This window comes from Lathamus discolor, chromosome 11, assembly GCF_037157495.1.
Source record: "Lathamus discolor isolate bLatDis1 chromosome 11, bLatDis1.hap1, whole genome shotgun sequence".
NCBI lineage: Eukaryota > Metazoa > Chordata > Aves > Psittaciformes > Psittacidae > Lathamus > Lathamus discolor.
This window is the reverse complement of record NC_088894.1, coordinates 14,864,806-15,008,984: the sequence shown is the minus strand read 5'-3', so window position 1 is coordinate 15,008,984 and position 144,179 is coordinate 14,864,806. Positions and strand designations below refer to the sequence as shown.

Here is a 144,179-nt window from a genome sequence, read left to right as displayed (position 1 = left end):
ATGCCTCACTGGAATACAAGGAATACAGCCCCTGGGGTCTGGGTGCCTGCTGCATCCTCTGCAGCAGGCAGAGGATGGTGCAGAGCCTCCGCCAGGCTCTGGTGCCTGCATCACTGCTCTGGACACAGGGATGACAGCAGGCACCAACTAAAGCAAGCCCACGCTTCATCACCTATTTCGTAGAGTGTCAGGCTGATCTGCAGGGATCAGAGCAGCAGTTTCACCTCCAAAGGCCATAGCACAGTGTGTGATATGTGACTTGCACTGGGATTCATAAATAAAAGTTCCTGTCAGTGTATCTGTAAGGAAACAGAGAAACCACCCCTGGCAGTTTGTGTTACAGCAGCACATCTGGGTGCCCATCAAGAGCACTGCATGGGCAGTGGAAGGAGGGTCCGCAAGCACAGGAAGTTCTTTAGGTCAGTGCTGTTGGTGCACACTATTTGCACAGAACATGCTTTCTGGCCTCAGTTCACCATTTTACTCACTAAAAATTGTTCCTTCCTTACATAACATTGAATGAAATAAGAACGGATTACACAATGCTGAAGACTTTGCTGCCTTTCTGTGCTTCCTTTGACTGTTAGTTGTCAGTCTGCTTAATAACGAGGGAATTACAGTAGTTTCAATATGACTTTTCATCTTGATATGAAAACTAATGATAGTAATATTTTAAAAAGTCAAACCAAACTGTTTTCACTTATCCAAACCAATTGCTGCAGCATTTTGGTTTGCTAAAATCTGACATTACAGAACCATATTTTGTTCTAATTTCAGATAGGAAAATTGTTTCCTTCCTGGGCAATTTAGGATGTATTTGGGAATATTTGTGGATGCTGTGCTCTGGATTGTGCTGAAAAGAGTATTAGTGAGGCTGAAAACATAACAGAAAGTGATCAAAGTGCTGCCCATGAAAATTCTCTGTGAAACCCCATAAAATGGGAATAATATTCTCACAAAAAGTTTTCTGAGCAAACCCGCATAAAATGTGCTCTCTCCATCAGCCTGATGTGATAGCGGGCAACCGCATTCCTGCCCAGGAGGGTTTGTTGACATTTTTTTGCAACAATGCTGCAACAATCTGTGTTATTTCCAGGGTAGGAGGACAAAGGGGTCTTTGTGGAGAAATGCAGCAGAATTCTAGCAGCCATTGAAGCAAAGGGCAGCTGGGTCATTGTTCTCAGTGCTCTTGGCTGAGTCCTTAACACCATTGCTGACAATGTTACAGTAACATTATTGTAAGCAGCAGGGAAATCATTCACCCTCAGAATCCTGTGCACAGTTCCCGTTTCACCACCAGCAAATCGACTGCTGGGCAGGGAAATACCCCTCTCGCTCCCTGACTGGGGAACCGGGAGGATTCCTCCCCACCACTCAGTGCAGGAGGGTTCACGAGCTCTCTGCTGCCTGCCTGGGAGGGCAGGGACTGGCCCAAGGCCGAGGAATGCTTGCTTTGCAGCCAAAGCATTCTTAAGACATGGCAGTTCTGTACCTGGGAAACAGCCTATTACGGCCACTGAAGCAAAGATGCCAATTAAAGCAGTCCTCAGAGTGACCTCAGCCTCCCTGGCAAATGCCAGCCCAGCACCAGGAACTGCTGGGCCAACAGAGAGAAAAATGGACCAGGTTGCTGACTTCAGGCTGAATTGCACTGTGAAGTCTGAGAGGTGTAAAGGAGCTGAGACTATCCCCAGAGACTGCTGTAATAGACATTTCCTCCGTGTCTTAAAACTCTGCTTCACCTGAGCACAGTAGAACATTGATTTCACCATGCTCATTGCTCTGGGACACACAAAAAATGGATTTGCTAATCCACCACAGGGATTGTGCAGGATCCAGCTCTGATCCCTCAGCAGGAGGGAGGTTGGACATGCTTTCCTATTTGTACATGAATATTGAATTTGTTTATCCAAACTTCCTGCCCCAGCAATGCTACACATGCAGCTTGCTTGGGCGGATGGATGGATGGATGGATGGATGGATGGATGGATGGATGGATGGATGGATACATGGATGAATGGAAGGAAGAGTGGATGGAAGGATTTTCAAGAGGAACAAAGCTCCCAAAAATGAGCTGTAAGACAGGATTTTAAGTGCTCTCCCTCACTTCTTCCCCTCCCCCTACCTCTCCTTAGTGTTTAATTGAGCCATCTGTAAGCATTTTGGTGGGTCAAGAATGCAATTAAATAGCCTGTCTATCGTAAAATATTTGAGCAGTAATACCTGATAAAATCATCATTATCTTGGAGTAATTGACCACATCAGATAATTAAGGTTCCTGAGGCAAAGCTTCTCCCTCAAAGGAAGTTCAGTGATATTAGAGCAGGGCAGCGGTAGTCAAGACTGTGTTAGTGTTTCCATTAAAATCCTTATATTTTAGAGCTGTGTAATTCTAGCAGTAAAATGGCTGTAGTCTGTGTGTTAATAATTTGATCTCCTTTCTTTTAATAACAGATTAAGGAAAATACAAAGTATTTTGGTACAAATGACTGAAAAAATCATGCTGAAAAAAATGAAGTTTGAATAAGACTTGACTTAAAAATAGAGAAAAAATCCCAACAACAGAACAACAGGATTATATCCTAGCTGAAGCCTGGTGAATCTGCAGCCTGAAAAGGGAGGGTATAACAATTAGATCAGCAGGTCTCCAGTGCTGTGAATGCTTTCATAGTTTGAAAACAAAGATAATTCTGCCTTTGATATCTTCATAGTTGTAAGCACATACCTTGAAAATATATTTTTCCTATGCACAATCAGAAGAAGTTGTAAGAAGTAAAGTGCAACAGAACAGAAGCCTCTGGTCTCAGCTGTAGAAGTGGGATAAGTATTTCCCTCTCTCTCAGACATGATGTTGGCAATAGCTTTGTCACAGAATTAATGGCAAATGATACATCTCCTAAACGTCACTCTAAATACCTGAGAGCCATGCTGGATCAAAGCAAGGTCTGTTTGTTTCTGACAGTGGTTGATACTGGACGTGTGGGAAAGACTGTATGCACATAGCATAACTTACCAGCTGGTAATCGACCATTTAGGGTTTTCTTCTGCTGTATGATGCCTTTGGATCAGAAGGTTTCTTGCAAATAACCACCACTTGTGTCTCAGTCTCTACTTTCAAACTCAAAAAGTGGAAAAACACCAGGTGCTGGAATCTGAAAAATGTCACATATTCTCCTTTGTACATCAGAACTGTACCTCAGAAATAAAGCATGAAGGAGAAAACTCACAGCCTGGGTTGTCATAGTCCTCAGGAATTAGTTGCCATCTCACAACCTGGCTTGCTCAAATCGGGTCAAATCAGCTCAAATAAGCTTCGCATTGGGTACAGGCCAGGCTGTGCCCCTTGCCCTAGGATTAAGACTTTGCTCCGTGGCTCATTTCTGTTTAGCAGTATACTTAGATCAGCCATGACCTCATTATGATAACATCTGAGCACTTCACTTTTTTCATTGCATCTATTCTTTGAATCATTCTTAGAGAGTAAGGAAGGAATTTATATTAAAAGGGAGGCAAAAGTGATGCAGGTACTGACATCTTCAAAGTATGCAGGGATTTTGCCTTTAGTATTGCAGACTCTAGCTGACTTAGGCACTCAAGCTCTGATCAAATCAAGACCAGATTTAACTTTCTAAATAAGTTATGAAGAATAGTGCCCAGCTGTATTGAAAAGATGAGGTGTGAGAGTACATAGGCTGCCCCAGGTCTTGCAGAGGGCTTGCTCAGGTCAGGTACCAAACAGAATTCCCACCGACTGCTGCACCACTGTTTTATTCACAGGACTCATCTCTTTGCCCAAACAAAGGGCCAAGCCATTGCTTTGTGATGTCAAACAGTTTTTTCTCACCAAGTGTTTGGAGTTGAGGATGTCTGCATTAAAGCCTTTATATTTCTGTGCAGTCAGTGGTGGTGTTGCCATCTTGTGCTTTGCACAGTTTCTTTTCTCTGGAGTCATTTGTGTTCTGATTCTTTCTTTCTGAAAAGTGTCTTAATGAAAAATATGTACCCAAATGCTCCATGTGAGCAGCCTCCGCTGCTGAAGATCAATAACAGTTTATTTGATCACTGACAGCAGATGCTCTTTCAATTAAGCAGGTCACATAAATAACTTTATGGTTCCAGCATTATTTGGAAAGGTTGAGTGTGAAATAACTGCGATTGTGTTGGTGGTAGAAGTCCCTCAAAATGATTGGAGAGAAAAACTACCCAAGTGCTTGGATGCTGATCCTTACTTTAACAGGATGACCCAAGACAGCCAAACTGGGCTCAGAAACCTCCATTAGAGTACACTTTTGTGCAGATTTTCAGCACTGCAGATTTTAAGAAAGGTGGAGGTGTCTTAAATAAAACTCTTTACCCGGCATGTTTGTTGTTTGCTCCAGCTAGAAACAGCAGAGCACACCCCGAAATTCACGTGTGTGTGTGTCTTTATATAGTTCTAAAGATGTCCCGTTCTGCCTCTGGGAGTTGTTTCATCCCTACAGGCTTCTCTCATCTTTACAGCCACCACTTGTCGTGTCTCCCAGGCTGGAAAAGGGTTTATACTCAGCAGTGTAAGCTCTGTGCATGTAACTATAGGCACAGGCTGACATTAAAAACACCAGGCCAGGTCCAGGCATGGTATAAAGTCATAGTTCACTGAAATCAAACAGTCTTGTTTAACGAAGTGAGAATAACATCCTTGTGACAAAAAGATATAGAACAACACATGGAAAACGCACTGAAAAAAAAGTGGAAAACTACAAATGACATTTCATTGTCAAAAGCTTTAGAAAAATAGAGTCTGCACAAAAGAAATAACAAGAAACTTGTATTTCACAGTGGAGATCTGAACCAAAGAGTGGGGATTAATGATCTTTAAGAGTGTCCAATATTCAAATCAAAATCTGAAGTAAATCTGCAGTTATCCTTAATTCACAAATATTATAAGCCAAAAACTTGATCAAAGCCCTTTTGGATAGTTGGTTGTTCATGAAGCAGTAGGAATAGTCCTTGTTTCATTTGAGGCTGGCTCTGCAAATGGTGCTGCTGTTCTTTCCCCTTTAATTTTTCCAATACTTGGTTTCTGTGGAACAGGTTGTAGGGGGAGAAACAGATTTTGCAGCTGCTGAGAAAAAGATCAGAGGCACCAACCTTGTTTAAAAATTCCACAATCAATTTAGGAAAAAAACAGTAAAACCCCAGGAAACTCCCCAACTTCACTAAGAAGTCCTCAGTTCAAAGATAGCCATTCTAGGAGGAATCCACAGGATCTGCCTATCAATAGGTTTCTTAGAGAAAGAAGCGTTGGGTTTGGGGCTTTGGGGTTTTTTTGTTGCTTTTTTTCCCTTTCTCTGCCACTGAGAAACAACTTCATAACTGCAGAACAAGGTGAAACTACGAACAGGGTCTGGTGGGAGAGAAGGATCGGGGGAAAGGCAGCTCGTGTCCTGAGGACGACTTGCCTCTGTGAACTGCTGCTGTTGATCTCTCAGCTGCTGAAGGGTAGATGAAAATAACAATCTTCCATATGTTTGGGTCCATATCTGGAGGTTCTGAGCAACCCCAGGGTGCATGAAGCAGCTTGCTGTGCTTTAGACCCTAAACTCTTGGTTGTTGTAGTATGACTTTGATGTCATCCTAGGAAGTGTCAAATGGACTTATCTCTCTAAAGTCAATACTCTTACAGGTACAGAGCAGTAGGTTTCCAAAGCAGACCCCAAAAAGCTCTATAAGATATCCGAGCTGATATACTCATACCACTTGTTTTTAATTTCTTACTTCTTAAAAAAGATACCCCTCAATTTTAGAGTGATTTCCTACATCACTGTGGCGCTTGGGCTTGGATGTCGTAACCACAGGGACTAGGGCAAGCCCTTGTTCAGCCACACTGGGGTGAAACAAAGGTCCAGTATGGCCAGTGCTCGCTTACACATTGCGGAGGAAAGACCGCATGCACACCCAATCTCTGAGTGCTGATCTCCTCACCACATCCTCCCCAGTTCTGGTGATCTATAGCTATCAGCAGTAATGTCTAACAGTCCTCGCTGTGTTTGTCCTCCAGGATTTTAATCACTTTCTAAAGGAACTGGTACTTTTTGGGCTATGCAATGTCCTCTGGATGTGAGTTCACCCTTCAATTATGCACTGCATGAAGCTAAACTTCATTTTTTCTTTCATTTCAGCTCTTACATTATAAGTAACAGTGACTAATCCAGCTATGACTACGGTTCATTACTATCGCAGGATTGCTTGGAATACAAGGAAAGCAGCTTTGAATCCCTTTGAGTGCCACTTATCCCAGAAGGCTTTTATTGTTGATGAAAACCCAAAGCTGAATGGCAGTGCCTAGAGACAACACTTCACTTCCCGGCGCAGGAGTGTGATCTTCTTCGCACAAATGCATGTGGGATGAGTGCTGAATAGAGGCAAAATGAGCATGCAAATAACCCCATGCACCAAATGGGGTTTCAATGACTGCAGAGCTGGGTGTTCATGCAGGATCTTGCTTGCATGCTAGTTTGAATACTGAAAATGGCTCAATGCCAAAGTACATATTCACTTTTGCACATGCACCTAAAAAAGCCCCTTCCTGAGGGTCATCCTGATGTGTTGAACAGTGCACCTGGCCATGAGTCAAGAGGCATGAGATTGACTCCAGACTCTGTTCCTTATGGAAGCTCCGTTTGCCTCAGTTTCCCTTCTTTCTCTCTGCCCTTTATTTCTAGTTAGACTGTAAATTGTTTTGAGATGGTGTAATTCTCTTTGTGTGTTTGGCAATATGGGGATGAAATCTCAGAGGGGAATGGGACATACTACCCTAATCCAACTCATAATAATGACTGTTATATTCAATTGACAGGCTTTCCTGAAATTTCCCTATCACTAACTTTTATACAGCCCATCATAGCTACAAATTCCTGAACTGACAGCACCTATTGCCCTTCCATTATTATGCATAATAATAATTTAACTAAAATAGCAACAGAAAATGTGCGTTGCACAAAATGAATTTAAATTGATTTTTTCTTCTTTCTCAAAGCTTATTACTAATTGGTATTTTTAGAGCAGAGATTCATTTTCATACACTAAAATTAATGGGCCATATCAGCGGGTGTGAATCAGGGTAGCTCCATTGAATTCAATGGGTCCTATATCGTTTACTCCAGCAGATAATCTCACCTTCTATTCCAAAGAGCGTTTTCCTTTTTGTAACTCACAAAGTAATTGCATTTTCTGTCTTATGTCAGATCCTGCAAATAATTGTGCAAGACATTAACTTTATGTAGATAAGAAGCAATGTGTCTGCCATTGCAGCTACTCATATGAAGGAAGTTATGGTTTTGCAGGATCAGACCTTAAAATGCAAATGAAACCATTGCAAAATCTAATGTGTTCACGGTAATATTTTACAAATGGCAGCACCTAATAAGTACTCTGTCCTAATACCTCCCATTTCTACAAATTATGCTAAAGTGGCAGAAATTAGATTATTTAGGTTGCTTAATAATTTGTGTTGATTATGAAAGAATCTCAATTTTTTCCCCCTGGAAGCTGTATCCCACACTGTCTGCAGCAAGTCTTTGAAATTCAGCAGAGCGATTACGTTTGGATTAAAGATGTGCTTTCTTCCTTAGCCCCCAAGAAATTCCAGCTATAGTTTTGCTGAGATAAAGTGTTTTGAAATAGCCAGTTCGCTTCTTGCCTGAAAATTTGGCAATGAGCACTGATTGAAATAGGAATTTAGAAGACTTGCTCTTTTCTCCCCGTCTTTCCAAGTAAAAAACCCTTTGCTGCTGGGTGTCCTGGATCTCAGATGTGATGTGTATTAGCTGATGTGCTAACAGTGCAAGGTTAAATGCTGCTGATGGTGCACAAAGGACGGGGTTACTACAAGTTCTTTGCACAACTGGAAAACAATCCTTCTAAGGAATGAAAAGCAAAAAAGTTTAGATTGAAAAATTAAGCAACCAGAATTTAAAAATTATTAGATTCTTCAGGATCCTACATTAGCTGGCCAGCATAGCAACAATCCCCTACACAGTCTTCCATGCCAGATCATACACATGTACAATGGGCACAATTAACATGGTATGGGCTTGAGTTTACCATAGAAACAACACTTTTTTCCCCAGTTTTTGTATGTAATATATACATTACCATGTACTTCAAGGGATTTTTTTCTGCTTTGAGGCAAATTGGGTTTGACATTTATACAAGAAGCAATAAAACTGATGCAGTCAAAGTATATTCCTAAAACAAGTTCAGTAATGTCTCTTCCAAACTACGTTTGAGTTAGTGGAATAAATGCCTTTTCATGTTTGCAGTTGAAGTACTGGCCAATTCTGCCAAATGGTTTTTGGAAAATTGCCTTCAGAATTGACTTTCCCTGGGGAAGATTTGCTTCTATGGAAAGCAGAGATACTGGGAGAATTTGAAAGAGAGAGAAAGCAAAAGAAGGCAGAGGGAATAGGTTAAAGGCTAACTTTAAACAGGTGGCTTTCATTTCTCCTTGCCCAAATTGTTCTATAATTTCTTACCCTAAAACTTTCTGGTTAACTACAACAAATTTCATTTTGGCGAGAGCAGTTCCATGCTAATCCGGTATTGCTATTACCTTAGCTCAGGTTGGGTGTTTCTCTGTCTGGCCTTCCCATTTTCCAAGAGCAAATGCAAATCTGGGAGTCTTGTAATCACAGAATCCCAAGGGTTGGAAGGGACCTAAAAAGATCATCTAGTCCAACCCCCCTGCAAGAGCAGGGTAACCTACAGTACATCACACAGGAACTTGTCCAGGTGGGCCTTGAATATCTCCAGTGTAGGAGACTCCACAACCCCCCTGGGCAACCTGTTCCAGTGCTCTGTCACTCTTTCCGATTCAGCTTATCCATCTGGGAGTTCTGAATAAGTTGGGATCCTGTGAATTTGCTTCATTATCTCAGTTAAGAAAGGGAAAGTTGTGGAAATTTTTTATGAAGCTGTTGATGTTAGCTGACTTCAATAGAGATGCCAGATTGGAATCCCATCAGTCACCCTGTGCAGAATAGATGCCCTTTTCTCTGGTTTGCTTAATCTACTGTGTTACCTGAAGAAGAATACCTATGTGGTTTAAACCACGACAGCAGGACAATGAAATAGCTATTGAAGTCTGGTATAGTTCATGTATAGCCCTTCTGGGCTACTTTACAAGTTGGCAAGCTTTGCGAATCAGCAAGCAGCCACTGCACAGGGAAGGAATCTGCTCTACTTTGTATGTGTTAAATGATATTTCCTAGTCCGTCTATGGATGACCTTACAGAAGGAAACATATTGCAAATGTATTTGTCATATATTATCAATCCCAATAAATATCTTTTGTATTACACAGCGTATTCCATCTTGCATTTTGGAGGCGACATGTAAGCAGAATAATTTGTACATGCGGCAACTTTCTGGTGCTCCAGTTTGGCTTTCTGAAGCACAGATCATTTACAGCAACATAATGTCTTCAACTTGATGGACTAAGCTACAGCAATGACCGGGTTGGACAGGACTTGGAGCAACCTGCTGTAGTGGAAGGTGCCCCTGCCTGTGGCAGGGGTTGGAACAGGATGAGCTTTAAGGTCTTTTCCAACCATTCTATGATTCTATGAATAAAGGTTCCTTTGAAGCTTCCTTAATGCCAGTGTTTGCACCATGTTTTCTGCCCTGCTGTAGTGGGAACATCACTGGACAGGCATATTCATACTGCCCAGTTGTAGTATTTGCTCTGTATCATAAATCACTTGCAGTTCCTGAACACTCAGAAGCCACTGTGAGTTTAGCCCCAAGGTGCTGAGACCCTTCTGCCCTTCAGACAACACGAAGGGGACTGTGCCCATCCTTGAGACTCTGACCCTTTACACCTGACATCTTGGTTTTGCGATGGCACCCCTGAAACTGATACAAACAGCCTGGAAAGGAGGAGGGAGTTTATTTTTAGGTTGCACCAGGAAAACAGCTGCAGCATTTTCTCAGTGGCAGAAGAGCTCTCTCAGGACAGAGGGAGGCCTGTCTTATTACCTCAAAATGTTCCCCTCTGAAGAGTCTCAGCCTTCCAAGACTCCCCCTGCGCAAACCTCCCTCTCATGTGCACTGATGAACGTAACTCTAGAGCACCGTGGAGGAAACCAGAACTATTTTTATTTTGGGTTGAGTAAACCTTTAGCATTTAACAGTCAGGTGTTTATTTCACTTCCCAAACTGCCTCCGGCTCCAGTAATGCTTAGCATGATCCTTTTCTCAGGGAGGAGGAGAAAAAAAGGGATTGAGTTAAATGCTCTCAAAGTGGAGAGGCCTGAGGAATCACAAACTTGTGTCCACTGCCACACATCCCACCTCAGCCCCCCTCTTTCCTTGCTTTGGCCCCTCCTTGGAAGGAACCTGACAGGAAATATTTGAGAGGTAGAGAATTTTCAATGAAAATATTATTTCTCCATCTGCCCACGTTTCCGCCCTCGCAGGTTGTATGGCTAAGTGACATTTAGGAATGTGTATCCTGCAGGCTGCTCGGTTGCCTGTCTTCTCACATGTTGCTTTCCCATCAGAAGTGCATCAAGGCACAGGTCCTCCTGCCTCCCAAGTGTCACAGGAGATACTTGACCTTTTGGAGCACGTCTAGGCTTCTTGGAGTCATTTCTAACCTCAGTGGCTCCTGTAAATGAAGGAGGGTGACCCCTTTTTGATGAGCTTCCCCGCAGCCTTCCTGGGAGGCACGGGGAGGGTGGGATCCACAACTGCTCCAGAGCTCCGGGATGAAAAACCAACAACTGTGAAACCTACAGAAAGTTGGCTGACATTGCATGCACAGAGCTATTCAAACCAGATGCTCGCATACCTTCCTGCCCACGCTACCTTACCCACACTGATCCGTTCCTAGCCTAACAGGAAGCTTCAGGTTTTTGTACCTTGAGCCATTTTCAACAAAAGCCACACCAGGATAGGGACACACATGTGCTGCGATGACCTACAAGAGGCTGCAGTCAGCAAGAGACATGCTTGCTCCTTCATCCAAAGGCTGCCATGTTGTGCTTTTTCCTTGGTCAGGCTAAATTTATTCCAGCTGGTTAGGAAGTGTTAAGGCAACATGGCTTGACAAATAGTGTGTCTAAGAGGGAAGAGGAAAATGACTGAGGTTAATTTGTGTTGGGGGTTAACACTGGGGGGAAATGAGTAATATCTGGACACATTTCAGCTGTCCCACCATCCCCTTTTTGAACTGGTTTAAAAAATACATCTCCAGCCTGTGTCTAATTCTGTCTTGTTCTTTAGCCATGTTTCTCTGGTCAGAGCTCCGTGTTCTGCCTCAAAACTCCCATGCCTAGCCCCCTCCCTTCCAAATCTTGTTTTTAAACCTACACATTTATCACTATTTCTAACTCACTCCCATCCAAATATTACCCTTGGTTCTAACTGAGACACTGTAATTTTAACTCATCTTATACAAGACAACATAGGCTTCGTGGAGCAGTGGTCAAAGGCAAAGCTGTAGCAGATGTGGGGGAACCCCCAGAACCCAGCTGAATCCATCTGGCTTTGGCAAGAGGAAGGTGAGGTTCAGAAGTACTTTTTGGTTTGGTGTTAATGAAACAAGAATGAAATTTAAGATCAGATATTTGAAAAGGGTTTCACTTCAGCAACCAGCGTTGTTTTGAAGCTGAGCATCTCAACCCATACATCAGCAAGTGTGCTGGTTTCTGAAAAGTTCTAAACATGCCCTGAATATCTGCAGCGTTCAGCCATCAACTGTAAATCTGCAGCTCCAGGCCCAGCAAGCCAATCATGCCAAAGGATCCTAATGAGGCAGAGAATCTGGGCTACCATTCTGATAGGCTTCAGGAAAGCAGGAAATACTCAGCCCAGAGTTGCTAAACAGTAATCATTTTGCCAACATTTCTGTATATTTTTACTTTAACTGCTGATTGCACTTCTTAGCCATTTATTCCAGCTTTTCCTGAAGCCCTTTGGCAATTACTGTCTTACAGATAGAGCCTGATCACACTCACATTTGACAAAATAAAATGGTTTGAAAACTACTAATAAAGTAGATCACAAAATATTAAAAAAGTTCCTACCCCTCAAATTATTCATTAATTATATATAAGACTCAAATTCACAGCCTTATATTAGCATAATTCCATGGGTTCTTACTGGTCAGATAAACCAGTAAGATCAATGTTTCATACCCAGAGGTTATGTTTCCATGATACTTTATCAGCAGTGAATCCAATGCTTTTTGTACCTAGCCTGGCTGTGTAATAGAGCTGCTGTGCACTGGACCACTGAAATCATTTTAGCTAGAAAGAAGCAAGGAGAGGGTTGGTTGGTTGGTTGTACCCCACAGGCTGAAACAGCAGCACAAGGAAGCAGAAATGGTTATGCCAAAGAGGGAAGGTCCAGAAGGAGCTTGTGACCCCACACCACCCACATCTGTGCCATGGTACTTTGCCGTTGTACCTAGCCCTTTCACACCCAGAATACTTTAGCCAATGCAATTAAAGGTATATGAAAGACACATGTCAACAATTTTGTTATTGCAAACTTACTGGGTTTTTATTTATTATTTTTTACTCCGTGTGAAATGTGATTACTCATTGGCCAAAGTTTGAAGCTTGGTGGCTTTTTATAATGAGTAAGGAGGAGAAAAATCCCTTTGGTTTGTTACACAAGTGCATCAGAAAGGTGATCAGCCACATAAACACATACACCCCCACCCCTTTCCGTACTTACGCGTTAGCTCACAGCTGTGTGGATATAGCCTTTGAGAGCTGAATAACCTATTAATCTCCATGTGGAAAATCAATAAATTGAAAATAATTAGCTGGGTATGAGAAGAAGCAAAGAATCAGACAGCTGTTATTTAAAGCATGAATTAGGCATGTAGAAACAAGGTATAACAAGACATACAGGGAGCAGCGAAGGGAGGGGGAAAAGGACAGAAGGATATGAAAGAAAGAATAGAGCGGTGAATGCAAAGGTGCTGAAATGTGTGTTTGTATATAACCCATTCTAAGTAACTCCATACAAGAAGTATTCTGCAGTGAGGACCGGGGAAGGATCAGAAGGGCTTTTGGAAAATGCAAGTCACTGGATGAAACTGCTCACTACCAAGGCTGGAAGAGCTCCAGTAGTCACGGAAAAAAGGAAGAACATTCCAGCCACTGTCAACAGGCGTTGTCAAGATTTTATTCATCTCTAAGTAGGCAGACAGCAGAGTCTGCAATGAGAATCAGAGAAAGAGCAGCAGGATGGACACAAGAATGGGCCATAGTTACCCTCTACAGTCACAGCAATGGAGACACTGAATAGTTCAGGCAGAATATGGCCCTCTCCTCCCTTCTGCTTCATGTCACATTGACTTGGTGACAATTACTGAATAAAAACACTCCAAAAGAAACAAATTAAGTGAACAAGAAGAATGTGTCTCACCAGTGGGGAGACAAAAACAACTTAAGATCACGCTGAGACAGATCAGCAATGCACCAAATTGTTCATAGCTCAGCTATGACAGAGGGTCTTATGCAGAGATATTCCAGCTGAGCTATTAAGTACATTATATTTCGGCTGAGATTTAACACTCATGTCCCTGTCCAAACCAAGGATTCCAGGTTCCATTTTGAGTTCTGAAGTGCCAGAAAGTTTGCAAATGATTTTGCATTTTATTTATGGTGGAAGCTTAATGGGATCCATTGTGACAAAAACATACAGGACCTGAAGCAGAAAGTGCTAGACAAGCTACAGATCCTAGATGAAATCTACATAGAGAAAATTCACTGTGGAAATAGAGACTGTTTACAGGGGAAGATTAATGCAGAAGCACTATGAACCATACCCAGGGTTACTGTTCTGGGAAAGATGCATGTTAAATGGAATAAAACATTTCATTTCTTCAGATGAAAAACGTATCTTCCCTTCCTTGCAGGTTGTTGATGAAAGCATGAAGCAGGTGCCCAAGCCTGCCAAGTGCCTGAAACAAGATCTTTGAGGGGCATTAAGTACTTTATGTGCCTCATTAGCATTTAATCTAGATTTAATTTTCCAGGGAAACCCACTAAGGCCTCTGCCAGTCCATCTAAGATGATAGAGTAGTGATGAAACTCTGCCTTTGTTTAAGGAGATTCCTATAGTCACCCACCACCATTTCTTGTGTGGAAATCTTAATCTGACTTTCACTGACTGTTCAAAGCTTGGAGCTGAGCTTCCACATCACTTCAAACCTTTGAAAAATCACAGTCTGGTTCTTGTAGACCTCTATAAGCATCATAATGTTTAAGACTGTAAGGCAGTCACAAAGGAGCTTAATTCCTTCTATTCAATCTAATGAAAAGCTTTCTAAATACAATTAGTATCTTCTTGTTACTCTCTGCTATCAACTTCTCTCTCAAGACCTAATGATGTATCTGTGCCATTTCTCCTGATTTACAGGAATACTCTTGGAGCCTTATCAAAATGTGTTCACCACAGGGCAAAAGTCAGTTTTGCAGTTCTTAAAGTGCAAAACTCGTATCTTTAGATTAGCCTAATGATGAGGGGGAGAGTGGCTGCAATGGCATAATTCAGATCCAATTTCAAATTCAGGGACGTTGGGACGTTTGTTTTCAACCACTGCAGCCACCCAGGTGAGGGAAGGACTTCAGTTCTCGGTTGTGGGTTGATGTTTATTCTGGGGCTGGTTTAGATAGTGAGAGGAAAGGAAGGTTTTTCACCTTCACTTCCTAAACACAGCATTTTGCAGGATTTTACATTTGATTAAGTAGGATGACAATTCCTTCTGCCTTCCTTTTCATATCCAAAGATAATATATTTGCCCTTTTCACTTAACCCAAGTCTGCATGTCTGCGCTTCTGTTAAGGGAAGAGATAAGAAGTTTAGTAGTTCTACTCCGAGCAGCCTAGCTTTAGTAGTTTGGATGGATCTATTTGACTAACTACAGAGAACAGCACAAAAAAAAAAAAAAAAAAAAAAGAAGAAAAAAGAAGGGTTACAGTGGGCAATAAAAGGATGAAGGCTCCACTAGTTCTCCACTCGGACTCTGTGCTGTAGGAAACCAGTGAACTGCAAAAAGTACCCCGACAGGCTCCAGAGAGTGAATAAACCTGACTGTGAAATGGGAACATTCTCAAACATTAAAAAACCAGGGTCTTAGAAAGAGGGGGTCGCGATAAGGACAAGAGTAACTCAGGCGAGGGTACGTATGTCAGCAAAGGCTGTATCAGGTTGAGGAGGAATTCTGGCCAACTCCAGTCAGCTCAAAAATTGTCCCTCAGCTCTCCTCCTCACCCAAAGAGAGGCTGCCTTTGGGGGGCAAAGCAAGCCTGGGGTTGGAAAGGCTCCAGTGTCTCTGCTTGGAGCAATAAGCATGTTCAGGATTATCCTTTTACTGTGTTTCTACTTCACTGTCACTCCAAGCCACTGAACAAAACAAAATAAAACTGCATTCAAAAAAGCCTGGGTAGGAGCAAACCACAAGAGTTCTGCTGCTGAAGAGCGGCAAACTCCCTGCAGCAACCTCCCTGGTACAGTTCGGTAGGGGTGACAAAGCCCAGGACGTGCTGGAAAGCGCTCCTCGGGAGTGCAAGTCCAGACAGCTTTGCCAAGCGTGGGGAGCATCAACCGCTCTCCCTGCACAAGCCAAAGCCCAGCAGTTTCCCAAACAGCAGCGGGTGTCAGGCTGTAACTGAACGTACCCTGCTGCTGTGCTCCAGCCCCTGGGCAGCAGCACAGCTGCATGTAGAGTCTTGCGGTGGAGGGAAGAGAGAGACAAGAGAGCTCCCAGACTGACAAGCAGGTTTTGTGGTTTTGTTTAAGATGCTGAATCAGAGTTTCACCTGGAGGGGAGGCAGAAGGGGATGGGTCATGGTTGGCAGGTGTCTGCAGGAGCACTCGGATTAGCCTATCGCTGAGGCTGGCAGACAGCGCTGCCTGGCTGGTGCGGTTGTTTCTGCTGCTCCGAAGGTGGTTAACGTCATCGTCAGACGTAAACGTGCTGGTTCTTGTTGTGTGGCCCTACCAACAAGAAAGAGCTTCTTTGAAATAGTCTGCAGCAATTTGGAGAGATAATGAAATCCAGTATCCACCCAGGCTGCTGAGCACACTGAGTTATGACACACTTTCAGAGCTCAGTTTTGTCCTGCCAGGGTCTTGGGGGTGTCCTCTTCACCCCCAATAGCAGCCTCTCGCATTGACGGCACTGATACCACAGCTTAGAAACTAGCAACGACCCTTTGGGATGGGGGTGTGTGAATGGTTGCTCTGTATAACTACAAATGACCCAGACACAAGCAGCAGGTCTTGATCATTGAACATGTGATGGAGGAATGTCATTCAGGCTTGCTACCAGCTAAGAAAGAGCTGTGCCATATTCACAGAAAACACTAAACATTCAGGATGGGGCTGGGACAGGTTTTTATCAGAAGTACATTAGTATTCTCCCTGCTGCAGTGAGCATCAGTGAACTTCTGTGCATTGGGCATCGCTTTGATTCTTGACTCCAGTGAGTTGATTGACTCTGCCTTTGCCAAGGATCATTCATGTCTGTCTTGTCTTGTAGCATGGATGGATGTGGATGAATGTAGATGGATGTAGCTGTGCTCCCCGACCTGAGCTGTTCTGCCGGGTCACTAGGTGGTGTGCAACCGTGCTGTTTCAGAAGAAGTCAAATCAGGAACAGGCTGGGAAGAGGAAGTGGAAATAGGATGTAGGAGAAGGTTAGAATAGTAGCAGTGACTTCAGGTCAAGATTAGGTGCATGAGCAGAGCTGGCTGGGGAAAGCTTTCATAGAGCCCAGTGTCCATACTATGCCAACTTTAAACCAACCTTTTTGTGCCCTCACTTCTCCATGTATTAAAATTCACCAGGAAGATAACTAGTTAATTCATTGCTGTCTGTTTTTATTCTGCTAGATAATGAATCAAGACTATTCTATACACAAGAAGTATTGCTTAGCTAAATATCACCCAAAACACAACCTATAGATTTTTGGAAGTCACCAGTATTTGTTGACATTAGAGACTGAAGCAGCTGGATCAAGACAGGGCAGGTTCCAAACCACAAACCAGGAATTTCTCTGCCCCTTTGCTATTGCTTGAAAACTTCTGTCAAAAAGGTTTTTACAAAACAGAAATGTCTTTTCTGGATTTTCCTGACAAACCGTAGTTCTTGGTTTAAGGATTCTTTCTTTTCCGTGTTTGGTTTCAGTAACTAACAAAGAAGAGATGTTTGTGTGGGGGAGAAGGGCTTGGTTTTTGGGTTTTCTGGGGTTTTTTTTTAAAGTAATCTCTACTTTAAAATAAATAAATAAATAAATAAATAAAGGCATAAGAATATTCCTGCAAATAGTTTTTGCATTGGCTGGAACGTTCATTAGAAACTAACATACCCACAAATGAACATGCTGTCAATCAAGTTTAGTGACTTGCCCAAAGCCACAAGGACAAAACAGCAAAGCGAAACAGCCAGTTCTTAGATCCAAGCCCCACACTCTGCTCTGGTCACTGGACCTTACATGTTGCAATTAGCAACAAGAAGATGAGATCCACCAAAGATAAGTGGGCCCAGCTCAGTCTCTGACTCTGCTAAGTTTGCCTCAAAGTGGTTCTGTGGGTGGCGTGGAATTTGTCAAACAAGATGTTCACAAAGATCTCCCTAAGCACAGCCGAGAAAAAAATGAAGACAACCCTACCATAAAGTGGCACATAATTCAGCTGAAGTGAAGCATACTGATGCAACAGCGGAGAATAACTCATTCCCCTTAGGCAAAACTCATCCGAAAAGCTAATAACGAAAACTGGAGGACTCCAAACCATTATTTTCACTTTCCAGGCCAGCAGCAGGGATAGCTTATGTGGTTAGCAGCTGACTCCTGAGTTTTATTCTTGTTTCCACCACTAACTCACTGTATGATCTGGCAGCACCACTGTTCTGGGCCTCAGTTTACTTATTGGTGTTACATGAATAGAGATTGATTACAGAATATGTATGTGATATGTGCAATGTATTCTGAATGACTATGGGTGGAGCTGGACATGGGGGCAGATGCTAGTGAACTTTTTGGAGCTCGCTTTCTCTCTGTGGTTTGGAAGAGGGTAAAATCCTCCAACATGTGCGTATTTAAACTCAGAGGAATGAAAGAATGAAAGAAAAGGAAAGACAGAGGAGTGATTTATGCTGCCATTACTACTTTAGGTGCTGTAAGAGCTCAGGACCATGTCACTGACTTGGCAGGAGCCAGCATTCCTCATGGCCAGTGGGTACAGCACCGGGAGGATGGCTTTCAGCGATACATAGGGTTGTACCAGCACCAGTCAAGGAACCGGAAAGGCCTGGGATGGAGGCTGTTTGAACTTGTTTGGCTGCCAAAAAATTGTGCTAAAACTACAAAGACAGCATCGTTACATTCTCTGGGCAGCCTTCTTTGGATGTAAATCACTCAGTCCTGCAAGGTCAGGGCAATTTGTACCACATGAGACTGCATCCCTGGATCACACTTAAACTACCCTTCAAGGTACTCCCTCAAGGACTGCATCATGGCATCTGTTCTCAGTTGATGGCTTCCAGTTCAAATTTGCTTACCTAATCACTAAAAACTTAAGAGCTCCCTCTATTCATGATAAGGCAATTAAACTGAACCCATGCTTCTGTATCTGTTGTCTAGACAGATTCTTGAAATCATAAGGTATTACATATGCTTCAAGCTTCTGCAAGAAAAAAAGAGTGAATATGCCTGAAGATACGGGATGCAGAGCTCAAATTTGCTGGTGTCAGTGATTATGACTCAGAAATCATGGGAAAGTGGTCAATGCCGTAACAATGGCCCATTTTTACATGCACGCTGCTCTGTAGGTTGGGAATGGAATACAGATACAACTCTTTCTTGGCAGGTCATCGAATTGAGCTGAACTGACTCAACCAGGTACTTTTGGCTTGTAGATACCCACTGGACAGCAATATTTATGATGATTACCCTGACAAGCTGAGTAATTGCTTTGCAGCTAAAATGCTAAAAGCAATGGAGCTGGATTTTCAAAAGAACTATTTAATCAGAGCTTCCTAAATAAAATTATTGTTGGAAGTAACTGGAAAATGCAGCTGGTGGCTGGATTGGTATTAATATATATGTGTGTATATGTGTGCACACCGCTATTTCTCTATAGGTGTATATAGTAATGTAGATCAGGAAACAAGAAAGAAATCTCTTTAGACAAATCTTCCTGAATGTGTCTATTGCTACTAATGTCACTCAGACCATTATTTCATTGATAGTACTCAGATACATACACCTATTTTCAGGGTCCAGAAATGTAAAAAAACAGAAATGTAAAACCCAGAAGAGTTATACATAGTAGAAAGCACTCAGTGTAGTCTATAGCGTGGACCTACATAATTAAATATTTACTTTTAGAGTTACATGATTCCTGAAAAAGAAGCAATTTGTTTCCTCAAATGTTTGAGTCTAAAGTAAGAATCCCTGCTTTTCAATCAGTCACCTGATTGGGTATGCCACACATGATATTACTGCACTTCTTGATCTGAAATAATTCACATACCCGGTCTACTTATACCGGTTACTTAAAGTTGGCATTGTAGAATTAATCAGGTGAAATACTGCAGTGGCTCATCTCTTTATCTTCTAAAGAAAGACTCTGAATGGACCAGTTTTACCCACTCATGCTGTATATGAACTCCCTACTCACAAGTTACCAGGTTATCTTTACTTCAGCTACTAAATGACATTTAAATTTGTTTAGTTTTCAAATGAGCTGAGACATTTAAAAAAAATGGAGAATGGAGGGCAAATGTTGATCTGAAACTGGTTCATGAAGTTGAATTGTTTGGTTAATGGATCTCCAGGATAGTTAGCTGTTGAAGTTTCTAAATTGGCATGATCAGATAGACACCACAGCTGTACGTGCAACAGTAGAAAATGTATGTGTGGAAGCACTAAGATGTGGAAAATACTCTTACAGCAGGTGTGTGGGCAATGTATGTACGTGTGGACTTGAACGTTTTCATGAAAATGTGTTCCTCAAGGACCAGCCAGTCTGAATAACCAATAGCCATCTTCACACTCAGGCACCTCTTTAACACAATGCTTAGGAATTTACCACCAGCTCTTATTAATGCAAACCCATGGCTAAATCCCATCCAATCATACTCCACTGGAAACAAGTGCTCCAAGGAACACTTCTTTTTCATAAGCACTTTTCCTTCAGTGCTGGCTCGTAGATCAGTCTTTGCTGCGCTTTGAGTCACCATTCCCCCATTCTCAGCTGCTACAGCAGCATATATATAATGACTGCACAGGAAGTAAACCATTGTCTAAACTTCAGGACAAGCACTACTTTTGTGTTTTCATGAATACCGCAAAACCACTAAGTAGTCAAGTTAAACATAGATACTCGGGACATACAAATGTGAACTGGATTGTATGTGTTTTGGGGATTATTTTGTCAGGGTCTGGATTTGAGAGTAACCTAGGCTACTAAAGTTTGCTATGCCAGTCTCTTCTCTGGTCCCTGGCTTTGAATGTGCTGCCCAGCTTCCTGGGCACTTAAAGGACACAGAGGAGAAACATTCCTCTGAAAGATTTGGCAGGAACCCGCTTTATCAAAGCCAACAGAGGTGGGGGGAAAAGGTACAGCTTTCAAAATTTGGGTCCAGAGGGACCTGGCAAATCTGCTGTACTCTCAGAGATGCAAATATAGAAACTTCCATGGGTAAATGGGACAAGAGCTCAGGATGACTTCATCCTTTTTTTCCCATTATTACCAGGTATTCTGTAATAGCACTTGCAGGCTATAACCAAGACTGGGACCTGCTGTGCTAGCACTTGTATGAACAAGCAAATAGACACTGTTCTCGCCCCAAAAGGCTTAGACTGAGATCTTGAAAGCAAGATAATTTTGGCCTTAAGAATGGCATGACAGACAAAGAGCAGCTAAAGAGGGAAGTGAAATGGGAATACTTCAGAAGTCTTCTGCTGCCTCGTGGGCTGTCCCAGGTAAACATAATAGCAAAGTGGAAGTCAGTGGAATTAGAAGCAGAAGGTGCTGTGTTCTCTCACAGCACACAGAGTTCCTAGATACCAGCTACAGTTCTTCACCATTCAAAATTTTAGCTCTTTGAGTATTTATCTTACTTGGTATCTCTCTGGTTTCCCACCACACCCCTGTGAAGACATCAGACATTTGGAAAATTGTAATCTAAGTAGCAATAGTTGCTTCATATCCTGGAATTGATTTTTGATGTATCTGCATATTTTTCTCTTTCTCTCTCTGTCTCTATCATGATATGTGGGAGCATTTGCAAATCAGTTAGAAACATCATACCATATCAGATATGAATAGCTATGGTCCTTCTCACCCATCCCCATCCATGCTCCAGGCTTCCACTTCCCTAGGCGGATTTGTCAGGAGGAATCTGAGTGAATAGCTGGCCTTACTGAATGCTTTGAAGGGCAATACAGATTAACTTTGCCAAACCATTAGGGAAAGCAAGGTGTTGCTTAAGATGAAGGTCGTGATTAGGAAATGACTTCATCCACAAAGGCATATGTCAACCCCACCCGCACACACAGAAAGTTCAGATCACTCAGATGCAAGATTACAGTTGATATCAACATCTGTAGAGATGAAAGGAGCTGCAGCATCCAAACCATGCTGGGCATTGTTTAGAGAGATCCAAACTGGGAATTTGGATTTCATTGCAACTGAAAACAAACTAGTAACCAGTTCAGCCTGCCAAGCAATGCAGCAATTAATGAATGCTCCCATAACCTCCCTGCTAGGTTATTCCAGCAGCATAGTTTGCTCTATGTTTAGTTTGCTAGGGTATTTTTTTTTTTGGAAACTTAATACCTGCTTGACACAGCCCAAATCCAAAGACTTAGGGAAAGTAAATTACACCACTGAGCTGCAATCAACAGGTAATACTTCCTGAGCTGCAAACACCAACTTAATATGTTTCAACCAGAAAAAACTTTGGGTGCTGGCAAGTGGAGGGAGACACAGAAGAAGCAATGGAAAGCCATCCATTAATACACAGCTTTTTTCTGTCACATAGGACTTCTTTCCTTGCCTTGGCAAGAAACTGAGACCCAAGTGTCTCATGCTGGAGAAGGGTCATCCTCAGAGTTACTTGGATAACTTAAAACCTCTTAAGTGGTCTACAGGAAATCTGGACAGGGACTTTTGACAAGGGCAAGTAGTGACAGGACAAGGGGGGATGGCTTCAAGATTAAAGAAGGTAGTTTAAGATTTTAGGGTGCTGAGGCGCTGGCACGGGGTGCCCAGAAAAGCTGTGGCTGCCCCATCCTTGGCAGTGTTCAAAGCCAGGTTGGATGGGGCTTGGAGCAAGCTGCTCCAGTGGAAGGTGTCCCTGCCCGTGGCAGGGGTTGGAGATGCATGAGCTTTAAGGTCCCTTCCAACCCAAAACAGTCTGGGATTCTATGAAAGCTGAGACAGTAATCCGACTTGTCCCTTTCTGCTCTTGCCCACTGTATCCTGGCAGACCACCTCCTCTGTCAGGGAGCTCTTTCTTGCCTAGAGCTCCCAGCTACTCTCCCTGTTACTCTTTTCTGTCACCACCACCAGGCTTCCTACACATCATTTATTCACCCAAAGCAAGTGGGATTCTTGACTTCCCATTGATTGAACTCCAACATGGTCTAAAGTGATTATTTCACTTAAAGTACACTAAGGGTAAACTTCATCCAATACCACAACAACATAATCTCTAGACTTTTCATACCTTGACATCCCTTGACATTCATTATACCATGTGAATCACATGTATGCATCTTACAGACTGTAGGACACTGAGTTCTCTCTAATCCTCAGATTCTTGACTTGGTATATTCTGAAGTCAGCAGCTAATTTTGGTTGCCATTTCTGAGGGACACTGAGAAATGAAAAGCCAATGCACTGAGTACCTCTCTGCAGCTGACCAAGGGGGTTCCTGTGACTCTAAATTTCTTAGCAGAAAAATGTCTCTGCTGGCCAGGCCATAAGGAAAGGAAAAGAAAAAACACCTCCTCCTCTTCTTATCCCACTCACTTTCTGTAGTGATTTAGTCTTTACTTTCTGAGGTCCTGAAGGATTTAGAAACCTTTTTTCTCTGTTACAATATTTGACTGAGAATTTTCCTTGATTCCTCCGTATTTGTTTCAACAGAATTCTTCCTGTTTACATAAATTAAGGATTCGGCCCTTGGTTTCCAGCTCCACTAAGGACAACTCAAGTACAATAAGACAGATTGTCCTCACAGGATTTCAAGCTGTGGGGAGAATCCAAAGTGCCAGAAATCTTGTGGGAAGGACTGTTTTCAGGGAAATTCCACCCCATAGTTTCCATACATGTCATATAAGTAATGTCACCCCAGACTATAAACCTTCTGAAATCAGCTTACTGCATTCAGCACTTCTGGCTATACAAGAGTATTATACAATTACATTTGATATAGGTAGAGTTTCTTTTCCTTTTGCTTTAAACTACTTCACTTAAAATTACGTTTAAAAATTAAATGTAAATTAAAATTACACTAACATTTCTCATTCCCTCTGGAAGTGTGGAAGGTCAGGATTCATCTCAAGCATGCCATTGTTAGCTGGTGAAAAAGTGCCACTGAAACCAGTTGTAGTTGTGGCATACAGTGTAAGTACAGGCAAGTGACATGTCAGGTGCTTAGAGGGCATCCTTTGGAGCTAAAGCTCTGGCACATTAACTGATGTGGAGGAGCGGGAATGAAGGCTGCGATTCATTTCTGTATCTGTCCTTGCTGCGAACGCTGAGCAGTCGGTGGTAATTTTGATCAGATGTATTCCTCCTATCAGGAAGAAAAGCAGCGTATGCTGATACTTTAATTTAATTTCAATTTGCTTTAGCAGAGATTTATAATTATTATAAGGAACGATTTTATAATGTAATTCTGTGTTGTCAGAGGAGGTTAGCTTTATGACCTCCTTTAAAAAATAAATGCGGCTTTAATTAAAACAAAACCAAAGAAAGAAGTACAGTCTTGTACCAACATGTTGCTGTCAGCACCCTGCTAACTGTCTGAATTGAACTGTAAGCCTCCACTCAAAGATACCAGTGCCAAAAACAAAGCTTATGGCACATTTAAAGGTACCGACGGCTTATTTTTAAATTGTATCTCAACTTAGTATTGCTGGAGGTTTTCTAATAACAATTATGATGACTGTCAAAAATCAGACACTAATGACTAGCAACCTTTAGTAGGCTGTCAACTTTCACAGAAGCATAGCTGGATGCATCAATAAACCCAGCTATTTTTGCTTAGCAACAGTGCATTTCCATTACCTGAAATAGAGTCACTTTTGGTTTAACCTAGTACGAGATCAGAATCAGACTCATTAAATTTAGCCTTCAAGCTGCCATCTTTCATGAGGTAAGATGATTTTGCTTCTACATAATGGATGTCACAGAGCTCATCTTCAGTACATGCTCATACTACTTGTAATTTTCTGTATTTGCATTACCTGACATGAGACAATATTAATGCTGTATCACACTGAAGTCTCTCTGACATCAGCAAATAGAGCCACCATGCAACCCTGAGACTTTCTAGTCTATGAAGCAGACATAGCCCCATTTTTGCCCTTGTGTCTCCTTCACAAGGTCAGTGATATTAAGCTGACATATTAAACCATTCTAGTATCAATTCATCAGTATTCTTCATGTCTTAGTGTTCGTCATACATCAAGATTCAAAGAGCTGTTGCATGGCTGATGCTACATGGCTTGGTTATGTCAATCTATAGTATTCTGGAGGGTAAAATGTGGTTCCCTAGAAGGAGATTTTAATTTCACTAATGTTAGTTTTAAGATTAATAATTCTATTGATTTCTTTCTCATTAACTTCAGAGTTAGAGAATTATCTAATCCAGAGGCTACATTTTGGGATAGGTGTTTATGTTTAATATTTTTTTTACTGTCTTCTTTAAATGATTCAATAAGAGGACAAAAATGCAATGACAGAATTAATTCTGCTTCCCCAGTAAAAGGTATACACCTAGCACAAACAGGTAACAGTTTCTAGGTTAATAGCAAGGTGCAGAAACAGTTGAGGGGCAGATTGCATCCTTTGCCTCCAGCCTTTCTGTGCAATACGTTTACCTGGATGCTGAGACCCATACAAGAATCCACTACCATTGAGTTTCCCAGTGGGGGAACTCAGGGAAGGAGTCTGCGGTAGCTGGCAGTATTAAAGGATGGAGGCCATGAGTGGTAATGCAAAGGCAAGTATTTGAGGGATGATTTATGGAAAATGAAACGTTTTCTGTAGCATACATTTAAAAAAGCATCTTCTATAGAATACAGTGAAAACAGTAAAAGATAGCTAGCAGTTTAGGATTGAATTCTTAAGTAGCTATCTTGGGGAAAACTTGTGCTTTCAGAAAAGGTATTTTTCCAGCTATGATTGTCTAGTCTGACACTAAGATGAGCAGCTTCAGATATTGTAATATTGCCTTTAAAATCACTGTACTGAAACTTGAATTTCTTTTTTCCAAGGTGGATGCACGGAAGTCTTCTGCCTTGGTGTCAGAAGTGTAACATTCACTTCTGCACCAGAAGACAGCTGGGTACGAAAAGTCTTATCTCCTAAATGTTTTGTTTCATTAGAGAGCTCGTAAATAACTCCTTCTAAACATTTTAATCATTTCTAGTCTTAGCAGAGACTAGTCTTTATGAGACATCCAATTGGTAAAAGGACCTTTTTAGACAATACACAGTCATCTATACAATGTCTTTGTTACCGTTTTTCTCTCCAGTTAGTGCATACCTGGTCCCAGGAAAAGACCTAGAAAAGTATTCCTTTTTTTAAAGGCCAAATTTTTGAGAGAGCTCAGCATAAAGTGTTTGACTCTCTTGTGCTACTTGTGGCTTTGGGCACCTGTTGGGCAGGAGCCATGTTTCTGTGTTATTCTGTCAAGCACTGATTCGCAACTATATTTCAGGCAGTATCGTGCAGTAAATAAAAACGATCATTAGCAACTGTACATATCACCTGAGGCACTATAACTAGTCAGGAGAGAGACAGACTCAGTTCTAATAACTCCTGAAACATTTCTCAAACACTGTGTTTTAAATGCTACAAGCTTTTGATAGGTTGGGAGTTGTGAAATCCTATCACAGGATTTGGGATGGCTTTCCACTGCAGCTAGGGAGAAGCGTCTCTTTGAGTACGTGTGTACATGGAGCAGACATCACATCTGACACAGCAGTGTGCCTGGTGTTCCTCTCGCTCTCATTAGTTTCTTAAAACAAACAAACAGAAAAGACATGGTGTATCACAGGAGTCATTGTCTGGCATTAGCTTTGCTCTGGAGGACATGATGAGTGTGTAAGTTGCAAGGCATTGAACTTCATCATTCACTGTGCTTGCTAATGCTATCTTGCGCTAGAGGGAAGGTTGGGCATTCTTGCACGTTGTCCTGATCTTGCTGTTTAACAGTTGAGACAAAGTTCTCTGTATAAGACTATACTGTTTCTCACCACATATAAACACATTTTCCCTCCCTCCCTTCTCGAGTTTTAGTGTATATAAAAGCTCTGTGGACTATGATGCTGAATTAGCCTTAATTTAACTGCATGTGTAAGAAGTCAATATTTTCTCACTTGGTCCTTCTAGCAGAAGTGCAATAGCAGTACAGTGGGCTAGCTTGATCTCCCCCCAGTTTCTTGTAAATTATGGTCAGATGTTCACTTCTTGAGCTCCAAGTGCTGCTCTTACTCTTGGATCACAGATATGTATAATTGCCCCAGGGGTTCTGCAAAAAGACAGTGGAGAACAAAACCAAATCAGTTTTGTTCTAGGGCTTGTGGAAATGTTTGATGCACACACAGTAAAGGAGAATCCCTAGGCCACATATTAGAATTAGTGCAAAAAGAGCAGTTTGAAGATCAGTCTCCATGTTGATTTATGCTGGATTCAATTTTCTGTAAGACACTAAAAAATGGGGGCATTCCATCATGTCTTCCTCTTATTGCAGTCTTCCTCTCGCTGCAGTCAGTCAGAGCTACGTCACCTCAGCAGTGAACAGAGTTGGGAATGGTGTTGGGAGAAGAAGAAAAGAGTCTTTTCATGTCCTATAAACACTGTTCCTCCATTTTGGGTTTTTGGATTAATGTTTTTTAAAGTGAAAGTAGTCGAAATGCCCACATTTAAAATCCCAGCCAGCTGAGCTACTTTCAGTTAAAATCACTCCAATGACCTCTTTGCATTTGGAAAGATAAAAGGAAGAAAATGTAGTACTTTTATTTTCCTTGTTCAAATTTTAGCAACCCAAAATTTTTTGCTATTATCCCATTGGACAAATCTAACCAGAGAGACCAAAGAAATCCTGCTTTCTGCCCCCCGCCCTGCCCGAGCTCAATGCCTCTGTCTATAATGAAATACAAAGGAAAACAACTGCTAACACAAGTAGACTTTGTACTACGTGAACGACTTTTCCTGTATTAGTAAAGCAGACTACTAATATGATATGATGGGACATTACTAATGCAACAGAGTGTAGCTAATGCAAACAAAATATGTTAGAGTGCCTGAACTGAATAGAGAATTTGTTTGTCTGGGACCCAGATTCTGAAAATCAGAGTAAATCCCACAGAAATACATCTTAAAGATAATCCAATAAACAAGCCAAGCCCATCAGATGCACCAGGCTGTTTGTGGGCCCTGGTGGTAGAGACAGATCCAGGAACCTAATTCCCACACTGACTTTTGAAGGGAGTTAGGTGCTTGACTGTCCTTGTCACTTTGGAAACCCTCTTGTATAAATAATAAATGATGATAATTTGCATTGACATAATAACTAAGTGTGTGGGATTATCAGTAAAGGCTGTAAAACTGCTATTCAAGTCTTTGAGAGAGTTGCTACTGCTGGATTCAAGGCTGTGTGTTCATAGCAAGCTCTTCTCTGAGAAATAGTCAGTTACAATGCTCTCTTAAAAGATTAGCAGTGATTTATTCCCTTTTTTAACTCCTTCTCCCTCCTCCCGCTCTCAGCTCTTAATGACGATATTGTCTGCTGTAAATGGATAGGTTTGAGCAAACTAGAGGACCCTATCCCTAGTTTCAGCTAAGGATAACATCTCCACAGCAAAGAGTCTGCTCAGGCTTAGATGCATTTCACTCAGAAGACCATCTATTAAATTGAAGACCTGTGTACTCTCCCAGAACTTCGAGGGCCGTGTGCTCTAGTGGGAGCTGCTTTGCAGCCAGTAGCAACTACTCACAATTTGTTATTAAAACTGCAGCTCCCCACTGCTTGCTGCTGCTGACTACCACGAGGCTGGAGTCTGCTCAAGAAACGCCGAGAAAGCAGAAACTTGGAGTATTCCCAAGCTCACCTTTTAATGAATGCATATGGCATTCAGGATATTGTTATTCATGTAGTAATTGGAATGGCGTACACATATTCATGATACCGCTCATCTTACTTAGGAAATTTTGGAATTGCTCCATTGTAATGGGCCATAAACACCTGAAGTTAAAGTATATAGCAAATACAGAAACATGAATAATTCTTTATAATTACACACATATATTTACGTACACACACACATAGCCATCAGGCAAGCCAATTTTATATTTTTTCATAATTATTACTGAACTGGAGAGCAAACTGCACCTCAATTGTTCTAAATCCAGATTAGTGAATGTGATTTGTAACTGTCAAGTGCAAAATCAAATGCAATGTCCTGAGACTTTTCCTGGGTATTTGGGGATGCATATGAACTGGGAAGAAACAAGCTGAATTAGACTGTCCATGCTTAGCTTCAGAATTTGATTCAAACTTTTGCAGTAGAACTGGGGCTTGATAGAAAACATCAACTAAGGGAGATACGAAAAAGCCACCACTCTATAGTCCACTTTCTATTGAGATATTAGAAAGGGGGGGGGGAGAGAGGAGGGGTTGTGAGGGTTTTTTTTTTTGGTGCAATGAGTAGCTGGAGTTTTACCTGTTTACTGATCCTTACAGAAAGATATGAGTGTTTGATTTATATCCTTACTAAGGAAAACTGATCCATTACAGTAGAATTGAACCTCTGCTGCTACAGCTGTAGAACTGTCCATATGGATATTCTAGTTCAATTTTAATTTCAGGTATATTCTTTTTTAATTAAGTTGACTTTTTAAAGTTAGAAATAAAAGCTTTTATGCCAAAGTTTCATATGGAAAGATAAGGAACAACAGTGGTTTAAACCCACAGATTTGCACTAATGGGAAGCTTTATCCCTTTGAGAATAGACTCCTTGAAGAGAAAGGGCCTTCTTAAAGGAGAATATAAAAATGAATTTTATGTGCCAGCATTGGAGTCTATGTCTATAAGGACTGAAAAGGTCCATATTTCAAACCAATAAAATAAAAAGTATATTTCTCTTTGTTCCAAATTCACCAGAACTTTTCACTCAGACATTTAGGATGTATTTTCAGGATGGTGCTCAGCTGAGCACTCAGCAGTACCCATTTTCTGTATATAGGAGTTAAAGACCTCAATATTGATTTTGATAACGTTTTGCAGGTGCAGACCTTGTAATTCTCATACTTCGTTTAAAAAACCTCTTCTTCTTTTCCCACAAGCAGAAATTGCAGTACTTCTGTCCCACTTAATATTTGAGATGAAATTTTTGCACATACCACCCCAGTGAGGCTGGATTTTGTATTTCTCTACTGGAACCACAAATCCCCTTTATCTTACTACTTAGACAGCTGGCATTGCAGGTAGGCTGCTCTGGCTCGAAGCATCTGGTCTGAGAGATGTTTTCCCTCCTTGAAGTCCCAGGTACTTCAGGAAAATCCTTCAGAAACCATTTATCAGCCTCAGCGCTGAAATGCTCAGTGCAATTTACACTGAAACACCTTCTTTCCCTTCCTGTGCAGTTGCCCCGGACTCGTTCCAGCAGAGCGGTTGTTAACAAACTGGTTAATTGCCGGTGCTTTGCTGATGTTTGCTATTCTGGATCAGGGATAGTCAACTCCATTTGTGCCAATTTGGAAATGACCTTAACCATTGTTCCAACTAAAATGGGATTAGTTTTGAAGCTCAAAAATCTCTCAGGTAATTATTTCTCCTGGTAACTGGCTCTCAACATCCATACTCATGCTTCTGCACTGGCAAAATGAGAAAATGAAGAGGTTTATCAATAAAATGCCACTGGCAGTTCAGAAGAGCTTCAATCCCTGGGTCTGTCATGAATCTCTCTCCAGAGTTTACTACTTGAACTTGTGGAAACAGCAGTATATCAATTGTTTGGCTAAAGCTGGAGAAATACCCCAACATTTGGACGCTGACTGGAAACGTCCAAACTTTCTGAGGTTTCTGTATCATTGACATAAACCATGGTCTGTGGCTTTCAACAATAACATTTGTGCTGATTTTAGCAATTCAAATCCAGATGCAGCAACTGAGTTTGGCAAAAGAGATGAGCCAGAAACCACTTCTATCTATCTGAATGTGCAGTTGGTTTTGGTAACTGATTATCTATACCATCATGGGCAACCAAATTCTCATATGGATTCTCTGATGCACAGAAGCAATGTCAGTGCCATGACAGTCTACAGTGGATATAAACAATCTGGAAGATTTTGTTTTGGGTTACCTTACATATCTAGCTGGACTGACTGTCAACATGTAGGTGAGTGGGCTTTTTCAGGTTTTATGGGCATAAATTCTCTGCTCAGAAAGGACACCTCACTTAAAAAATAAACATGTCAGAGGACAGAAGAGCATCTTCAAAAAATGCATGAAGGAAAACAATTCACAGAGTGATGGCTAAGGTATGCAAGTATCTCAGCTCACCTGGATGTAACGCTTGCTTCTCCAAGGCGAGACACTCAATCTGCAGGGATTGTGTGTAGACCACTGTCAGCCTCTACTGGCAGGTGCCAGATTTGCCCAGCAAAGCAGCAACGCCCTAATCATCCCCTTGTCCAAGTGTCAGGAATCAGCAGCAGGTCTGTTTGGAAAGGCCAAGTAGACAGTATGTCTCATCGGCACATCTCCAATTGCCTACAGTCTTCTGATGTGAGATGATATTGAGGCCTGCAAGGGGAAGTATAACAATAATAGACTTAACTGAAGTTTTGATTCAACTTTATGAACAAGAGAGAGGCAATTCACATTGCTTACCCAGAAGCAACACTCACACCAGGGAGTTGGAGAGAGATATTCAATTAGAAGTATCACTTCAGAAGGGAAAATTCTACCCGGAGTGAGTTACGAAATGGGAAATTTCAGTGGGAGCTGCATTTTCTTTGGGGGACTTCAATGGACAGTTTGTTTTGGTAGCCAAGCTCCTAATAGAAAGATAACTTCATCCTTAAATCTCAAAAGATTTCTGCCAATTCATAACAATTTACACCTACAGGGCATCAGCAAATTAAGTCCAACTACCTCACTGTCATGTGAAGAAGTATTGGGTACACTGGAGCATGGAAAGACTGACTTAAGGAATGACATACGTTAAGGAAAAGAAATAAAATTCAAGAGTCCCAACTCCCAGTTGCCTGCTGTAATCACTGTACCTTGTTTTTGAGTACTCCTCCACTGCTGGAAATAGATGAATTATTTAGGTTCTGCTTGACCATTTTTCTCTTTCTTTTTTTAGCATTTTATGCCTCAGCTTTAATTCATTGCCAGTATTTTTTCCATTTTAGTTTCTAGCAATAACATTATTAAATTTCATGTCTGCTTCCGTTTTTATTTCCATCTTTCACCAAAAAGATATAAAGTGAAATGAATCCAAATGAGAGAGCTTTTCTCTTCAAACTGCTCTCGGTATCATCGTTTCCTTAATTAAGTAATTGAAGCTCTCCCAACACACACAACGTCATTCAATCTACTGTGGTCTCTCATATATGCTGGCACTTAGATTTGTTCCTATAGATGACTATTTTTCCAGTCCATCAGTCTCTTCTGCATCTTGCTTCTGAAAACCTCTCAGGCCTCATCCTCCTGGTACCCCATGATGGACATGCAACATGTTTTTAAAACAAAGAAACAACATAAAGACAAGATTACTTTAGCATTACTCACAAGGCTCCATCCTGGGGCTCATGTGGGACCAATCTTGGTAGATCTTACTTCCCTGCATTCCTTGCTGTATTTTTGTGTTTGTGCCCTTAATTTCCTACTTTGAAGTGAAAGACTTCACATTATTAATTGCTAATTTCCTCCTTCTACATCCAAGGCTGTCCAAACCTCTTTTGCCATCTCTTTGCTGAGCAGGTGCTGTCTGCCCTGGATTCTGGAATGACATTTTCTATGCTGGAAGTCCTGGTCAGGAGCATTTCCAGACCAGAAATATACTTTCAAAGGATGAACAACATAAAGCCCCTGCTAAAATCTGGCAAATTCGTATCCTCATGACAAAGCTACCAGGAAAAGCTCGTAATAGCTGTAGGCCCTACTAATCCAGATCCTCAATACGTCCAGTATTAAATAGCAGTCACTGTAGTTGTTAGGAGTTACAGAAAATTTTTTTCTCTTGAAGTTTTTTAAAGGAAAATTGAGATTTTCCAGGAAAAGGATCCCTTCAGGAGTATAGATGATAGTTATCCTGGGGTTGGAAGTGAAGGAAGAACAGCTAATGCTCTATGTTCCTTCTCTTCTTTGGACATCGGGTCAATCTTTTCCCTTCTCACCCCACTCCCATCCTTACGATGTCAAATCTAACGAGGAGTGAGGGAGTTAATGTCAGTAATTGTTCTCTTCCCTGTGAATTTTGGATTATAATGAAGGAAATCCAATTGCAACTGTGCTTCAAGCTTGGGAAGAGGTGGAAAGAAGCCCAGGAGAAGGCAGAGAATGGGAGTGTGTATATGGTGGCGGTGGAGCTAAGCAATGGCTTGAATTAGAGTTGGCTGAATAAGTGGTAGAGTAGGAGATGAAATGAATGAACTCAAACTTAAGGTTTGAAGAGAAATAGCTAGTAAAAACTGTATTTGTATGGAGGAGATACTATATGCAAAAGCAATAAATAGGGTTTCAGGTTTAAAATCTCATGACGTACTGAATGACACAATATAATTTCTCAGACCCCTTAATCTCAGATTCTGAAGTCCAGCATCCAAATGCATTTTTTTCTGTGAGCATTCTTATTGCTTCTCACTGAAGTCTTCATTCTCCTGAATATACCAAGCTCTGACTCTAGATCTGAATCATTTCTGTTCCAAAATTGTATCAGATAATAGTTGTGACAACCGGGACAGTGAGGAGATGATCCGGATCCACTTAGAACTAATTCCAAATGTAACTAATGGGGGAGGTGAGGGTGGGGGGTGTGGGGGGTGACATTAGCCAGGATTCACTCCACTCTTCTCTGGGCAAGAGTTTTACAGAATGGATCCATGTGATGTCTTTTGCAGGCTGAGCATCCATAAGCCCAATCTGTGACAGTTTAGCTCATCACACGTCTGGTGAATGAGTGGCCTCCCAGCTTACAGCCACTAAAGCAGAGGAATTTCACCATCGATCTGGAGAAGCACTTGAGACAATGGGAGTAACAGGGCAATAAAGATTGCAATATATCACCAGACTCGGCTCCTGGCTTGTATAGATCAGAGCTGCATTAAGATCATTACAGCCTGCCTGTGACTGATCTAAAGAGAGTAAGCCAGCTCCAGGAAAGGAAAGAGCTGCTGATAAAAAACTATAACCAAACTAATAAAAAAGAAGTGTATCAATGTGACAAAATGTATTTTACCAGCCTGGACAAATGCCTTTGAATTCCCACTCTGCTGTAAGCATCTGTCAGTGAAACACAGCCACTAGTTACAGCAAATTATTAATCCCACCTTGCCCCTATAGAAGCATCCAGCTGCTGAAATCAGGAGCTGCACTTAAAGGAAAGGGAAAGGCAACCAGAAAACAGGAAAGAAACAAAAAATCAGGAATCCACCTCTTCCATTAAATCCATACATCAGCAAAATGCTTACTCTGGCCTTTTCCTAGAAGCACAAAGGCAAGTGCCACTCTATTTACCACGCTCTCTTGTGCTGAGAGCTGGGGAGGTGCTTTCATGTCCTGTTTGTTCAGTGCAGCCTGGTGATGGTGTAGGATGTTCCAGGCTAGTGGGACCCCCACTACACGGGCTTTAGCCAAAAACCTGCCAAGGTGTATGTGAAGTGCCCCACAGGATCACAGCCCTGTGATCTGGGCTTTTGGGATCCATCCCCAGGTGCACAATCAGAAAAAGGAAACCTCTGATGCAGTCAGAACTGAAAAATGCAAGTAGAGGAGCAAATCCCACCAGCCTAAATCTGCCTACATTTACTGCTGTGGAAATACAAATGCTGCCACAGCTGAGGGATGGCCCAGCAGGTACTTAGCTTTCTAGGGCACATATTTGTTCCCTGGGCATTTTCTTCTTTCTATGTCCCTGCAGATCACCTGGGTTGTCTGAACCTTTTCCGTGTAGCAGATCCACTGATGATGTGTAAAGGAGCCAAACTAGGAGCAAGAGTGATTGCAAAAACCCAGTCACACATGGTGACTCCTTGTCACTGCAGACAAATCTAAGAATAAATTCCCTTTTCTGGCCCCTGATCTTTCACTGCCTGTAAAGAAATTTGCTGTAATTGCCACCTTCTTATAGAAGAAAAAGGTGGAATTTGACACCTCGTGGTGAATGAAAACAATCTCCATTAATGGAAAGGAAAAAGAAGAGGGACTTTCATTCCTGTGTCCCTGTGCTCCCTCAAGTCACTTCCATTTGCTAAGCCAGCATCCACAGGATTCTTTTAACATGCATACACTTAAGCAACTACTTACAGTGCATTTAGCCAGGTGTGCTAAGCTACTGAAATGCGTGTTTTATCAGCAGGCCAGGGCTTCTAGTCGAACTGGAGAAGCCTTAATCCTCCTAAATAGAGCGAAACCTCCCTGCAGATAAAAGACTTGCCTGGCTTGTTCCAGAGGGAGTTGGTGACATGGGTGCACCCTCACCCCCTTCTCCCTTAGGAAAATATGGCCCTGCGGGAAGAGTGGTGAGGGACGATCAAAGGGAGCTGCAGCTTAGCTGTCTGCTTCCAGCAACAGAAAGGCTAACCCATCATTACCAGGGAGCAGCGCTATTAGAGGTGAATTGTGAATGGAAGGGATGTGCACTTAGGATCTTTGGCAGACGGAGGAATTGGGGCATTGCCACTGCGTAGGAGAGATTTGGGCTTGGGAGGGGACCTTGTTTCTTCCCACTCCTTTGGCAAGGTAAAACCCAGGTGTGTCCTTGGGAATCCCTAGCTTTTTAACTTATTAAGGAGTATTAATGAGTGGATGGTGGTTTTCACCTGCACAACTCGTAGGTAACTATGGACTGGATTTTCCCACTATATTTTGCCTCTGCAAAACCTCTCACTCTTTCTCCTTATCTCTCCCTCCAAAAGCAAATGTTTTCCTCTAGAGTTGCCCTTGTCTTCCTTAAGAGTTTTATTTTCTTTCCTCTGCCTTTGGAGTATAAGGAGGGAGGAGGGCAAAAGGGCAAACTTCCTCGAAGTTTTAAAGCAGAGCTTGGAAAGAAGGGAAGGCTGGATAGATGTGGAGATTGTGCAGGGAGGGGGTTTACATCCACCCTGGGGATGAATCTTGCCTCTGAATACGTATATTGAGGGTGGCCGGAGCTTGAAAATGCAATTGTGGGGTGAAGATTGTGCATAGCCCTGGGTGGCACTACCCTTCCCTTTAGAAAAGGGACAGAGCGCAGATCCCACTACCAAGTCCAACTGCAACAGAAGCTGCACGGAGCGGACAACCCCCTGCCATCCCCTGTAACAGGTTGTGTCATGCATTTCCCAAGGGGGAATCCAGTTATTCTGGGTGCAGCCGAGCAGGACATGGGGCCATGGTTTCTCCAACTCCTTTGGGTAGCCCAGCATTCCTGTTGTGTTCAGCCTTGAGCCAGTCTTGCATGTGAATACAAGGAATGGGGTTGAGAAATGGCCTTTTGGGAAGCCTTCGGGTGTCTCTAGCCCTCCACACCACAGTCAGAAACAATCAGGCTTTTTCTTTGCAAAAATTCATCATCTGTCCATTAGTATTTTCTCCATCCACGTATAATTTTTGATTTTCAGTCCCTCACACTGGGAGCTCCAAACAGGGAATTTCCAAGTGGTTATTAATAATAAATAAAATGAACTTCTTACATGGATGGAGCACCTCTCATAGAAAGAAGTAAGTCCCAAGTTGTTATACGGACATGTTTCTGCTTTTAGGAATCACTCACATATGGATTTACAGTACAGGGACATTTTGTCCTCTACCAAAGCAAAATCACATTATCCATCATTGAAAGCAGCTGTCTCAGGGGTTGAATGAAAATGATATTTGCCAGAATTAGCAGCTAATAGTGACTATGGCTTGTTTTGCATATTTTTATAAATATGCTTTAACCTCACCTAATACTTAGAGCCTCTGAATTTCTGTTTGTTCTGATGAGCTCTATGTCTAAAAGTTGGTTTAAGCCCAGATTCCACTTTGATTGAAGCCCTCCAACACAGACAACCTTTTAGCCTTCCCTGGTAAGAACAATATTTGCTTTCTGATAGGCTGAATTTACATACTTTTTCTTTTTATGTGTGTGCATATGCGTGATGATGAGAAGTTTTAAAACAAACGGCAATATCCCCAGCTGCTAAGTTCTGACATGCACTTTAAATAAGTAAACCCAGGGATGTGGCACGCTATGGAGAAAGGGAGAGCAAAACTGGCTTATGTGTTGCACTGATCACAGAATTATCATCTGCTATCACACAGCTTACCATTAGACCCAGCTGCTGCCAACCTGACCGGTGCATTTCTTCAAGCTAAGCTAACAAAGCACTTATTTGTTATCCAGGGAACTACCTCTAATAGACTTCCAGTGAAATAATATTTGCTTTCCAACCCTACTTTGAATCCCACTCACTTTGTTAAAAAGATTGCCTCTGGCTGTCTCCGCTGGTCTAATCTAATAGTTTCTAGTTTGTACAAGCAAAGCGCTTTCAGCCAACTATATAAATAACTTAAAGAGAAGAAGACACTTTTACAGTGCTCTGTGCGGGTGCTATAGAACATGACAGATTAGTAAATGACGCCTCAGTGGAGCTCATCTGGGAACCTCTGTCAGTTGAATATGAGCAATTACAATATTGTATTTGGGCTGAAAGGGTTGTCTGTCTTCTTACAAAAAGGCTAACAAGAAAAATAATTCCTGTCTTACTTCTCCTGTGCATGAAACTGATCTAAGTGGCTCTAGACCCTTTTCTCTTCCCCTCCCATTGCCGTCGCAGCAGCAGGAGGGGAGAGAGGGGGAAAAGCAGGCAAGGAGAGAAAAGAGAGTTATTTTCTTTCTGTTTTCACTTTTGGTTTGAATTGAAAATGAAGAAAGAATAATATTAGGAGACGGGGCTCCCTGAGGTTTGAGAGAGGACGTTATATCTTTATATCAAAGAGTACTTTCTGCCACCCGCCTCTTCCACTCCAGCAGTCCAGTGTGTGTGCCCCATGCCTGCCGGAGCCGTTCGATTTATCTCAGCTCACCTGCTAAGATCACCAACGGCCTGGAGTTTCAAAGAGTTGCCCAAGGTTTACCCGTGCTATTCCCACTGTCGGGTTTTTGTGTTTTTTAATAGAAACGCTGAGGCTGATCATCATGTGACAGAAAGCACCATCCGAGCTGCGATTTCCAAAGGAAAAATTCTCACATCCCGTTGAAAATTCCTTGAGGCTCTTTTGAAACTGCTGGTAGGACTGGAGGGCTGGTACCACATGTGCTCCTCTAGGATCAGGGAGGATACACCAAGGAATCTGCCTTTGCAACAGTTCGATGTGTGATTTTGCAAATAGCCAAAACCATTCCCCCCACCCCTTTTTTCTTGTTTCTTTATTCCATTTTTTCCTTTCTTAATTTTTTCTTTTCTCCCTTTTCCTCTTTTCCCCTGGAGAACCACCCAGTACCAGGAATCTGTTTTGTTTTCATCTCTTTCTCACCACCGCCAGTTACTGTGGCTCTCCTCAGGCCTGTGAGCAATTGCATGCAACTGCAAGCACATGGATGTACACCAGCAGAAAGTTACGCTCCTGTTACATGAGGTCCTCCTGCTTCAGAGAGGAAAGCACTGACATTCTACCTCCATCCTGCTATTGAAACAGTGTGTGCCATGTCCTATGCTACCCTGACGCTGTCTAGGGGCTTGTACACACAGGCTGTATCTTCAGATATATAGAGGAATTTTGGAACAAGATGAAGCCACCGAATTCTGAGCACGAAATTCAGAACTGTTATGCCAAGCAGGCCCTGGCATTCCAGGGTGGAAATGGCTTTCTGAGGCCCAATAGCTACTCTGAAGGAAAGCAGAGTGATTATGAGAAGTGACCTTCTCATCAATCACCTAAGTGATACTTATCTGCCATTCACTGAGAGTGAGTCACGATCCCTGGGTGGGGGAAACATCATGTTTCAGTTTGGATAATTGCCAGGATAATATCTAAAAACTGGACAAAAATCTCCATCCAGGAAAACCAATACAAGCCTAATTCTGCCGTTCAAGTCTACAATCTGCCATTGGTTATGTTCATGCTGCTATACTGAGTAACAGCACAGGTTATGTGCTGACAGCGCAGGGCACAATTTGACCCAGAGGTTTCCCCTGCACCAGGTAGCCATGCAGTGCCAATGCTGAACATATCTCTGAAAACAGACCTAAAACTGAGATAATTTCAAGCAAACCAACCAGTTTCCATCCTGAAACATTTATGATTTCACAAGCCCCATTCACAGCTCATGGATGTGATTGCAACCCCTGTGAGATGAGAGGTGCAGTGATTACTTACAGACTCCCAGCTCCCAGTGCTTTGGAGGTGTTTAACAGGGTTTTGATCTCTGATAAGGCCTGATTGGAAAATTAAAGAACATGTCAGGAACAAGTATCGCAGCAGTTCTGAATCCAAGGGCCTGGGGTCCCTTCACAGATTTGGCCATCAAGTTCCTGTTTGATCTTGGACATCCTATTTCATCTCTTTGGTCTGTTTAAACTGTGAGTTCCATGGGCCAGGGCTTATCACTCTGTGGCTATGCAGTCTGGAGAACATGGAAAATATTTGTCTTTTAGATTGCATTTCGTTTTGCACTTAAAAAAAAAGAGTACAACCTCTTTCTTTTATACGGAAAAAGTACAAAAAGTCTTCCCCAGCTTTGCAGAGCATGGCCCCTCACTTTTTCAGTTCTAAACACCAGAGCTACTAAGTCTTGGTGTTCTCAAAATGCTGATTTCAACCTTGACCACTTTTATTTCAGCTTTGGGCAGTGGATGCAGTGTTTAAAGCTCTGAAAAACACATTTTAGAAAGGAAAGTTTTTGGGAAGTCTCCCTGTTCCCGTGGGAGGTAAAAAAAGGCAGAATTTGGCAGCCTTAGCAGATTTAGGATTGTGCTGAAGGGATCAATCTGTTTCAGATTGGATGTCTAAAGCACTTAGCAGTTACTGCAGTGGAGCGCTGGTAGCACGATGGGGACTGCCAGGGCTTAACAACGACAATGGAATGTCTGATCTGTTCATGTGCCAGCAGGGCCGTGGGCAAGGGCAGGGGCAGCATCAGAGTATCCTGGGCATATTTCTCCCAAGAAGCCTTCAAAAAGTGTGTGATTAGATCCACAAAGTGTTACAGGGTTGAGCAGAGCCACATGTTGTACTTATGATGTGGAAATTATCTCTACCTAGGCACAGAGATCCACAGAGATACATCAATGCCTGTGTCCACTCATTTTGGTTAGCTTTATGCTCCTAAATACAGAGCTGGACCTCTGACCACTGGCTTCTGTGCAGTCACATAACTTCCCCATATTCTCTTTTCTTAGACTACAAAAGTTAAGGAAAAGCATTCCACCACGCCACACCACTCCATTTCCCCAGTTCTCAGCAGGGACAGGTGCCCTTCTGAGCTTGTCTGATTATCTGCTGTTGAAGTCAAGGCCAGGCACTTGCCTACCCAAAGCTCAGCCCATGCACTGCTCCCTGGAGGACCAGGTGCAGACCAATTTAGCCTGCAAGACCTGTATTTCTAAAACTCAGGGTGGAATGAAGAACAGCGTCTATATATCTTTCACATCCTTAATTGTGAAGTTGTTAACCTTGCATTTAGTGCTTGAATACTCCTGTGATGGGCACTGGAGATAAACCTCTGAGAGCCAGACACTGAAATAACACTGTGCACATTTTTTAAACCAGAGAGCTCTTATTGACAGGGTGTCAGCTGCTGATGAAGGGCCCTGGAATATTTTATGGGATGTGACAGCTAATAAAACAGGTTGTTGTTTTTAATTGTTTGGCAGGTAGCAGTGAATTGTGAACAGATGTGAACTGGGTGCAGAGAAGTCTCTGGATCTCCCTGAATTTCTTCCATGCTTCACTGCCACCACTGCCACTGAACACTAGAAATACTAGTCTCTCAATTTTCACCTCTGCCTTGCTTCTTTGGACATGCTCAAGAGTTGCACCACGCAACCAACAGTGCTCTGCAAATTCCCTGGGTCCCTGTCTGCCAAGGCAGGGAGGTTCATTTCAGTACCGGGGGTTCTTTATGAAACAGCTCATATTTTTCCACATAAAGTTCTGCAAACGTTCCCATTGCAGTTGATCTGCCAGTTGCTCACATGAGGTGCCTCTGCTACACTCAACTGCTCACAGTGTCCCGAGACCTGTGTCCCTATGAGCTGCTCAAGCTAAAAAGCACCTGTATCGCACTGTGGATGCGGATGCACACTGCACAGCAAGAAGTGAAATCTGTGTCCGTACATCCTCTGCACAAAGCTGTGCTTTCCAGAGCTGCTTTGGGTACAAAACTCACTCTCGGTTTCAGCCCAGTCCCTTGGCTCCTTCAGCCTGCTGCATAATTAGCTCCTAACACTTTCCATAGCGCAATGTACTTTTGGGAGGCTCCAAAGAGCCTCTGTTTAAGAGACCCAGAGGGACTGCGCAGGGCTTGCATTGTCTGAAATGAAAGATGTCTCATCACGTTACACCTTTTAGCTCCTATCTGTATAAACACGCTGATAAGTGCTGCTTTTTCCTCCTCCATCTCCCTTTCTCTCCAGTATAATCTTTGCCAGATCTAGTCAAAGCAGAATAGCTGCAGGGGATTCATTAATCCCAGTCTGGAGCTAACCACCACCGCCACCACCGAATCACAGAAATAAAAATTTAAAGCAGCTAAGTTTATTATTCACATACTGTCTGTCCAGCCTTTTCTTCCAGCTCCCAGGGTATGTATGTCCCCCCCGCTGCGACCCCTCCAGTCGCTCCATCCGCTCCCTGATCTTCTGTTAAAGAGTTATCAATTCCCGAGGGAGACTCTGGGATAAAACGACACTCCTCCCATGTGCCGAAAGCTGCCAGGGTTGTGTACCCTGGCACAAGTACAACAGAAACTAAGCCTTGGCCTGGAGCAATGTAACACCCAGATAAACAAGTCTGCCAGAAAGAGGCCAGGCTGAGGCTCTGCGCTCGCAGCACTGCGGGACAGGCTGATCCAAACACCGGGGAGCTGCAGATAGCTGCAAGACAGGGAGTATCCAGGAAACCCAGGCTGCTCGGTGGCCTTACATCCCTCCTGGCAGCAGCCCAGCGCATCCCCCACAGCCGCCCTCCCCATGCCCCGCTTGCCAGCCAAGGAGATGTTCCCAAATAATGGGGAGTGAAAGACACCGGCAGTGCCTCAGTGCGGCTCTGGACAGGGGAATCCTCCTGCCCTGTTGCCTCAACGTATTTGCCTGCAGGAATGTGCTTGATGCGAGGCTTGATGTTAGCTTGCCCAAAGCCTCTTCTGAAGGTCTGGCATGCCTGGGTGCACCCTGGGGGTGACAGAGGCAGACTCCACCACAGCTCGGGTGCAAGACTGAAAGAACAGCAAAAAACCTTTTTCTCTCCTCTAGGACCAGAGTATTTCTGCCTTTGTTAGTGCTGGGCTCCAGCAGCACTGCCTGCCTCCTGGAGCAAAGCTTCTCTTCTGCCCTTGAGCACTGACACCAAGCAGGGAAGCAAGCAGAAGAGATCTGGGCACTCAGAACATCCTTTGGAGCATGAATGGGCTCTTTGAATTGAAATCAAGAATCATAGAATAGTCAGGCTTGGAAAGGACCTTAAGATCATCCAGTTCCAACCCCCCTGCCATGGGCAGGGACACCTCACACTAAACCATCCCACCCAAGGCTCTGTCCAACCCGGCCTTGAACACTGCCAGGGATGGAGCATTCACAACCTCCCTGGGCAACCCATTCCAGCGCCTGAAGATGGCCTGCTGAGTGATTTGGTTGCTCCCCCTGTCCCTGCCTCCTGATACATCTACTGAGAAACAAATCTTTTATGAGAATACCTGTGATCTGTAGGTGCCTGAGTGCTGGATCTCTGCCTGCTTCCACCCATGGGAGCAAGCAGGGCCAGAAGATGATGCCCTCCGTCTTCTCCCCATCCTTTACTAAGGTGTTCAAGCTGCTTTTCCACGGGCTTTGGAAAGACTTGCATGCACCCAAGTAATGAAGATCACAAGCCCTTTAGAAGTTATAGGCACCCTCCAGCTCCTGTCCTCCAGGCTCCCCCTGAGCCTGCCTGGGGAGGCTGCAGCCAGCCATCGAGGGCAGGTTTGCTTGTTCAGGGAGGGGAGGCTGGGCTGCTCTGCACCATAACGCATCTGCACAGAGCAATTACTGCAGCTTGGGCCACAGAGCTGCTTGCAGTATTGCTTGTGTTACACACAGGTGGCTGTTGCTGTCCACTATTAGGTTTTACTTCATTACGGTTTAGATGGGTTAGAAGTGTAATAAGGATAGGCTGCTCTAGACAGCCATTCCTGCCTCTCATGCGATACAGAGAGCTGCAGAGAGTCAGGATGGGTCACGAGCTTCAGCAGTGCCATCACCCACCCCCTTTCCACCAAAAATGCAGTGGTGGGAAATAGTGAGGACAATACCCTGGAGGGTGACTCCATTAGTATTAAGGCACTCTTTAGAATTGGGGTTATCCTCTCCTGCCATCAGAAATTGTCTGCTTTATGGAAAGCCATGAGCAGCAATGCAAGGCTCTGCTGATAACCTCTGTAACTGATGAATGCACAGAGTGGAGGGTGTTTGCTGCCTAAACTGGAGCTGCCTTCAGTGAGGAAAGTACATCCAATTTAAAACAATTAGTGTGGAGGCATATGCAGAAAACCCCAGCAAAGACCAACCTTGTTTGCAGGGAAGAGACTGGGAATCTTCACAGAACAAGAAGTATGGGCCATGTGCTGCCTTGTGCACCATGGATGTTCAAAGGAGCTGTGTTGCAGAAGTGTCCAGGATCTCTGTTTGTAGCCTCGTTGTAGAAAACTACAATTTCATCATGAAGCCTGTCAGTAACACACGGTAACTGGAAACCACCAAGCCAATTTTTCTATGAAGCTTTTTCTTCTATCTTCAGATGGGAAAGGATGCTGAAGTACTAAGCTGGGAAGGGCACTTTAAATCAGAAAGAATGATATACACCAGCTTGGCTTCATTTGAGGGATTTAGGGCTGATGAATGACTCAGGAAAAAAGTTTCTGCAAAATGAGACTCTGATTTCGTCAGCTGAGGGACAGAACACCCCCAGCTCTGCCACAGACTCTGGCTGGAGCAATCAAATGCGGCAGATATGAGACAGAGATGAGCTGCTGTGAAATTAAGGAATAATTGATACCTAATAAGTTTAAGTGCTATCAGTAGTACTGTTAAATATAGTTAAATGCAGTTTATCCATCCCTAATTCAGTATTGATCCACTTCTCTTGTATACCAAGGAGGCCGAGTGTACTTGATGTTTAGTGCATCCCTTCAGCATCTCTAACTGCCCTGGAACTAGTGGGACCTTTTGGAAACTGTGGTTGACCTCAGCAATACCCACTCCAATTAGCTTAATGCAAGTCCTGTGATAACTGCAGTTTCATTAGTAAAGCTCCAGCACCTTGAGTCACACAGCTGTGTGAAGAACTCTTCTTCTCCCTGTTTCTTTAAACATTTATAACTTCCAGCATGGCACTGAAAAAGGCTCAAAAATCTGAGCCGTAAAATCTCGGGATCTAATATTCAAACAAAAGGCTTCAACAATTATTCTTCTCTAAACCCACAAGCTTTCAGCGAAACTCACTGCCTTTTTGCAGCCTGACTCACGCTGCCCTGTCGCCTGAGGCTGGCGGTATTGCTTCCTCCTCCCTTCCCAGTGCAGGGTCTGCTCGGAGACATGGAAGAGGCGTTGAAGCTGCAGAGCTGGACCACTCACTGCTTGCCAGCCCCTGAGCACCAGCACTGGTGATCGTGCAGGATAAAGCTGGACCAGATAGTACAGGTGAATGCTCATTGCAAATGGTTTGCAATTTCCACTGCCAGGGCTTTATCTGTCGGTTAGCCACGGGAGCAGAGACGAGACAGCTTCATGTTGGCAACTGACTGAGCTGTCACTATGTCTCCTCTGTGTGCTTTGGAACATCAGACTTGCTAACCCTCTGATGCAGACTCTGTTGAGGGATGTGCCAGGGACCTCCTCAGAGGACAGCATCATAGAATAGCAGAATCATAGAACAGTCATGGTCATGGCCTCATCATACCCTCACACCTTCCTGGCTCCATGCTGGAAGCTGCGTACCAAACCAGGGCAGAAAGAGAGCAGCATATGTGTAAGGGATCAGTCCTGCAGCGTGCCAAGCACCCTCCTCTTCCCACTGCCTCCCACTCTCAGCATCTTGCAGGATCAGGCCCTTTCTTATGAACTGTCAAGTCATTATCGTCTTTCCCTGTTTGGCATTTAACGTCTCTTGGCAAAAGATTAATGAATTGACTGGCTTTCAACAGGTTTTATGAAGCAAGACAGGAGCATGCCAGCACAGACAGCATATTAAATGCGTTCAGCAGGGAAGCCTCACATGCCTGTTTTGTGTCTGTGCAGCCAGTGCGTGTCTGTAGGCACGAAGGGCTCCGAGGGAACCGTTGGCTCAGAATGGAAAGCAAGAGGGAAAACTGCAATAAAAGCAACATGTGGCCTTTAGCTTACTGTCTTACCTCAGATGAACCTTCGTTAAAACTGCTCTGAGCCTGCTGATTTCACACTACCCCACCACACACACACTATGGAGATGATATATTCACATAGTGAAAGCATATGATCAAGGGGTTTGGGGGTTTAAAGCATCATTCATATTTCTGTGGTTATTTTGCCCTGGTGTAAGTGCCCTCCCAGCCATGCCATCAGTGTTGGTGTGCACAGGCTCGCTTTGTGCCCTGCTGCAGCAGGCAGGAGGCAGAGCTGCCCGCGCAGGTGAGGGCAGAGAGAACACAAGGGGTGCTTGGGTGATTTATACAGGTATAATTCAGCCAAAGCATGCTGGTGACTTCAGAAACCACTGTAGCAGAGAGCTCCCCAGACCAGATTTCATGCTATGTAACATGTCCTTTTGTTGCTTTGTTTTTAAAATATATAGGTTAAGTGTTGATTTAGGTCTTTAAAATGAATGAACCATTTTATTCAAGTATTAGCTGCATTAGCAGTGACTGAAACTATTGCAGTGCTTATTTGCACATGCAGATAAAGTAGTGGAATTTCAGGCCTCATGAGATCAAGCCAAAATGCTCCCAAGAGTCAGAGAAATTTCAGTCCTGGACCTACTTTGAACTTCATGACTCATATCCCAGACCCAGATTTTTAATCCTCTTCAGTAATTGGAAATACATGGCACAGTACATCTGCTTCTGGAAAGTTGTTCTGATGTTAGAAGGCCCTGACACTGTGAAGTGCTGAGAGGTACAAGGAATTTCTGATTCCCATGGGTGCGAATGCAAAATAAAATATGTCAGCATCTCACAGGTTTAGACTTACTAAGACAATTGGAATGATGTGATGGTTTACTGATTGTTGCCTCTCCCCATATAGTACTGCATGGGTACTTTCCAAATAGAAGTTAACAGTGGCAGATCCTTAGCTGCAGTCAGCCAAAATAGATAGATGGGAAATTAAGGATGAGACTTTATACCATGTCTCTAAAGCCATGTGGGATTTGTAAACCTCCCTGGATCCTTGGCCTAGTCCTGAAGGGTCTGCTCAAAGTGACCAAGAAAAGCTATTCACTCCAACCCAGACCAGTCGGGGATTCTCTTTCTTGTGGTATCATAATAAAGCGTACCACTATGAACTGGAGCTAGACTTGCAGGAGTTGTTCCTATCTGATGTGCTCCTGGGGCCAGCTGTACGGTGTTGAATCCAGCATAGATGCAGTTAACACTGGGGATCCTCCTTGTCAGCCTCAAGGTTAGCTCTAAGTTTATGCAGAGGCTAAAAGACACTTTTTTCCTCTGCATGTGTTGTCCTGGAACGAGACTGTGTCATCATGTGAGGGTCCCCTCCCTCCCCTTTTGCAGATAGGTACGGGAATGCAGCTTGCCGTATGGATATTCAAATGATACCTATGAATACAAGCCATTATGTTCCCTTTGCACAGGGTTCATCTGACAGTCATTTTGCAAGCAGTGTTCTTTGATATGACATCATGATCAGCATGTTCTAACTGGCATGGTGACATCGTTCCACACCTTGAACCACCCACATGTATATCCCCACAACCTCACCAGATGCAATGTTCTTGTATAGGCAGAAGTTTCCCAGGATAAAAAAAAAAAAAAAACCACCACCCTACTGATCCTACTTAGGGAGCTTGCAACACCGTGTTTTCTACTGTCTTTGCCATTTTCTGCTGTGGCTATGAAGTGAAGCCTTTAATGACACAGAAATAATGAATACAAGGCATGCTAAGAAAGCACTGAGACAAACTTCCATCAGGAAGAAATACGAGTGACATGGAATCCTAGACTGGTTTGAAAGGGACCATAAAGCTCATCCAGCTCCAACCCCCCATCACAGACAGGGACACCTTCCACTAGGACCAGGTGCTCAGAGCCCCGTCCATGAGTTACATGCACATAACAGAACATGAGTTGCACGAGTTACATGACTTAATAACATGAGTTACAGCTTTTGTAATGTCCCATTTTGCCGGGTACCAATTCCCCATGGTTGTCCTAAACCTGTATGTTTTACATAGATGCATTTAAGGCCTCATTTGTGCAGCAATAGTACGCCACTAGCACTGGGGAATACATAGACACACACAGTCTTTCAAGAATTTGGATTAAGCTTTTGTCTTGCAGAGTTCTGAGTTTTGAGAGCTTTCCATGGATTGTTATCTGTGTATTTATTTATTTATCTATCATCAGTATGCTTCCTTGAGGCTCTTTAGCAGAAGGACTGGCACTCAGTGCTTGCACAACCAGCAGGTGGTGATGACCACATCACCCTCCATAGTATCAAAACGCTCTTTTGATACCCAGGAAGATTGGGTTCTCTGTGCAGGGAGAAATTGGCAGGTATCTATCTGCATGAAAAATCTTCTCCATCTGTTTTATGTGGGCAATCGATGGGGCAAACACACTGCTTCACATCACCCAGCAAGCCACCCGTGCTCCCTGCCACTGTTGTGCTTTGTGCCTAAAGTTGGGAACGGCTGCGCTGCCTGGTCCTCACCACCACTGGGAATACACAGAAGGTGTCACTACACAACAAGGGAAATAGGTATTTATTTGCCAAGTAGAAACAGAGGAGCAAGAGCTGTAGTTCCCCAGTTTACAGACACACATCTACAGCGTGTAGTGTTACGAAAGCACATTTTAAGGGCACATATGGTCTCTGTTGCAAAATGAATGGCTGTTCTCAGCCAAGAAGGCTAAGCAAACCTGTGTGAGTGACATTTATATGCCATTGCATTAATGGACAAACCAACAGTTTAAATATAACTTTATGTCAAGCAGTTCTATACCCTACTTCACAACCATCCATGCAGGGTGAACTGACTAATAGTAAACAAGATCCCTACACATATGCCTCATCTATAGCACCTCCATCTCACTATTTTACTGAGTTGGGGTGTGAAACTCTTCACGTGTGTAGCTTTCCATCCCTATCAACCCCCACCTGACAGAAGTACCCTGGGCATGCCCCACACCCCCATGTCCCCGTCAGATCTTGCAGCATTAAATGCTTGCAAGGTAACAACTGCTGTCATCAGCTCTCACCCCAACAGTGCATTTTGTTTTAGGAAAAGTCATAGTCACCAGCTGCCCCAGGAAAGAGGCAGGAAACCATCTCAGGCAAGGGAAGATTCTCCCTTAGCTACAGCAGCTCCATGTGGCATCCTCAATAAAAAAGGTTGCTTGCTCTTCTGTTCAAGACTGCTGCTTAAAAGAGAGAAGACAGTTGCAGATATGAAGTTTCACAGATTTGTATTGACTCACTCCACTCCCTGCTCAAATGTAAATGATCATCCTGAAAGATGCTGTAAAACCTTTGTGCAGAGCAAGACCTGAGACAATTTGTAATGTTTCTGAGAAACCAAACTAACTCCAGGGAGGGGAGGGGACTCTACCCAAAGGACTTCTTGGACTAATTTCAAGAGTATTCCTTGAAAACCCAAGGAGCAGGAGTGTACGAGTGAGTGTGTACACATACATATACATCTCTTTCCATTCCTTCCAACAGCCTTTCCTGCTCATCCTCCCCCTTAATTGAGATTTTTCAGCTCCAGCAGTGGATCACAGCAGTAATTATTTTCTTGATCTCTTGCCACAGACTCTCTTTCATCTAAACTATTTCACCCACTCACTTTTGTACAACTAAATGAGGCACAGTAAACACATGAGGAGTGCATTCAGGCAGTGGAGGGAATAAGGAAATCCACATTGGAGTGGCAGGGCTGTTTTCAGGACTCCATGGAAAGTGCCTTTGGGGCCTTACGCAGTTTCATCTCCAATTGTCATTTCTTTTCCCCGTGTTCAAAAGTCTGTGTTTCTGACCCTCATCATGCCAGAACTGTTCATGGCACTTAGAAATGAACTCAGATACCCTGTTCAAATTACTGGGAAAAGGTAGAAGAACTCCTGACCTCTAGAGTTTGATATAGACATCTCCTGGCATTTTCCTTGCTGCCTTAACCCGAGTAATCTGCCTAAAATAAGTGCCATTGATTCATTTCTGTTTTCAGCAAAACAGAGGTTTGGTTCTTTCCGGTGGAAAAACGTTTTGTCAGAAATATTTTGACTTTATTTCCAAACTGTGAGGCATTTGCTAGTTCCTTTCTGTAATTATTATGCATTTCTTACATGTCAGGGAGAACACTGAAATGAAAGGGATGCACTGCTCTTGGCAAACCTGATCTTCTTTCCCCATTGTTTCTTTTCCGTAGCTGAGGGAGGAATATATCATTTTGTTCAAGAAGGGAAAATTCCTGCTATTTTCAGTGCTGTGAGTGCTGGGAGTTCGATGACATGCAGTCACTGTTCTTGCCAATGGAACGGGACACCAGTTCAGCTGTATTTTTGGCTCAGTCCTGCGCTTTCTAGGAACCACTTCACAACACCACCACCACTGCTTAGCAGTATGAGGGAAGCGGTCAGAACGCTCCTGCTGCAACACCCTGCCCCTCTTTCACACCTGCACTGAGGCTGTCTTTTGAAAGAGCAATGAGACAGCACAGCAACGTGCAGGGAGCACATTACCAACACAGCGGAGGAGCTGCAAACCTCCCTCACCTCAGAGGGTTGCTGCAGAGCTCCTCTTGGTGCTGCACTTCAGCTCCCTGGCTCTGCTCATGCACGCTGAAGTTGGCACCGTGGTTCAGCTACTGACACCCCATGCATGCAAACACTTGTGCTTGTTCTAGAAGCAGTTTAATGCCTGCAGCACGCTCAGACATCACTACTGGCCCTTTCCAAACCCCTCTAGGGGTCATCTGTACTTGTTAAATGTTTTTCTTCCTCTGTTCCACTTTGTGTCCCCTGTGAGTGGTAATGACAGAAGCCAGAATTTACTTCTAGCCTTTGATATTCACAGTGTCTGCTTTTCAGCTGTGGCTTTCTTAAATGTGAATGACAGTGACTGAAATGCCTGTTTCCACTACACTGCTACCAGGCTTCAAGAGCAGCAACTCTGAAAATGTGGGAAGTTTCCTCCAGCATCAGTCCTTTAATGGCAGTCTCTGAATGCTGCCTCTAATGAGAAAGCAAGAGGTCTGAGACTTAGTGTTAAGCAGACTCCTGTTAACATCTTCCTCTTTATCTGGAGGGTTTTCTTGCTGAGAAAAAAACCCCACCCTGTATAAGTACACATTAAAAATCAAAAAGAAAAAGGAAAAAGCCAGACAATTCGGAGGATGAAAATGCCTTCACCTGCATACACACACACAAAAAAGTGCCATAGACTCAGGAGCTGTCACTCTTGACATTCTTCCAGATGGTCTTTTAGTTTCCTCTGTTTTATTCAATAATAGGCTTGTCCATGTGAAGTCCACGGGAAAATTAAGCCTGGGAATTTAAGGATTCTCAGGGAATGCTGTGGGAGGGAATTTAAGGTAGGCTGCTTAAGCCACCATTGACTACTGAACTGAGAGCGGTTCAAATTTTCTTTAATATCATAAATTGACTTTTATGGCCCCATAAAGATCAGATCAGACAGTACTGGCAGGCGTGCCACGGGCAGCACTGACAACCTGCACAGTCATGAGAGCTTGTAGGAGCTGCTTCCTGCAAAATGACTGGTTAGGATAGCAGCACCAGGCGAAGATCTGGATCTGGCATCCTGGCATGGCTAAAGTCATGTAATTGCCCTTCAGTGGTGTTATACAGTTACTAAACAGGTTATTAAGCAAAACGGGAAATTAGTTCTACTATTAAAACGCTTTTTTTGTGATGATAGAATCATTTTGTACCTCAGTAGTACCTTGCTGGGAAAGTAAACCACCTTCTTTAGCAATACCACCCTATGAGCATAAAAAAGAGCTGAAAGACAATGGTTATTTCACCCTGAGTGGTTCCTCCACTTCCAGATCCAGCTCCTTGACACCAGACTGGGTGTCAAACTCTCCAATACACATGTGGGAACTCACCAAAATAAGAGGCTGTTTCTCAAGCTAAAGAAAAGATGTTTGTAGTGTTTCTAAAAAAAACCCAGTCTCTAACTATAGAGCTTCTTGGGATGAATTAAGCTGACAGTGCCATGGGAGCCCAGGTGATCATTTGCAGAACTGTTCACTGAAGAAAATCAACATCTGTCCTACACATTGAGGTGCAAAAGCAGGCAGAAGGACTTACCCCACTGACAAAAAGCCATCTTTCCTGAGCGCATGTGCTCAACCCAGGCTGCAGCCATCTGTTCAGAAGAGTGTGTCATCTTACAGTGCACGAGCCAGTGTGTGTCTATGGGAGTGTGTGGTTTTTGCTCCCTGACCTAGAATCACACTGTTATATAAACCCTGGGATTATCAATAACCTTATGTTACAAACCAGCTCCTGTTCAACTCATTAAAGGATTGTGTCTCTGCCTGTTCTGACTCATTTAGCTTTTTTGGCATTCTTTCTGTTAATAAAGATAGCAGTGCATTAGTCTGCACTAGCCGAAACACCCATAGGTTAACTCAGTTTTCCCTTTTGAAATGATTCTTTTACAATGGTATTGCAGCAGTTCTTTCTGCCCTGGCAAAACAGGCGTCAGACCAGCCAGCAGCAACATATTCGAACCCCAAACACTTAATCCTGAAATTATGGGTAGATGTATCTGAGGTCCCCGGACCTGGATTAAACCAGCAAACTTTCACCACTCTCAGCCCCAGCTCGGTTCCCTTGCTTTATCATGTACAGCATTACATCACCACCTTGCAATGAAACATATAATCAAAACCCCAGGAGCTCTCTCCAGGGGTTTTGGAAGAACCAGTTTTTTAGGGAGAAGCAGCTGAGATGTGACCTTGTTTCTTTAAGCTTCTGCCATATTGAGCGAAACAACTTCTCTGTAAGTAGGTTCTTAACACTCCCAGAAACAGCTCTACAGTCTGACCTGGCCTATCAGATCAGCAAAAATTCTGCAAGAATTCTCCCTCGGAAATTCAGGAATTTGCTGTTCTTGTTCTGGTTTTCAGTTCTTGTGCAACCTTCATCAGGGACTGCAGCGATAGGACAAGGGGTGATGGGGATGTTCAGGTTAGATCTTAGGGAGAAGTTCTTTACTGTGAGGGTGCTGAGGCGCTGGCACAGGGTGCCCAGAGAAGCTGTGGCTGCCCCATCCCTGGCAGTGTTCAAGGCCAGCTTGGGCAGAGCCTTGGGTGACATGGTCTAGTGTGAGTTGTCCCTGCCTGTGGCAGGAGGCTGGAACTGGAAGAGCTTTAAGGTCCTTTCCAAACCAAACCAGGCTGGGATTCTATGATTCACTGCAAATGCTGAAAGTCTGCTTTACAGACTGAATGGCTTCTGTCATCTCTTGGTGTCTTAACGGTCTTAGAGGGCTTTGACTCTAAATCCGAAGAAATCAACCAAACTTGAAAGTATAAGTTTCCTCAGTGTTAGTCAGTGCCCCATGAGTTTAAATCCCAGCGTAGCCAGGGTAGACGTAAAGATGCTTTCAGTCACAAATTGGTGTCTCTGTATGACCAGTAGCACCTGAAATCATACCAGAGACAGTTTTGAGGGAAAAGCGTTTTACTGGCTGAATAATCATCACTGTAAACAGGTGAATTTCCAGGTCACTTTGTAGTAGAACAGCCTGGACAATACCAGAGTAAAGAAAAAGGCCCTAAATCAAATCCTCCAGAAATCACCCAAGATCAGAGGGCAGAGTGGCTGGAACTTAAGCGAAGCAAAACAGAAGAGCGAAAAAAACCCCAAGCCAACAAAAAACAAAACCAAACAAAAGAAAAATAGAAGAGAAGAAACTAAAAGAAATTAAAAACAGGGACAGGTTTTTCCTTTTTTTGCTTTTTTTCCCTTTTTTTCACAAAGCTGCAGGACTGCAGCAAAACCAGAGAATATTCTATTGCTCTTCCTGTGGAAAAATTATGAAATTCAGATAGAGTGAGTGTTCTGATCTTTCTGAGGTTGGCATTTTAATGGGGCTGGCTTCTCCAAAGCAGCCTATTACAGCCCCATTCAATAGTTCTAACCATTGTGGAAAAATGCCATGTGCCAACAGCTATTTTCCACAATTTTCTTAAAAATATCTGAAAGAAATGCAGAAAATTGATTTGCAGCCCTGGCAGGGAGATAGAGAAACAGTAGCACAAGGCTGCAGGCCAGTAATTTATGTTTCGAATGTCACTGAGTGCTTTACCTATAATTTCAAGGGAGAATGATAATAATTAAAAGCACAAACTCTCCAGTCGTTTCTTGCAAGGGAAAAAGCTGAATGTAGTAAGTGTAGGGATTTCTTTAAGTGCTTAACTTTTCCAGTGGAGTTTCAAAAATTAAATATAGTAATAATATCTGTCATCCAAAATTATCCCAATGAGCTTTCCAATGTAGACAGGGGAAGCATTTCAACCACCACTAAAATGCAGCCACTTTGGATGAAACGTGGCAGCTGTTTAACAACAGGCAGGCCTCCATGGCCCCTGCTGCCCACGGACATGGAATCCCAGCCTGGCTTGTGTTGGAAGGGACCTTAAAGCTCATCCAGCTCCAACCCCTGCCATGGGCAGGGACCCCTTCCACTGGAGCAGCTTGCTCCAAGCCCCTGTGTCCAACCTGGCCTTGAGCACTGCCAGGGATGGGGCAGCCGCATCTTCTCTGGGCACCCTGTGCCAGCTCCTCAGCACCCTCACAGGGAAGAATTTATTACTTATATCTAACTTAAATCTCCTCAGTTTAAGTTGGAAGCCATTACTCCTTGTTCTATCACTGCAGTCCTTGATGAGGATCTCCAGCATCCTTGTAGGTCCCATTCAGGCACTGGAAGCTGCTCTGAGGTCTCCACGCAGCTTCTCTTCTCCAGGCTGAGCAGCCCCAATGTTCTCAGCCTCCCAAATATTCTTCCTAAGAGCTCATCTCAATCTCCCCTCTGGCAGGTTAAAGCCACTCCTCCCTGTCCTCTCCCTACAGGCCCTGGTCCAAAGCCCCTCTCCAGGTTTCTTGTAGCCCCCTTAGACTATGGAAGCTGCCTAAGTGGTTGTTTGGAGCGTATATTCCTTATAGAGTGGTTACATATGGGGTACTTCTTTGAGTCTTCACCCAGCCGAAGCTTCTCCTGGGATGGTTCTGTAGCTAGCTGGGGTGCAGATTGCATACCAGGTTCAAATTCAACTCAAGTTGCAGGCTAGTTGCTTAACTGTAGAGAAACTGGGAAAAGCTCATTGCAGCTAGAACTAGTCTTCTAATAACCTTCCTATCTGCAGGTTCTTTGTCTGGGGACGCACTACCGAACTGCAAACTACAGTTTGCCAGAGCTAGACTTCCACAAGAGCCTCCCATGGGAATCTCTGAATAAACAGCTGAATTCACCTCCATCCTGTGTCTGAATAAAACTAAGAGCGTGCACACTCCTGTGTGCCCAGCCCAGGAGGGTGACTGTTCACCCTGCAAATATAATGTACTTTCCTATCAGTGGGAGCAGAAACCCAACCAGCAACTGAAATTGCAAAGGACACATACAAGCCATATGAACACTTCCACATACCCTCCGGTAAAATTAATAGGAATTAAGTGTATGCACTTACGAGCAAACTTTCCCTGTTCTGCAAATAAGGATCATTTCCTCTACAAATTATTTCATTTGACAATGGCCTTAATCCACGCAGAAAAAAATTGCATTTGTGACGTTCCACATCCATTCTGACAACCACAGGGACATTTCTCAAGGCATTTATTACCTCTTCTGAGGAAAAAAAAGACTTAAAAGTAATACTTTGTGTACTTCAGAAAACTAAAGGAACAGTCATATTTCATTAGGTGATCTTAAATGGAGAGCAAAAAATACTGTATTTAGGAAAATGATGAAATTAATACATAGAAGAGACATTGAAGAAAAAGTTCTAGGCTGAGGAGGTATTTCAATTCTATTTTTCCAGCAATGTGCTTACTATATTAGGACTATATTATGTGCAGATTTTTTTCAAACAAAGCAAATCATGGAATCTTTATGGATACAGGGAATATCATCACAGAAGTAAATGGCTATCAGATATTAGTTTCTGACTGCGTTAACACTGACCCTTTGGCCATTGACCATTTGTCCACAAATCATAGTATTTACTGAGATACAAAGGAGATGTATGAATTGCTGCACACATTCAACTTTTTGCAGCAGAAAATCCCCCTGACAGTGTCTCATATTGATTATGACCAGGACTTGAATTAGGACAGCGTAGAGCATATTTGTGTATCAGTGCTGCCCCCAAATGCTCTTTCTTCCTCCAGAATCTGAATCTTCATTAAAAATAATTTTATATGTCTTCTAGTAGGTAGAAGATCAAGTATTCCTTCTGTGGGAAGAAAACTTTGGAAGAGTGCTTGGCTGTAAATGACATAATCTATGCCTGCCTGAGTTCAAAGAGAGCCTGAAGAAAGGTATAAATAACTATGTCTTGTGTTCATCTCAGTTGGGTATTAACTCATTTTGCTTCTTAGCAACACGTGTAAGAAACCAGAGGGTGACCTCATAAATTGCTGTGTTAACCTGTTAGAAATTCCCACCAGAATAATTGAGAAGGAATATTAACTCCAGGGATCACACTCCAAAGTTCCCAGCAGTGTCCCTATTTACATTTAGCCTTGTTGAGGGGTAAGAGAAGTAAAAACCGCCAAAGGAATGCAAAGCCCACAGAAAAGGATATCTGAATTTCCCTCCTGTGTGTTTCGAGGCTGCTGGCTTGCTTTGCTGGACACAGTAATCCCACTTCAAGTCGTAGATGCTTGCTGAAAAGTAGATGATTCTACCTAGGGCAAGGCCTTTTGCTCATTCTTGGAACTAGTGCACTCCTGAGAAGTGGCTTGTAGGACTGTTTTTTGATTGAACCAACACAACTGTAGGTGTTGCTGATTTAACTGAGGGCAGAATTTGACCCTCAAGCCTCGTTAGCTCAATGCAATATCAGAGATGTTTTGACCACTGGACCTATGTTCCAAGCACTATTACAGTATGTTATCATAGAATAAATATGTGATTAATGATTACTAAGCATCACTTAATGAAAGGTTTTCTTGCCTTTCCTATTACTGAGTATAATTTGAACCTTGCATAATTAAATGCTACATAAAATATTCCAATACTTACGATCCTGGGAGCATCGTCTAAAACACTTGGCAACCTTGTAATGGTTTGTCATTAACAAGCATGCCCTAATGTGACATTCCACTTCAGCAGCCTCTCTGAGAAGGTCTTTTTTTTTTTCCATTGCAGCGAGGAGATGAAGACTGCGTTATCCAGAAGAAGCAGGTGTTGCAGCGCTGCTCCCTGTGGAGGTTATTTCAATACCCAGACGTCATTAGCACTGAGATACAGTACGTTGTAGTACAGTAAATGCGTCACGTTGCACTGGCTTCCATGGTACTCTGGTGCATCCTGCCATGTATCATCACGGGTTTCTGTCAGCAAAGGTTGTTTGAAAGGGAGGGCTAGTCACCCTAAGCAGGAACTGCAGAGCGAAGAGGAAGACTGCAATCTTTTTATTCTCCCTTCCACAGATGCTATCTTCTTCGTACACACTTAGCATTGAAATAAAAGAAAAATACTGCAAATTCCTGAATCACTGGGTCCAGTTTGGTATAAGTATATAAACCGCAATATTAGCTGAAAAAAACCCGTTATATGTGATACTGAGTTACGACAATGTCTGATGGTGCACCAGTGCTTCAGTTGTTTCACCAGGGAAGGATTTAGCCCTGCTGCGGCACTGCTCTGTGATTGACTGATGATATCATTTCTGAACAGACAACATCTTACTAGGGAGGAGGTGGATGGAACATGGATGTCAGTGTCTGTGCAGCCACTTTCTTGACACGTAGGAGAGGACCTACAAGTCCCTAGAGCTATTTGTTCCAGAAAACCTGCCTAAGGTGCGCACTTTCAGCTGACAGGATAACTCAGGTTCAAAAGGACCTCAGGAGGGTTACTGAGGGCTTTATCCAGTCTTGTATTGAAAACCTCCACAACAGATAGCACAGCCTCCTTGAGCAACCTGCTTTGCAGCCAGCCTGCCCTCCTGGAGGGAAGTGTCCTAGCAGATGTCACTTGTGGTACTGGTGAGCATACAGAGCAAGTGGAAATTACACCCTGAGAACAGAGGGATGTAGCAACGAAAGCAATTGGCTGGAGCCTGCAGGATAAACCAGGGATGAATTAGAGGGGTATGGCCCCACTCGCTGTCTCAGTTTACACCTAACACAGAAATAATCTGACTTGCAGCTTGTCCACATGCTTGTCAGCTGAGAGGACACTGATCATTTATGGTCAAAGCCCACTGCTGCTTAAGATTTGACTGTTCTGGTTAAAATAACTGTTCTGTTTTTCAACTCTCTCTGTGAAGCTACCTCCTCTTTCATCACCTAAGTTAATTCCACTCATTTTTACATCCCTGAATAGCATCATTTAGTGTCGCAGCTGGAATGAACAGTAATGTTTGTCCACTGAATTAAGATGGGTTTGTGCAGCTTTGTACAGAGTCTGGATTGATTTAGTAAAATCTGATGTCAGCAGCACATGAGGTACCGAATAGTATTCCTGTGCATGACGGAGTAGGAAGCTACTGCTAATACAGCAAAGAGGAAAACACAAACCTCTGGTACATGGGAGTAAAACCAGGTAGAAACAAGCACTTTTAATGAAACAGTTCAGAACAAGATGCTGCTTCAGCTCTCTAACTGTAAACCCAAAGTAAGAGAAGGCTCCTGCAGACACCAGTGAGCTGACGGAGCAATCTGAAGTTACTCTAATCAACATCTGTTTCAGTGGGAGCAGAACTCGCCTCAGTGTTGTTAGTACAAGTCACAGTTTACACAGCATGAAGCATTTCAATTTCATAATGAGGTTTGCATTTGAATGCGGGTCTCTGGGAATACAAGAGGATAATTTTATCTAAACCCATCTATCCACCCCTAACAATTTCACCCAGCAGGTCTCAGATGTTGAGTGGAGATTCACCAGTGGCTCTGCCTGTGTATTTGCAGGAGATGCCTTTTTTAATTCCTTAGCAATTACTTTGTCACTGGAGAACGAGAGCGAGAGGTTGGCTGGATGAGGGGAGGCACGACCCATGTGTCTTAATAAAATAAAATCCTTTGGGGTTGGCCCAGAGGTTATGCTTCCATTGCCATAGGAGAGACCAGGATTAATTCCTGCTCTGGTCCTTTGCTCTGAGGACCAGCGGCATCAGTGCAGGGTGTTGCAGAGGTTTCCGGTGGTGATCCTCAGCAATGACCTTTCTGATTGATGGCAGGACAGCAAGGATGAGCCCCGGGGGGACCCAGCCTTCCTCAGCCAGGCAGCATCTCTGGAGGGGAGCGGAGACAGATGACAGCCCCACAAAGCAAGAGGATTCAGGGCTCTTTCGGGGGCACAGGAGTTGTCATCAGGCCTAAAAAGCAAAAAGCATACGAGGTGACACACCCCACCGCCGCAGCGAGGCACGATGTGGTAAATTCAACAATATGTTATTTGCTGGAAAGAAAACATACTTCTTTTTGTTTTTTTAAATGTGGCTCTCCGTGAAAACCACGTTTATAAAATTTCAAACAATGTATGTTTTGTGGTTGCTGGTACTGAGCACAGCACTCCTCCTGGAGCTTTAAATCATTTCAGATGAATGCAAAAGCCCTCTCTGCTTTGCTGAATCAAGAGATCTCCAAAAAAGCCTGAATGTGAAAAGAAAAGTAACAGCTGAAAATTCCAGCCAGTGGGTTCGAGTTTTCCAAGGCCTGTTTGCTTTGGCCTGCCTCTGCCATTCCTTTCTTTCTTTCTTTAGAAGTGTGAAACTGGTTGGTTGCTGGTATTTGTTCTGCGGTCTGCGCTAACTGTTCCATCTGTGTAAACTCCAACTTGCCAGCCTGGGAGTTTAACAACGCTTTCTCTTCAGCTGGAAGGAAAATGAAAATCCCGTTAAGTGGCACTTTGAAGCTTTGCAAAACACATGGCATTGAGTTTGAAATAGAGCGGGAAAGGCTGCCCCTTGCCACCAGCATGGGATCAGCCCCAGGATGGAGCCAGCAGTGGGGTTTGAGGGCTGCACATTCAAAGCACCTTGTAGTATGTTACAAAGTGCATTAGTAAATTGAACTGCTGAAGCCTACAGAAACACAAGGAAAGCCACATAGCCAAGACACCTATGTTTTTATTAGGGGTATCTCTTTGCCACTGGTTACCAAGACTCTGATCTATGAAAATATTCAGGTTCTAAAACGATCCCTTAGGCAGCTGAGCAGGAATTAAATACCTCCGTGGATCTAGTTTCTGTCTAGTGCCACGTATTCGAATTGCTGGTTTTCTTATCCCAGATGTCCAGCTTAGTCCTACAGTGAGTCCAGTTCACTTCTGATCAACCAGTTCAGCTGTGTCCAATATGATCAAGTTTTTGATCACCTCTTATTGTTAGGATTGATGATATTTGTATATTGGTATCGTCATTCCAGGTCATGACTGTAACTGGTATTTCATGTCTGTGGATTGCCAAGCTGTGGTTTAAACCTGAGTCCAGCTTTCTGACAACCTTTGTATCACTGACAAGTCTCTTGGAGAGCACAGGCTTAGGAGCAACCAGCACCAGCACCCCACTGGTGTGGTGGAGGATGGACTCACTCTGATACACCAGGTTGACCTTACTGGTGGATTGATCCAATCCTGGTAGGGCTCCAAGTCCAGCTCTGATTGCACCTCTCTGGCCAAAGTCCAGCTTAGTTCTTATTTAAAGACAAAGCATAAAGAATTCCCTGATTAACCCTGCCTTGGTGAGAATACATCCAGCCCTTTATTTACACAGAAAAGAAGACTGAAATGCTGTTTCACCTCCCATTTTCACACTGCTGTTTTTCTGACCTTGTGTATTTGTACTTCCTAGGATCTAGCCCTGCCTAGATCATACTGCAGAGCTCTGGGCATGTGGCTGCCTCCTCTCCTTCCTTTTTTGTCATGTTGTTTTCTTTTGTTTCCTGATTGTGTGCTTAGTGAGAGTGTATTTTCAAGGCTAGGTACGGGTTTTAGGTGCCTGAATTCTGTTACAGCTCACAGAGAAACTCCGTGGCTACTACAGAAGTAACATTTTGAAAATGTGTAGTGAAATTCCGTATCAGTTAATATCAGCAGAGCAGAGGGGCAGATCAGCTCCGAAATACTCATTGCTGCTGAGAAAGCAGAATTCATCAGAATCTTCTAGAATTATGTTTCTGAACATTCATTTGAACTCCCAACAGCTGCTGAGTTCAATCGTGTTTGCTCTTAATCACAAAACAGAGTGGGGTTTTTCATAGAATATTTAGAGGAGGGGAGAAGGGATTGCAAGTGTTTTAAAGAAAACCACAAGTAACGCTGGCAGTGAGTGTATTTCTGAAGATGACTCTCAATAACCAACTGACTGAAAAAAGCCTTTTCCCTGAAATTCAAACTCAAAAAAAATCAGTGAACATTTTTCAGATTTGTCTTTCCCTGCTGCCTGTTCCTGTTTGGAAACGGATTCTTTTCAAATACTCGTTCCTTCAGCTGCAACATCTTATTTCTGCTGAAAATAAATTTCTATTGAAAAGTCCAACCAGCTTTTCTCTGTGAGTATTCAGGAGATCGCTTCAAGAAATGATAGCAAAATGTTCTGTCGTGAAGCCTCTGCTGGAGGTAACTGGAGATATTTGTTCTCTGAAGAAATCTCCGCTGCATAATGAAGACACCTCTCATTTTTTCTGCTCTTGAGCTCAAAACCCTGTACCTGCCAACTTACTTTGGCCAAAGAAAGGTCAGTTGTACATTTGCATAAAATCAAATATATTTGCATAAATCAAGCTGCAACTTTCTATATTACATTGATCTTGAATTCATATTCTGTTTTTCATAGTGACAACAGGTGAGAGGCAGCAACAACCAGCTATAAGAGTGCCTATTTTAAGCTTAGTCCTGCACCGAAGTGAATAGAGATTAATCCCACAGTCTACCTGAATGCTCACAGATGTCAATGAGACCACGGTATACAGGGAGTTCTGCTTCTGCTCAGCTCAACAGAGGATGAGAGACTATTTTTTTCCCCATTTTTTTAACCTATTCTGCTGTGCAGAGCCCTACTGAAGTCGTAGAAGCAAACTTGTAGGTGTTCAGAGGTCCACATAGGCTGAGACTCCAGATTAAACTATCCAAAACCAGTCTTTGCCAAAATCATCAGTAAAGTAATGCACCTGAGATTTTTATACAAAAAGTTTTAGTTCATTTAAGTTTACCCAAGGTGCGAGGGTCATGAGACATTCGGATCCAATTTTTTGTCTGATTTGATGAAAGTGGCAGAGAAAATTGAGACTCTCCTGACTTCGGGAACTTAAGCCTTCAAATTAATTTCAAATTCCAGGAATTATCTAATAAAACCACTGCAGCTGGCACTGCTCAAATTGCCAATATATTCAGAAGCAATTTAGAAGTGCCAAAGTGATGACATGCCAGGCCAACCTCTGCTACTGCTCTGAGGCCACAGTGGCACCATGTCTTGTTCTGGAAAGCCAAGGGGACAGGTTACCCAATCTCCATGCTGACCTCTAGCAAAGGCTTTTCTTAAGAAACCACCTAAGCAGCTCCAGCCTGGCCCTCTAGAGATGATGTGTCATTCCTTTCACCCATAAATCCATCTAAATGAGATCTACAAAAAGATCTTAAAACCAGACTCCTGCAAGGGAACCCTTTTCAGTTCGGAGAGCACCTATTTCATTTCTTAAAACGACTGAAAACTGCTTTCAAACGTTGCACCTAAGCTGTGCTCTTTGCAAAAACCCTTTTAAAAGTACACAGGGAATTGAACTAGTGCCTGAGCCTTTCAGTGGCTTCCTCCCTGCAGCAGTTCTCTGTGTATGCTGCCGTGGGGGAGTTAGCAGATGGCACAACTAACACTGTGAAACAGTTGGATTTACCTGAATGCCGACCAGTTGGCTCCAAGAGAAACGACTGCTGTCAGCTCCACTACTCCAAGTGAAAATCAGATTGCTTATCCAGGCTTCTTCTCTTTGATCTGCCCTTGTGGAGTATCACTGCTATCCATGCTTGCAGGTCAAATAGCAGAGGCACCAACATTAAACATCCCCAGCATCACGGGTGACTGAGTGTGGCACTATAACAGGATATAAAAAGGTGTCCAGCTGAGCCCCATACCAACCTCTAGCACACCACATGTTAATGCACTGCTTATATCTAATGAAACTTGCAAGGTGGGATCCCCAGGTCAGATCAGCATCACAAGATGCTGCAAAATGATTATAGAGTCACAGAACAGTTTGGGTTGGAAGAGACCTTCAAAGCTCATCAAGTCCAACCCCCTGCGATGAGCAGGGACATCTTCAACTAGATCAGGTTGCGCAGAACCACATCAAGTCTGGTCTTGGATGCCTCCAGGGATGGTGTTTTACCACCCTCACTGCAGAAAATTCCTTTCTCACATCCAGCCTGAATCTCCCTCTGTTAGTTTAAACCCCTTTTCCTATGGCCATAAGCCCTCCTGAAAAAACTCTCCCCAACTTTCTTATAGGCCTCTTTTAAGTACTGAAAGATAATGAGATAAGGACTGAATGACAAGAGGAATCACCTGGAAACCACCAGGGTTTTACCAGGCACAGCCTGATGGAAGGTTTTGCAGAAGTATGGGCCCACGATGGTGCTGACATGACAAATAAAAGCAAAAAAAAACTCTTGGCCTGGGCACAGAAGCTGGTTATTACCTGCAATTGTGATGGGCAAGTTTGTTCCTGATGGGAAGCTGGGGCAGTGGTTGACACACCTGAAGCTGTGCTGCCATTCAGTGGGACCTCGATAGGCTGGAGAACTGGGCAGAGAGAAACCTCATGAGGTTCAACAAGGTAAGTGGAAGGTCATGCTCCTAGGAAGGAAGAACCTCAAGGATCAGCAGAGGCTGGAGCTGACCCACTGGAGAGCTGAGAAGGGAGTGTTGGTAGATGATGAGCTGGCCATGAGCTTACCCTTGCAGCCAGGAGGGACAAGAGTATCCTGAGGTGCAGTGGGAGCAGTGTGGCAGCAGGTCAAGGGTGATTCCTCCCCCTCTGCTGACCCTGGTGAGGCCACATCTGGAGTTCTGTGTCCATTTCTGGGCTTCTCAGTACAGGAGAGACAAGGAGCTACTGGCCTCCACAGGGATGCTCAGGGGTCTGGAGCATCTCTCGTATGAGGATAGATTGTGGGAGCTGGCCCTGTTTATTCTTGAGAAGAGCAGCCCGAGAGGGGATCTAATCAATGAAGATCAGTATCTCAAAGGCGGGTGCCAGGAAGATGGTGCCAGACTCTTTTCAGTGGTGCCCAGTGACAGGATGAGGAGCAATGGCCCTAAACTAAAGCACAAGAAGCTTCATCTCAACCCTGGCACAGGTCGCCCAAAGAAGTGGTAAATACTCCATTCCTGGCAGTGTTCAAGGGCAGGTTGGACGTGGCTTGGAGCAACCTGGGCTAGTGTGGGGCATCTCTGCCCATGGCAGAGGGTTGGACTGGATGATCTCCAGAGGTCTCTTCCAGCCCTAATGATCCCGTGATTCTCTGAGCATTGTTTGGTGGCTGGCAGGTCAGCTTGCAAAGCTGTACAGCGTTAACTGCTCTGCAGGAGGAGAGCAGATACCTATCTGCCAGGGCTTGATCTTCCTCTCATTCTGGAGCAAATCAGGAAAAATCCTACCAGGTCCACAGGGACGGTGGCTCCTAGTTGCAATGTTGCTCCTGCAGGAGCAAGTTGGTGTATCTGCACCTGCATGAAACAGCCTTGACGTCTAAGCCATCCACTGCAAATTAAGCAATAATGCTGCAAGAAGGTGACAGGTCATGAACTCAAACCTCTGATGCTATCAACCAGGGTAAATTCTGCTCCAGTGTTCAATGGGAGCTTTTGGAAGGTTGAGATAATGACTTGGGAATTGCAGCTGGCCTGAGCGTAGGACAGTGAAATCTTTATCAGTACTGCCTGAGAGCACGACACCAATCAAATTAACAGTGTATTTATTTTATTATAATCTTGTAATAGCAACAATGACCTCAGTGCAGGGTCTTTTCTAAGCACGAGAGATTAGCTGCTTTTAGCAGTCCCCAGGATGCTGAACTCTTCAAGGCAGTGGTGAAGACATGGAGCTCTTTAAAAGGATTCATTACTGGCTGCTGAATTCTCCATCTAACAGCCCCAGATCTAAGCATGGTTTCATTAAGCCAGGCCTGCCCCTCCATTACCCTGGCATTGCCTCCTAGCCAGAACCGCTTTTTTTCTGGCATTTTTAGCAGCGTGCCTGTTCTCATTGCAAGTTTGCTTCCTCTGTGGTTTTGCAGGATTTTGCCTGCCATGCTGGTACGGCCAATATAAGGGGAAGTAGGTGGGGAAATGCCACTCCTGTTCCTCTGCCCAAAGCAGAGGAGAACTCTGCCTGCTATCTTTAGCTTGGGGGAAGCAGCATTCCCTTCTGGTTCCTTTTCCCGCACTGCTGTGCAGTGAGGGCTCCATGGTGCTTCAGTTCATTTTGGCTGGATGAAGGGAGGAGCTGATGGATGGAGATACTTGGTTCTTCTCCATCTGCATTCCTGCCCTTGCCCTGCTGAGTCTCGGGGCTTTTGCACCACGTTATTCTGAAAGGCACAGAAAATTTAAAGCTTATTTTTGAAAGATCTGCCTTTGCAGAACGACTGAAAACCAGAGGCTGTTTAAAAAGTGGTGTCAGGGCTTTGTGAATGTCAGAAACATTTTGGCACCTCTGCTGTCCGTAGTACGTTATCCTGGTGTATTTCTTGAGTCCCTGTTTGCTCTTTTAGCTCCTGGCTAGATATTATCAGACAAATATCCTCTACTGCAGAAACATCATGTCATTATCAGACCCTGGAAGAAAAAGTAAAATCAAACTAAATACAGAATAAAGCAATACCCTACAAACAAGTGATCTGACACCATTCTTCTGCTGGAGGCATCTCCATTAAGTTCCAGTGGCAGCAGATGAAAGACAGGACAGAGAGGCCTCTAGGAAGACTTCTTTGAGCCTGTGCTAAAGTTGCTGTTAACTACAATTACAAAGTCAATTAGAAAGTCGTTTCAGCAAGAATGAAACAACAAACGATTGATACCTAATGGTCCTGGCAGGCAATCCAGCCCAGTAAATGCAGCTGAACGAAAAAAGGCAGTTCAAAGTTGCAAGATACCAAAAGTTTAGGGTTTTAGTGTGTCTGTATGTGAATGCATATGTGTTATTAATTAATTGCAAAAATAAAATTAAAACAGTTCAATTTGAGGTTGCAAACAAATATCTTTAACAAGAGCTGAGTTCATGCTCCCAGCCATTCCTGTATAACACAGAATGTGCTCAGGCTGGCAAATCTGGTTCCAGATCCCAGGCTGGATTTGGAGCTCTTTCCTGCCCAGATCAGGTGGAAGGCAGTCATTTCGCCTCTTCTCCAGGTAGCAGTGTGCTTTGTGCAAAAGTAGGTGTGGAGGAAGCATAAAATCAGATATACTGAATAGATATATTTCTTTGTAAACATACACACATCTAAATTAATATCTATTTCTATACACTCTTCCTTGATGAAGCAATAGGTCAATGCATTATCCTGCTCTCTGTCCTGTGGCTTCTATTGCTCTCTTTGAGTTTAAAAGAAATATCGATGTTGCAGTGTCTCAGCCTACAAATCTAATCCCAGATGAGACTGGAATTCCTCTCTGCAGCAGGAGGAGAATCCTACAGTGGGGATTCAGACTAAATCCAGCTGCTGAGATAGAGAGAGTTCTGAGCTTTGTCCCAAACAGAAAACCTCCCAGTCTCAGACATGTTTTCCCTTCAGCGTGGTGCAGCAGCAGAGGGCTGGGTGACAGCACAGAGCTGTCACCCATCTGGGCACTCCAGTGTGAGTGAAGGCAGATGCCCAGAGCTGATGCAATGCAGAATTAAAACAGCTGTAGGGCAAGTGCTGCAGTACAAACCATGTGAGCAAACAACTGTTTAATGTACATATGCTGTCCACACACAAATACAGTTTAAAACATGATACCAGAGCAGAGCTGGTTGTGTGTTGTTATGTCACAGAGGTTTGGTCAGCAAGAAGAATTTCCTTAGTTTTCCTGTAATCCTAGTGAAACCTGATTGCAGCAAGAAAGTGAAAGTTCTGGGATCTCCTTTTCAATTCCAGTGACAAATGCCAAAGGTCAGTTCATGGTGACAGGTACAGCACTGTAAACACAGGATAACTGCCCTGGACGTGGTAAAGCTCCTTCATCTCATGCAGCCTGTGATGTCCTCAGCTTGGCCATGGAGCTTCTCTAATGTTTTTCTCTGCAGTGATTATGTGAAGATGCAGGGTCAGAGACTGTTACCTTTGGCCCTGGACACACACAGAGACAGGCTCTGAAGGAGTTTGACTTACTTGTTTTAACTCTGCTTTGTACTTCCCACCTGAGGATTCAAATGTCCTTTATATGATGCCTAATCACCTCTGGGGCAGCCACTTTCTCGAGGTCTCAGGCTCAGGAAGTGACATGTCTGTGACCTGTGTGGGTACCATTGCTGTCCACCCCACATCTTTCCATCACTCCTGTATCTGCTTTCTCTGCAATTGCATGGAAAGGTACAATTTAACTGCAGAAGAACAGCAGTGCACAGAGCGATTGGCCAGACTGAAACATTTACTTAAGGCTGTTTGCTCATAGCTTCCTTTCAGTCACTGCAAACCATTTTGTTGGTGTAATCCAGGCATATAATGGCTGCATCCTACAGATGTTACAGGCTTAAGATGTTACAGGCTGCCCCGAGAACACACCATCTTCCTTACTCTCAGGACCCATGAGCTGGGTTTTTCTCATAATGCCTTCGGTCTCTCTCTAGAGAGGCTGCCATGAAATGATTGCTGAACCCATCTCCAGCTCACTCCTGCAAATTCAACACCTCTGGTGCAGTGCTTGCTTCCTTTTTCTCTTTCTTTTTTTTTTTTTTCAATTTTGGCTAGTTCCAAAAGGATATTATTTTTAGCTCTGGAGGGTTAAAGGGGAAGGGAATTGTGCCAGAATCAGGTTGTTAGGAGATGGGGAGAGAGGAAAGAATGCTGGGGGTGGGGAGAGATCTGCAATGATTGAAATTCCATCTAATAATAAGACAGAAAGCTCTGGTGCACGGTCCCAGCCTAAATTAAGCTCCTGAATTAGAAGCACTTTCCAAAATTCCTCTCTAGACAATTTAATTAGGCGACAGGTATTTCCGGAGTCACACAGTGCTTCCACTTGGCGGTAAATAAAGACTCCAAGAATTCGTACCCTAGAATCCAATGAAGGAAACAAAACAAAACCTTCAGCAGGAAACACAGCAGCCTGTTGTGAAACTGGTGGTTCTGGGCCTGCAGAGCTCTCCCTGCTTCACCCCCTGCCCAACTGGTAATGAATGGGGTACAAGCACCACCCCAATGAGGGGGCCAGGAGGTTAATCTCTAGCTCGGTGTCTGATAAAATCCATATCCAGGTGCTGAACTCCACAGGCTGTTCATAATTTTGGGACTTACTGTTACTTAGTGTCGGTGATGGATCTAGGCGTACAGGCTGCAGCCCCGGCACAGACGGCACGACCCATCTAAGTCATCTTTGCTCTTTTCGTATGCTGTTCACCCATGTCACCTCCCTGGTGCAGCGATTAAGGATGCAGGATCCCCAGCCCCCCACTGACAGTGCTGAGCATTGAGCAGAAGTGATGCTGCTGTGTTAGTGTGAAGGAGGGGAGAAAGAGGGACTCAAAACCTTTCTGAATCCCCAAACTGTCAAACCCTTTACTCCTTATTTATAATTCATAAATAATAATTAAAAACATAACAAATTTAATTATTTCATTTTATGGTGTAAATAACCTTTGTAACCCATGAAAGCAAGACTAGTACCCCTCCCTCCAAGACTATCCAAGTCTCCCTATCCAAGTCTATCCAGACTTTGCTATGCTGAAGGATGTGTATGGACACAAGAAAGGAGATGCACTGCTTTTACCTGAAAGGTATCACTGCTTTTATTTCAGACATAGCGACAAGTGTAACAACATAGGCCATGTACTGATAAGAAAAATGCGAATTTTCAGAATTCCCAGAAAATATTTCTTCCATCCACACTAATTTTCTTATTTTCTTTCTGCTGGCTGGTCTTGTACTAATTCTTCCTTAGTTCTGCTCTCAAACATTAGAAGCTGCTTTAACATCGTCTTGGAAACACTACAAGTGTGGAAAATATGCTTAAGATTTCTTTAGGGTGAAAAACCAAGAAATTAAAAACAAGGGTTATCAACAGAATGTCTGAGTCATAGGGACCCAACTCCCACGGAGTACAACATAACTGTGTAACAACATGTACTGTGTAACAACATGTAGTGACTACAGAAGTCCCTAATGGAGAGTAATGTCTTCACCAGTAACCTTTCCAGTAGCAAGGGTTGGATGGGCAGACACACAGAGCAACCTTAAATTCAATTTAAGCCCCCAGAATGAATGGAAATTTGGAAAATTCTTAAGGATTTTTAGTGTGAGAGTGCTTGTTTCTTCTGTGGGTGTTCTAACATTTAACAAACATGGTCTCTAGTAACTACCAACTATTGCCAGGAAGAATTGCCTAATGCTTCGGGAAATGGCATAGGTTTGCATTCTTTGAGCCAGGCATCCTGGCCTCTGGCCTTTCTTCTTGAGAGGGTGTCCGAGTGTCCAGGTTTGGAGGATGTTGGGGATAAAGCACTGATTTTTGCACCAGTCTGGAAGAGCACAGAGTATTTAAATTCATCCTTGTTTGTAGAGAAATTTGAAATTATTCAAATGTATCTGTGTTTCCATTTAACATACAATAGTGATTTCATTTAAATCTGAAGGGATTCTTCTACTTGCAAGAGTTATTACCCCATGTTAATTAAATATCCATTGATTTCTAAAACAAAGGAAAACACTCATGCTTATTGAGATTTTACTGTGATATTTAATGTAATGTGGATCTATTGTACGGTTTATCCTCTGTACCTCTGTATTTAATAAAGGACAGTTAAATACAGCAAAAGATCAATTAAGAAAAAGGTAATCAGATAGCAAAAGAATAATTGGAAATGTCAAAAAGGTGAATTGATGGTTGGATTACAATCAGACTGGACAAAGCTCTTGCCACTGAATTCAAAGACACTTTTGTCATTTAGTTCACGTGGAGCAGTTCCAGTTCTGCACCTCCATGCAGAAAACCACTCTGTGCTGGTAGTGGGATGTTGTGGGGACCCTGATAGATTGTGCTGATATGGAATGATGCTCATTTCAGTTGCTTACCGTGGTATAGTAGGCCCTTTGTGTGAGCTTACCTTGGCCCCTAGTGCTCCCAGTACTTTCTATGAGGCTAGCTCATCTAACATGGTAAGGGAGACTTTAGCCCAAGTCAGATAGCCAAGAACAAGTCACTGACTTATTGAACTTGATCTGCTTCTGTGTAGACCTTGACGTATGTAAGCTTTCTCTGAGGCTTTATTTTTACTAATATAAAATTGTGTGTCAATTTTAAAATCTCATTAGGAACATCAAGTCCTTTTCATGTGATAGACTTCTGCTTGTTTGTTTTTCTCTTTGGCCAATTCATAATTAGAAATACTAAAAAATAAATCTATTTTTAATCTAACTTGTTTTCAGCTTAGTCCACAAGGGAAACATTGAGGTCTCATGTATTTATACAGCTAAGACATTTTAAAGTAGTGTTTAGAAGAGTTACGAAGTCTGAGAATCTAGGCTGGAAAGCATTAGCCCCAAAAAACCTGTTTAATACAGACTTGATGATATGTGCTATAAAATAATTGCCTGGAAAAAAAAAAAAAAAAAAAGGAAGAAAAAGAGAAGGAAAAAGAACTGACCCCTCTCAGCTCTCACTTACCTGAATTACAGCTTCAGAATTCTTCCCCCATATTCACCATACATACACCTCTTCATCCAAGTGTTGGGTTTCCCATGGTGCTGCCAATCTGGAAAGTAAAAATGTAAAAGCATGTAAAAAACAATGAATCCTGCCCATTAATTGTTTATTTTTTCATTCGGCTCCCGCCTAGCACGACATCTCCCATCTGAGAAAGCCATTAGCGCTGGGAAGACAGGCACTGAGTAAGCATTTTGCTGGAAATGGGACATGTTTGCTTTTTTTGGAAGGTGAAAGTAGTGGAAGAAAAAGAATTCGATGATAGGGTGAGGCTGCAAAAAAAATGGGGATGGGAGATGGTTTTATAGAAGAGGAAGCATGTGTTTCTTACCATAAGGACTTCCGCTTGGATTTTCATGCATATACATGCCCCTGCATCTTAATAGCTGCTTTGAAATACCTCTGTCCTGATAATAATGCTGTGGATTCACAGCCTCTGAGCTTTTTACCATATGACTGTATGATATTGTGTTGCTAAATTTGGCTTTAATGTAAAGTTGAGACAAATAGTCCTGCACTAAACAGAAACCCCCAGTGTAGGCAGGTGGTGCACAGCCTGTCCTGCCTAGCTCTACAGAGACTTGTTCTTCCATGCCTTTCCCAGTATTTTGATCTTATTCTGAACCTCCAGTTCAGATTAGTCCAGAGCTACATCTTCTTAGACCTTGGTGATGCTGCAAAAGATGAAATAACATTGCAGACTTCATTCAGATAAATGTTTGATTTGCATGATCCTTACTCACACTTTTTGCTGGCATTTTGCTATGCAAATATTTGAGGCAATCAACTTTCACTTACACAGAACCTGGCAAGCGATGAACGTCAAGTGGCTGCGTTCAAAAGTCACTTCGGTTATCCTCCTTTTGGAAGAGTCTCAGGAGATGGGAGCCTGGAATAGTCAGTCTCAGGGAATAGATAGTCTCGGGAATAGATAGTCTCAGCCTGGAATAGTCTCAGGGCCTGGGCAAGGAGCATTTGGGAAGCTTTGCTCTTGTTTTTGTGTCCAGTCCAGTGGAAGGAAGCTCATGAGATTGTCTAGACTATGGACCAGCCACAAAGCGGGACTAATTCAGTGGGTGTCTTTCCCGACACATGACTATTTAACCTGTTCCTAACAGTCTCCAGCAGTGGATGTTCAGTGTCTAAGCATTTCCAGGCACTGCAGAGCAGGAGCGCGCTGTCCCTCCCGTGACCTCAGGTTGTGTACTCATGTGTCCAATTTTTTTGAGCTAGAAACAGACTTTAGGCACAGCCCTGGGGGAATGGGTGGAGTGTAAAATTCCTCAGCTCTGGAGGAGCACCGAGGTGACACTTTGTCTCAGTCTCTCTTTTAGTCACAATTCCACTAGGAGGTAAAAAATTTACTGTTGGCTTATAGTAACAGCAAAGCAGAATCCTTTCCACTGTGGCTGAGAACACACTGGTCAGGCAGCACGAAGGTGATCCAAGATTTTGTCGTACCCTGTGTGTTCCTCCTCTTATGCTCAGTTTCCATTCTGCACTTTTTAAAGGTTCAGGACTAGTTAGGACACAAGCAGATAAAAAGGACTTTCTGGCTCTCTGCTGTAGGCCGCTGTCCCAGACAGGCAATGAAAGAAAGTCAAATATGACCTTTGCACCCAGCCAGCAAATCTTGGGAGGGCTGATTTTCCTTTCGGATGCTTAAAATTTGAAACTCCTTTCACCTCTTTATCAGACTCTACTCTCTTAGTATCCCTACCCCTGGCGATTTTCTTCCTGACTTGCAAGATCTATAGCTGTCGCTTGCAAAGGAGAAATGAAGCTGTGCTATCCATGTGACCAAGTCATTAGCTAAATCAGACCATATTTTGAATACTGAACAGCATGTCCTCCCGGAGAATTGTTTGTAATCAGTCAATATTATTTATTTTTAAAAGAGCACAAGCTACCATTGAGTAAATTTGAATAAGAAATAAATTTGGAGAAATTCTAATCAGCCTGTGAACATCTTGCCAGCAAAGAGAAAAAGAAACAGGCTAATATAATCGATTAAATTATATGCGGCAAGTGCCTCTCTCTGCTCTTATCCTCTTCTCAGACCCTTCAGTATTTTGGTAGCATACCTCAAGTCTGATCTGAATCAAACTCTGTGATTCCAATCAGAGCTCTTTCTTTAATGGAGATTGCCAGTCATACTCCATTAAGTGATGGTTTTGCATTGTCCGCAAATGATCATTAAGGCAGCAGGCTGATAACATAAATCTTATTTTCGCTTGAAAACAAAGTCAGGTCTTTAGGTGCAATAGAGACTGATGTATTTGCTCTTTGCCTTGCTTTTTTTTTGGCTTCTCACCCCCCAGACAACAACACAGTTCTCAGGAAGGTGTTTACCACACACAGTAAGTCTCCAGTTTTCCACCTACTGAAGAAGTGCAAGTAACATCTGATCAGCTGTAGCTTCACATCCAGGGAAGACCCTGCTACGCAGGGAGATTCTTGAAGCTAATAACAGATGGGGGCTTCCATCTGAACTAGAATAGCACTAAAGGTTGGAAGACTTGTTGATCTCAGCATGGAACCTCCCACACTGCAAAGCATTCACCAAGATGCTCACAGACTGAAGTGTACGTGCCGGAGGCCTCATCCGCTGAAATAGCTTCCTGATCTTCCTATGCTTTTGAGCTCAGTGTAACTGCCAGGAATCCCCAGGAAGGAAGGAAGGAAGGAAGGAAAAAAGAATATCCTCTTGCTCCTCCGTATCCCCTCTTATTACAACTCAGCACTCTGATGCTCTAAGAAATGCTTGTCCCACAGCTAGAAGATATCAGGAGACAATCATGGCACTCATTCTCCTTTTTAGCTCTGCTAGATGAGGAGGTTCTGGAGCTTTCTGATTCCTGCCTCTAGCACCTGAAAGCTGAGATTTTCAATATAAGAGAGCCTGCCACTGCATCAATGAGCTAAACTATGGAAAAGCCTATGCTAGTGCAGCATGTCTGTACACATGCCACTTTCTTTGGTACATAGACCCTGAGGTCTCAGCGTGTGTGTGTAGAGTTTGTGTAACTGCATCTTGGGTGGGGGAGATATGAGGAACTGTACGGAGGACAAAGTTAAAAAGAAAATGTTGAAAGGAGTATGATGCTGGCATTTCTGACCGCAGCATCTGCACACAGAAGGCAGCAGCAATATTGCTATAAAGGAACAAAGCAACACCTGGCATGGCTTTTACACAGCCAGGAGGGAAACTGCCGGACAAAGTGAAGACAAGGGGGTGAATCTGGAATTTCAAATACAAGATGAGGGCAGATGGAGCGAACTGCAAATGCCTTTTTGCTTACTTCCTGCTGGCCATGGTGAGCAGGGAAGAGTGCAGGGCAGCTTCCTGTAACCTGCAGGGGTGGTTTGATTTGGTTCATTGAGCCAGCGAACCTCAGAAAGAGTGAATTATGGGCAGTTTTGTGTAAACCACTTCGGATGAAGGAGGAGGCAGTTGTGATTGATGCCAAGAACTTACTGAGCTGAGGTGAAAAGTGTTTACGTATTTCAATGTAGCGTGACATATAAGCCCTTCCAGTTACAAGGTACTACCTAGAATAACCCTAGCACAAGGGCTGCCTTTTCATAATGCTAACCTGTGATGATGAAGGTTTCAGCCTAATGTAATGTCTCTTGATTTTTTCATTCTCTTTCCCAGCAGGGCTCTTTTCCTCATTCTTGGAATGCAAAAATTGTGGTAAAAACCTATAGTCTGTCTTCACCTCAGTATAGACATGGTATCTACTGCAACAGACTGTTCAGCACAGCTTTTCCAAATCATGCTTCTTCCAAAACTACTGCATCTACTCCTAAGCACATTAACAGTCCCATCAGCTTGCATATCTGTGCTTCCCAGATCCCTCCCCAGTCACTCTGCAGTCGGGACAACACTCGGGTGTTCCCAATAGTGCTTTTCCACTGGGAAGGAAACTAACAGAGCTTGATGGACAAAAAACATGCTCAGAAAAGGAACCTGTCCTTTTTCTTACTGTGAAGACAAACAAGCTGTGGATTTGTTTAATCAGCATAAGACAAAAAGAGCTGACACTGAGACTTTGAATACCCAGATGAAGGGGCAGAGGGTACTAGTGCAAAGGAGGAACAGCTCATGGAAGCAGAGCTGTGAGCCACATTAACAGAGCATGCTACAATACACGCTTTCTTACTATCAGGTTACTATTTCCCAAATAGGATGTTTTCCTTCTAGCATGTTGTTTGAAGGCTAAAGACTGTAATATGGAAGGTTACAAAACAATAAAGAGAAAAATACAGAACTACCTATGGACATCCCTACTAGTTCTAGTTAACTATGACTAGAAAATGAATCCAGTGTGATCCAGGCTGAATTCTCAAATTCACAGACTTCTGTTAACACATAAGAGAACCAAATGTTTCAACATGATCTAGCAATGAGTCTGAAAGATGAAACTCAGCTTCAGCCTGGAGTGCAGAAGCCAGATTCCCTTTGATGCCAAGCCTCCCTGCAGATGCAGTTCCTAGCACCTCTATCTAAAACAACAGAATAATTTAGACAATGAGGTATTTCTCCCTCTTGAACAAGAACTGCTTTGTCTTTGATACAAATAGAGATTCGCTTCCTCAGGCATGCTGCATTTACACTCTTTATGGCAATAACTTTCACAAGACACTGATTCACAAGTCTTGGTGAGTGGTCTCCTAAATACATGCCTAATGCATCTGAGAATTCTAATTCTTCCATTAGTTTCCCAGTATAGGCTAGCGGAAGTGATGGTTATAAAGTAAGCAACCTGTTGTTCGACATATTTTCTGACAGGTAACATTTCTTACAACAGCTGGTGGATGTTTAAGTCTTTCTTTGAGTTATTATTAAAATACTAATATCTGACTAGTGATCTCACATATTACTTATTGCTCTGAAAGCATGTTGGTATTTCGCAGACATGCTGAAATATATTTGCCTATGTAGCAGTGGTAAACAACCTAAAGACTTCTTTTCTGTAAGCCTTTTGTTTCAAGTTTCTTCCACTTTCATTTTGCCACTCTATTGTTTGTTTGCTTTGTAGCTATAAATGCAGTTGGCATTAGCCAAGCTCTGCTATGGTGATGTACAGAACAATGAAGTCACATTGTTTCCTAGGAGGACTGAACCATCAGGCTGAAAGAAGCTTCATCATTGCTCATTTGAGGATGTTACTCCAGGGAAGGCAGTTCTAGTTCCCTAAGAAATTTGCTTCAGGGTAAGTAAACTGATAAACACAAATTGGGTTCCCATGTAACTCCAGGCTTTTTGTCTCTTATGCCTACCTCACTGATACTCAAGTATTAATTTTCACGGTGTTGACGGCCTGTCTGCTGCTCCTATCAGTCATGAGGACTCATGCCCCTGCACAAGCAATACTCTAAAACTGAACAAAGCCTTGGAGTAGACCATTAAAACATGGATTTTCAGTCCCCTACAAAGGCATCTATAGTAATCATGCACAAAATTAAGCATGTCATAAATTAAGATGGCTATTGGATATCAATGCCTTTCTTAAAAGTGTATTTGTCCCCAAAAGGGGAAAATCTACTTATTTGATCTCACATGATATTTCCATTGTGCTTTATAGAGCAGTAGTGGTGGAACTCATGCATATGATTAAAAACAGCTTCACTGGCAAGTAGTTAACATAAATACAGCATTTCTAAACCCAGAATTGTCTTTAGGGAAAGGGGGAAAAAAGCATTCTACCATGACAAGGTGAAAGAAGTTTTTCTTCATATTTGATCTAGAGATTTGGAATACATGAACATGTGAATGGAGGACAAGAGCCCCTCACAGGCTATTCAGAGCTAGAGGTCATGCCATATATTATTGGGAAGGTAATCTTTCCTAGAGATATAATATGGTTTTGAATTTGACCTATGACTTCTCAGTTGTTACCCATGACCCCAAACAATCCAACTTCAGCTTCTTGAAGGCTGTTAAGAGTTGAAGGTCATGCCATATGCTTCCACAATTCCAGGGTAAAGTGTTAGGCCAAATTATATGCCACTCAGAAAATCTGTAAAAAATGGGCTTGGGAACAAAGCATTTCTTTATGTTTCCCATCTAATAGGATATAATTTCAGATTAATCTGTGGTTGAGCAAGCCTCTAGCAGATTCTGCTTCCTTGTTTTCTGCTGAAGATGAGATGATAGTTACCTAACGAATGTTCAAATTTTAGTAAGTCAGTTTTTGGGGGTTTTTTTGGTTTTTTTTGTTTGTTTTTTTTTTTTTTTTATGAAGGAAAAGCTGTTACTGTGTTCTGTGCTTACACAAAGACCCAGGGATTTTTTATTTTTCATGTTACTTAAGAAAAAAGTGTGAGATTGGCTTTTTCCAAACTTTGACATCAGGTATCTAAACTGTAAACGTCTGAACAGCTCCAGTAAGTTCTCCTACAGACTATGGAAGATAGTCAACAGTTCTAAAGCACAATTCATCTCATCTTGATGTGTTTGACAGAAATTGGTCATTAATCATGATTTAGAAATCCCTACTTCTCTCCATTGACTCAACTATAAATGAATCATGGATGACTGGATCACACACAGTTGTCTTCACTAGAATTATCTGGAGTCAGGGGAGATGAATCCCTTGCTAGTTTTCTGAAGAGATCCGTGCCAAAGACAGATCTTTTTTCCAGAGGAAGCTAATCCAAAGCTTGATGAAATCCATGTCTACCTCAACTTCTGAGGGAAGTCGTGGACAGGAAGACTGTTAAATGCCCACTTTCCTTCTCTCCTCTGTTAACTGTAGATATTGTGATTCTTCTCAGCAACTCATTTGTAAAGACATGCTAGCCACTTCTCAGCATTTGCTGCCTTAGTGATCTGATAATTTATGTCATTTTCTTCCTAAAAACACTGAAGAATATCTGTCTGGAATGCTCACTGTAGATTACAGTAGTTGGCAATGGGAGTTTAAAGACTCGTTCTGAAGCCAACTGTTGCAAATCTGCATGCACTACATCTGAGTTTAGGCCACCAGTTGGGTCAGGTAAGAGCAGTACTGTGTCAAACTCCAGTTCCTTGTTGCTACTGTGAACCCAGAGTGATTCCATGAGCAGAGGATCTACTAGCAGTTACATTGGTGTGCCTCGGGGCCCAGGCTGGCATGTGTGCAATCATAAGTATTCGCTATTTTTCAAGTAAGTTTCAGGTACATTACTGGGAATGACTGAAGCACAAAAAATAACTAGGACCTTCGAAACAGACTTAACAATTTGATATTCAGTCAAACGAAAAGTTGGAAAACTAAAATGTCTTTTCTGAAAACAAAGGTCCCCTGAAGGTCTCAAAAATATGCACATTCAAAATTGCTAAGTTTTCAAAATCTTAAACATCACAGCTTTTGAATGTTGTTTTCTGTTCACTGGGATTTATCAAACTTATTTTGTTTCTTCACAATCTCCATTCACTTAACTTCTCTTATCCCACTTCCCAAAGGCCCAAATACTTAGTTTAATAAAAGCAATGATTACTTCCATCTATTTCTCCTCCAGGCAAGACCCTTCAAGTATACCACCTTTTGTGAAACTCCACTGTCTGGTAACTGAAAATGCACATGAGACAAAACTGTGCCTGTTCCTCCATGTGACTTCTGACAAAGTGAGATGAGTGAACAGAGATGTGAAACTTCGAGGAAAGGGGAAAAAGGGAGGCAGATTAAATGCTGAATGAGTGGGTCATGTTGCCTCATTCTTGTTCATTTGTTACCACCTGATGACTCAGCATCACAAGGGGAATAGTGACTCTGCTGTTCTTGTAATCCCTGTGTAATAATTTCTTCTACGTATCAAGTGGTGGGGGTTTTCTTCTAAAGTAACTGAAAGTGGTTGATATCTAACTTTGATTCCTGCTTAAGTGCACTTTGTATTTTTCTCCTACAATGTGGAATGACATACCAAAACATGGATATCATTTCTGTGGATGGTCTGGAAAAAAAAAAAAACAATAAACCAAAACCAAAAACCCGAAAACAAATCATAAAAAAAAAAAAAATCCTGCAAAACTTAATTCTTTACCCCGAAGAGCTGGCAGTGTAAGAAAGACAAATGCAACAAGCCAGACCATGCTGAGGAATAGCTGTGTATTGTGCTGCTGGAAGCTTTTTTCCATCGAGAAAAAAATGAATGCTCCTGAGGAAGTGAAGGCAGCTTAAATACATGGTGCAGATCTCACATGACAACTGCTATGGTTTCTTGAAACTCTTGCTAGTGCAGAGAGCATAGTCAGCAGAAATGGTGTATGACCAGAATACCCTTACCCTCAGCTTCCAAGTTGAACAACCTGAATTACATTGCTCAGCTCTGCCTTATGGGGTTTTGATCATTGCCAGCAATATGATCTGTAGGATGTGTCTGATACTGAGCCTGGAAATGTTGCAGGCTTCCTCTGCGAGGTAGCTTGGAGAATGTGCCTCTGCACATGCACCGCGGTCAAGGCTGCTGTCTAACAAAATCTCTACAGAGATGTTTTCAAGTCATTTGAAGTCAAAAGGTTCAATAACAGGACATCCCCTAGAGCAGAGCCAAGTAATGCACTGTAAACTGTTCCATTGGCTCCTGCTGTTAGTCTTTTCTTTTCTTACAGCCTGCCCTCTCTGCTGCCTCTTTGCATTTTTCTGTGCAAAACTCCTTTCACACCCACCATATGAACTCCTTCAGGGAGATATGTGTGTTCCCTTGTAACACATTCTCCCCTGGGCTGCTGACCCACCAATCTAGGAATCTAAAGGTGTTCCTTTGTAGAAGGAGAATATGTCTGAGCTAATACGCTTTTGGGCAAAAATGAGGACAAGTGGGAACTTTTATTTCTGAGGAAGATGAAAAAGAGCGCTCTCAGCAATGTTGTACCAAAATAGGAAGAGAAGGTTCTTTTACCTTAATCCCTCACGTGCTTTTAAAGTTAGTCTCCACTGACTACCATATTTCCCTTCAGAAGGTGTCCTATAGAATCATAGAACATAGAATAGTTAGGGTTGGAAAGGACCTCAAGATCACCCAGTTCCAACCCCCCTGCCATGGGCAGGGACACCTCTCACTAAACCATCCCACACAAGGCTTCATCCAACCTGGCCTTGAACACTGCCAAGGATGGAGCACTCACAACCTCCCTGGGCAACCGATTCCAGTGTCTCACCACTCTAACAGGAAAGAATTTCTTCCTTATATCCAATTTAAACTTCCCCTGTTTAAGTTTTAACCCGTTACCCCTTGTCCTGTCACTATAGTCCCTGACGAAGAGTCCCTCCCCAGCATCCCTATAGGCCCCCTTCAGGTACTGGAAGGCTGCCATGAGGTCTCCATGCAGCCTTCTCTTCTCCAGGCTGAACAGCCCCAACTTCCTCAGCCTGTCTTCATAAGGGAGGTGCTCCAGCCCCTGATCATCCTCGTGGCCTCCTCTGGACTTGTTCCAGCAGTTCCATGTCCTTTTTATGTTGAGGACACCAGAACTGCACACAATGCCCCACGTGAGGTCTCACAAGAGCAGAGCAGAGGGGCAGGATCACCTCCTTTGACCTGCTGGTCACACTCCTTTGGATGCAGCCCAGGATACGGTTGGTTTCTGGGCTGCGAGCGCACACTGCAGCCGGCTCATGTTCATTTTCTCATCGACCAGCACCCCCAAGTCCTTCTCTGCAGGGCCGCTCTGAATCTCTTCTTTACCCAACCTGTAGCTGTGCCTGGGATTGCTCCGACCCAGCTGTAGGACCTTGCACTTGGCATGGTTGAACTTCATAAGGTTGGCATCAGCCCACCTTACAAGCGTGTCCAGGTCCCTCTGGATGGCATCCCTTCCCTCCAGCGTATCAACCGGGCCACACAGCTTGGTGTCATCGGCAAACTTGCTGAGGGCGCACTCAATCCCACTGTCCATGTCAGCGATGAAGATGTTAAACAAGACCGGTCCCAACACAGATCCCTGAGGGACACCACTCGTTACCGGTCTCCAGCCAGACATTGAGCCATTGACCACAATTCTTTGTGTGTGGCCATCCAGCCAGTTCTTTATCCACCGAGCGGTCCATCCATCAAATTGGTGTCTCTCCAATTTAGAGACAAGGATGTCGTGTGGGACAGTGTCAAACGCTTTGCACAAGTCCAGGTAGATGACATCAACTGCTTTACCCTTGTCCATCAGTTCTGTAGCCCCATCATAGAAGGCCACCAAATTGGTCAAGCAGGATTTCCCCCTAGTGAAGCCATGCTGGCTGTCACCAAGCACCTTGTTGTTTTTCATGTGCCTTAGCATGCCTTCCGGGAGTATCTGCTCCAAGATTTTGCCAGGCACAGAGGTGAGACTGACTGGTCTGTAATTCCCCGGGTCTTCCATTTTCCCCTTCTTGAAAATGGGGGTTATATTTCCCTTTTTCCAGTCGTCGGGAACTTCACCTGACTGCCATGATTTTTCAAATATGATGGCCAGTGGCTTAGCAACTTCATTTACCAGCTCCTTCAGGACCCGCGGATGGATTCCATCAGGTCCCATGGACTTGTGCACGTTCAGATTTTTAAGATGGTCTCGAACCAGATTCTCTCCTACAGCGGGCCCAAGGTCTTCATTCTCACAGTCCCTGCGTCTGCCTTCTAAGAGCTGGGTGGTGCAGTCAGAGCCTTTGCCAGTGAAGACCGAGGCAAAGCAGTCATTAAGAACATCATCCTTCTCCAAATCTATCTTGCCTTGATTTAAGATAGAATCAGATGACTAGCAGTAGTTTCCTGTAGATGTGCCATAGCTATTCAAGGCCTCATTTTTAATTCAAGTCCAAATCCCTGAGTGCTAAGAACAGGGCTGAAAACTCATAGGAAGTTATTTTGCTTAACTAGTCTTGTGTTTCTTAGTTACACCAACTGGTATGACTAGGAGGACAGTACTAAGAGAGTAAGGAATTTCAACAGTGCTTCTAACCTGCTTCTATTAGTACTAAACCAGTGGGGGACAGAGGCATGAACTCATCAGGGTCTCTGGTGACCACTTGGACAACACTGGGGATTCAGAGCTACACACAGACCAAAATCAGTTTATCTGCTATGCAGTGAGATCCAGCTGTTAAAACTTTAAACAAGCAGAGAAACCTGAAGCCTATGTTGAGGCAATAAAGAGAATAATGGGAAAATGCCAAGAGATTATTAGCTTAGCCAAAGATTGCGCATTTGCACTAGTAATTAAAGTATTTTGCATTATACACAGGCTTTGGCAAGTACCACTGACAAAAGATTTCACACATGCATATGTGCGTGCAAGCACACAAGATCTTTCTGTCTTTCGCACACACAGAGGCAAACAGAAAGAATGAAATAAGCCATTAAGAAATATTTCCGCATAATGCAATTATTACAGCTGTATAATTGAATGGGGAAACCATTGATCTGTAGTAGAAAGGAAATTGTTCTTTTCATTGTGTTCCTATGAATATGTGAACATTAATCTCAATCTATAATCAACGTTCATTTCAAATCTGATTGCGTGCCACTAAACACCCGTAGCTATGCTAACATTATGTTAATACGGTTCAACATCATAGCTCCCAGCTTCACAGCACAAATATTTTTCTTTGGCAATCAATAGTAATTTCAGCTGAGTGGATGGAAGTCACGTTTTAATGGTAATCTTTCCTCCAAGCCTCCAAGTGGAAACTCGACTGGTACCTTAACACGGCTGCAGTGCCTTGCATGTAATCAGATAAATTAACCTAAAAGAGAGAGGGAGAAAACACAGATCAGAAATAAAGAGCAGTGCCAAGAAGCTCTACATTTTCCTGCTAGATTAAAGTGCTCATCGCCATGAGAGAGAGAGTGGATTTCAAGAGGGGGAACTGAATTCCCTTGGCTTTGAGCAGCGGCTGTAGAGGCGGTAGGTCACAGTAAGCACGGCTCTCGGTGCAGTCGGCGGATGCCCCTAAGGAGGAGGAAGCAAGGCAGTTCATTGAGGGCTGACCTGGACTCTGCTTCCTGGCAGCCCTCAGGGCACCTGTGTTTGTCCAAGAAGTCTCAGTCTTAATGCTGTTGGTGCACTGCAAGCTTCCTGTGGGATCTGTGGGTAAATCACTTATTTTACCTGTGCTTCACTTCCCTGGTTCTGTAAAAAGGACATAATAGTGCTTTGTTGTCCCTTGTGGATGCTGTGAAGATTTTGGGGTAATCAGTTCCTTGGAATGGGAGCTGGAGATCTATGTTTCATTAGTTAGATCTCTCTTGGATTTGCTATGCCATAGAGGTAAAATGCAGGAATTTTTATGCTGCTACTATTTTATATCAAACTGATCTATTTCTTTAAGTGTTTCCAAAGCCTCTTTTTGCATTGGAAAGGCCAAGCTGCTGGTCAGAGTTCCTTAAAATCTTCCTTTTTTCTAAAACGAGAAAATCACAGTGGTCATTCTGAAGTCTACACAAAAAGGACTAGGCGCTGACCAGTGTCATCTTCACAGTTACCAGGAGCTACATAAATTATTACATCCATAAAAGTATTCAGGCATAGGAACATAAGGTTAGGAAAACATCTGCACTGATTCAGACGAATACCTGCTCAGGCACGTGTCCTCTCCCTTAAAGTGGCCAGGTAGGGGAGCATGGGATAACTGGTCGGACATATAAAAACACTTACCCCACAGCACTCACTCTTCCAGGATCTGGTAGCTCAGGCAGTTCTTGAGCTATAAGTGTTTTCTTTACCCACAATGAAGGGTTTTGTCTGTTTTGGTTATTTTTTAATTTTCTATATTTTTTTTAATTGCTGAATATTTATTTCTAAGAAACCACAAGGGGTGGGGTTTAGTTTTGTTTTGGTTTGCTTTGCTTTCTCTAAGAGTTTTGCCAACCCCTTTTTTTGAATATTTTCAAGCTTTTTGCATCTTCAGCTTCCACTACAAGAACTTCCTCAGCTCTGCTGTGTGCAGAAGTGAGTTGCTTTGAATTCTACGGATCTTAAACAAGATTTTTTAATTGCACATATAGACTGTGGTTGCCTTGGTAGTATTTATTTTGTTTTACATTTTTATTTTATTTTTATTCCCTACCTTGAGGCAGCTTCTGAAGAACCTGATCTGTAAATCTGTTATCAGTAAATCTACTTCTTTGAAGTCTGGTCCCTCCTAGGTGTCTTAACAGATTTAGGTGTCTTGACTTGTGCACCCTGAAAGACTCTCCAAACAGTGAGTCACTTAAAAAAATCTTATCTCTGTTATTTCACTTAGCCCTGGACAAATTCCCAGTGTCCCGTTAAGCCAGGGTTACCTACAAAGGTGTTCTTCATGGGAGTCAGTCTTCACAGTTACACCGGGGTCTAGCAGAGGTCCTGGGGACATTGCTCCAACCCATGTTTAGGGTCCAGCAGAATGGCTGCCATGTCTAATATTACAGATCTTCTTAAGAATTTTACCTCTTTTCTAGTTCCCCCAAAGGTATTGGCTTCCATGAACCTGGTCAGAGTTACCAGTGAGGAAACCAGAAGCAGAAAGACAGGCTCTGAAGCTGTGTACATATGAACAGGCTCCTTTTGTGAGAGTACCAATTTTCCCTGCTCTGGGCTCAATCAGAAATCCTACAAACTACTTCATCCTTGCAACTGAACCATTTTGACTTTTCACGCTGTGTAAAACCAGGTATTCTGGCTAGTGTCAAATTTACCCCTCATATTTCTGCATAAGAAATGTTTAATGACTTGGTAGGCTTGTGTTACTAAGGTGTTCAGCCAGACTGTATTTAGTTCAATAGTGTCTTTTCCACTGCCTCAGTGGGAAGTGTGTTGGAGTATGGGACTAAAATCGATTCTGGCTAACTTAGATATATCAAAGGTAGGTCCTTAAAAACAATGTTATTTCAAAATTAACAGAACATACTTGCATGTACAGAAGGAGTGAGGCTACAACTAAAAGCAGTCCCTTTCCTCCTCTAAGCTGAGCCAGAGTTTCTATTGGCCTCTGGCTTTCCCTAAACCAGAAATTTGAAAATATGACTGAGAGCCAATTCTCTCCCCTCTCCTATTTGATTTCAGTGCCCAAGTCACTGCAGACATGACCCCAGGACCTCCTGCCTCTAAAAATGGATATTGTACTGCCCAAGTGGCTCCGTTAAAGTGCAGAATTGGAAATGCAGTGTTTGTAGTTGTAATGATTTGCAGAACAGGTGGGTCTTCGGAAACAGAGAAAATTGGCTGCCATCACCTCAGTGGCTTCTCTGTGTGGTCCAAAAAAAAGAAGATTCAATATCTCCTACTTGCTGCAGGTTATTTAAGTCTTCTAAATGATGGGCTAAATTCCTACTGATGTAAACTGGGTTAGCTTCTCTGAAGTCAATGGAGCTGAGCTGTTTCACATGCTGGTTTAGGATTTTTTCATTATCTTTGAGCATGGGTGCAATAAAAATTGTAGCATTACAATTAAAGTCCCTCCTTCATATGCTGTGGATGATAATCCATGCCATTCCTTGCCCCTTTGGAGCCGAGTAAAGTTGTCTCAAGATTATGAGCCTTAGATGTTTAGAGCAATTTTGACTGGATCAGAGGTTACAGCCTCTGCTTTTTAACATTCTGCTTTTATTTGCAGGCTATGAAGTGTAATAGTTCACCATTTTGGTTTAAGTATCACAATAAAAGTCAGTGAGATGGAACAGGCAATAAGCAGCCGTTTTACATCAGTGCTGCTGAGATGGAGTGCTTAAGTCTTCATTAACCCACAGAGGAAGGAGTTACAGAAAAGACACTTGAAATAAAATACCAGGGATGAGGCTTGGATCTCTTTTGGATCTGCATAGGCAGGTCTCCAGGGTGAATGTGTTTTCCTGTCTGGGCTGTCACGCAAAAATTGGGAGGGTGAGGACACCCCAAACTGGTGGCGCAGGGGCAGGGGTGGCTGGCTGCGTCATTGCTGACGGACACCAGAAGCTGAAGGGAGTGTATGCCAGGCAGGCTGTACTGCAGGATTAGAATAACTCAGGGATGGCATTTCAGTAGGGTGAATTTTCAGCATTCTTCATTAGGCCCTTTATTAAAATTATGAGACTGCTGAGTCTCCTTCTGGCATGTTCTATTCTGTTAATGGGCAGGGGATTTTTACCTATAGTCCAGGACACAAGAAGGTCTCCCTGGAGCATTTTCCAGGTTGAACAATCCTATTTCTCGGCTTTTCCTCATAGAAGATGTGCTCCATCTCTCTGATAATCTTTGTGGCCTTCCTCTGGATCTTCTTCAGCAGGTCCATACCTTGCTCTCTGTTGGGGCATAGCTGATGGTGTCTTGTGTTAGACTTCAGACTCATTTTGTGAAGGAGGGATCCTTTTCCTACATTCCAGAATAAGGAGAGCCCAGCTTAGATGAATGTAATACTTCTTTCCCCCCTCCTGAATGGAGCCTTCTCCCTGGTCTCTAAAGTGCAGCATCGCAGCCCTGGCTCTTACATAGCATGCTTTTTCGCTGCTTCTTTCCGAAGTCTCCTTGAGATTGTCTCTATTTACTTTTCAGTATAATGAAGATAGTTTCCCTTGCCTGGGGGAAACACAGAGTAGAAATGCTGAAAATTTACTGTTCTGGCTTATTGCTTAAAAGAGATTTTTCTGTTTGGGGGCAGAGCTTACTGTGTCCTCTGTGTGTCTCCTGCTTGCTGTGGGTTTTGGAATGGAAGAATAGCTCCCACATCTTTTGCAGTCTCTGCAGGATATCTCTGTCTGATGGGCTCCTGTTTGAAACCCAACTATTACGAACTTTCCAAACACAGTCTCTGCCTGTGTTTGTGATTCACTTTCCCCCCATTCTTATACTAAATTTGTTCTTTTTCCACTCAAGTTAAACGCTTCCTCCTCAACGCTAACAGAGAATGATAACATGCTTTTTTGTTTCCTAAGATAAAACTACTACCTACTTCGTTTATTTTACTGCAGAAAAGAATAAAAACTTAGCCAGCTGAAGAGTGAAGGACAGGGTTTAGAGTCTGCTTAGTCTTCAGCTTTGTTGCAGGTTTCTTAAGTCACTTATATGGAGAAATTCAAAGATATCTACCTGTTGTTTAAAGTCCTCATTTCCTGTGATGTTACATAGAAAATGGCTGGCTACAAGTAATTTTGCTTTCAACTGAAATTAGACATAGTAGCCTTTTAGAGTACATCTGCTTTGTCAGCCTGTGTTGCCAAGTGGAGATCTGCAGCTAGGTGTAAATGAAGTGGAAGCAATATATTCACATCAGTGTACATGAGCCTGGGCTACTCACCTATACAGGCTGGCCATGCTGTATGGATATTCAAATCATGGCTTCAAGTCCCTCTCTTATGCATGGGCATAAAAGTGCCTTATTTGCATGAGAAAAGAAATACATTAATGATAAGAGAGATTCAGAATAGATACTTTAAAGACTGTGAAGCATTTTGATGCTACCGTGATGAATATAATGTAACTAAGAAAAATGGATGGTTAGGTATAAGGAATAAAGTAAATAAAAGCAGATAAGTAAGTGCTTCATAAAGCTCTGCTGTTTCTTCAGAGAACAGTGAGTTTTTCTGCTGTCCTATGGTTAGTAGGTTGTGTGTGATCTTAGAGGTTACCAAACTCCACGTGAAAACTGAACAAATCACAAAGGTCTTACCTAATGTATTTGTAGTTTTAGGTCTCTGAATTCCTCTGTGTGCCCTTACCCTGAGAGGCAAGGACGTGCTAAGGCTGTGCTGAAGTCTTCATGGTTTTGAGCATAGAGTAAACAAAGTACTTTCAACCATCCAGTGAGTGACTTGTAAATTTTATACACTCCTTGGAGATAGCATCTAAAATGAAAGTGCTTTTTTAGCTCTATTTTTCTCCACAGCCACTGTTGTCGTACAAGAAAGGACTCTCTGTGTGTTTAAACACTGATGAACTCAAAACAAAGGGAAAAAAAAATCATCCCCAGGAGTGTGTGAACAGTGAGGGCTTCTGTGCCTTTGCCCTGATTTTTTTTACCCCTTTGAACAGCTGTAAATCTTCATGATCTCTCTCCTTGTCCACCGACTCTGCAGAGGCAAATGAACAGGAACACACACTAATATCCAACCCTGGAGTGAAACAATGCTGAAATAATCCCTATATACATCTGATCCCCATTTACTCTCTCCCGTCTCCGTGCAGCCATGCCAGTACCAAGACGTGTCAGCACATGCAGGGGTATTATCTGATGCTTTTGTAGATTTCTGCTATTTGCTTGCAGGACTTAAGCAAGTGAGAATTTTATAACAAGCTGATCAAGGATGAGTAGAAACCTCCTGCTATTTTCATCTCAGTTTTCTGAATAGCAACATCTATTTCTATCCACCAGGCTTTGGAACGGGGGCGCTGCCTCTCTCAGGATCCTTTTCCTTCCCACCTATCTTTTTTTTCTCCAATTTAAAAAGAAAAAGGATAAAATCCATAAGAAGTGTGTAATGACACCAAACTGGCACCATCCAGTTCATACCTGGGAGTCCTTCTGTAGAGATGATGGCACATTGCATTCACTCTGAGTCTGGGTAGCATCCCTGGGATGCTGCATTTATCCCACCAAGATATCCATGTTCTCCTCTCTGCTCTCAGGGTAATTGGCTGTATAAATCTGAGGCAAACATAGTGCAGGAATGACACACCTGGTACAAACCACATCTATAACTACAGCAATTATAATGTAAATAGAGACAAACAGCTACTGAATGAACTTTTAAGAACTGTGACTCCAGAGGACTGGTTCTGTGTCACTTTGTTTTTGTGACAAGGTTACTCTTTCTGTGTCAAAGGGATTTTTGTCACTGCCTTTTAAAAAAGTGTAAATTCAAACAATATTAGGACGTTCTTCTCTTTAGCCCTATTTGACTTTTCTATATGAATCGCGATGAGAGGGAGTATGTCATTCAGAGACCTAAAAGAGCTTTAGAACTGGCATTTTTCTATTATACTAGACATCTACAGGCCATCAAGACCTTGCCTAGATATGTATTTAGCTAGGAATTCTAAAGCTGTTTCTGGTTTTGGCATTAAGCACCTGGGACCTGGTGTCTGAGTTTCAGTGGTGGGTTTGAAGACATGGCACGACTGAAACAGGGGAGACTCCTTATGGTCTCTAATGTAGTGATACAGAAATTGAAAAATCCTTAATGAGTTGCTGAGTACAATCATGTATATTTTAATCGCTACTTAGATGGCCTGTGCAGTCAGCACAACCAGAATATCCTTATTATTCCTCTATGAGAGAGCTCCTGCGCCTTTAATTGTGTGTGACAGTTCCTTAGCTGCTGTGCCCCTCACCAGAGGTTCATATTCTTCCCCTGGGACATCACTCAGAGTAATTGTCCCCAGTAAAAATCAATAAATCCAAATTATCTTGAATAAAGCCAGATTTATTTAACACAGTGTAACAAATAGAAAACCAGAAAGAAAATCCATGTAAATACAATTTAAACAGAACAGACTTGTCTGAGACTATAGACTACACAGTAAGCACTCCAGCTGGCCAAGGTACTTTACAATACTGTGTAGAGACCACCTCATTAACTCTCCATTCAGGAAAGGTAGATTTCTGACCTGGGGAGACTGCAGGCTGCATAGGACCTTCTTCTCTAAAAGGCCCTCTCTCAAAAGTAATTACTTAGCTCTCTGCTTTATTAACCTGAGCAGTAAATAAGAGGTACTAAAGACGGATGCATTTCTTTAACTGGGAAGTCTATTTGGATAATGCCACTCTTGAGCTTCTCATGGAAATGCCTTTTTTGGAAATGTTTTTTTCTTTTTTTCCCCTGAAGATGGGAAGCCATGAGAATATTCTCTGAAATCATCTACTAAACCTTCAGACTTTGGACTTCAATGAAAATAGGATCGAATTAATGTAGTTTTTTCCTTCAGATTTCCTTCCTATATGTTAGAAAATAAAATACCATTCTTTTTTTTTCCATCAGTTGGAAAGTTTACACCTACAGTTTATACAGACTGTTTAGTCTTTTCCTCTGTCACTGAGGACAGTGCGTGTTCAGCATTCATAGCAGTGCAAGTGGGATTGGCCTACCCCAGACCACTTCTTCTCCAGTTGCTCTTCCCCCGAAATGTCTCTTTCTTTAGCTTTATGTAATTCTTTGCTATTAAGCACAGTCAGAGCCTGCATCATTCAAAAACTTAAAAGGGAGGTTTTGGTGCATTTATACTTCTTTCATACTTTCATGGACTGGGTATTTAGAGGCTAGTTTTCAAAGCTTTCCATGCAAGATGGTAGTTCTGTGATGTGTCCTCCAAGTAACCTCTGCTGGAGTCCCACAGATCAATAGATACATAGAGCGCTTTGAAATTTTAACAGCTACTTAGCTAAAAATGATGTGTTTAACTTTGGTGGTTTTAAATACGATTTTGTTTGTTTGTTTCTTATAGCTCACTGTAGTGTTCATGAACTTCGGGAAGCTGATTTTATGGGCTTGTGCCTCCAAGTTGAGGTTCCTTGTGGATCCTGCACTCCTGTCCCAATGTACACTGCAGCCTTCCACTTTCCTCTGAAAACCTTTAGGACCTTAATAACTTTGAAAATCATGCCTCTGCCAAACACAGTTAAAATTAGCCAACTGTTTCAAAGTTTAGTTTGCTTATGCACATGCCCAGAGCATGAGTGTGTAAACCTTATTCCTTCAGAGAGCGGAGCTTAAAGGAAATTGGCACTATAATTGAAATTGATAAAAGTAGTCAACATTTTCTAACTGAGCAAATCAAGACTGTTCTTACCAGGTTCTTGCTTTTTTGAAAAGAACTGTAGTGACCCACATCCTCATATTCGTTTCTGTCACTGAATGCAAGATTGTGATAACTGAAAAAGTATGCAGCGATGAAGTATACCCCAAAATAGCTGTGGATGCAGATAATTCCCCCTCTGAAAACCTTGTTTGACCAGATTATTGTGCAGTTCTCAATGTGTGTATTTAGAATTTGTGGGCAGCTTTTAGCATGCACACAATTCTCTACAGACACATTCCTTCTCACGCCTGACCTCCATTTTACATGATTTTAAGCTGTTTTCCTCTTAACGTGAAGCTATTCCCAGTGCATTTCAACAACATATTTAGCATGCCATTAATTTTTTTTCCCCTTCAAATCTCATTCCATCTGATAGCCTGGCAGCTCTGACTATAACCAGTTTCCTTCTCATTACCAGTCTTTTAAAAGAGAGGAAGAAGACATCTTCAGGATTTTATTACCTTTCTTCTTTTCCATTGTGAATTTCCTACTTTGTCAAAAAAACACAGAGATTGCTGCTCACAGAACGCATCCCACTGACAGAGAGGGAAATGATAAACCCAGAATGCTCAAATTGAATCAAAAGCTGTCATTGTATCGCAGATAATGAGCATGTTTTCAGAGCCCTCCTCTGTGGAGTTATTTTGTTTTTCTGTTGAGTCATCCTCTGTGCAGGTTTTTGTCTCTGGAGGCGGGAGGGAGCTGAGGGAGCTGGCCACAATGCTCATTCTAAGGCCAGAGCAAATGACTGGGCCTAAAGGTGTGCACAACGTGACCAGTCTTCTCAAAAGAAGTGATTGCCCCTAAGCTGCACAGATTGAGCAGAGAGTCATTGGCTCCAGGAACATTAGCTTCATAGAGACAGGGTTTCAACAAGTGCTTCACTACCAAGACTGCATGGCTGTGCACCATCAACGTTCCCAAAGCTCTGCTGAGCAGACATGGGCTTGACCCTGGTCCTTGGATTTTCACAATCTGCATTATTTCTTTTCAGTCTGTGTATCTCTCATACTTCAGCCTTGCACATTCAGTTCCCTGATGGTCTGTAACAGCTCAGTTTCAAGCATCAAGCACACCAGTGTCGCCAGAAGTCTAACACAGCCTTTGCTGCTTTTCTTAGGTTTTGCCAAGTTGTTGCAAGGAAGGTCTGGCCCTTCTCCACCCCATATTCTGGTAAGTGCTCATATCAGCAGATACTTTAACAATCAGGTTTATTTCTTGTTTTCCTTCCCCAAGAAGAAGTGCAGTTTGGCAAGTTGGCTTCCTTCCTGTCTTTTAATAGAGCAGCCTTGGAAGTGGAGTCAGAAATAAGGTCTCATCATGCTAGGCACAACTGAGATCTGTTCAGTTATATATCTTCCACAGGAGAGGTTGATTCACTAGAATCAAGCTTGTCTGAGTGAAAAGGTGTTTCAGTTTAACTGTTTCAGTTTTAGGTGTTTCACAAGGATTTGCTTTAATTGCCAAAACCTCTCTTCTGTCTTAGCTTTTGAAGTATTCTGACTCCTGCTCCAATGTGATTTTTGCATTTTTAAAATTCATTTTCACTCTTAGCAGAAGATTTTACATGTTCATTGGCCAGACCCTGCATTATGGGAGACTTCCATTTGTAAAAGTACTTGACAAGAGTTGTTTTTATATTGTTGTCCTAGTTCTGGATAGGAAAATATTTCAAAGCTTAAAATCCAATGGCATGGAAAACACCTTCCTTCCACTTCACTTTTCTGAATAACTGTATCTGTTGAAATACTATTCTGCTTCTTTTTCTTTTTCCTAGTACCCATCAATAATTCATTGCATTATTAGGACACGGATAAAGCTGGAATAAATCATTTAATGTAGTATTTTCCAAATACATATCAATGGGAGCTGGAGTGTGTGGGATACAGAAGGTGATCACCATTTTTGTCAAGTAAAATAAGCAGATGAACTATATGAAGTACTGAGTAACTGATAGATCCTTGAGAATGCAGCTTTCTGGTTCCCTGGACATGGAGCAACCCAGATCACTAAAACCCATAAACATACAGACACAAACACTGCCTGATGTGGCTGTGAAATGATACAGGATTTAAAGACTGTCCAGGAGTGACAGCTGCTTTTTTTCTTGAAATACGAAGTGCATCCTCTAACATTGTGCATCATCACCTAAAGCAAACTGGCTTCTGCCCCTCACACCTTTCAACTGACAAATATGGAGCAGGTTTTTAATAGAGCTCCTGGCTGGATCCCTGATGTGGAACCTCATTAAGTCCCATAGTCAGCAATGTTAATCAGCTAAGTAAAAGTTGTGCACGTGCCAAACTGCTTTGCTGACGGGGAAATACGGGCTTCAACAGTTTACAACCTGCAGAGACCTAAACTGGGACTTGAACATGAAAACTTCTATAATATCCCCTCTCCCAGTTAATTTCGCCCACTTTTCAACCTTCATGAAGGAAGACAGCAAAAACTCCAAAACATTCGTACTCTGCCCAGAAAGCTGATCAGACCACAGCCAGTGCTCGTGGACATTTCCAGGAGCAGGGAGCAGCACGGGGTGCCTTTATAGGAATTTGGGCATTGCAGAGGGAGCTAAGCTGGGGCTACTTAACAGTAAGGTCAAGTTTAATGGCTCTAAAGCAGGGCCATGGGAACAAAGGTTTTAGTTATCTTCTCTACTGGAGAAAAGCAGCCACTGAGTCTGCTCATTTGAGACTCCTTTGTGGTCTGTGACAAATGTGCTCACCTTAAAACACTTTGGCCATGGAAGTCTATTCCTGCTTGACTTACAGGAATGTGGAACAGGTTGTTGTGCGACAAACCAAAACGTATTCCTTCCATGCACTTTCCGCAGCTCATACATTATGCTAATGGTATTAATAAGGATTAATGTAGGCTTGAAAGAATTAGGAAGGCATCCTGAATGTCAGCTGTTCAGCAAATCCATGTCTTACATTTATCGCATTTACAAACCTTCCTCACCAAAAAAAGAAAACAGCAACCTGAAAATCCCTCCTGCAAGCTGAGAGCTGGTGGCACAAGAGTTTTCAGGCTGAAGGGAGGTGGAGGACCCAGAAGAGCAGCAGAGAAGAGAAGGCAGCTCAGCCCCACGACAGGGGTTAACGCTGCTGGAGTGGAGGAGCTGGCAGGGCTGGCTCAGCCCTGGTGCCAGCGCCGTGCTCGGACGTGTGATCCAGCTGGCAATGGGAGCTGCAGAAACACTGCTTTCTTGCTCAGCAGATCTGCTCTTAATTACCTGCCTGTAAATCAGGGCTCATTTCATAAGTCTGTGGAGCTGGATGGTATATAGGCTGCAGGACCTGCAAGCTGAATTTCTCCTGTGTGTATGCCCATGTTTCAGTTGCTGTCACGGGGATCTTTACTCAAAAATTCTACATTTTGATTCACAATCAAGAACTACAATAGTCTTAAGACAACGAGGTGGTTTCAAATATGAGTCATACTGCAAACAGGAGGTTTTCAGCTATAGCAGCAGGGCAAACACCAGCTCCCAGATGCAACATGGGGCCAGATGCTGCTCTGTGGACCCCAGTGCTGAGGTACCAACACGAGTAGGAATGCAACGGAGTGGCAGTCTGCATCTATGAGAAATATAAATAATGACAGTTTTCCTGAACGGAAATAAAAATAAAGCCCAGACCTGACAAATGCACATATTAAAAGGCCCTTGACAACACTGAGCTCTAGACATTAAAATTCCCTGGCAAAATTGGCTCAGATGAGATAAGCCAGAGGTGCTGACTCAAGCTGAAAACTCCAGTGCTGTCTGCTTTGGATATCTTATGTTCTCTTTATGTGTTTTTTTCAGGGTGGTAGAATGGCGTATTTTATTTCGGAAAAGTTAAATGCGAAGGCCTTTCAATTTCTGGTGCCTTTAGAAATGTGTTCAGATCAGAAAAATACTTTTTTTCTCCATTACTTTCTGTACTCTCTCAAAAGTAACTCAAAATGCAACTTTTCACTCCAGAGTTTACCCAGCTTCAGAACTCTGTATCCCTCCAGCAGCAGCCCTTTGGCTTCCATAAGGGATGAATGATCGGCTGTCTATCACAAAAAAAAGTCAAGCCTCTTCTGTCACTGTTCTTATTTCTGATTTACATCCACTGACATCTCCAGTTGTTTTCCTAATTTTTGGCTCCTAAGAAGGAAGCTTCTCATACATCCACTGTTAAGCAGGATGAGCTAGTCCATCAAACATGGGAGAGCTTTGGGGTTGGGAGGAGCAAGGTCCAAGTCCACATCTTTGGGTTCTAATTTCATTTCAATGATGTTAGAAAAGATCATCCTCTGTGAAACAAGGTCAATGCAACAGTAGCAGCCTGGCTCCAGAGCACTCCCATATGCCTAGCTATTAATCATCCCATTTCTCAAGTTGTACCAACAAGCTTAACTCTGGAAATATCATTAAGAAGTAGCTAAGTGTTAAATTGCCAGGAATTTCCAGAATAAGGAGGGAGAAGGAAGAAGAAGAACTAAAAAAGCAGTTTTCTTTTTTAAGAAAGGATCCTTTTTCTTTCATTGTACTCCAGCCAGATTGAATTACGACAATTGTTCACTTGCAAATCCTATGGAGATTAATGAGACCTAGAGGCAGAGCCATGAGAAAAGAGAAATGTAAAAAAGCAAAGTTTCCAAAAATATAGCCACCACGATACCATAGGAGTGGATCAGGTTGAATGTTTCCTCTCAGAGCCTGGCTGGGCAGGCTGCCTCACATTCTTAGCTTATTTAAAACCTGAACCCTTCTTTTCACCCTCCTAAGCCAACCCTGTGCAAATGGAACTCATGCTCACAGGCTTGCATATCTCTACCCAAAGAGTTACGAGCCCCAGCTCTGCCAAATGTTTATGAAAACACTTAAACTCATCTAAGTGTTTTAGGCTGCTATATTTGCATTTCTTTGGTGAGCCCACTTTGAATTAACTTCTGCAGCACTGGCAGTGTTTTACCAGTTTTATGTGAGAGAGAAGCAGCACTGGGAGGCTGCAGTGATTAAACTGGGTACTCAGATGGAGATCTGTGTTTCCTGACTTGGAGCACTTAACTGAGGTGTGCTGTGAACCCAGCAGAATATACAGGGACCCTTAACACATCCTACTGTGAACACAGGCTCCTTGGTTAGATGCTTACAGTTGATTGGCACATCTCAAACTCCAAAGGGTGAAGTCCTTCATCTTCTCCAAGGTCAAAAGGAAATTTTCCGCTTGACTGTAACTTCTAACAAATTCTAACAAATGCCAGGATTGAACTCTCAAACTTTATTCCTGCCTGTGTTGGGAAATGCAGAGTGTTCAGCTACAAATCACCTCTCAGCTTCCCAAAGGCAGGATGTGAGGATAAAAAGCTGTCTTGCAAATGACTTGTGCCATACTTTTGCTTGCAAAGTGCTTTCACAGCAGCAGAGATGATGTGCAAAAGAAAACAGCAGTGATACACCTGCTCATCATCACCTCTCCAGAAAGGCGTGAGAGCTCTTTAACCTGTACACCTGTACACACAATACCGCCCTGATGTGGGATGTTAGGAGGCAATTGCTGCCCACTTGATGTTGCCAGTTATTGAAGAGGCTGAAGAGGAGAAAGAAGGAGAAAAGGGCATAAAAAATAAGACATTAATTTTTATGCCTTGTTTCTTTTGGGTATTGTTTTAAACAGTTCTTATTTAGATAGTAAATCCAAGAGTGGCTCTTTCAGAGCAGGAAACACTGTTTAAAAGTGTTCCTTTAAACCATTAGATGTGGTCTGAACGTTGCTGTGTTAACAAAGCATAGAGAGGAAAACTCACAGTGCAGCTACTGAGAAATTTCAATACTTGATGCATGGGACAGTTAAATTTAAAGCAGCTTAAATGACTCGTGTTTTACCTGCTGCTGCCGCCACACACAGATCTTGTCACTTTAAATCTTCATTTGGCAATTTTCTGTTCCGTAACTGCAGGGTATATACTTGGATCCACAGAAGTATAATATTCTGACAGCTGTTTCTTTTGCTAGCAGTTTATTTAAGCACATTATTTGGTGCAATTTAGACCTTATTCAGAACTGCTTCAAAAACTTAAAAAGACTCATTTCTTCCCCTGCTTGTCTGTCTGTCTGATACCACTCCAGCCTTCAGAGCTTCCAGTTCCCAGTAGCATTTTAGCCGCAGTTAATCAAACTCAAAGAGGAAAGGCATATGCTTTCAGCTAGATTTAACCTTTATAAGATTGCCAGAAAATCATCGGACATAGAAAGAAATAAGAAGTAAATGCTTCTGTTGAGAATAGCGGGAGCGTATCACTTCTTTAATTTATAAGGGCTGCTCCAGAACTTGGATTATACGGAGCAAATTAACAGATTTGAATGAAATATGATTTGGGTTTAAAAATCCATGGGAAATTCTTTTTCTTTATGCGCTAGCCTTTGGAGCTCAGACACATGGTCTCAGAGCTGTGGATATCCTCAGATACCTGGCTCCTGTTGAAAACAGTGGGAATTCAATCCCTCAGCACCACGAGTAAAGAGTGGCTTTGGAGTGAAAGATGGAAAGAGAGTGGCTATCTACAAAGCAGTGCAGAGATTTGTGTGATGGGAGAGGTGGCAGAGGTGTCCCCTGCCTTGCTGTATTTTCTAAGTACTGCAAGGCAGCGGAGTGCCTAATGCTGGCTCCTGAGATAATACAGCACCCAAACATGGGGAGGGCAAAGCTGGTTTCAGGTAGGCATGTGTAGACACATGATATGTAGATATGTCATACACAGATACATCACAGAAGCTATTTGATGGCTTCCACTAGAGTTAGGTCAAAGAGCCAAGTCAGTCTGGACTCAGGCTCAAATTTTCCTGAGGCCTGAAGGAGCATCATGTCTTGTTTGCTGTTTGAGCCTCTCTGCTGTGCTGGGAGTCGGCAGGAGCTTTTGCAGGCATCAGCGGACTGGGAATCGTGGCAGTGGAATAATTTTCAAACTGTGCTGAAGGAGGATCATGCCACGTTTCCAACCCTCCCATGCCAGAACACTAAATGAGAAAGGAGGTGGCTGGTCTCTGCTCCCAAGTAACAAGTGACAGGACAAGAAGAAATACCTTAAGCTGCGCCAAAGGACATTTAGATGGAGATTAGGAACAATTCCTTCCCCAGAGGGTGCTCAGGCATTGGAACAGGCTGCCCAGGGCAGGGCTGCAGGCACCGTCCCTGCAAGGGTTCACATACTGTGGAGATGAGGCCTCAGTGCCATGGGTTAGTGGTGGCCTTGGCAGTGCTGGGGAACAGTTGGACCTGATGGTTTTAAAGGTCTTTCCAACCTGGTTGATTCTATGATTCTATATCTGTGCCTTGAAATCAGAGTTTCTGGTTCCTGCACCCTGAAGGAGCTGTGTCTCACTGCGCATCCCTCCCCTGCCCGCTGACCCTGCTGGCTGCACCGCCTGTGCCAGCCTTCCTGCCCCAACCTGTGTGTGCTGCAGGAGGGGCTGACATCAGCCTTACTAACGTGGCTCAGCAGCCAGAGATACCGATCTCACAGAAGTAATTAAGTTAAGCAGATTTGCGCAGGCATTCATCGCATACTTCGGATATTCCAGAGGGCTGCCAAGGTGTGGGGCTGATCTGCACAGCAGAAGGGACAAGAAGAGGGATGGAGACTGGAGGTGGCTGGCTGGAGCAGAGGATGAAGGAGATGTCTCTGCCCACTGCCTCAAAACCATGCTCTGCCTCTTTCCAGCAGCTGTCAAAGGGCTGCAGTGTTTCACGGAAGGGTCTGTTCCGCTGCCAATCTCTAGGTGGTCTTTGACTGGTGAACAAGTCTTTCCAGGGTAGGGCTGCTCCTACCCTCCCTGTGCTATCAGGATGCATCTGGTGTGGGAACACTTCCTGAGTTATAAACTAATTTGTAGTGGGCAGCAGAGCATTTGGTGGTTAGAGAAGGGAGGGTAAGGAGGCATCCCTGCATCCACCAGCTGATCCAGAGTTTCTGCTGGCCATCGCAGCTCAGCCTGGCAGATTAAACCAGCTGATCTGCTGCTAATATCTGGAGTAGCTGATTTTAAAGTGAGTTTAAGTAGATCTAATCTACAGTTCAGACAATACACCATGTGCGCTCAGTCATTTATTCAGTGCCACATCTTTCCCTTTGTAGTAATTTAACCAGACCTGCTTGCCATAAGGAGACTAATTGCCTGGATGAGGTGTGTGATGTAGCCAATGCTTCAAGTATCTGGGCAAGCCATTTTAAAAGCCCGATGACTCAGTTTATCCATCTGTGTAATGGGGCATTCCCTTTGTCTCAGTGGTGTTGAAAGGCATAATGAGATCTAGCAGAGACATTGGGCTGCAGGTATTCAGCGTCTCCAAGGGCTTGGTCATTAGGTCTTGATGAAGCCAACCTTGCTCATGAAAGGAGAGGCAGAGAATTTCAATAGTCCAGCAGGACTGCTCAGAGGAGGAAGTGCTTTCAGCTGGAGAATTTGCTTTGTGAAGCACTTTGATGCTCTATGGAGAGAAGCAGCTATAACATGAAGATTCTTGCCCTTGCCTATTTTAATGAGATACAGCCAAGTCTGGTTTAGTGGGCATGTTTCTACTGTCACAATTGTACAAATGTAAAGCAAGTGGGCAGCGGATGCTCACTCTGAAGATGTGAGTTACTGCTCTCTGCTCTCCCATGAGCATGGGCAGCTCTGGCCTAACCCTCTGTGCAAGTTTCTTCAGTCAGTTTCCGTTTTGCCTGCTTATATGCCAAGCACTACAGCAAAGGTCTGCTTTGTCTTGCTCATTTTACATAGCTTTCCATGTTGCCTCGCTCAGTTAGCCCTGGCCTTGTTTGGAAGTTCTTGTCTGAATGCAGCACTAATTTTCACCATGGTGTTGGAAGATGAGATGATTTCACAGAATCACAGAATCACAGAATCCCAAGGGTTGGAAGGGACCTAAAAAGATCATCTAGTCCAACCCCCCTGCAAGAGCAGGGTAACCTACAGTACATCACACAGGAACTTGTCCAGGCGGGCCTTGAATATCTCCAGTGTAGGAGACTCCACAACCCCCCTGGGCAGCCTGTTCCAGTGCTCTGTCACTCTTACAGTAAAGAAGTTCTTCCTGATGTTAACGTGGAACTTCCTATGTTCCAGTTTACACCCATTGCCCCTTGTCCTATCACTGGATATCACTGAAAAAAGCCTAGCTCCATCATCCTGATTTCAAATGGCTGGAGGGTGCTGTCAAACAAGTGGGCACCAGCATAGTCCCTCAGACAGAATTTTTGGGATCACTGAATGCCTTTGCTTTTAGTACCCTTATGGAATAACATTTCTACCCTTATAATTGCCAGGTATGAGACAGGGGCAGTCTTCACAGGGAAAAAATTGTAACGCTAGCCTGGCACAGCTACTGAACAACACAGCTTAATAAAGGATGAAGAAAACCCATCTTCCTGGCATTCACCCAGTTCCCTGCCTGGCAGTAGGCATGTTCAGTTCGTCAATGTCCTTTTGTCATAACACTTTGTCCTTTGCTGTCTACTAAATTCTGTGCAATGACAGTCACTGTGGCTAAAGTTTCAAAGTCCTGAGGGCCATTTCCAATCTCACATGAGATGCTTCCCAGTCATTCCTGAGCATTTTATTTCAGTTCCACTTCTTGAACAATTTAGCACATGTTTGCTGGCAAAATCTCAGGCTTTATGTCAGGAAGTGTAAGAAAAAAAGTAGCCCTTTACATTGTTCAGACTCATCTACTAACAGTGATGAAAAAAAGAAAACGTTCTTTCAGCACCAGAAAGAGTATGATATAGCCTGGCCCAAAATGTGGAATTGGTTCTTTCCCTATTGCATGACCACATATTGTGAAAGGAAGTAAGCACGCGTATCCAGCTCCCTTTCCCAGTTAGCCTCCTCATTTCTTGTGATCTTCCACTCTCTTCAGTTCAGGTGTACCAGCAGGTACTTAATGACAAACGATCCCTTTTCTTCACCTAAGCTGTCTCCACATCCCCTGTGCTACTGCAGTTGCTGGAGCACAGTTCAGGATTCTTTGCAAATTGTTTATTTTATATTGTTCTATCAGGCACCATTTTCATATGGCCAGGATCAATCTGCTGCTCAGGCGAAGCACTGGAGAGGAAAACAAGTACTCAGCTTCTGAATAGAAAGGTGACCGGGAGAGAGATTGTGCAAGTTCACTGACTGTTACTGGTATGAAACATCTGTGCTGTTTTTCAGTATTGTGCAGATAACCAGAAAGCAATGACTCTCCAGAATGATGGGGGAGAATATACAAGATATTTCTATTGTGGTCAGACTCAGGACATTGTACCTCAACCACTGGTACATCTCTGGGGATTTCCCTTTCTCACCATAATATCATATTTAAAATAGATCCAAAAAAAAAAAAAAAACACTTTAAAATTGAGATCTATTTTGAGGGGTAAGAGAAAACCATTGAAAAATCCCAGATCACTCTGCCAAGCCTATGAATTACAAATAAGAGACTGCTGGCTCAAGAAAATCCGTATTTGCCAAATGCTCACTGTTATCTTCTTTGCGATGTTCCTTGCAGTGGGGTTAGCAGACATCACTGATTTCCTTGGACAGGCTAATACCTTTCCTGAGAGACATCTTTACTCGAGAGACAGCTGAAAACATATGCACCCTGTGAATTCTCTGTCACAACTTATCTTTCCAGGGAGGCTCATGAAAGTACACTGTCTTCTGACTGTTTTCTTAAGACAGAAGTAAGCACCATTCAGTGCTCAGGTCTTTCTGCTTCTCCAAGACCTTTGTTTGTAGCATGCAGTAGTCTTCTTCTGAGGGGCTATTTCTTTCTTCCTCCTGAATGAAGAGTAACTCCTTCTCCCCGGCTGTCTTCACCTAGTGCTGAAGGGGACTTGCTCTTTTTTTCAGGAGGACCACAGTTAGACCTGTGTCCTGTCTTCTGCAACATGTGATTACCACAAGCATCAACTTTTTTCACTCATGTTAGATTGAGAAGGATGGTTATGGGCAGTAGGGGTTCCGCAGGTAAAGAACAACTTTCAGCAGTACCTATTTTTACATTTGCATCTCAGTTTCTTTCAAGATCACGTCCTTCTACAAGTGACTGAACTGGCTCCTGGTTACTGTGCCTCTTTCCTTCTAATCTGGGCTTCTTTTACTCAAGCTTTCTGCTCTGGGATATGCTGATGGATGTAGTTATCCAGCTTACACATTTGCTGCGTTCTGCTGCACTACATTTTCCAGCAGGGATTGCTGATGCAAGCAATTTTGGGGTGGGACCCTCTACAAGAAGAAACCTTGCACTTGAAAATCCCCTATTAACAACATTCAAAATATGATCTGTTAATCAAAAGCAGATTGCTAAAAATACTCCCAGTGCTTCTTGTGTTAATTCCAATAAAGAATAAACTTTCATGGTAATCTGTAAGTTGAGTGAGTTCTCAGTAAAAATATACACAAAGAAAAGAAAATCTATAACTTTTAAGTAATTTAATAGAAAGGATACATTTACAACTTGCCAAGTATATTTTGGGAATGTTGTTAAACTAATGAATTCTGAGGAATGACACCATTTAGATTCAACATGGAAATAAGCACAGAGACATCCCTTGTTGATCTCAAATTCTTCCCACTGGGAGCCTTATTAAGCCTGTAGTGAGTCTTAGAAAGTTTTTGCTAGGAATGGGCTGTTAAGACCAAAGGAATACTATGCCATTAGAGGTAGAAACAGGCAAAGTACTAGTGAGAAGCAAGAACATTTCAAGTAAGTTGGGAAATCTTGAAAAGACAAAGTTACTTTTGAAAAGCAAATCAGAGGAATTCTTATCATTAAAATAGTCTTTGTTTCATGTTTTGTTCAGCCAGTCTAATAAATAGAGAAGTTCTACAATTTTAGTGACCAATCACAGGATTCAGTGGAGAGCTCTTGAGCAAAGTCCTGCTGTGATCATGTCACAACCAATCGTGCATAACTTGTTTGCACCATTTCCTTTCTGGATAAATACTCAAGAAAGGAGAAATCATTTAAAAAAAGAAAAAAGAAAGAAAAAAAAGATCATGGTATGTTCATGTAAAATCTGTGAGTAGGGGAAAAAAAAGGAATATACATTCCTCTGCAAGAAAATGTTCATAATGAATAATTCAACTTGCTATACTAGTTACTGCAAGTCCTGCCCTAGTTAGCCAGGCTGTAGAATGCTGAGTTCATGAAGGCTATTGCTCTGACAGAGGAGGAGAAAGAAATCCTATCTGCCCTTACCCCATCTTTGCATTTTGAGCAGTTCCTGCATTTTCTACAATTTGCATTGTGCAGGTTTCAGTAGACTTACAAATAAACCTGCCTATATATATTTTAAACTTTATTAAATGCAGCTAATAAAACTGAAAAAGCATATGCATAGTGTGATTCAACTGTTGTTTTTTATGTTTAGAGATACAAAAATTATCTTAACAATTTGCCAGATCTAGCCTTTGCTCCCTGGACTGGAAGTTCCCTTTGCCTATGTGCTGCCCAAACAGTCAAGGAATGATAGAGAACCCCCCCCTGAAATTAGTAAGAGCTTGACCTGAGTGTCTGAATTATACTCATAATAACAGCCCCTTCATCATCAAAGAGATTCTCGCTGAAGCCTGAGAGGGTGTAATTTTCTCGGGGGCCATTGTGCATGTGATCCACAACGCTGTCTCATCAAATAATCAAGCACTATGCTGCCACTGGGATATGTCAGGTTACACAAAGAAAATTATGCTTTCTGTATGTCCATAAAATGAGAGCTCAGGCTTTTTAGCATGGGAAGCAGTAGAGAAAATGAAAATTATAAAAAAAGGAAAAAATACTTTCCATCCCCAGAAGTACAGATAAACAAGAAAGATCCTCTTCCTTTCTCCTTAAATAACAATGATTCCAAGCCAAAGGAAACTGCATTAAAAAGAAAGAAAAGAGAACCTAAATGCACAACTACAAAACAAAAGGTAGTTACAAGTTAGACATGCCATAGGTGAAATAGCTTCTGCTTTTAAGGCAAGCAAGAGCAAAGGAAGCAGTACGGTTCTTTCTGTCACCCACCCAATCTCATCGTAATTCCAAGCAAGGAGCAGCACATAGGCATCACGTTTTGGCACTGTGAACTCAGTTGAGCAAATTGCCAGAGCAAGTGCTCGTGTCCCATTAGCATGGCATGCTAAATGTTCAATATGAGCTTCAAGTGCTTTGCTGAACTTGAGGATTTGGAGCAGTGTTTGTTTAGAGCTGGAAATTTTTTATACTGTTAGTTATTTACAGTTAGAAAGAGTTTTGCACCAATAAAATGTGTTCATAGCTGTGTGAATGCTAATCTGGTCCCTATTACTGTCACTCTCAATTTATTCTGCTTTTCACTTTAATATGAACAATATTTCGTTTGATGCTCTTATCTTCAGTTGGACTATAAACTCTTGGATTAGAAAACTCGTACGTCATATCTGCAGCTATTTGCAAGTTATAAGCATTTAGGTGGAACTCAAGAAGTGGTCGTCTCCAGACAAGCTCTACTCTGCTGGAGTAGATGGGACTTTTACCACTGGTAGAGTGGCTGGGAGAAGCAGGGTAGATCTTGGTGTTTCAGAGTATCTCCTCCACCAGTGCAAATAACTCAGCAGCTCACTTTGGCAATGGCCAAGTATGTTTTACTTTTGCCCTTGTCAAGTTGTAGGGAGTTTTGCTGTTGACTGAATCCAGGATTAAATGTTTGCATTTTCAGAGATCTCAGATTTAACTCCTGTTATCAGAGCACAGGGAGAGTCTCGTTACTGTAAAATCTGTAACTTCAATGTGTGCCAGATCATCTTAATCTGCTGAGACATGGAGTTTGCTGCAGCCTGTGGCTTGAAAACCTGTCTCCTAGGGTCAAATCAGAGGTCACTTCTCCAACTGCTAGTTCAAAAATCACTACAGCTGGGCAAATATTGCAAAAAGTGTTTATCTAAGAGAGGCCACGTGTTTGCTTCAGTGATACTTGCTTTCTGCAAACATTCGTGTAAGCAACCTTTTGTTTGCACAGTAAAACAAAGTATTGCAAAGACCAGACGCTAACTGTGCTCACTTGGCTGTTTTGAAAGGTCCTTCAAAGGTCTGGACTGTGAAGCTTACATATGGACTAACATTATCACGAACCTTCTTTGACCATCAGAAATAGAAAAGAAAATCTCAGATTATTGTGGAATTTGTGGTGGAATTATGACAACTGATAACTAGATTTAATATCCTTATGCTTTCTGATCTTTGTAAAAATGGAGATAGTACTTTCTTACTGCAAAAGGGCTGAATACAAGGATGAAATAATTTAGAACTGAGGTTCTCAGCTTTTGAACTAGCAAAGGCTACGTAATAGGTAGACAGATCTACATATTGATCATATAATGGATACATCAGTTAATGGTTAAGTTGTTCATAGAATAGGAAAGTGTAATTTTGAACAAAATAGGGTTTTCCAGCAGGGGATTGCAGTGCTAGCGTCCCAAAGAGTGGACAAGCCTGCTTACTATACTACATTCGCAATCACAGCTTCATCCTATCCTCAGAAACCTCCATTCACCTCTACCTGTGGCAGATTTTTCTGCTGTCATCTCACATCTTATTCTTAATCAACACTTCATAAAGAAAACCAAATCCTACCTGTCCTTTCCCCATCTTTGCATTTTGAGCAGCTCTTGCATTTTCTGCAGTGTGCATTGCGCAGGGATGAGTGCCTGTCAACCTGCCCATCTTCATCTCTGCTTCCACACATGTGGTCTCCCTCTCCTTCTCTAAGTTTTGTGTCCCCTGATGTGCACATTTGACTTCCCATCCCCCTCTCCAGTGGGCCACTGAACCATGAACAAGCCCCCACCTCTGCTCCCAGCAGCACTCCACGTCTCACCTCTCACCATTACCCCATCTGTATCCATTTATCACCACTTTCCAACTTGTCTAACCTCAGTTACCGAGCCATTCTTTTTTGCAGCCAATTGAGGATTTCACTATCAATGCCAGACGTATTAACCCTGAGTCTTTCATGCAGTATTGTATGGAAAAAAATGAAAAGGAAAAAAAGCCTTGTGGAAATCCAAGTCAATTACGTCTGCTGCTTCAGACCTGTCAGCTCTCATCGCCACCTCCACTCCAAGGAGTTAATCATATTTGTTGAGGATGACCTACTCTTCGCAAATGGATTCTGCTGACTGCCCTTGCTTAGCTGTGTAGCATCTAAAATCTTTCCCAACACTAGGGGATATAGTATAATAATTCTCATAATTGTCATTCCTCCAGCCAACTGTCCCTTATACCATCACTTTTATCACCAAGGGGAACTTGAGAGTGTTTTTCCCCCTAAAGTCCTCTTCCAAAATGACAGTCCCTATAATAGGCACAAACACACAGAGCAAGGTGACGGCTGATGAGCTGCTTAACTCCAGAGAGGAAGAGTGGAGGGAATTTGCAAGGCACCCAGGGTGAGTAAGAAGATGCTCAGTCATGTCTCCGCCATAGGTCAGGAGCTGGGATCAGAGCTGGGTTTTCTGATGTCCTTGAGCCTTGTTGTGGCTCTGACCATTTTTATCTTGGAAGAAGCCCTAGCAGCCTCTCTTCAATACATGAGCAAAAGGTACACAGCTACATGTATATCATTGGGGTATTTCTGTTAACAAAGGCTAATCAAGCACCAGATTGGGAAAGCAGAACTGACTCATCTGATGAATGTACATGGGGCAGAGGGTGATGGGATGTAATGAAATATGTCAATTCAAGTCATAATAAAAACAATGAACTGAAAACCTGACAGGGAGGGTGGAATCCATCTCGGCTAGCGTGAGTTGTCTGTGCTTGTGCCCATAGGCTGGGCTGCTCCTGGCACCAAGGAAAGGAGACACATGTCTCCAGAGGATGACCTACCACCTACCACAGGCACAGAGCTTGAGATAACCTGTCCTGCAAAGGGGGTTTCTTTCTCTTTTGATGAAGATGCAGCTTTGGTGGCTGATTTTTAGAATTCTAATGTTAGAAGCTGGTAGTGAGGCTTTTCTAATTATAGGGTTTGATGTAGTTAAATGCTTCTCCTGGCTTTCTAAGAATAGCTTAAGTATCCCTTCCCCTTTCTATCCCACAGCAACATGCAGGACATGATCTGATCCCCAAGGCTTCTCAAGAGATGAAAATAATTTTACCTATGGATTATAATAGTAGCATCAGGGAAGCTGTTAGGCTAAGCTTTGTATTATTTCTCCCAGGTTACCCATAGTACCAGACTGTGGACTGAGGACATGGCCTTGGGGAGCAAGTACATGTACTCACCTACAGCATCCAGCAAACACTACAATCAACCTGCACCACAATTCTTACAATTAGCCTCTTAAGTGTAATTGAATGCCTGCAGCTTGAAGCATCATGTTGAAAAGAGCTGAGGTTATCTGCGGTATAAATAGACACCAGGTGCAGGTTATTTTTTTAAACTACAACCTAAAAGGTGGGGGGGTTTAAAATTATTATCCATCGTTATTTCTTAGAACTGTGGACAAACCCAAGTTACAGTACAGTCAGCAGGAACAGTGCTTTGAGAAGTCCTCCACATTCAGGGAAACTGAGCTTGACCAAAAAAAAAAAGCAATCAAAAAACCAAACCAGTCCTCAACATAATCCCTGCAGAGTAGCTTTACACACCTTTGTCTTCAATGGGAAGCATTTTTGTATCAAAATAGTCATTTTGACTAAGAGGACTGTTAAGTGTCACTTCTCGCTAGTTAGCCATGAAATTGTCCTCAATATGTGCAGATATTTCAAGTAGCACGTAAATGTCACTCCACTCGCACAACTTCCCTTGTATATCTGGACCTGAATCTAATTGTTGCATTATGAGAGGAGCAGCACGATAATCAGATTCTCATTGTAAAATGAGGAAAGGTTCACTGTAATTTGCAGATCAGACCCAGATAGGAAGTACTCTAATTCTACTGAAAATGGTATGGATCCACTTGTGCCATGTTAACTAAGAACCTGAGACCGCAATAGATCTTCACAGGGTGTGTGAAATTTGGGCTTCACAGCTTCCCTATCCTTATTTATACAAATTAGGAGGTTTTGTGTGAAAGAAGTTTGTGTTGTTTCGATATATACTCAAATACACCTCCTCTTCCCCACTCCTAGTCACCAACTTCTAAGTAATTTTATTTTCCTTCTCTCCTTTTTCCCCCCTCATTTCTCCATCTGTGTGTACCAGTTGAATGTAGAAGCCATATGGAGTCTGTGTTGCCTTCCTTGTGTTTTCACAGCAGACTGTTATTGTAAGAGAAGCTTCCATGAAGAGCCAGAGACCATGCACTGCATTAGCATCTGAGCAGGCAGTGTAAAATATCAGATCTGATTCTGCCTGTGGAAGATAAATGAGCCAGAGTCCCCAATGCCCAAGATTTGGTCATCTCTTTATGAGCTCTGAAGTACCTATTAGCAGCTTTGATGAGTGCTAGGGGAGATGAAGTCTACCTTGAACAATGTTAGAAAGCTGAATCAAATCACTCGAAAACTCCCAGAGGGAGAAACAGCCTGAACTGGTTATAGGTACTGTATCCTTCTCCTCTATTGCCTATAAGGTTTATATGAACACTGATGGTGGGGGGAAAACTAAGCATTGTTTTCAGCAAAATCTCCCAAGAATTTTCTCATATCTAGCATAGCTGCTTCTCCAGCAATGTTATGTCAGTTTTGCTGAAGCTTTTATCCCTACTCTGTGTCTTTTCTTCCCCAGAGATGCCACCTGCTAAGATGAAGCAGGTGAAAATGAACTTTCCATCGTATGTGTTCCTTGGGTCTGCCAAGGCCTGTTCAATGTGGCCCTGAGGAAATATTTTGGGACAGCAATATGTATTTCCAAAGCACTACACAATCATGAAACTTGGATCCTGGGCTAGCGTGTAGGTTGCCAAACACAGAAGAGTATGGCCATGTGGTTAAAACTGAGTTAATGTGATTTAGCAAGTCACCGTGTGTCAGTGGAGCCACAGTAACTGCTTTTGGATTTGTCCTTAGCAAAGCAAGATTGCTTAAGATATTCTCAAGCTTTCAGCTGGATGCCTGCTTGTTCCTACTTAGAAATGAGCTTGTCTTCATTGATAACAGACTGTAGAAGCCATTTGCTTAACTGTGCCCCAAATTTCTCTATGCCAGGCATTTCAGAATTGAAGTCCAGCACTTCTAATGTTCTGGGGGCTTTGTATCTGTGTTTGGGATCAGAAACTGATACCAGAGCTTCCAGACATTTATGACAGGTGCTGGCAGTGGTGGCAGTGGCAGAAAGTGACAGTGGAGAGACAGGGACCATCACCCCACACCCTGCCTTAGGCTGCATTTGGTCTCGGTAGGGCTCACACTTCTCCATCATCTGGTGCTGGGTGATCCCTTGCTCAGACTGCTAATCTCTGTTGCAGGACTGGGAGGATGTAGGGAGTAACGCTGCTCCCTGGGCTCAAGCCCACAGACTGTGTGGGTGAGAGGAAGAACTGATGCACCATTTTAGGGGCAGAGAAACGGAGCCACAGTGGTCTACAACCTGGCCTCTGGCATAGCAAGAGCCTATGGTGCAGCCAGTATTTTACAATCCCAAAAATGAAAGTGATACCAGAGGAAAGGGAGTCCTTCCCTCTGCAAGCAGTTGTCTCATGGCTGTACTCATGCTTGGTTTGACAGAAAGGTGAAAATGAGTGATCAGGGAGGAGCTGATGTGTTTACAGTTGCTGAAGATGTGGAGTACACTGGTATCCATGCCCTAGCTCTCTGTTTGCATCAGGGTACTCCAAATCCAGCCAATTTGCTGGCAGATAACAACCCTCTCATCCCTCTGTATTACGTCTTGCCTGCTCAGTCAAGGCCTTTCTTTAAAATCTTGGGAGGATGAACAGGGATCCAGTTGAATGCAGTTTATTTTCCTTTTTAATGCATTCAGTGGGTGCTCTGAAGCAGATTTTGATGCCAGACATCTGTGCTGCTTGCACACACCCAGGAAAGGCTTGTTATACTATGGCAGAGCTTAGAGCAGGATTATTTGTGCCTGATACTGATGGCTGGTAGCAGCTCCTGAAGCCTTGAACATTGCAAGCATCAGAAGCTGTCATTGTCAGTGCTTTCTTCACTGCAGGGAGCTATGTAAGTAATGTTCAGCCTAATTTAGAAGAAAAATGAGTTGGATTTGCAGCAAGACTGAGTTTTCTCTAGTAACCAATGAAGTGATGCTCCAGGCAGCAGTGAGAAGATCCTATATGGGACTCTGTATGGTGACTGTGGGGCTTGGGAGGAAAACTGTTGTACCTAGTGGGCAGCCACGGAGTTGTTAACGGCAATGTTGTGCGTCAGATCCCTTGCCAGCACATCAGACCCTGCTTTATGCCTCTGTAGTCAGGACTGCATCCGGGGAGGTTATTTTCTTTTTTGCCGGGTGCAGGATAGTCCTTCATCTGGAAGTTATCACACTAAAACTCTTAGAGTGTCTTTGGGCTTCTCCATTGCTCCATGTTTTCATAACAGGTTGTGCTTGTGCTCTCCCTCTGGGCCAGTGTGGGACGTGTCACAGGTAACTGCTGACACTGTAATACTGTGAGTCTGTTTTGATCTGAAGAAAAAGAATCAGCCAATATAAAGAGATTTCAGCATCAGAAGATACCAGCTTTGCTCTCTTTCCTTTTCCCCTTGTTGTGTGGAGCAAATGGCCAGCACCAAGTAGAACTTTGAGCCTGGACCAAGAATTTCAGGGATATAAAATGATGTGATCTGAAACCTTGGATCCTTTATAGCTCTGCTTCCACTGTGGGAACAAAAGAACTTCAGAAGCACAAGGGGAAGCCAGAAAAGCTTAGTTAAGCCATAACGATTACTGAAGGAAACCAGTAAAACTAAAAGAGGAAACAAGTCCCAGTACAAATCTACCCACCTTTTCCCACCTGATGAGGTTACTTTGTGGGCTGTGGTTTTAAATGCCTGTGATTCACAAAGACCCTCTTCTGCCCCAAACCCAAGGAGGACATGGTAGCAGAGGGTTTGCTGTCTTTTTGCACTGCAGAGGCACTGCTCAGCAGGAAATGAATTTTCCCACTATCTGCATTAACCAGGGAGAAAACCTGATCACAGAGTTTCCCACAGCTGGGGCAATGCAAATCAAATACTGCAAGTATTTGAAAACATTCAAAATCACGGTCTGTTCGTGGGACCTGCTGACTGCACAGGATGTCACTCTGGAGTGATGTCTCAGCTCTTTCCTCCCGTGACAGGAGTTTTGAGGCTGTGTCACTGGTGAAACTCAGGACAGCCACGTGGCAATGGAGAGCAAAAGTAACTCTGCCACTGTGAAAGGAAACACAGACTGACAGCAGTCAGCTCCACAAGGAGAATCATAGAATCCTAGAATGATCTGGGCTGGAGGGACCTTCAAGCTCACCCAGTTCCAACCTCCTGCCACAGGCAGGGACACCTTCCTATCCATTTGGAGAAGCTGGACCCCTTTTTTGATGTGTATTGCTAAGCAGCAGCTATTGCAATCAAGGATTGTTGTACTCATTCCAGATGGTCCTATCATGATGAAAAGGAATCTGAAGGTGATTTATTGTGCACTGTGTTACCCCCACCCCCCTCCCACCCCCCCACCAATGCTGTCCCATCCACTTCTCCATACACACCACAGGCTGGAATCTCACTTGTCCTGGGCTAATGGATAGCTTGCTATAGGATTCTCTCATTTTAATTTCTCTGCCTGCATATGACTGAAGAGTGATGAAGGCAAGAAAATCCTGTAGAGACTAGACTAAACGTGTACTACATAGAAAAGTAAGAGAGGGAAAAGGTTTATATGCTGCAGTGGCAGACATCTAATCCTCTACAGCATTTTTTTCTATTGAAAAGCCACACAGGCTCCCTAAAATTTTGAGCTATCTCAAACGGCTTTTATCAGACCTCCTTTGCTTGCTTGGCTCACGTGTGTTCCAGATGCTAGTGACTTGAAGGAGAGTTTCCTAATTCTCAGGCCTGGTGGTGTGGAGTCCCACCATCCACCTCTTCTGCATAATTTACTGTTGCCTTGGATTTCTCAGCACTGCTGCTGGGATTTCGATTCAGCTCTGTGCTCTATATGTCTCTTCCCAGAGTATCCTTTGTTTTCAATGAGTAAGTTGTTTAAAAGGTATCTTCTGTGCCTTCTTCATGAAAGCACATAGCATTTGCATGTCTTTCTCATGCCGTGGTTATCACAGCTTTTAGGTTCCCTACAGGATAGAGCAGTGATAAATAACTGTTGCCCATCATCCAGCAGCAAGCCTTCTTAAGATCGCAGTCTAGTAATGAGTTCAGGTAGATCTCATTCATTCTGTGTTACTGTTACTCTTCACAGTGTTATCCAAGCTGTGCTATTGGTAGGAATTTACAGGTAGACGATGCCTTCAGCATGATGCCAGCAGCAAGAGGATTTTAGTAACTAAAGAAGTAAGGATCAAATAACGTTATCATCTGCTCTAATAAGAGCCACACTCCTTTGGGCTCCTCAGACACCAGCAACTGAATGCCCCATCAGGCTTATACACCTAAGAAAGGAGAATGACTGGAACAAATGTAACTTATCTGATATAAAGAGAAGGAGCTTTAGGGAAATTCTTTCTCTGCTGCATCATTAAAGGCACAAGTGCATGTACTTGAAGCTTACTAATATTAACAAAAGCTCTCAACAGCAGGGTTTTGTTGTTACATTAAAAATCTTGCTTCTCCACACACACACTTTCTCCCCTCTGTCTTTCATTTTAAGTCCTCTCTCTCATATTATGTTGATAAACAGAAAAGGCAACAGTGCTAGAACAGTCAGTGCATTGTCAAGGGGCCTGCCTTAATCCCCGGATGTCCCCAAGGAATAGTAAGGCTGTGTTAAGTGGCCTTCAAAGGCAGAAGGTGGAATGAGGTGTGATAGGAAACCAGCTCTTACTAACTGGTTCACTTCAGGCTAGCTTGAAATAAATTGCAGCTCTGAGCTGCTTGGACATTGACAAGAGGGCTGTGATATTTGTGGCTGCGCTGCAGAGGATTTCAGCCTCCTAAAGCAGGAATGGGGAGAACCTGAAAAGACTTGAAGCTGTGAAACTGTAAAGCAAAACCAAAACAAGCTTCCTGGTATGGAGGCTCCCTGGGCTTGTTCCTGCATTGCTTCTCTCACAGACAAACTTTACCTGGCTCTTAAGAAAACACATGCTGTATTCCTTGTTATTTCGGCTTGGTTTGGGGAGAGGCTGAACTCTATGGCAGCAGCTTTGAGAAGTGCCACAGATGGATTTTCAGAAGAACTCAGGATAATGGGAACTGCTGTTTAGTACGGACCTGGGAGTCACCAGCGGCTGGATCTCCAGGGAAAAAAAATAATACATCTGAACCCCGTATTTGGTGCTGTGGAGTGAAAATCTGAGTCCAGAAGTGCAAATCCAGCACTGCCAAAGCAGCGTGTGGGCCAGTTAATGGTTCTCTTAGGTCTCCTCATCACCTAGCATTACCCCTAAAGTTGTTTCTGGATATAAAACTGCACTCAGTTCATCAGTCGCTAACTGTGGAACACCATGGTGGATACCTGATGGGTGGTAGCCTGACTTTGTTTTCATTCAGACTAATTAAAATCGTAAGTGCAGCTTATTCCCATCAGACTCCTGACAGCATTGATCAGGCTCCTACTTCTCAGGTTTTTAGTCACAATATAAGTATTATCTTTTCCCTTGTTCCCAACTGCTTTTCCATCCTTAATCACCACCAACAGAGATGCAGATTGCTACTGATGTTAGTATAATAGCTGGTCCACCAACATAAATCAGCATAGAGAGCAATAGGATAATGTAGATTTATATCAGATGAAGCTATGTTATGCTTTTAAAGGCAAAGTCTCGAAAAGCTGAGGTGACTCTTCAATGTCTTAATTCATCAACAGCTGCTACACACGATGAGGCCTAGAATGAAGAACACAGTTTTGTTTCGTAGAATAACGTTTGAGTTTACAGGTCTGGCACCTGGAATACCTTCATTTCTAATAGATTTGACTTAGGGAGATGTTGATGGAGGTGAAGAGCTGTCCTTCACCTGGTAAAGATGGCTGCCTTGTCATGAAACTTGGTGGGAAGTACACTGCATTTTCCTGATTCTGCTTGGAGGAATATGGATGGTGGGAATCCCTGAGAGCAACAAGATCAGCAGGAGCAGGTCTATCTGCACCTTTCGTACAAAGCAAATCTGACCTTCAGTCTCCATCAGCATTTGTTCAGGATGAAGTAATAAAATCACCAAAGGAGGGATAGCAACAATCAGTTTGAACAATGGTACAAACAACTTTTCATTGCTCTGATAGCATAAAGGGGCTGAAAGTAAATGCAGTATTAACTTATGCCTGCTCAAAGACTGACTTGCATTCAAAATGGGGTAAATAAGCTGGTTTGGGTGACTAACGGTCCAGTTTCTATATGGTGAAAAGTACTGTCATTTGGATATACTGTTGTCTCCAACCACAACCATTCTTCAGTTTGGTTGTCTCTTTTGAGAGGAAATGAGGCCTCTCTAAGTCAGCAAAGGTCAGATGAAACCGTAGCAAACAGAGAGCCTGGGCAGGAGAGGAAGGACAAGGCGCAGCACAGTGAACTAAATAAACACCACCGAAAAGGAGCAAACCTCACAGTGGGCATTCCCACTGGATTTTCACTAGATGTGGTGCTACGTACAGTACATCCACTGCACCTCCCATCATGGCTCGCCTCCTTCACATACACAGACCTCTATTAACAAGGGTGGTAAAGCCACAAGAGGGTTCAATCAGAGACCAGCAGGAGTTAGTGAAAACAGCGAGAACCGAGCAGTGGTCTTGGGCAGGCCTGTGCTCTCCTGCAAGACTGGTCTCTTTCCACAGCTGGTCTTCATACATCCCTGCTTTACCACCTGGCTGTGCTCTGGGAAGCTTGCTGGGAGCTGTGAATCCGGCTTGTTCAGCAGCTCCCACTCATCCCGTTCCTGGGCAAGATGGGGCAGGCAGGCACCCGGCCGGCAGAGATGGCTGAAGGGACAAAGCCAAGTTTAGTCTTGTGCCACTTGCAGTTCCTCAGAGGCTCATGAGCTTTAGGGAACACAGGCAGCAGCAGCCAGCTCCTGGCCACCATCCTCACGGAGAGGCCCTCTCCTAAGGAAAGGGCAGGTCGCCAGTAAAGTCAGCACAATTGGTCTGGCGTGCTCAGGAGGTGCTGCACGTACCATGTGTGAGCAGAGTGCATGTCAGTGATGCTCTGAACCACAGGAGACATGGGCAGAAAGAACACACTAGCGGGGAAGGAAGGTCCATGCCCTCTAACCCAGGCTTTGGACCAAAGTGACCACCGCAACAAGGAAATGGGTTTGTGCTGTCGGTGCTGTCCTGGTTTCAGCTGAGATAGGGTTAATTCTTTTTGTTTTTCTTAGGAGCTGGTGCAGTGCTGCACTTTGGCTTTATTCTGAGAACAGTGCTGATAACACATCAATGTTCTAGCTGTTGCTCAGTAGCACTTACCCTGGTCAAGGACTTTTCAGTCTCTCATGCTGAGAGAGGAGGGGCACAAGAAGCAGGGAAGTAGCAGAGACAGGACACAAAGCAGCTGTGTTGAGAGAGAGCATCCAGGTGACAGCTATCACTCCCTACTTGTACATACGGACAATTCATGACTTGATTCCATGTCTTGAGGTTCTAGACTAATTTATTGGGTAAAAAAGTCATGCTTTCAAGCACTTTTGACAGAAAAGTAAGAAAACAGACTAGGTTACCCTTCAAGACTGGAAGACAGCCGCCTCCAAGTTATCCTGATTCAAAAGTAACTTCAAATGGCGAAGAAAAGTTTTGGCTTTAATGCTGTGTTCTGGGGAGGGATAAAGGTAATATATCTCTGTATCTATACCTGTATAGATACAGATATAGATACAGATACAGATATAGATACAGATACAGATATAGATGCATAGATATGGAAATATATAGCTGCATGTCATCTCATTCTGGTCAAATTGCAAGATACAACCAATCCCAAAGACTGTTCACATCTCAAGGCTGTACCCTACTCATTGTCTGCCTTTAAAATACTGAGTAAGTCCTGCTGCAGTCTCTCAGGTGAAATTCGCGTTGATTTTGTGCTAACTGTTCCAAGTTTTCAATATCTTGCAAAAAAATGAAACAAGAAAGGACTCTAAGGATGAATGGATGGAAATCCAATATGACAAATGCCCCATTGACATTTGAAATGTTACTTAATCTAACCAAAATATTCATACTTAGGGAGGGAAAAACTGACAAATGTACATATGATGTCAGCTGCAATGCAGGGGATGGTGACCAACACTGCGCCCGTGAAACTGGAGGTCTAAAATGCATCCAGAGTGATTCCAGTTCAGACCAATTGCAAGTGGATAATAGTTTGCTCTTTTCAGCCCTTTCTAAGACTGCTTTTCCCTTGAAATCAAGTCATTGAAAGATACATTTCTAAATGACATGGAAGCATTTATCCCCTTCAGAATGCAACTTCAAATGTGACTGTGGATACAGGCTGACCCAGTTCACTGTGCAACTCCTAGCTCACTCCTCTGGGAGAGCAGGCTGCTTGGCTCCTATTGCCTTGACTAACTAGAGCTGTAAAGGGCCTTCTGGCTAAGACGATCCATGCTTTGGTCCTTCTAGCTTACTCTGGTAGTGCAGGATGAATAACATCTAGCTGTGGGATAATGATCAAACCTGTCTGCCTGAGGACAAGTGTTTGATGCTGGATCTAAGGCAAGTTGTTGATGTCCTTGTACAGTTCAAACTGGCCCAGCCCCTACATCAGTTGGTAGCAAACAGAGAACTTCTTGGAGGCAGGCTGTGGTCAGAGAAGGCTTTTCTATCATTTGTCTGTAGAACTATTTCTGTATCTCATTGTCCAAGGTTTTAGTCTTGCACTGAGAGGCTGATTCTCCCACTACTAAAGTCAATTATGGTTTTGCCTGACCTTGAACAAAGTCTGGGTCAGGAATAGAGAGAACTTTATATCAAGAGTCAGATAATATTATAAGGATAAGGAACATAAATGGGAAAGAGAAAACTTGGTGTGTTGGCTGGGCATTTCCTAAACAGGTCTGTTTCATGCTTCTGAAATTGTACATTTTTTACTTTGTGTAAACCACTAGCAATTTCCCGTTTGGATATATAAAATTCATTAGGCGGTCCTTAAAAACAGATTCAAAATTGACCACAGAGGTCTCCCTCCATTCATAATAATTCCATCTTTATAAAATGTGAAGTGGTGGGAAAAGCAATCTTCCAGTGTCCATTTTCAGTTGTTTAGTTACCAGCCTAATCAGTAACAACTTGAGAGTTTGAGATTTATGACACAGCAAAAATTAAACATATTCTTTTCTCAGAAGACTATTCTGGAGAGGGTAATAACACAAATACAGTCTAAGCTTATTATCTTTCTGGGTTTTGTGCTATCTTCCCTCCACCTCTTCCTTTTTACACAACTGCATTTCCTACATGTGTTCAGTGAAGCTGAAAATGATATTTCGATAATGGGCACACAACAAACGTTTAAGAGGGCTGGTTGACAATGTGAGACTTTGTTAAGGAAAAGAGGATACAATGAATAGCTATAATGGGAGTCATTAATGAAGAGACTGCTTTATTTTTTTTCCTGGGGAAGGCTACATCTTAGTGCTTCTCAGGTTTCCTTCTCTATTTATACAACAATGTGGAGGTCAAACCTAAAGTTAGGTCTTTCCTGGTGATGTGTGATGAAACTTAGGTCACTAAAGGATTTGTTGAGTATTTTGTAGCTTACATTTATTCTGCCTGCAAGAGATTGTGCATTCTTTTTTTGTGGGTGTTCTCCTCCATTCTGCCTCTTAAAATGATTCACAAATGAAAAATTAAATGAAACTATCAAAAATGTCTGCATATCTCTGGCTGATATCATTCGTATTCCAGTAATGTCTGGGGATTTTGGCCTGGGACAGCACATGTGTGTATAAACACATAAATACAGAGAATTCCCATCTGCAGAAGTTTATAATCTATTTCTTATTTTATTTTTTTAATTTGAAAATGGCACTAATGCCGTTTATCCTCATGATGACAAGGGAGTTATTCTCATGAAAACTCACCTGAAAATGCAGAGCACCATTTCAGTTAAGAGAGAATCTGGGGCTTTGACTGCAATAGTTTGTCAGAGCTGGCTGCTCCTAGCGGTGACGCATCTGCTGCTTTCTCCTTTGTTATCACAGGTTTTGTTTCCCAAGGGCAAGAGGAGCAGCAAAACCAGCTTTTCATTGCTCCCTGCTCCCATCTCAGCCCCTCTTATGACAAGGTCACCCTGGTGCCAGCTCGGCTTAGGGACCTTCATTGTTGGGGTAGCAAAATCCAACTCCAGCCATGTTTCTAAGAAACCCTGAAGCTGCTGGGAAGGTTGTTGTCCGGATTTGCTTTACCTTCCTCTTCCATGTTTAGCAGTTGTGTTGAGCTATTGCCCCAGAGCTCTGCAGTGGATACCCAGTGTGTTTCTGTGTCTCTGAGCATACCATGAAGTAAGTACTAAAGCTCCTGCTCAGTGCTGGTGGATTGAGAGCCCCGTGAGCAGGTGCAGGGCTGGGAGAGGAAAGAGGGAAAGTTTTCTCATTTAGCAGCAGCAAAGCAGTAGTAACATTTTGCCTGCTTGCTGAATTGCTTTCCACTAGAATAGCATGCAAAGGAAACCCACACTTCAATACCTCCTTTTCCTTAATGACAGAGAAATCCTGAGATGAGTTAACTCAGTGTCCACATCCTTCCTTTTGTGTGCATCCTGTCCAAAGCTACACAGGCTCCTTAATAAAATAAATATTTTTTCCTTTTTTTATTTCTCCTTTTTTTTCCTTCTTGACCCCTCTTTCCCTCTACGCTGCATGCTGTAACTCACCTTTTTTGTCTGCCCAGAGAGGAAGAGAAGGGGGCTCCACAGCCCATTAAGATCAGAAACACCATTCTGGAGGGGCAGCACCTATGCCTTAGTAGTCAGTGTGAGACATTACAGCTGAATCTCTTATGATCTCCAGACCAGGGTCACTGAAGCTGACATTATTTCCTTACTGCCATTGCTGTTGAGAAGAATGAACCAAATTCCAGTCTCAGTTTCCCCTGAGTGAGTCAGTACTCAAATCCACTGTCTCCAGAGAAGAAGGTCTGTAGCGGAGCGCTGGACTCTATGTTCTCTTCTAGCAGTTTTTCCTCCCCAGTTTCTCATTCCATATTTATTTGATATCATCCATATTTTGATAGAAACTGTCCGTGCTGACACAATAGCAGTAAGGCCACATATACACTTCTGTCCACACTCAGACATAAGGTCATGGCTATCTAAAGAACAGAGCAGTCAACCCATTGCATCTAATTAAATCTCTTCAAAAGACAAGAACAGTCACAGGAACCAACAACCACATGAACAGAGAAGGGATGCTGGGGAAAAAAAAAGTTGCTGATCTTTAATAAGCAGGCTTTCTTATTTTTTCTTATTTTTAATGTGATGCTATATTACCACATATGGTTACACATGCAATGTTGGGGAGCTAGCTCTGAAAACAGTTCTTTTACTAGCTTTTAATAACACCAGATGTCTATGTGGCAAGAGGGAGGAAAGGACTGCAATCGAACTGGGAATTGGACCCTGTGGACTAGTTGAGCCCCAAAGCTTAGCAAAGTCTCTTCCTTTCATACAGCACCACCTGTATTATTAACTGGCATCTAGAAATGGAAGATGCTCTGAGTTTTCAGATATCATAATTCCTAGCCATCTGTTTGATGTGAGGCTAACACTGTGCTACTGCTGCTTATACCACTTTGAGTGTTAAGCCATTACACAAATAACATAACAAAACAACCCTGCTTTCTGTTGTTGTCGGTCTTTTTCTGTGAAATGGCCCAACGCAAGTATTTTGTTGTTCCATCTCAGCAAAAGACACCAGCTGCGCTTGGGAGACAGAGTGCAGGCTTGTTCTCATGATCTCACCAGACCTGGGGCAGAAACCATGTTAATGTGATTGTCCACCTGATGGGTATCGTTGTACAAGTCAGTGAGGGGATAGAGGAGATTTCTGAACTTCAGTGTAGTAGGAATTCATCCGTACTTCTTCATAATAATACAGTATTATGTACTCACAGTATAATTACGTATTCATAGTATAATTAAACTCCAAAGTGAAATTCTGTGAATAACCCTGGCTTCCTTCCTGCTGTAGAAGTTGACGTTAATGATTACCATAGTAAGAAACAGCACAACCTGTGAAGCACGATCATGAAATAGCTGTCATAGCCACGTCACTCTCCTCATTCTTTGTATCTGTTCCAGGAGGGCTGGTAACATCCAAACGTGCCTGAGCAGGGACTTCCACTCTACTCAGGAGCTCATCTTTCCCTGGACAAGCATGGGAGCTGGGGCTGTTGCAGGGAAATGGCTTAGCAGGAGGTCTGCATTTTGCCAATGTTGCTGAGGTTGGTATCCCAAAGTGAGGAAGAGGAGTGAGCTGGCCTGGGGGATCTGCCACTCTTTCCTAGAAAATTGATAAATCTTGCAAATCTAACGACTTTCAGTGCAGGTTTCTTAAAGACATCTTTGAGAGTTACACCTTCTACTTCACATGGCTGTTGAAGAGAACTAGAGACCAAACTCTTAGATGTATTCTAAAATCTCAGTCTACCCCAAACATTTACTAATTCACTCACTGCCATGGGTTTTACATGACAGAAACACAACTCTGAACAACCCTAAAAGGGTGTTCTGGCCATGTAAAGACAATGATAGTTAAATCTTTTTAATTGCATCCTAAAAGCCAGGGTGAGGAGGGATCCCTGCCACACCACTGAGGCAGCTGAGCTGGGATCTTAGTGATGGGAAATGAGTGTGACTCAGAGCATCTGCCCCCAGATTGTCCCGGTGAGATCCAATCTCCTTCCATCCACTCTGCTGGGAGCCCACAACACTCATAAGTGAGGCACCCTGGCAAAATGTACAGAGTTAAAGTCAATTTTCCCAGCACCTGCTCCCCTCCCCAGTGGTACTTGGCTGGGGGTGAGTATTTGACAGCAGGAAGAAGTGTCTTCCAGCCTGGGAGTGCTACAGAGCAGCCCAGCTTTGTCAGAGATATTCTCTATCCAGAAAGATGTTAGTACTGATCAGTAACTTGATTTAAGTGATGAAAGAAAGTGGGAGTGATTTTATGCTTTCCCTTGCTTTCTACAGAAGGTTGCATTCATGACAATTGGAGGGGAAATCAGAGGTGGGCACAGCTGTGGTCAGAATGGTGGGACAGGCTGTGACTGCGCAATGAGCTGTACCACAAGGCACTCTGCTTACCTCTCCTGGTAAACTCAAACTGCATAAGGAGGAATGGTTCCTGTGCACCTCAGATTTTTCTCCCTCATTCTTTGGAGGAGGATGTGGCCTAGAAACCTCTGGTACACACCATGGGTGAAGGGTGTGCACCAGTGCCACTCGTTGAGTCAATGGGGGCGCGCAACAGATGCTGCACTGTTTACCTGTGGTCCATCAGAGGGTGAAAGGTGGACAAGTACCAAAGCCCCTTATGTGCCCTCACTCCCGCTGAGCTGGTCTGTATGCACCTTCCAGCGGGCTGTCACAGCCTTCCAAGCCATCCATTTATAAGACATCCTCTCCCTCTGGCACTTCCAGCATCCAGGATCAAGCACCTAATTCATAAGTGGGTTTGGTTTGCTTCTTCAGGCTTCTTTGGAAGTCCACAGAACAAAGATTCACTGATACACACAAACCGGAAACTGGTTTCTCGTATCCTTAAAAATCTGGAACACCCTTTCCCACTCAAATCTTTAGTAGCTACTTAGGAAACCAGCATGCACTGTCAGGGATTTTCTGGGTGAAGGACAAAGCACAAGGTCAGAGCTGCTCTAGGATGTGGATGGCAATAGGCTGGTGCAAGCTATGTGTAAAGTAAAACGCTTTCATATGGAGACAGACAGGACTGAGTTAGAATTAAAATGTACGGAAATGCTGCTGGATACGTGCTGCCTCCCTCACTTCTTCATGAGCTGCTTCCTACTCCCAGGACCTGTTTAGTCCTTCTCCCGAACTTAAATTACAAAGAGAATAAATGAATACAGAGCAGAAAAGCACAAGGAGCAGAAGGAGCTCAACCCCTTTTATCTCCATCATACGCCTTTTGGAGACAGGCTTTTGGCCTAGGTGCCAAACACCCAGAGATCTTCATTTTTGCTCTTCTGCTCTGCTTTGCTGTTAAGGTCTAAAAAGCAGATGCCTTTTGGGAGGCACTATTTTAGGGGGTGGGGGAGGAAGAAGGATTATGACAACACTTCTGCACTTTTTCAGATTGTGCACTTTTTATCCCCCTGCACAGTTCAGGCTATAAAATAGAGAAGAGCAGTCCTCAGAGGTAATAAATAGAATATGGATTTGATCCAGCATTTTAAGAAGAGATAGTTACACTTTCTGTAATGGAGAACAACAGTGCCAGGATGAGATACAAATAGCTGCAATAATTTTTGTGTTTTTAAGACTTTAGAAGAGAATAATCATAAATCAGGCTTTGAAAACTCAGTATTTTTACCCATAGGAAACTATTCCACAACAGCAAGTAGACCTGAGGGGAGATCGCACAGGCTGGGTTTCACTTATAAAGTGAATGTCAAATTTGAGTCTACATCCTCTTGCACATACCATCTGCAGTCACATTTTCTCCAGTCTGTCTCTGTACTCTGTGTTTAAGGAAACAACTGTATAGAAATACTGTGAATTATCCCTGTTGTGTGGAGAGGCTACACCCATCACTTATCTTGTTCACTTTGATCCTTCCTGCTGATCACTGTCTTGGTATGACGGCTCATTCTCAGCTATAGAATTACAGAATCACAGAAGGGTTTGGGTTGAAGGGACCTTAAAGCTCATGCAGTTCCAGCCCCTGCCACGGGCAGGGACACCTTCCACTGGAGCAGCTTGCTCCAAGCCCCTGTGTCCAGCCTGGCCTTGAGCACTGCCAGGGATGGGGCAGCCACAGCTTCTCTGGGCACCCTGTGCCAGCGCCTCAGCACCCTCACAGTAAAGAACTTCTTCCTTAGATCTAACTTGAACTTCCCCTGTTTCAGTTTGAACCCATCACCCCTTGTCCTATCACTACAGTCCCTGATGAAGAGTCTCTCTCCAACATCCTTGTAGCACCCTTCAGACACTGGAAGCTGCTCTGAGGTCTCCCTGCAGCCTTCACTTCTCCAGGCTTAACAGCCCCAATGTTCTCAGCCTGTCTCCCTATGGAGGTGCTCCAGTCCCTGATCATCCTCATGGCCTCCTCTGGACTTGCTCCAACAGCTCCATGTCCTTCTTAATTTGGGGCCACCAGAACGTGTATTTCTTAAGGCTGATGCTCAGATTGGCATCTAAGGGAGGAGGTATAGCTTTGATTCTTCATTGCTCTGCATCTGGTTTGGTCACTTCCACCAGTGCAACCTGGCGATGAACCACCACTCAGGCAGAGCAGTGAGTGCTTATATGAGATGCATTGGCAATGGAGAACAGAATGCTAGGAGTATTGATTTAGCATACCATGAGTGAGTTTTCATTGTTTCTTTTAGAGATGTTCACAAAGTTTGGTGCCAAGAGCAAAGAGAAACAAATTTATCATCCAGTGGTGGAAGAAGAAAAAAAAATCACCACTCTGGAAATTCAGTTTTACAAGCTTTTGTAGTATTAAACATCAAGGGATAAAGGAAGCAATATTCATTTTATTCCTTGCTATGGTGGTGGACATATATTAGCTACTGGAAGCCTCAAAGCACTACTTAAGGGATTAAAGACTGTGCATGCAGCTCAGCAGTCACTAAACTATTGCCACCCCTGTGCTGCAGCCAGGCAGTCATTAACATGGTCTTGAATACTGATTGGGATTTTCTGGCAATTATTTTAAATTGAAAAATACCAGTTGATGGAAATCACAAGTGGTTGATCTGAATGTTTTACTGTGGGAGGAAGGGAATTGAAGAGGAATATTTTTGCTTTCAAATTTACTGTGATTTATACTTCAAAAGCAAACATTTTGAAACAACACAAAAATATTTAAAATTTATACACCAAAACATTAAAAAAGTTCAGAAAAATTATTTGGTTGATATGATCTCAATCCTTCTGAGTTTCAGATTTCCATCTTTCACTCAGCATTAGGATAGGAAAACTCTAAATCGAGGATTGCTTGTGGATTGGAAAAACAGTTCCCTGCCCACCTCTCTTGGCAAACCACAACTTTTCTGTTTTGCTGCTACGACTTCAAAAAGCAACAGGCAATGTCTGGATCAGAGTTCATCTTCCAGCAAATGAGAAATCCTTCCAGGATATGCATTTATTCAGCAGTAGCATGGCCATGGCCATGGGAATGTTTTGAAAGGTGAGGTTTCTGTAATAACTGCTGTGGCTTCTTCACCGTGGGAAGGTAAGCGAGTGATAAACATGCCCTCTTAGTCCCTTCCACATTTGTGTTTGCTCTTCTGCAGGAGGAAAACATTTTTGTGACTGATTTTCAAATGGGAAATGGCCATACTATGTGATGCACAGCCATCTGATGCGACTGTGGGGGCTCTCAGCACACTGTGGTTTCAGTTGCTCTCTACCCTCTATGGTGTCTTGGGTCCATCTTTACCCTCTTCCCTTGTGAAGAAGGAGAACTCCTAGGAAAATTAAAATCCAAAATTGCAGCAAAACACCCGTCCTGGCAAAGCCTAGAAAACCCATGGAAAAGTGTGTTCAGAGGAGACAGCCTCAACCAGAACTGTGTCTCCACTATCTGAGGAAAAAGGCTGAACTCAGATATCTGGATAAGCACTGAGAAGACCTCAGCAAAGTTATTATTTCTGCTCTCAGAGCTCTTTCAAAACCAAAATCTCTGTTCCTTGATCTGAAAGAACTGAATGAAAACCATCTTTGCTAGTCATCTTGCTATGATGGAGATGGCCCTCACTAGTATAGTCTCACTATGCTTCACTGTTCCCATTAGGAAAAATTGAGCAAAGCCTTGGCGTCTGCCTAGAGTTGTCATGTAGCATCTATCCTCACAGTAAGCAAAGGCAATGGCCACAGTCATATTGGGAAAGGAGAAAATACCTAAGCACTACATTCTTTCTGGAGAAATAGAAACTATACTAGGGGAAAAGGTGGAGAAGGAAAGTTCAACATGGTCCTTTGAGCTCTCTAGTGTCCCTAAAGAGAATGAAAAGACAAGACTTACTCTTCTGAACAGGCAAGGTCTCTTTGAGGACATATCTGACCTAATGTCAAATGACTCCAAAACCCGATGTGCTCTAGAAATCTCTAGAGCTCTGATTCCAGGCTTGATTCTCAGGTTTTCAGTAATTTGCACAAAACACAACCTGTTTATTTGCAGACCAGACCTGGAAATGAACATATTATCTGATGAGGATGCTCTAAGTTAGCTCATGTTTGCAAGACGCTCTGAAAAGCAGGATCTGTACAGCACAGAGAAATCTAGGTGAGAAAGGACTTCCTTCTTCAAATGGAGCTTGACACCAGCACACCGACCTGGCTGGCTTGGATATCAGGGCTGTTCAGCCAGTTTGCTCGTCTGACTGCTGATCAAATCAGCAAAGAGCTGTACCAGGAGATGAAAGGAAGCAGAGTTTTATCAGGTGGTTTAATTTCTCTTTACCCATAACCAGTTCATGCATGTGTCTTTGTTCTCTCTCTGCCCCCACAAATGCAGAAAGCATCAATCCCAGAAATGTTTAGAATCAAGAAAGGACTTATTTTTTCCCTCTTTTGCCATCCCAGGATTTCAGACCGGGGGGAAAGGAAGAAGGGATGCAGGGTGTCAACAACAATAAGCAGGAGGGGAAAAGATGCCTGGCACTTGGAGAGTTCAGGCTGGGACAGTTTGATCTCTCCCAGAGCACTCTCAGTGCTTGAAGATCACTGCTTTTGACACGTTTCTCCGGCTGCTGAATGAGAGGATTTACTTGGGTGAAATTTAGGCCCGAGGGGGACATGAAAATCATATTCATAATTTGAAGTGACATGTGATTCAGGATTAAAAAGCTGGCTGGCAGAGAAAAGAGCTGAGGTTATCCTTTTGAGCTGTGCTAATGCAGAAAACTGTGTTTTTAATCCTGTTTTAAAAAGGCCTAGAAGGTTTCCAGCTGGGGCAGTTAGAATATAAAGAAGCCATAAAGATGAGGAATCCCTTTTTCAAAAGGAGGGGAAAAAAGAACCCAAAACAACAACAAAAGATCAAGTTCTGCTTTTGTTTTTCTCTGATAGCAAGTGGGTGAAAGCCAATACAGGAGGTATTTTTGTAACCACCCTTCCTTTGTCTGACTCCTCAAAACAGCACATGAAGCAAGAGCGGTCAGTGGGACAAGGCAGAGGTGACTGCAGAAGGAGACACTGGTGCTAAGGAGAGGGCTTTGAGGAGCAGGGGCTGCAGATTTCCTCAATCTGTGCATTCCTCTGGGGAGCTGGGGTTCCAGCAGTAGGTTCTTCTTTTCCTTCAACGTCCAGGAGCTCCTTGTCCCCTGCACAGAGAAGAAAGGTGGCCCCATCCTTGAGTTTCGGGTTCTGTAATTAACCTCTACTCCTCATGTCCCTTTTCCCACAAGGATCTTCTTTGTAGCAAGAGAGTGAACCAACATTGCTGCTTATTGTGCTTGTTATATTATGGGTTTAGTTGATCTTCCTCTAGATCCTTATTTTTATTTTTTGATTACCATTTTAGCTCTCTTTTCTTCTTTTCTGACAATACTATTTGACTTGTTTAAATAATTCTCAGTACTCTGAGCAAGAACTCACTTTTCTGTACAGCTGAAAGTGACAGTAAATAGTAAATAGATAGTAAATGATGATCCATATTCCAACAAGTATCTTAAAACACGACGTACTGGAAGTCAGTAAAATGCAGCCCGATGCAGTGTGCAGAATGAACAGCAACTTACACAGTCACCAACAAGCATGTTAAAAATGTGTTTTCCCATATTTACCTCAATAGTTTCTGAATTACTTGGGTTATTTCTCTTGTAATTTTGCAAAATTGTGTTTCACAGAGGAACTTTTAGGCTTAGTTGAAACACTGATACACTTGAGTTGATTTGGGTGAGACTTTTTGGCCTTTTTATGTTTTACTGTTTCTCCATTTCAAAACATGAGTTTGAATAGAATGAAAAAGTCACTGCGCTTCAAAAAATAACACATCATTTTCCTGATTTTCATAGTAGACTTTCACTCTTTCATCTCCTTGGAAAAAAAGACCTTTTTAATTGAGATAGCATTTTCTAATAAAAATCACCCCTGACAAAAATAAAGCAAACTTCTGTCCAGCTCTGTTCAAAGTCTATCAGTGGAACAAATCACAAGAGACCAAGGTTTCAACTTCCCTGTCCCTCAAGGTACAATTATTTCCTACAGTTCTTTTCCCCCCCTCTGGTAAACTCCTCAGCAAGACAAAAAGAAATGATCCAAAGCTAGAGGAAGTCAATGAGAGCTCTTGTATGTATTGACTTCGGGTTTGGAGAAAGCTCGGGATCAATAGGGTGCTATTATTAATCTAATAGCCTATATATAGAATTCAAGTGCGCCATCAGATGAGGTCTTTAAATCATCCTATGGAATCCAGTAGCAGCTTATTCCATTACATTTTCATGACTAAAAACGAATACTTACTATTTTATCTCTTGCTCACCCTGTTAAGGTGATACAGCTTCGGCAGGCACAGAGCCCCTCTCTCCAGTCTCATCCCTGGATGTTTCCATCACCATTTCTATCTCACAGGATTAGCAGTCAGGGCAGAGGGAAAACTGAACCTCTGTCCCAGAACTGGTTTCACTTGTAAGCTGAACACATCTGATATTGGATCATTAAAAGACCATAAACATGAAACCAAATGATGCTGTTTTTTACTGAGACACTTTTCAGGGTAGAAGAGCACTTTCAGTGTGACAGGTCTGGCTGCAGGCCAGCGGACAACACAATCCTCAGGGCAGTTTCGTTACCATTGCTGGGTACACTAAGAGTACATAGTGCATATCGTATGTAATCAGGGAAGCAACTTCTCCCTTGGGTTCTTAATAGATTTTCCTGCCTTAACAGCTTCATTGGTGTTTTATGTTTGTTTTCTTGCTTCAAGTGTTGGCACATCACAAAACAGATGTATTTGCCAATTGTTATCTGTATCTCTGTCTCCAAAAGAAACTGTTTTGGGGGACTGAAGGAAAATGACTGATTAGGTTGTATAGTCTAATTCTGTGCCAGAAAAAGATAACATGTACTGCACAATGCTGCATTGACTAAGGAGATTTTACTGTAGGTACTCAGCCAGCAAGGTATAGCTGAAAATGCTGTTTGGGGCACAGCAGAGGAAGTGCCCTCTTCTAGGATGTCTAATAGATTATTTGCATGTATGATTACCACAACTGTGGTCACAATTACAGTAATTATACGGGCAAATGAAACATGCAATTGCATATGCCCAGTTCTAAAAATCTGGGCAAAGGTAATTGCCAAAGACCACAGGGAGACTCTGTTCAGAAACAGAGAATGATCATCATCCCCAGGCTGTGCTGGAGGATGTGCTCGCCTCCTGCCTGGTGCCTTGTGTTTTCTATCTATCTCCTCATTGTCTGTCTTGGAGGAAAGTAGGCTGAATCCTGCCCTGAGTTCCTCTTGGACTGTATACCTAACCCAAGTTTCTGAACTGCTTTTGAAATCCAAAAGAAAGATGAACAAAGATGAGGCCAGCCTCTTTGGATATCGTTGTATGGATCTGCACAGGGAAGACACTATAAATAGGATCATCACACATTATTAACTGCATTCTCTGAGAAACCCCAAACCAGCTGAGATCATCTTTATTCATAGGAAAAAGTCCTAGGCATATTTGCAGAGCATTTCTCTAGGTTACTCTGGCCAGCATTACTTAACAGTTGTTATTTCACTGTGTGTACAGGAGTTGACTTTTTCTCTGACAGCTTCAAAGATGAGATTGAAAAGTTGATTCTAAGATTTGAAAAAGCATCTAAAATTACCTTAAAGTAGAAAAAAAACAAAAGCTTAATAAAAGTCAACCATAAGACTTTTTAAGAAAAATACTTTGGGAAATAGACTCACAATTCCATTGGTAAAAATAAATTTAACATTTTTATCTTGTTTTATCATTAACATTATCCAAGTTTATAAAAATTGAATTTAAAATGTGATTTAAAAACCCTTCTTATATTGTGTCGCCATTTCAGATCAGAGTGAAATCATACAATCATTGCAAAAAAATTTCACACAGACCCACAAACACAATCGTAGACATACCTGAAAATAACCACGAATCTGGTGATCAGAGTGCAATAAAGCATAAAAGACCAATGAAAAATCCTGAAATAAAAAGCACTCTGCTTTTGTAAGTATACAGTTATAAGAAAGACAGACCATTTTTTCTGAATATGTCATTTTTATTCTGTTTCTTTAATTTACATGAATAATTAAATTATATTCAAGCAATCCTATGCTCCTATGGGTTAGAAGAAAATGTACTATGAAACAAGATCAATGAATTAAATGCTGCAAATCATAATAGGGAGCCTGATCTGGGAGGAATGACTAGCCTGATTTTCAGACAAATATTGAAGGAGATACCTCAACATCAATTTATTTTTCATCCCAAACTTTGAATTATACAAATATCCAACTTAAATCTACAGTGAGGAAAAAGAATATGAGGGGTAAAAGTCCTAGAAATTCAGATTTTAATTCTAATAATTGAGCTCAGCTTCCAGTGCCAATAATGGTTTCAAAGTGAATGTTTTAAAACAAAATTAGATATTTGCTGCTCACTTCATGAAATATGTTGCACAGATACTTAAAAACTTAGTAATATGTTATGTGCATACATACACACTTTAACTAGACTAATGAAACGATATTTCATGTGGCCATGAGCCATCAGGTAATGTAGTCTAATGGAGACTTTCAGGAAAGCATTTCTCCTCCTATTGCTTGTTTTTCCACCCACTCATGTCCATCTGGCCAGCAGCACTAGGAAATGTTCTGCATCCCACTCTGGGCTCAGGGAATTGCCTACAGACAGCTTTTGCAGGGAAGTGCAATGTTAAATAACTGGAAAGCTCTTTGATATGAGATCTTGATGGTGCCCTTGAGCACACCCAGGAGTCCCACCAGTGTTGCCTAAGGCTGGCCAGCTTGGACTTTGTCTCTCCATGGTCTGGGGCGTACCAGCCTGGGTGCCACCTCAAAGATCCTTCCCCAAGCTTCAGGAAGTTTAGACTTTCTCTGAAGAAGTATTGTCCAAGGTGGATTCTTCCCACCTATTTCAGGACAGGATGAATCGTGCTTTGGAACTGTTCACCCCTCCTCTTTTGAGTTTGCATAGGTGAATAACTTAACCTGCAGACAGTGAAGCCAGGGGAGGTGAGTCCCAGCCAGGGATTCTCCTGTCCCTCCCCTGCTGAAGCAGCAGTTGGGGTCCCCTGCAGAGACCAGGGCAAGGGGCTGTACCCACCCCTTTGACCTCCTGCGAAGGAAGAGCACTGTATGAAGGTTGAAGTAAGTTACTTTGCTCGACGTTAGAACCTGGCCTGGTTTTCTGGCACATGACTCCTCCATCCAGCCGGAGATATGAGTCACCAGCTAAGCCCTGAAGTTACTAACGCAGCTCCATGTACAATCAAGTTGCATATTTTGCAGCATATTATCCTTTTTGGGTTTGGCAAAGCAAATCATCTCCATCGCAGGCAGAGTAGGAATTACGATGAGCTTTTCCCAGCTGGACATCTTGTAATCATAGCAGGGATAAAGAGTTCCTTGAGACTCCAGATCTTTCCCTGTCAGGCTCTAAGCCTGTCTCCAGCTCTGTTGAGCTTGTCAGGGTATTTATTTACAAGATTCAGCTAAAAATCTGTCCTGCTAGACTAAGCCAGGCTGTTTCTGCTTGTTCCTTAATCTCCAGGCTGCCTCCCTCCACATGTTAAGGGACACTTAGTTTGTTTAAGGCCTGAGGCAGGCGTAATTACAAAATTTAGGCAGAATCCTGAGCTGACCCCAAAGGTCTTCCTCCTCAGACAGAAATCATTTGTCATAATGAGCCTACTCGTAACCTGCTGACCCTTGGAGCTCAATTAATTTCACGCAGAAAAGCTGTTCACAGCCTCTGGAGCCTGCTGCAGGAGGGATTTGCACAGTGGTGTCTCCCACTCACACAAGGCCATGTGAGCAAATGGGATTAGAAATTTCTCCAGAGAGAACAATGAACAGTGATAGGGCATTGTTGTTAAAGCAGGATGATAAAATGTGGGATTTCTGTGTTTGGCTGCAGAGTAAATGTGTGCTCCTTAAAATAATCAATTAAATATGCAGAACGGCAGCTTGTGGGCACATGTCTTAATTTTGTGTGCCTTAAAATGCTTTAAAACACAGTCCTTTCTATTGAGAAGTGGTGCATCAAATGGGCCTGATCCGCCAGCCTGGTAGGCTGCTCTGCCAGGGTATATCACTGGGACAGAGGATGGGAGATCCAATAAGGGCATGGGAGACAATATGAATGACCCACAGTGGAAATAACTAGCTGGGGCAAAATGCTGCAGCAAAATGGGCAGACTGCTTCCCACGGGCAGAGCCAGGGCTTTTCTGCATCACACTGCGGTGAGTCAAGCAAACCCAGAACACATTTTGGAGTCGGACCGTTACTAGCTGAACATGAACTGCCTGGATGTGAGCTCTTTTTCTTTCTCATATACTGTCATAACCTCTGGATTTTTGTATTGTTTTGCCTAAGCAACAAACAAATTACAGCAAAAAATAGAGCTTGAATCTCAATATTTTTATATACGTTTTCTGGTCTTTGTCATCTCAAGTACTTCAGAGGAATGTCTGTGTAGTTCAGCAAGTGAAATTAAAATCTGTCTAAACTACCTAAAATTAGCTTTCTTGTGTAAGCTGGGTGTGGGGATGACAGGGAACAGATGAAAAGAGGGTTGAGATCTTTTAGATCAGGAGATATGCAGTCAGATCCTGTAGCAGGCTGTGTTTTTGGTTATATGAGAGGGTTGCACTGGGCTCACGTCTGTTGGAATAGATGTTAGTAGCCATAATAATAAAAATCTGGCATGTTCTACCTCTTGGCATGGTCCAGCCAGCCTATTTCATTAAGATGAAAAGCACAGTCAAGAAGATAATTCAAGAGACATCAGTCATTTTAGACAATACGAGGCAGTGATTTTTTTGTATCAAATCATTGAACCTGCTTATGCATTTGCGGGAATGCATGTGGCTGGACTGGATAATCCAAGAGGATCTTTCCAACAGCCATAACTATTTGCACTTACATAGCACCTTTTGGCCAAGGATCCTAATGTCTATAAATCTGTAGGCTTGTAGGTGAGAGCTCAGTAATGAATTTGAGAGCCATGTAATAAATTGTGTTTATTACGCACTTTCTTTATACAATGCTCATGATAGATTTGCACTAGAAACAACTCCTGGACTGTGCAAGCTCTGTTGTGAGCTCAGCTGCTCTCATCTGAAGCAGCCAGAAAGCTGTCTTAAGGAAATCCCCAGATGGCACAAATTGGCATTTCCTGTTCTTTACCACACAGTCTTTTGGCACAGGAGGAGGTAAGTGGGTAAAGCACAGTGCAGAGTGACTAAGCCATGCCAGTTAGTAGCTGCAATCACTTTCTTAGGTAAATCCAGTCAAACTTCTTTAAGTTATGCAAGAATGGGCTTTGGATGCTACTGGGCTACAGCCTCTGAGAGCAGCATGGTGGCCTCTCCTTTCTCTTCCTCCCATTTTGCACAATGAATAGGCTCACCATTTTGGACAGATACCCTATGGTTATATGTAGCATATTAAATAGTGCAGGTGTACAACAGCTTCAACACAGACCACTCTCCCTGGCTTGATATATTCCTGTTGTTTAGATTGTTTAACTGATGACACATTTTTCCCCTGGTTTGTGCACAGTCTGACAACATTCAGAAACTGCTTTTCCCCTGGATTGTTGTCTCAAGTGCTTCCACTCCTGAATATCATGGAAAATAAAAATAATGCATGTTGAGTGTGTGTAAGTGTGTGTATATATATATGATACATGATTGCTGAGCATTTATGACATTAATCTTCACTCACAAAGACAGAAGAGATAACTCATAAGTTATCCCTCTGCTCAACCATGAATATAAATGTCAGGCTCCTAATGGAGATGTTGTCTAATGAAATATCATGAATTATTGAATCTCCTGAGCCATGTGCAAATTCCATTTCTTCTTCCCTTTTGGGTTCAGATTGGGTATTTTTGGAGGTGATGCTATCAGCACTGTGAAGAGCGGATGGAAAGATTCTCAATGTAGCATTAACTATCTAATCTCCACCTTGTGGGATGCCTGGGGGGATGCTGGCTGCCCAGTCCCATGGCATTCATAATTAAAAGCATTCCAAATTCACATTAAAAACAAATATTTTGGAGACCTCTTCCCTTACGAAGCCAATTCAAAGGTGAAGCTAAGGCTGTAAGAGACAACAGCACGGTCTATAAATCACAGTGGTGTAATTAAATCAGTGTAAAGTGGATCAAGTTACTTTGGTGCCAACTCAACACACTTAAAATGGTTTAAGCCTTGTTTAAATAGGTTTAGCATCATTTAGTAAATTAATATAGACAAGCCAAAAATTCTTTGCAATTTACCATTGCTTCTGGCCTTGTCAGCTTGTATGCCACATTGGCTCGTATCATCTCCAAGACACACTTACCAAGGAGCAACTTATATCCGTATTCCTCCTTCTTGCTTTGATCTGCAAGATGGGGAGGGGGGGTCATGAGCGCTACAATTTGCATACAGGGAGAAAGCCCATTCAGCAGTGCTGTGCCTAAGGGCAGATGTGCACCTCGGAAACCTGGGTGGAAGCTCCTAGAAGAACTTCTTTCACTTTTCTTCCTAGAAACTCACAGCTCAGACAAGCAGCTGTTACCAGCAACAGTCTTATGTGCTCACTGACCTGCTCATGTTTTACTCCCAGGACCATTTCAGTCTAAATTGCACTTGTTCATGCTGCTGAGATCAGAGATTATTGTTAACCTGACCCATCTGAACTGAAAGAAGTTCAAATGCCTTCCCACAGCCAGCTCTGCTGGCAGATCTAATGCGGCAGAAAGCTCATCAGAAGCAGCTGATGCTGGTACACAAAGTTTCTTCACTCACTTCAGCCTATCCCTCTTTACTTGTCTGCTTGAGAAACACATCATTTAATTTTGCTGAACCCCATCATCTCCTGCAGGGCTGATCTCTTGCTTTCAGTGGAGAATTGTAACTTGCTGCAATCCCATCACTGCGCAGAATGTCTCAGTACGTGTAAAACCTGTGACAGATAAAGCTGAAGTTTCAGCTTAAGTCTTTACAAGGTACAAATAACCAGACAGATGATCATTCAGAGGGCTGTGCAGCTCACAAGGAGTGCTTAGGGACAGTAATCCCCCTAGCCCACCAACACATTATGCAATAGTTGCACTGATACCATCATGCTTATCCTCACATTTGCCCTGTGATGTAAAGATCTGTTATTATCCCCACTTACAGCTGCAGCACAAAGGATGAGGGTAGAATAAATGACTTGCCAGAAGGCAGATGGGGAGCCTATGGCACAGAAGATTATAGAAGCCGGGTGACCTGTGTCTTGGTTTGGCTCAATGCCCAGAAAATCTCCTTTTCTTCCTGCAGTTATTGTGCCTTCCTTCTGCAAAGTGGAAACCCCTATTGAAATCTCTAGCCCTTTAAGGGTACAGAAAAATAAAATCATCTAATTCCTGGGTTCAAAAAGATACAAAGGAGCCCTTACTTACCCTGTAGGCATAGGCATATTGCATGATTGTACTATATTTATGAAATGATCCAGCATGAGTAATGCCTGTATTGTGATGTGGTGCAATTTTGGCCGGAACATTACCACCAGTCTCTTTTTCCCATTGCCATGAGTCAGCTCAGTGTTGTATACCCAGGACACTGATGGTGTTAGTGGATGCTGGTCCTGATTATCTGAAGAAACCTGATGGCTGAGGCGCACCATTTGTGTATCAGATTGCGCTCTCCCTGCAGCAGAGATGTTTAATGACAGAGCTCTGCAACACCGAGCGTGAGCTCCATCACATCATCATCATCCACTGACGCAGGGGCTGCACTGGGTTGTTAAATTCCTTAAGTATTTATTGAAGCCAGTAGTGCCTCAGGCTCCATCCCCCCTCCACATACCTAGCTGAAAATTACTGCCAGCCTTTGCCACTGACCCTTACAGGAAGCATTGAACCGATCCCCCCTGACAAACACAGAGCAATGGCTCAGCCTTGCCAAATGACCCCAGTGAGGGTGGCTTGACACTGTAGGCAAGGATTGATTGCAGGTAGCAGGTGAGACCCTTTCACTTGACTGCCTCTGGGACCTGGCCAAACGCTCCATGCTTCGGGCAAGACCCACCATGCATGGGGGTAGGAGCCCCAGCTACTTTTATTAGGGCTGTCTGGCCACTCATTTTGTTTCTAGGCTTATAATAGCTGGGTGCGTTGATGCTTTTCCTTGAGCACAGTTACTGGGGAGCAGCAGAAGTGTTTCGTACTTCTCTGGGCAAAAATGAAAATGAGCACAATCCCTCTGCTTATCACCCCCCCTCCTCCCTGACTGCCTCTGCTGCGACTCCATCGATCTCTCATGAAGATACTCCCCATTTACACCACCGTCCAGAAAGAGAGAATTTGATTTGAGGTAATTGTTGTCCAATGCAGTCAATCGGGCCTCTATCCAGTGCTTTATGGGAGCAATATTACAGCGGTAGTGATTCTGCTGTTGCAGTGGATTGCATCAATATACGCTGGAACTGATGTGTTAAGATCAGGAAAGTGACATTTACTGCAGTAAAGGGAGTACGTATTTGGCCCCAAATTTAGCTGGGAGTCGAGAGACATAATTCTATCTTCAGCTGGAATCATTTATCCCAGCTCTGGCTTTTGCCAAGATAAATAAGAGCTTCTTCATTTTCACATGTTAATGCTGTTGTGATGAGCAAAGGGTTCGTTTATTTTTTAATCGCTGTTTGAATTAAGCTCCTGAAATCAGGGAGAAACCCAAATTGTAGGGACCTCAGTTTGCTTGATACAGTTCTTTATCTGCTCTCTGTAGGCTAATGGGGGGGGGGGGGGGGGTGGTGGTGGTGGTGGTGGTGTACATTTCTTCCTAATTTATATTAAAATTAGATAGAGGACAAAGAAAAAGAGAGAAAGAAAACGCTTGGTCTGAATCTGGTTGAGGTTCTGAATCCCAAATCAAAGGAGTGAGGCATCCTCTGCAATAAATGTTTTATGAAGAGCACACACAGCATGGTAATGCCCACAGAAATCTGACAGTTTTCTCTGCTTTCCCTCTCTCTGCTCTACTTTCCCATCTGTGCCTGAGGTCACACAATTGAGCCTTGTTGCGCCTGTCCTTGCCTGTGGTCCCTGATTCATCATTTTTCAGACATCACTTCGCTCTGTCTGGAAGAAGCAAGCAGGAGAGACACAACTTTCCCCGATCTCCTTGTCTCTGTTTGTATTTCTGCTTCCAATTTACTTGCTGCTTTTTCCCTTTGTTTGCCCTGGTTTTCCCTTTGTGTTTCTTTTCTCTGCTACCATTTCATTGTTTAGTGTCACTTGGGTGGAAAATGGCCTCGCAGTGTGTTGGGAAGGAGGAATCCTCGTATTGAGCAACCCTTACTTTTGCAAAAGTCTGTACATTTCCCCATGGTAGGAAACTTGTGGGTTTGAGGTGCCTGGAAATACCCTCAGGAGTTCAAATGCCTCTCGAAACAGGGCCTATAGCTACCCCACATGTGTTAGTTATCACTCATGGTAAGACTTTAGAGAGGGAACAGCTCACTGCTTCTGTGGATCTCCAGTGTATCATTATCCAGCAATCTCTTCACTTTGTTTAGGAATCTGGAGCAAGCCTTGGCTTTGTTGGCTTTTAACATGCTTTTCTAGGCCCAGAAACACCATTTTGTTTCCTTTTTTCAACACAAAGGATGTTGAAAGGATGCAAAGGATGGAGAATCGCCCCATCCCTGGGTAGGTGGGTCCTGTGATGCATTGTCTTTCCTGTCAGAAATGTGCTCCTGTTTTCCTGTTGGAGGAGGCCAAGTCATAGTTATTACTTTTAATTTTAATTCAGCTTTATAGGAACCCTTTCATCACAACTAATTGAAAAAGATGAGGACTTCCAAGTTTTTTCCCTCAGCCACTTAACCACACAGTGTAGAGTGGCAGAGCACAGAGAGGATTCTCCATTGCAGTTCTGCCCTTTCTGGAGTTTTGCTTTAACTCTTCCCCTTTTCTGCATCAGACGAGGACACAGATTGCACAGACCAAGTTGCACATAAACCCCTATGCAATAAACCTACCTCTGCCACCGGGCCAGGAAACCTCATGCTGTAAACATTCCTTCAGCATGGCAGGGTCCTGAGTCACTGCCTGACCTTGGCTCCCTCCCCAGGCCCCCAGCCCAATTCACATTAGTTCCACAGTAAGCTAATGCAGCCTTCTGGACATATGTTTGCAAAGAAATAGAAATGTAAACTCAGTGTATTTATTGCAAATGACAAATGAGTATAAAGCTGAGTAGAGAAATTAGCCAGGAAAAAAAGAAAGATGTATCCTCCAGGAATCAGATCATATTTGAGTCTATAACTGGATCAGACAACCACAGGCAGTGAAACTGCAGAAATCCGTTGTGCACTGAAGAGCTGTATGATACGGACCTGTGGCTGCTCTACTCAGCCTCTCCTGCATACTCTCTCCTTGGCCACTGAAACATTGTGCTCTCCTTCAATTTGGAGCTAAACGAGTTTTAAAGAGAAGGCAGTGTGAGTATGCTTGTCCAAAGATTGCCACGCTAGAAATCGCATGTTATTATGAAAGCTGACTTTCAACACATGAGCAAGGTCTGGGGCAGCCTGTCCAAATGATTTATTGACGGGTCAACATCTCCACAGCCGGCACTGCAGAGTGGAGATTCTCAGGCTATTGAATATTTTATATGCACTTGATGAATTACATTTTTACATGAATTATACCAAAAGGATCAACTAATATCAGCCTGTGTTAGGTTCTTAGCTCTGCCTTGAGATCTGCTCTGTGAGACACTGCACCTCTGAGCTTTTCAGATCTATTTCCCAATGTGAGACATTGATTTTTCCTTTCCTCTGTACTTTGTCTCACCTGCTCAGATTAGTCTGGACTTTGAGGATGTTTTATATAAATATCAGCAAAGTGTTGTCCCGTGGTCTGTCTCAACTTCCAGGAAAAACCTCAACAAAATCCCAATAATACCTATGAAGGGTTGGTTTTTTTTTTGCCATCTTAGGGATTTTTTAGTTTCTTGCTTGTGTTACTCATTATTCTTCATAGGAAATCAGTGCCTTAGCTAACAAAGAAGCTGCAAAGATTTTCATTTTTAGTTTTGTTGTAATTAATAAAAGCCATACTATATATATGAGCAGTGCTCTTCAGTGAGCTGAAAATGTGATTACAGTATGAGCTCACAGGGCCATGGGCTGAAGAAGCCAATAAACTGGGATATGAGGATGGAGGAATCTGAAAAGTGGAAAAGTGGAAGGATAGCAGTGATTGCTGAGACAGGGAAGAAAAATGTTTGTCCATTCTTTGCACTGAGACCCGTGAGAACCCTTGATATTTATTTGCAAGTGAGATGGGCTTAGTATTTTGTAATCGAAAAAATGAGAAAGTCCTTGCAACCACAATGGACAGAAAACCCCAAAGCAGGGTTAGGACTGAGCACTGAAAACACACCAAGCCATTAGGTAATGCTCACAGAGGTTTCCTTAGAAGTGTTTTTTGAAGTCATTGTCTGTGAGAGGGAACAGTGAGCATTATAGAAGATGAAGAAGTATAGGAAAGAAGATAGGAAGAGCAGAATGTGAGTATTCGGGAGGTGGGAAAAGAGGAGATACGATCACTCAGGAGCTGCGGATATAAGGAGCAAATTGACGCAAAACAGCAAAAGGAATAAAACCGAGGTGAATCACAGAGAAGCTGGGCACAGATTAAATAAAACAGTGTAAAAATTGTAAAAAGATTTGAGGGATTTTTGACCTAAATGGGAAGCGGTGAGAAGTCTGCAGAGAAGCCTGAACCATCCTAACTCTTCTCTCTGCTTCTGGGCTTCTACAATAAACTGACTACAGATGGGTTCCTACAACGTGTGGGTATTGGTTTTCTCTGGAATTTATGAGATTTTCGACTTACTGTCAGAGCAGGATTTCCCTGTGCTTTTTATAATTTCTTATTTTTTACTTTTTCTCAGAGCTGACTGGGTGCATGAAGGGCACATAAAGGTTTATTGAGTAAAAGCCCTAAATGCTTGCAAACTTTTACTATTCTTCCAGGGCCTATAAATATTTTTCTCAATCCTTCTCTTCAAGGCAATAAAAAATTAGTTTAGAGGTTAGCTGTGGGACATTTGACATGAGTCTGGCTCTAATCTCATTTTGAGGTTAAGGGAAGAAGTAGAACTGAAACAGCCCAGGCTGCCAAAGTATTGAAATTGGTATTAACATGCTCCTGTCTATAGGCCATACATAACAGTGACATAGCAAGTTGTATAGATGGTGAAGAGGCCAAGTGCATTAGATAGGCACTGCCCTCTCTCATAGGCATTGCTGAGGTTTGCATTTTCAGTGGAGTGGTCTCCTTTTTAAAGAGCATGGCTTACACCCCAAAATATGGCCACACTCTGAACAAACCTCACAGAATCGAGTGCCAGTTGCTGGGTGTCTGGGGTGCAGCTGGGGAGTCAGAGGTTCAGACACCCAGCTTTGCAGCCAGGGATTATTTTCTGAGTGCAAAGATACACAAAAATGAAGTTTAAAAAACAAAAATCCAATTAAAATTTCATCTACTTATGCCACTAGCAAGCCAGGTCTTGCTACTCCAAAAATTGAGAGTATAAGGAGGTACCTTCACACCAAAGCTATCTTGGTCACATTGATAACAACCTGATTCCTAGATTTTCACTTCTGTCTGGCCCCTAGGTATCTGTACAGTTTGCTCTGAGCCTTCAGATAGGGCTCTGCTTGGCTGTGCATCCTTACGGCAAATTTAGGAGATGTTAGGAAAGCACCTGAGGATAATTAGTCCATGACCAAAAGGTACAGATCCATTGCACAAGACCCTTCACTTCCATATGAGGGATTTATGTGATGGATATCCATGTGGCATCTCATAACCACTCCCCATGTAGCTGTGCTAATTCCCTGTCAGGGTAAAGCAAATGAATCAATGCATGTTGACTTACAACTGCTTGAAAGCTGTTCCTGGCCCTAGAGCAGACATCTCTGTCTCCTTTCCCTTTCCCCTCCCTCTGGGTCTATCTCTTCTTGGTTTGCAGCCCTAACCTGGCAGAACAGGAATTGTCCTTTCTGTCTGGCAGGTAACCTGTGATACCAGAGCTCTGGCAGGAGTAACGGTGTCTGCCACTGCCTGTGGGGCAGGAGGCTTCACTCAGGTGCCTCCGAGAGAGGGGGCTGCGCTGAGGACCAGGATGTGCCAGTTGGAAGTGAGCTCAGCTTTCCCTGATGCGTAAGTCAGCAAGTCCACCACCCACGCAGGAAGCAGAGCTCTGCAGCAGCGCAGCCATGTGAATCTCAGCAGTTCTGGTCTGCGAGGGTACATAGGAAAGCATTGTTGGTGTCAGTTTTCCCGGACTACCCCAGCTTGTGAAAACCAAAGGCAGGCACCGATGCTCCTGTTCCGGAGCGGCTGGTGCTAGAATGTCTGCAGCTTCTCCTTTCGTCAGCGTTTCACAAAAGGGCCATGAAAACAGGAGAATTTCATGGGAAAGCTCCTGAGGCCTCTCAGTCTGGAGGTGGTGGGAGGCTTGCAATAACATTCATTTATTCAAAAGACTGTTTTGGAGGTAAACCCATTTCCCATGTAGATGCCTACACTGAGGCAGAAAGAGGAGAAAAGTGTCAGCCGCACAGGGGGCTTTTAATATAAGAAAGTCCATTTTTAGTGAGAAAAAATCCAGTTATCTTTGAGTACCAGGCATTCCTCTAGGAAAGCTGATGTAAACACACGTAGCTGTTAAACATTTAATGAGATCCCACCAGTATGTGTTGTGCATTTGTCTAATGAGATCACATAGGTTCTCCTCTCAGCACCTCTTCCTATACTGAAATCAGGCACCTTCCCCACTTCAGCTAGGCCCCCAGATTAATATTGCCTTGACGTAATTGTTCATTCAACACGACCGCTAATTTGCCAGTGGAGCTATCCCGGAGTCTTGCTCTAAGAGATATGAAAACAATAACCTTGTGACCAAGAGACAGGCCTAATGTTTTCACTGCTAAACTGTTGAAAGGGTGTTTTATATGAAGGAGAAGGGAATGAGTCATCCAGCAAGGGGGTACAGGGCTAGTACTTGTGAAACGAAAAGAGTAAAAAAACCACCCAAGTTATCCTTCTTCCCTAATACAAATCAGAGAATTGATAGGAGAGAAAAAAAGCAAACATATATAAACTGTACCAGAGGAATGCATCAATCCTCACATCAAATTAGTTCTGGGCATTATTCTTAAAGGTCTGCTCACAAGCACACCTATGTGCACGCTTTGTCTAGCTCACAGGAATGCATCGCTGAAGCACTGATGTGCAGCTTCCAAATAATTACCTTCTAATAAAAAAATGTGCCCCATTCCGTTAATTACAACTGGGATTCAATCAAAACCAACTGCTGCTAAAAACTAAAAATCATATTTCAAAGAAGCACTGAAGGTCAGCCCGTGGTTCTCACTAAACTGTGTGTCTCTGATTCCTGCTGGGTGACACAATGGGCTGGCTTAACACAGCCTGGCCTCTGAACTCAGCCATACAAGCCTTGGTTCCCTAAAACAGCACCCTCACTGTATCAGATTTTCAAAGCTACACATATTCTGCATAATATAAAATATCCTCTCCTTTCTCTGCCCCATTTGTCTGTGGTACATTTGTATGCCACATCTCCCTGTTTTTTATAAAAGTCCTTGGAGTCTTTTGTGTGTGTATCCCTTTCAACATCTGCAAAAGAAATCATTTCTCTCAGAAACAGTGTAAGGATTGGAGAGTATACACAATAGCTGGAAATACTGTTTAAGACCCAGAGGGGAGAACTTTTTTTCTGCTATGAAAATGTGCTTTTGCAATGCAACACAATATTCAAATTTAGCTCCTTTCCCTCTTAAGCCCCCCATTCCTCCCCAAGAAAAAAAAAATCACAAGGTGGAACAGGCTCATCTAAAGCAAAATATACTTGAGAGAACAGATGTGGCAAAACAAACGCCGTAGGTTTCCATGAAGAGCTGCCAAAAATAACACTGGCTCGGCAGGCATGTGATCTTCAGAGGAGTTTGCTACTTGAATGAGTCAGAATGGTGATTCCATTTTTACCTCGTCAGTGAACAGGAAACACATTCTTCTTGTGCACCAAATTCTCCTGCAATGGCCCACTCACCCTGGATTATATCATTAGGCTTTGCAGGTGCTGAGACAAAGTGGAAAGTGTGTAATGGTTTCCTCTAGTTCGAGAAGTTATGCTTAATTAAGGCAAAACCCAAAAGGTCATCTACAAGTATATGTGAAAGCAGCTACCTGTGTATGCATATCTGAAATGAGGAGCTAGAAGAGGAAGGGGGAAGTAATCTAAAATATTCTTTTCCATAAAGAAAGAATTGGGTTCTGCCCAGAAAATACGTTTTATTCTAGGATGCAGAGCTTGCATATTTGATGAGATGTCTATGATGTGGCTGATCTCACTAACTCAGGATGTGTCCTTCAGCTCATTGCTCTTAAATGACAATATTTTCATTTAGAATTTTTTTACAGAAAAATGGACTGCCAGTGGCCTCAGAAAGCTTCAGGTTTTCGAATCCAACTGTTGGAGGCTGGGACTTTCCAAACACACATCTTTGTTTTAATTCTGTCATTCTATTTTGAAGAAAAATGTATTTTGATTTGTGTGTCTGAGGAGGAGTTTTCTGAACTTCTGTTTGAGTACACAATACTTTCCCTGCAAAATCAGAAAACATGGAACTGGTGTTGATAAGAGTCACTCAACTGAGTCTTTGCAGCCTCTTTTTCTTTAAGAACTGTAAAAAAACAGAAAAACAGAAACAAACATAAAGAAAAAAACAGAAGGTTCCTTGAAAACCTGTTACTCTCCCAAATGCCTTCCATATCTCTAGGAAGAATCATTTTAATTTTGCAATAACTGAGCATATGATACTGTGGCTCCCCTGAGGGAACCATAATGATCATACTTGCGAGTTCTACAAGAACCACAATGAACTTATTTGCATCTTCCCATTCGAGTATTGTCAGGTATCCTGTGACATATATGGCAAACAGTTCCTGATGTTCCTGAAAAATGTTGCCCACATTGTCCAGTGCAATACCAAACTGAGTCGAAGGAAGTGCAATTGTATGGCTGATTGATTGTAGGCCTGGTAGATATTTCACTCAGTACAAAGATGAAGTGGGAGCTGAGTATTGATGAGTTGGGTCCTGGGAAAATTTCCTCTCATTAATTAGGGAAAAATAAAAGTATTGAAATACCTTGGATGCAAGTACTAAAAACAGCAAAGTAATGGATCATTTGCCAACTCCAGATAAATTCAATCTCTCATTAGACTTCCGAAGTCATGCCATTTCTGTTGGAGATTTCAACAACTTGAGTTGAAGTCCATTGCTAAGACTTTCAAAACCAACTTTTGGGGAGAGGAGTTCCAATGCTTTATCAGGGCCCGGAGTGTGGATATTCAGCAGTTTCTTAAAAGCAGGCCAAGATCTTTTCAAAATGAGAAAACACATCTGAAAATTCATGACTGGAAAATGTGGTCAGCATAGGACTGTAGGTGCTCACATCTTCAGAAAATCAGTCCAAGACTCCCTCAAGTCAGAAAGCTGAAGCTTCCAGAATGACAAGCCTCTCTGGAAAATGTTAGCCTCAAATGCTGTTTTAGCTTTTGTAGCTATCAACATGGGAAGAAAAATATTGTATAATGACTAAATATGATTATTATGTAGCGGTTCATTGAGCTGAGAAAGTGGAATAATATGTGGGAAATAATAGTGTCGCGATAGAGGTGAGGCACAGTTCATTTACGAAAAGACAGTGACAAAGTTGTCTACCACTGGCTTTCTAATTTAAGGCAGCCTCTTGATATAAGATATAGTAGCTGTTCTGTGACACTGTGACTTTGCAACTCCTTATTGCAAGATTTGTGGATTTGTGTGACTTTTTAATTATTAAAATACAAAGCTAATCTTCCAGCACTCTGAGGAGAGAAATCAGAAAGCACCAAGGATTTCCAAACTGGTTAGTCCTTCTTGCCCACAGAATTCCATTTGAACTTAGTTTCTTCTTATTTTCATTTTCAGATTTAAGAACTGACTTCAGTTATACAAAAAAAAAAAAAAAAAAAAAAAGAAAGAAAATAAAAAAAAAAGGGAAAGCCATTTCTGTCAAGATCTCAGTGACAGGTATCTCCAGTGCAAGATTTCATATCTAAACAATGTAAATACAACTTCTCTTCACTTTGCTAAAGTGCCTGGAAATGAAATCTAGGCTTACTGAGCAACTCCTGTGTCATGAAACACCAATTCTTTCATCGTTTTCATGGTCTTGCTTTTCAGTATTGGTGGACCTTCCCCTTTCAGTTCAGTACTGCCCAGACCGTTTCACTGCCCCATTCCTGTGTTGAAGCCAGCAGTCCATCTTGGACATTTCAATAGACCTTCACTTCCAAGAAAACAGAAGAAGAAGGCAAGACCAAAGACCAGCCTCGGGGACAATGCACCAGGGTTTGTGAGCTTCTTCCTCCGAAAATCTGTGGCCCAGCATCTTCTTCCTGATCACAATCAGTGGGAGCTGCCTACAGAAGAAAATATAATCAGAACTCCTATACACACATGATTTGATAACAGGAGCATTCTTTATGTCACTGATTTCACCCTGTTTGGTTTAAAGTTAAAACGAACCAGAAAGTTGCTCTGTCTTCCAGTTTTTCAAACACAAATGGGTGTTGTAATTTACTCCTTCATGTTACACGGCTGCTGGGATATTTTTATACAGCATTTAAATTATTACGTAATGTTCTGACACATAGTGACTGACTCGTTACTGGAGCCTGAGTATACCACTGAACACTTGGGTGGCATCAGCTGATTGCTGAGACACTCAAGCGCTTAATTTTCTTTTTAAAGGTCCTTTTGGTTTATGCCGGGGCTTTGGTTCTCCTCTCGCCTTCAGAGGCCACGGAGCTTTTTTGTAGGTTGATTCTTCTTTGTTCTCCCCTGTAAAAGAGAAATCTTCTAACAAATCATTTTCTATTAAATTTTATAGCCCCAAATCTTGGCAACTTCAAGGCCATATTTTGCCACAGAAATGAATCGAAAGATGCTGAGAGATGACCCAGAACAGCAGACTCTCGAA

General features: G+C 42.9%; 1 long non-coding RNA gene across 3 annotated transcripts; it reads right to left on the bottom strand.

The window, feature by feature from the left end:
• Positions 1 to 68,069: 68,069 nt before the first annotated feature.
• On the bottom strand, positions 68,070 to 126,506 carry LOC136020544 (uncharacterized). 3 transcript variants are annotated; one of them, XR_010615399.1, is made up of 3 exons: positions 126,333 to 126,506; positions 69,901 to 69,988; positions 68,070 to 68,225 (listed from the first exon to the last, which is right to left on the bottom strand). It is a non-coding gene; the product is annotated as an uncharacterized LOC136020544 (long non-coding RNA). The 3 variants fall into 3 exon arrangements; XR_010615401.1 differs by lacking the exon at positions 126,333 to 126,506 and adding an exon at positions 85,002 to 85,086; XR_010615400.1 differs by lacking the exon at positions 126,333 to 126,506 and adding an exon at positions 70,738 to 71,092.
• Positions 126,507 to 144,179: the final 17,673 nt, after the last annotated feature.